Source organism: Lathyrus oleraceus, chromosome 4, assembly GCF_024323335.1.
Source record: "Lathyrus oleraceus cultivar Zhongwan6 chromosome 4, CAAS_Psat_ZW6_1.0, whole genome shotgun sequence".
Lineage (NCBI taxonomy): Eukaryota > Viridiplantae > Streptophyta > Magnoliopsida > Fabales > Fabaceae > Lathyrus > Lathyrus oleraceus.
Genome location: NC_066582.1, coordinates 479,652,943 through 479,774,838, shown reverse-complemented (window position 1 = coordinate 479,774,838; position 121,896 = coordinate 479,652,943). Strand labels below are relative to the sequence as shown.

Genomic DNA, 121,896 nt, shown 5'->3' with positions numbered 1-121,896 from the left:
CCTCCGATGTAGCCTACGGTTAAATGATGATAGTCCCTTCGAATGCTAAGGTATCCTCACAACTGTTGCCTTCAATGACCTATCGATGACCCTACGATGACCCTTCAACATCCCCAGGATAAAACTACTTACTTCTCAATAGTAAGGACAGTTTTACCCTCATAAGGATGGAAAATGCCCAGAAAGACCTCGGACAGGTATAACCTTAATTGCTCATTCATAATAGAAAAATGCTTTTCACACCCCACACCTTTCAAACATCCTTTTTTAGAAAATCACCACTTAGCATACATCCGTACTAGGATCATTGCCAAGTTATATTTTTCTAAACCATTTTCAAAATTAAAGGGATAACCACTTTGTATACATTCATGCAAGAATCATTACAAAGTTAAATTCTCATTTTCAAAACATCTTTCATACATTTCTCAACCACTTTTTCAAACCTAGAAAACATAAATGATTGAGCAATTAAGAGCCCATGGATAACCATGGATACGAAGGGTGCCTAACACCTTCCCTTTGTATAAAGTACCTCCCGAACCTAAGAATTTAAACTTAAGGTCTTTCCTGTTCTTTTCCACCTTTCCGTAAGGGATAAAAGAAAAGTCGGTGGCGACTCTTGCTAACCGCGACATTGCGATTACAAATCCGATAAAGTCCAGTTCACCGTATGACAGAACTGGCAACTCTGCTGGGGATTAAAAAGAGAGGTCCATCTTAAAAAAAAAAAAAAAAAAAAAAAAAAAAAAAAACCATTTATGTTTTCCTTCTTTTAAGGGGGGCTTTGAGTGAAAGATCCTACACCCGGATCTAGTGTACCTTAGGTAAGTAGCAATAGATCATCGCGACTATCCGGCGTATACTGGAATGGTTAAAATGATAGCTACGGTTAATGTGACACTTTGGTTGTCCTGATGTTCCTCATGTTACTTGAGGAAAAATTTGGCTTCCGCGTGGTGTCATCAAAGCATTAACCAGACCTTTAGAACCCTAATTGACTCATCCTAGCCATTAGAAAGTAGTGAGATAACTGACTTCGGTTCCGACTGAGGTTGGTTGATACTCGATGCTACACTCTTTGAGATTGGACTTTAGGAAAGCTTCGGTCAACCACTTGGTGTTGCACTGAAGTGGACCCAAAGAAAGGTCGATGATCTGAGATCCTTCTAGAACCCGGTTACTATTCTAGGACAGGTTGAACCAACCAAACTTCAGTGGGGAGGGTACTTGCCTATGGAACTCATGCAAGCCTTAAAACCTAGGAATAATTGTTGTGTGACATGCTTGTGCTTGCATAACATCATAACATCATAACATCATCATACTGACCATTTCAAGGACTTAGGAATTTAGCTTTGCTCTTTGAACAGGTTATGGCTTCTAGGAAGACTATCTGGATCAATCTTGTAACAACCTCTCCCCAACTCAAGGATTTGGTGTCAGAACTCCCTGATCATGCTCAGTTCAGCAAGAAACATGGTCATCTCCTCAATTTGGTTACCACTGGTTTCAAAGAAGATATGATGAGAGTCCTATTCCAGTTCTTCGATCCTAAGCATCATTGCTTCACTTTCCCAGATTATCAGTTGGTACCCACATTAGAAGAATTCTCCCAGCTGCTTGGGATACCTATCCTGGATCAAATGCCTTTCAGTGGTTTAGAAAAGATGCCAAAAGCCGAAGAAGTTGCCGCAGCTTTACACATGACAAAGTCCGACATTGAAACTAATTGGGTAACAAGAAGTGGAATTAAAGGTTTACTTGCCAAATTTCTGATAAGTAAGGCCCGAGAATTCCTAAAAGTGATGAATGTCCATGCTTTTGAAGATGTTCTAGCATTGCTAATCTATGGTTTGGTGTTATTCCCTAATCCAGACCAATTCATAGACATGAACGCTATTAAGATATTCCTCACTCATAACCCTGTGCCTACCTTGCTTGGAGATGTCTTGCATTCCCTTCACACTCGCACTATGAAGAAGCAAGGGACTCTCATGTGTTGCATACCTTTGTTGTCTAGGTGGTTTATTTCGCACCTTCCTCAATCAATCTTGAAGAATGATCAAAATCTGAAGTGGTCTCAAAGGATAATGGCACTCTCCCATTCGGACGTCCGTTGGTGTTCTAACCTCAGAGAAAATGTTATCATCATCGACCGTTGTGGAGAATTCCCTAATGTACCCCTCATGGGGATAAGAGGAGGTATTACTTATAATCCTGCCTTAGCCCTACGTCAGTTTGGGTATGCTCGAAGGGATGGTCCGCATGAAATAATTGTTCAAGGTATAGTGTTTGACTATGACAATGACCCTCAAAATCTCCGTCAAAAGTTTGTACGAGCTTGGGGCATGGTGAAAAGAAGCAATTTAGGCAAGAAAAATTCTATTCCTATGGAACCTTATCTTAGATGGGTACGCGCCAGAGCTCGCGAACTTGTCATGCCGTATCTTGCAGTCGGACCATTGATTGTTGAATCAGAGGTCGAAGGAGGTACTTCCCAGATCATTCCTTACCCAGATATGCCTACTGATGTTGAGGAATTGAAAAGATCCTGGACCCAGTTGAAAGAAGAGAGGGATACTTTTGAAGCTCAGTTCAATACAGAAAGGAAGAAAGTACTAGAGCTCACCAGTCAGCTTAACGAAGAACGAAGACTCAATGCATATCTTCGCCCAAAAAGAAGTCGCCCCTGGGAGACTTGAGCTTTCATTGTATTTTACTATTATTCCTTTTGTAACGAACATTGATTAAAAAAAGTAGCAATAAACATTTCTCTCTTGTTGGTGATTTATGCAAAGTTAAATTCCAAAAGTCCTTGAAAACATTTCATACATTGCATAGCATAACATGACATTGCATAACAGGTACTCTAAAAGGATCAGTATTCTCACGGTTTTCCTTCAAACAGAAAAATGGATCTCGAGCAAACTGTCAAAGATCTCCAGACTCAGAATGCTCAGTTCAAGGAGATGATGCTAAGCTTATCCAAGGGGCAGGAGGAACTGAAGGCTCTTTTGGCCGAAAAGAAGAAGGACAAGAAAGCTGTGAGCTTCATTAACCCGGGCAGAAGGCGTAAAGGACAGGCTACGGGAATCAAATTTGGAATCCCGAATGGTCCAGAGGAGGGGGCGGAAATTGAGTCAGAGGAGGAGAATCCTGATTTCTCCAACCCTGAGGATGAAGATGAAGAGTATGAAAATGAACAGTACTCTCCAAGAGATGATAAGTACAAACTGCTGGAAGAACGCATGCTAGCCATGGAGGGTCAGAAGACACCTGGTCTGGATTTCGAAAGTTTGGGTCTGGTCTCCGATGTGACCATTCCTCGCAAATTCAAAATCCCCACTTTCACTAAGTACGATGGTGCATCCTGTCCTCAGATGCATTTAAGGGCTTATGTGAGAAAGATTCAGCCGCATACCACTGATAAGAAACTGTGGATCCACTTCTTCCAAGAAAGTCTGTCTGGCACTCAGTTGGAATGGTATTATCAGCTCGAGAGTTCTGACATCCGCACCTGGACTGATTTAGCAACGGCTTTCTATAAGCAGTACCAGTACAATTCTGAATTAGCACCTACTCGGCTACAGTTGCAAAACATGGCCATGGGATCTAAAGAAAGCTTCAAAGAGTATGCTCAGAAATGGAGAGATTTGGCTGGCAGAGTCAAACCCCCTATGACTGACCGAGAATTAGTAGACCTGTTCATGGGTACCCTGACTGGCCCATTCTACAGCCATCTACTGGGGAGTTCTTCATCAGGTTTCACTGAACTTATACTGACAGGTGAACGGGTGGAGAGCGGCCTTCGAAGTGGAAAGATACATGCAGCTACTTCTACAAGCAGTAAGAAGTCCTATCATGGGAAGAATGAATCGAATGCTGTGTATGGTCAGAAGAATCATAATAGGAAAAATGGTGACCATGCCGTTGGAGCAGTGACAATCGCAGCCCCGCCAGCTCAAAACTTCCAGCAAAGACAAGACAGACCAAGAAGGCAGTTTACCAAGCTCAATATGACTTTAGCACAAGCACTGCAAAGCATGCTGAAGGTAAATTTAATCGCTCTCAGAGGTCCTCCTGCAAATGTCAACACTGCTTCGCCTCGTTATAATCCCAATGCCAGGTGTGCATATCACTCCGATAGCCCTGGGCATGATACAAACGATTGTTGGCTGTTGAAGAATAAGATTCAGGACATGATCGACGCTGGGGAAATTGAGTTCGAGCCTCCGGAGACCCCTAATGTCATCACCGCTCCTATGCCTAATCATGACAAAGCTGTTAATGCTCTCGATGACGGTTCTCTCATCACTACTGTAGCGGACTTAACATCTCCTCTCCCGATCATAAAGAGGAATTTATTGCAAGCTGGTTTATTTCCAGGTTGTACTGAAGATTGCAATCTCTGCATACTCCGGCCCGAAGACTGTTTGAAATTGAAGAATGGTATCCAACGACTGATGGACGATCGTACAATCCTCTTTGAAAGGGTTTCTAAGGCAGAAAACCCTATTGAAGAAGTATCTGTGATTGCGAGGTCCAAGATTCCAGTGAAGATAACTGCTCCCAGAATACCTGTGAAGATTATTGCTGAGCCCAGAGTAGCTCCCCTGATCATTACTACCCCTGGCCCAGTACCATATTCCTCGAGCAAAGCCATTCCGTGGAATTATGGGGGTGATGTTTACATCCATGGTGTACAGCAAGTTGGCAATTCTGCTAATCCTAATGACATTGTTGGGACTAGTAAGGTTACTCGAAGCGGAAGGATCTTCTCTCCAGAGATCTCACCTCCGGTTCCCGAAAACCGAGGAAAAGAACCAGTCAACCCTTCTCAGTCAGAAACACCGGTCGAAGATACTACTGAAGACGTTGCCAAACGAGAAATGGAAGAAGTGTTGAAAATCATTCGCAAGAGTGACTTTGATGTTGTAGAGCAGTTGGGGCACACCCCATCTAAGATCTCAATGTTATCATTGCTGTTATCTTCTGAATCTCATGCCAATGCGTTAATAAAATTCTTGAAGACTGCTCATGTGCCTCAGGAAACATCTGTCGATCAGTTCGAACATTATGTGGCTCACTTGGCTGTTGACAATGGCCTAGGATTTTCCGACGCTGATCTGACACCAGCGGGAAAGAACCATAATAAGGCCCTGCATATCTCCATTGAGTGTAAAGGGATCACCCTGTCCCATGTGCTGATCGATAATGGCTCTTCTTTGAATGTGTTACCGAAAGCCGTGCTCGAGAAACTTGACTGCAAGAGCGTTGAACTGAAGCCTAGTGACATTGTGGTGCGGGCTTACGATGGTGCAAAGAGTGTTGTCCACGGCGAAGTTGTTCTCCCTATCAAGATAGGACCTCAGGTTTTCAACACTACCTTTTATGTAATGAACATTCGTCCTGCCTACTCCTGCCTATTGGGGCGCCCTTGGATTCATGAGGCAGGTGTTGTAGCTTCGTCTCTCCATCAAAAGCTAAGGTATCCAATAGAGGGTAAGATCGTCACTGTGTGTGGGGAAGAAGAATACATTGTCAGTAGTGTGCATACCTTCAGATACGTCGAAATGGACGGTGAATTCTTCGAGACTCCAACTCAGTCATTTGAAGTGGTTTCCCCGCCCGATCCTGTCCTTAAGCCAACTCCCTGTATGCCCAAGGTTGGTCGTGCTCCTCCTGCTATGATTTCTCTGAAAGATGCTCAAGCTGTAGTGGAAGATGGTGGCTGTACTGGCTGGGGTCAACTGATCAACGTACCGTACAAGTCTGACAAAGCTGGTCTGGGATTCAACTCTGAGAAGACGGTCAAAGATCAAATCAATGTTGTAGAAGATGCTGACAGCGATTGCGACCTGGATAGTTGGATCTACCCAACAATTGGCGACGGACTCAATAATTGGAAGGCTGAAGACACTATCCCGATCTCCTTTAGTCAGGAGTAATTGTTATTGTCTATTTAGCATTGCAAATTCTAATTGAACTTCTTAAAGCATTGTGTCTATACCCGGGGCACAATAGCTAATTTGTTAAGGGTTTTGTCATTTCATAAGCATATTTTCATATTCAATAAATCAATGGACATTTTCGCATTCAAATGTTGCGCTCTTTATTTTTCCTGTCGTCTTTCAAACAAGCTATGCTTTCTTACACACACTCACGTAACGAATTGCAGATCCGTACTCACTCTGGATCCTATTGATAATAATTCCGCTACTGTTCATTATGACTTTGAAAATCCAATCTACCAAGCCGAAAATGGAAGTGAGGAAGATTGTGAAGTCCCTGGAGAGCTTGCCAGATTGTTATTGCAAGAGGAAAGGACTATACAGCCGCATGAAGAGTCCCTCGAAATTGTAAATCTGGGTACTGAGGTAGACAGAAGAGAAGTCAAAATAGGAGGAGGATTGGAAAGCAGTGTCAAGGAAAGATTGATTCGGATGTTACATGACTATGTAGAGGTTTTCGCTTGGTCTTACGAAGACATGCCCGGGTTGGATACTGATATAGTGGTGCATCGGCTGCCTACGAGGGAAGACTGCCGTCCTGTCAAGCAAAAGGTTCGCCGCATGCGTCCTGAAATGTCTGAGAAAATCAAAGCCGAGGTTATGAAACAATTCAATACCGGTTTCTTAGCTGTTACTTCTTATCCTCAATGGGTTGCTAATGTGGTGCCAGTGCCAAAGAAAGATGGTAAGGTGCGAATGTGCGTGGATTACAGAGATTTGAATAAAGCGAGTCCCAAAGATGACTTTCCACTCCCACACATTGATGTTCTGGTAGATAACACCGCTCAACACAAATTATTCTCATTCATGGATGGTTTCTCAGGTTACAATCAGATTAAGATGGCACCTGAGGACATAGAGAAAACCACGTTTGTGACGCAATGGGGCACTTTCTGTTACAAAGTAATGCCGTTCGGTCTAAAGAACGCCGGGGCAACATACCAGCGTGCTATGGTGGTTTTGTTCCATGACATGATTCATCATGAGATAGAAGTATATGTGGATGACATGATAGCTAGATCTCATACTGAAGAAGAACATCTCGATCATTTATACAAACTGTTCGAGAGGTTGAAGAAGTACAAGTTGAGATTGAATCCGAACAAATGCATCTTTGGAGTAAGATCCGGTAAACTCTTGGGCTTTATTGTCAGTGGTAAAGGAATTGAGGTGGACCCAGCTAAAGTGAGAGCTATTCAGGAAATGCCAGTCCCCCGTACGGAGAAAGAGGTCAGAGGTTTCTTGGGACGTTTAAACTACATTGCTCGATTTATCTCCCACTTGACCGCTACCTGCAAACCCATCTTCAAATTGCTGAGGAAGAATCAAGAGATGATATGGAATGACGAATGCCAAGAAGCTTTTGACAAAATCAAGAACTACCTCCAGGAACCTCCGATTCTGATACCACCAGTTGAAGGAAGACCTCTAATCATGTATTTGACCGTGTTAGAAAATTCAATGGGGTGCGTATTGGGGCAACATGACGAGTCTGGTCGAAAAGAGCATGCCATATACTACCTGAGCAAAAAGTTTACCGACTGTGAAACAAGATACTCACTGCTCGAGAGAACTTGCTGTGCTTTGGCCTGGGCTGCTCGCCGACTAAGACAGTATATATTGAATCATACCACTTTGTTGATTTCTAGGATGGATCCCATCAAATACATGTTCGAGAAGCCTGCCCTCTCCGGAAGAATAGCGAGATGGCAGATGATCTTAACAGAGTATGATATCCAGTACACTACCCAGAAAGCAATCAAAGGAAGCGTGCTGGCTGATCATTTGGCTCATCAAGCGGTGGATGATTACCAATCTATGAATTTTGAGTTCCCGGATGAGGATGTCATGGTTGTTGCTGATAATGAAAAACCTAAACCAGATGAAGGACCCGAATGGGGATCCCGATGGACTATGGTTTTTGATGGATCTTCTAATGCATTGGGCCATGGTGTTGGGGTTGTACTCATTTCTCCTGAAGGTTACCATACGCCTCTCACTGCTAGACTATGTTTTCATTGTACCAACAATATGGCTGAGTATGAAGCGTGTATTTTTGGACTCAAAGCTGCTATAGATTGGCGAATCAAGTTTTTGAGTGTGTACGGAGATTCGGCCTTGGTAATCAGTCAGATCAAAGGGGAATGGGATACTAAACATCCAAATCTCATCCCTTATCGAGAGCAGGTGATGACATTAATCCCATACTTCGAGGAGATTACATTCGAACACATTCCACGAGAAGAGAATCAGTTGGCAGACGCACTGGCTACCATGTCATCTATGTTCAGAGTCAGATGGGACGGTGAAGCTCCTAGGATCACTATTGAACGATTGGATGAACCAGCACACTGTTATGAACTTAACACTGAGGAGGTACAGGAGAAACCTTGGTTCCACGACGTAAAAAGATATTTAGAAGCTCAGGAATACCCTGAAGGGGCATCCATCAATGACAGAAGATTCCTGAGGAAGTTCTCCGCTAAATTCTTTCTGAGTAATGGAGTGTTATACAAACGTAATCATGATTCGACTCTGCTTCGCTGTGTGGATAGAAAGGAGGCAGAAAGGATTATGGAAGACATGCATGATGGTATTTTTGGGACTCATTCTAGTGGACATACAATGGCCAAGAAGATCCTGAGATCAGGGTATTATTGGTCTACCATGGAAGCTGATTGCCACCATCACTCCAGAACCTGTCACAAGTGCCAGGTCTATGCGGACAAAGTACATGTGCCCCCTGCTCCATTGAACGTGTTAACAGCTCCTTGGCCCTTTGCAATGTGGGGCATCGATATGATTGGAGAGATTAAACCCACGGCTTCTAATGGACATCGCTTTATTCTTGTCGCTATTGATTACTTTACGAAGTGGGTGGAGGCAGCCTCATTCGCTTCTGTCACCAAGAATGTGGTGGCACGGTTCGTCAAGAATAGCCTTATTTGTCGGTATGGCATCCCTGAAAGGATTATCACTGACAATGGTACTAATTTGAACAACAAGATGATTACTGAACTCTGCACGCAGTTCAAAATTAAACACCATAACTCCTCTCCGTACCGGCCAAAGATGAATGGCGCCGTGGAGGCTGCTAATAAGAACATCAAGAGGATCATACAAAAGATGACAGTAACGTACAAAGACTGGCATGAGATGTTACCATTTGCTCTCCATGGTTATCGCACTTCAGTACGCACTTCGACAGGGGCAACTCCCTTCTCTTTAGTCTACGGAGCGGAAGTTGTTTTACCGGTGGAAGTCCAGATTCCCTCTCTGAGAATCATGAAAGAGGCGGGCTTAGACGAAGATGAATGGATTCAGACTCGACTCGATCAAATAAACTTGATTGATGAGAAGAGACTTGCGGCTGTTTGTCACGGGCAGATATATCAGAAGCGCATGACCAGGGCATTCAACAAAAAGGTCAAGAGACAAGTGTATCAAATTGGCGACTTGGTAATCAAACGCATCATCCTACCACAAACTGACCCCAGAGGCAAATGGACCCCCACATACGAAGGGCCATTTGTAGTTAAGAAGGTATTCTCGGGTGGAGCCATGATACTCGCTACAATGGATGGTGAAGACTTCCCACATCCCGTGAACGCGGACATAGTTAAAAAATACTACGCATAAAAGAGACCCGCTAGATCGACGTATCTAGGCAAAAGTAAGGGCATCCCGGCGAACCAAAAGGGTTCGGGCAAAAATTAGGGATAAACATATAAAGACGTACACCCGGCAAGTCGAAAACCTGAAAAGGCGGCTTGAGCAAAAAAGGGTATCCCGGTGGACTGAAAACCTGAAAAGGCGGTCCAGGCAAAAATTAGGGATAAACATATAAAGACGTACACCCGGCAAGTCGAAAACCTGAAAAGGCGGCTTGAGCAAAAAAGGGTATCCTGGTGGACTGAAAACCTGAAAAGGCGGTCCAGGCAAAAATTAGGGATTAAAGCGTATGACTATGTCCCGTTCTCAGTCAACTTTCATCCAAGTTCAAGGGACTAACCAAGCCAATCACTTCTATCCGACAGCAGGGGATGAGATGCTTGAAGACATAATGGCAGTAGTAGACTTAAAATCAATAGGACTTTTTCTGCATAGCTTTCTCTTTGTTTTTGACAATTTCCTCTTACTAGGATTTCTGTCTCCTTGTACACAATTTGCCTGTTTATAGGCCTTCTTTCAAAAATCAATACAACCCTCTTTCAAAAAAAGGATGCTTTTGTTTTTTTACTTTTCTGTTTTGGTTGCGTAAATGTCCATTGATTTAACTTGAATTGACTTATGCACTCGGATATGACCAATGTTTACAAAAATGCATGCCTAAAATAGCAATAGCAATTACTACACGACTTCAGGATCGAGGAGAAGGTCTAACCATGCTTTCCAAGGAGGCTGTTACTAATTCGATTCTCCGGCAACGCCAGTTATTCCCCAACGGAGGTCGGCATCATCAGACAGATTGATCATCTCATCCATCCCCAGCCAGGCCCTGTTGAATATCTCTACCATCAGACAGAAATCAGAACCCCCAGCCGAGAGAGGGTCCTCAACACGAATATCTCCAATCAGTAGATGGGGATTTATTTTCCCCAGTAGAGTCCCCAAGCAGAACTTCTCATACGCATAACTCATTCATTGCATCATTTCACAGCATACGCATGCATACAACATTCACATTTATTTTCGAAAGCATAAAACCTCTCATGCATCATGACATGGCATAAAGCTAACTTTTCTTTGCAGGTTAATTATCCTCCTGATATAGTCAAAGTAAAAGGCTCATTCAGGCAGACGCCTTTATCAATCACAGACAAGATTCAACTAGATCTTTCAGATACACTCCATGACAACATCCATTCAGACATCCTCCTAGCGATGGCATCTTTAAGCCCATCCCAGACATTTATTGCAAGTACAACGTATACAGATACAACCTAACATACGGTTCATTCTGATTCAGCTCAACATATGACTCCTTCAACTCAGATACGATCTAGCATACGATCCATTCTGACTTTCGACAATTCAGATACGATCTAGCGTACGATCTATTCTGACCTTCTTCAACTCAATTACAGTCTAATGCACGACCAAGTTAGACCTTCATCTTCCCAGATGCTACCTTCGGACAGGTACATTTCTGGATGGTAGTCCAGTATACGGCTACTCCCTTTCCCAGATGCTACCTTCGGACAGGTACATTTCTGGATGGTAGTCCAGTATACGGCTACTCCCTTTCCCAGATGCTACCTTCGGACGGGTACATTTCTGGATGGTAGTCCAGTATACAGCTACTCCCTTGCTCAGGTGCTACCTTCGGACAGGTACATTCCTGAATGGTAGTCTGTTATACGGCTACTCCCCTTGCTCAGGTGCTACCTTCGGACAGGTACATTCCTGAATGGTAGTCTGGTATACGGCTACTCCCCTTTGCTCAGGTGCTACCTTCGGACAGGTACATTCCTGAATGGTAGTCTGGTATACGGCTACTCCCCTTTGCTCAGGTGCTACCTTCGGACAGGTACATTCCTGAATGGTAGTCTGGTATACGGCTACTCCCTTACTCAGGTGCTACCTTCGGACAGGTACATTCCTGAATGGTAGTCTGGTATACGGCTACTCCCTTACTCAGGTGCTGCCTTCGGACAGGTACATTCCTGAATGGTAGTCTGGTATACGGCTACTCCTTTGCTCAGGTGCTACCTTCGGACAGGTACATTCCTGGATGGTAGTCTGGTATACGACTACTCCCTCTTCAAGCAGATTCAGCCTAACGGACGGCTCATTCTGCAACTCAGAACCGATCTGGCGTACGATCCGTTCTGATCTTTCATCCCTATCAAAGTCACCTGCCTAACGAACGACTCTCTCTTCAACTCAGATACGATCTAGCGTATGGTCCATTCTGATCCTTTATCCCCAACAGCATATGACATACTCTGACTCCCCAGCGAAGTCGACAGCATAATGGATGACTCACTATACGGCCTAGCGTATGACCCGGTGTGACACCCGTGTCTCCAGATATCGTCTAACGTACGACACAATCTGGAAATCTCATCATCAAACTTCCTGGATGGCATCTTTAAGCCCATCTCCATCAAGACCAATTGACAAGCGCAAATTTTCGGGGCATTCTAGTGTTCAATAATCTTCCACCTCCAGACCACGAAGGGTGCACATACCATTCTACTCTCTCGGTTCAAGAATATTGAACAGGGGCAGCTGTCATACCCCAAAATTTGCCCATTAATATTTCAAGACATTTCAGGGCACCCCGACTCATTTTATGACACTTAAAGGAACAAAGGCCCAGCTCGCGAATGACTCAAACTGGCCTACTCGCTACACGCTCACCTAATGATAATATGAAAGTGGTTTATTTGGAAGCGGAGGAAAAGGGGTGCAAAAAGGAAAGAAAACGACCCAAACAGCAAAGCCCAACCCAAAGTACAAGAACACGGGTGTGGCATCTGTGACGAGCGTCACGCCTCGCACACCCCTGTGACGGGCGTCACACATGGTGTGACGAACGTCACACCATTCCCCTACTTTGTGGGCGCAGGCAACGCTTCGGAGACTTGAAGATCCGTTGGGCCCTATATCCACGTACGTGTTGAAGACCTTTTTGGGCAGCATGCATGACCTAATGACACCAATATAAATAGCCACCTTGAAAACCTAAAAGGGGGAGCTTTTGCCGAGATTCTTTTTCCTTTGCCGTTTTCGCCTTTGCATTTTCTCTTCTTTTCCAGCAGCTTAGGCATTGTGTTTTACAAGTGCTACACTATTTCTTTTGCAATTCCTGATTCCCTTTTGGTATTTAGTTGATTCTTTTTGCACAATAGTTTCTACAACGGAAACTATTGTGTGCCTTTTTACCGAATCTAATCTTACGGCGGCAGCAAGGTCACCTCCGCTCAATTCTATCCGATCGGCCAATTCAAGGTTGCGACTCAATTGCAAACAGGTTTGCGTTACTATTATCGCTTTATGTTCCTAATTCACATGTGATATCATAATTGAGATTCATAAATATAGTTGAGGCTTTGCATGTAACTTAAATATGCCTGGATACTTTGAATTGTTGTAATGGATGCCGCTGTGTTATCATAACCATGCTTTGTTTACCTATTACTTTGGTGCAACTCTCGATTGCATCCTGATTTGGTATTCTAACCCGTTTGCTGAATTTTGCAAAGGTTCATATGTCCCAGGAAAAGATTGCTGTTTAGGTCTTCCACTTTATTTGTGGGATACCCTTGTGGAGACTCACCCTAAGTGGCCTAATTAATTTTAATGTGTTAATTTTAATGTCTTAATTTTAATATATTAATTTTAATGCATTGATTTTAGTATGGACTTAATTACTTAATTGACTTTAAAATATGACCTTTAAATAAGTGATCTTGGACCTCTTTTTGCTGCCTTACGGTATAACGGTCATGTCCCGCGAATATGGGGATACCCTTAGCAAAGACCCTTCGGTTAACTTATCATAAAATAAATTATAGTCCCTCGGATGTTGCCTTCGAATATACAACTTTGTCCCTCGACGACCCTCCGATGTAGCCTACGGTTAAATGATGATAGTCCCTTCGAATGCTAAGGTATCCTCACAACTGTTGCCTTCAATGACCTATCGATGACCCTACGATGACCCTTCAACATCCCCAGGATAAAACTACTTACTTCTCAATAGTAAGGACAGTTTTACCCTCATAAGGATGGAAAATGCCCAGAAAGACCTCGGACAGGTATAACCTTAATTGCTCATTCATAATAGAAAAATGCTTTTCACACCCCACACCTTTCAAACATCCTTTTTTAGAAAATCACCACTTAGCATACATCCGTACTAGGATCATTGCCAAGTTATATTTTTCTAAACCATTTTCAAAATTAAAGGGATAACCACTTTGTATACATTCATGCAAGAATCATTACAAAGTTAAATTCTCATTTTCAAAACATCTTTCATACATTTCTCAACCACTTTTTCAAACCTAGAAAACATAAATGATTGAGCAATTAAGAGCCCATGGATAACCATGGATACGAAGGGTGCCTAACACCTTCCCTTTGTATAAAGTACCTCCCGAACCTAAGAATTTAAACTTAAGGTCTTTCCTGTTCTTTTCCACCTTTCCGTAAGGGATAAAAGAAAAGTCGGTGGCGACTCTTGCTAACCGCGACATTGCGATTACAAATCCGATAAAGTCCAGTTCACCGTATGACATATACCCTTCTCCATTAAATGATGAATGTTTGTTTAGTGAATAACTTAAAGACCTTTTTTCCTCCTGAGACGATTAGTCTTTATAAGAAGTTAGACTTAGATGCCACTTGTTAGACAAGTGAATTCAATCACAAGTTCAAAATCCACGATTAAATTTAAGTTTTTGTTACTTAAGAAATGAATTATGTTAGTATTATTTTAAGATCATAGTAAAATGAACAATGGAAAATAAAAATAGTAAAGCAAATTAAATAAATAATGAGATAATGATTTAGAGAGATTACACCAATGGGTTATCCAAGTTCGAATGAACGTTTGTCTATTCCTATCCCCAAGAGATCTTCTTGAGATCTTTAAACTTTTATAGATTATGCCCACAAACCTCCAATACAATTGAATCTAGAGATTTTAAAATGGTTTAACCCCAATCAAAAAGAAAGTTTTACCTAAGCTGAACTAACGAACCGATTAGAGATTTTCCAGGATAATTTCAATAACTAAACTAAACTTTTTTTGGAAAATTTTTATAACCTAACCAACATTTTAAGACTTGTTAATCTCAAGAACTAAAAATCAATCTCCCAAGAGTATCACACTCTTGATAGTAGTAACAACATCACATCATTAGTACAATTTCTTATTCACAAGTAGTTTTTCGCTCAAATGCACTAAGGCAACTTAGGTGGAAAAAAAGATATATATATATATATATATATATATATATATATATATATATATATATATATATATATATATATATATATATATATATATATATATATATATATATATATATATAGAGAGAGAGAGAGAGAGAGAGAGAGAGAGAGAGAGAGAGAGAGAGAACTTTAAAATTCATGTGAGAATATAAGGAAGAGAGACACATCCTTAACTAAACTAAACTTTTTTTGGAAAAGTTTTATAACCGAACCGACATTTTAAAACTTGTTAATCTCAAGAACTAAAACTCAATCTCCCAAGAGTATCACACTTTTGATAGTAGTAACAACATCACATCACGAGTACAATTTCTTATTCACAAGTAATTTTTCACTCAAATGCACTAAGGCAACTTAGGTGAAAAGAAAAAAAGAAAAGAAATATATATATATATATATATATATATATATATATATATATATATATATATATATATATATATATATATATATATATATATATATATATAGAGAGAGAGAGAGAGAGAGAGAGAGAGAGAGAGAGAGCTTTAAATTTCAGATGAGAATATAAGGAAGAGAGACACATCCTTTATATATGAGAATGGAAAGCTAAAACTGAAACGATCCATGGAAATTTTAATGGTCCAATCGACCCGGTTCTTATCCTAACCAATTAGATGATCTAAATAATCAATTATAATTGGCCATTTTGGAAATTTTGGATAGAGAGTCATTACAAATCATTAAGTCAATGTCATAATCAATTATATAATCGATTTAGCTTATTCCAATCAAGTGGCTTAAGATCCTAATCAATTGGGTAGCTCAAAAATTGCTTAAAAATGAAGTTGACAAATTCATAATCAACTAGCTCGGGCTTGGAAAGTTTTTAAAGAGTTTTGATAGTTAAAAAAAGTTCAAAAGAGCTTTTAAGTGTGCAGGTGAGTTGCCTTAGTATCTAGGAGTTACTCTCATACTTTCCCAAAACTCTCGTCACTCAAATAGACACAACGAGACAATCTTTCACATTTTCTCATTTTCACAACTTTGAGACTTCCAAGATCCATTGCTAGATACATCAATCATATAAGCACTTCAACAAAATCTTGAGTCCTTACTTAATAAGGATTTAAATGTCTTTAAATTTGGTAAGCATCATTAGACAGTTGTAAAGTCGTTACCACCAACTTCAACAATCATTGATGTTGTTGTCATTAAAACTTTAGAAAACTTCAACAATCATTGATGTTGTTGTCATTAAAACTTTAGAAGGGTTCTCAACATGATCATTAACTTTAAACCTGCAAGCACAGAGATCCATAAAATTTATCTAGGATAACTTCTTCTATTACAAATCTCTTAAAATAAAATATTTGAAAATGCATAATTCCCTTTGATCTCATATTAGTTAAGCTGATATGGAATCAATCTTCTACAAATGAATTATCCCTTAAGCAAGCTTATGAGCACAAGAGATATCCATCCAAGTACTACTAGAGATTGGTGAAAGTTTGTTTGGTCCAAATATTCACCATATAAATCTTTCATGGTTTGGAGGATTTTATTAAACAAAATCCCAATTGAAGGGCAGTTAAAAAGAATAGGCTGTTATTTTCCTTCAAAATACATATTTTGTAACAATAATGAAAAACTCTTATTCACTTCGGTTTTGATTGTATATATGTTTCCAAGATCTGGGTTTGGTTGTCATCTGTTTGGGACATTCATTCCCACATTCATAATTGGTACGACGTTTAGAGTGTTTGTAGCATGGTCTGGTCTATACAGTGTGCGCTGGTGGTTAATGTCGAGGATATTCATTTATTCAATGTTGTTTGGATACTAGAATTAATGCTATATTTAAAGAAAAAATCATTCAAGTTTTCTTTTCCAACAATTATATTTTAGCTGTTTGTTCTTTACTTGGTAACACTACAAATGTAGCCTCGCATGTTAGTATACACGACTTTACTATTTTGAAAAACTTCAAGGTCAAAATTTCACCTCTCAATGCCCATAGGATTTTTAAAGTTATATGGCAACATCCTCTCTAGAATTGGATAAAAGACAATTGTGACAGAGCTTCATTAAATAACTTGAAAATCTCAGACTCTAAAAGTATTTCCAGTGACTATAACAATTGTTTTATTGGAGCTTTCTCTGGTTTTTTTGGGTGTCACTAACTTTATCATTGCCCAACTCTCAGGTGTTATGAAAAGGGTTGGTACAATCTTTGGTTGAAAACAAATTCTATTGCAGTGGTATACGCTTTTAAGCCCCGTTTTAAAGTGTCTTGGAAAAGTTGCACCATATGAATTAAGTGTATAAATATCACTTCACATATGTTTTTTTTTTAGTTTCTCACATTTACATGGATTGGTACAATCTTTGGTTGAAAACAAATTCTATTGCAGTGGTATACGCTTTTAAGCCCCATTTTAAAGTGTCTTGGAAAAGTTGCACCATGTGAATTAAGTGTATAAATATCACTTCACATATGTTTTGTTTTTTTTAGTTTCTCACATTTACATAGAAAGTAATAGTTGTGCTGACTCACTTGCCAACTTAGGTCTCACTATTACATATTTAGTTCATTTTGACTCGTTGCCATTAGATTTAAGAATCGATTTTGTAAAAAATAAGCTAGATTTGTCTTTCTTTAGATTTGTTTCCCACATAGATGATCTTGATATCTCTCTCTCATTTTTGTGCTCCTCTTTTCATTTTTATATATTTAACTTTATTTACAAAAAAAAAAAATTATAACATATATAAATGAGTTTTTATTAGATATTATATAGTGTGTTTCATCCAATTTAAGTGTTTAAAACATGCATTGCATTCAATTGTGTTATAGTTTTTTTTTTAAATTGAAAAAAAATATTGTATACATAAAATGTTGGAAATCCACCACAACCTATGGAGAATTTTCTATAAATCTTGATGAACAAGGTTGTTATCAACCACGCAATGACAATGAAAGAAAAGAACGATTCAGAAAGAAAAAAAAGGTTTAAGAAGAAGAATATTTTCTGCAGAGTTTTCTCTCTGTCCACAACCTGTGGGAAACTTCTTTATTCACTTTACAACTGCAAAATTATGTGAATACAATGTTATGAGTTATGTTTTCTCTTCATACAAGAATAAGGGTTACTTCCTCTATTTATAGATTTAGGTTAGCTTACTCCTTAAGCCAAAACCCGAAACTATAAAAGCCCAAAATAGTTAACACTACTAAAAATAGACCTAAGTCGAAATCCTATGTGAAGTAACATGCTTTGAGACTTCGATATACTAATACAACTCGACACATCCTAGTTCTGTCGAGCAACCTGCTTCGACACAAGGAATTACAATTCAACACACCACTTAATTCATTGTGTCTAAGCTATCTACATTCATTATAGCTCTTAATCTTCTGAATATTTCGACCTGCACGTCCTTCATTATGATGTATGCAATCTAATTCTCAATTTTGCAGTGTTCCAATGCTCTCGAAGATAATGGAACCTCATTTTGATGTGTTTGCTTAGACCATGTGTTATCGGATTCTTTTCCAGATTGATAGCTGACATGATGTCGATCTTCATGGTAATTGCTTCATGACTCTTTGTTGTTATCTCTTCAACCAAATTCACCATCCATGTTGTTTGACATGCACAAAGGGAAACCACTATGTATTCTACTTTGCAAGACGATAATGCCACTACTGGCTCCTTTCTCGAACTCCAAGAAACTGGCGCACCACCTAGCATAAGCACATAGCCATCTGTTGATTTTTGATCCTCATCATCACTACACCAACCTGAGTCGATGTATCCCACTAGTTTGCATTCTTTTCCTTCATCAACTGCAGTAAACAAAATGCCATAGTCGAGAGTTCCTTTCAGATATCTTAGTATCCTTTTCGCCGTTGCTATATGTGATACCTTTGACTTTTGCATGAATCTACTCACCATACCTACATTGTATGTTAAGTCAGGCCTTGTGTGACAAAGGTATCGAAGTGATCCAATAAGTCTTCTATATTGGGTTGTGTCAACATCATCTTCATCTGAATCTTTCGACAGTTGTAATCTGGACTCAGCTAAAGTCGTAGTTGGGTTGCAATCTTACATCTCTTGAGTTTTTTGCCTGCACACCTTCTTTGATGCATCATCAAACCTCTACCACTTTTGTATAATTCGATGCCAAGGAAATATAAAATGTCACCCAAATCTGACATTTTGAATTCCTTGTTGAGATCACCTTTGAAGTCTTCAATCTCTTTCTTGCAGCTACCTGTTATCAACAAGTCGTCGACATAAAAACATAGTATAAGCAATTCACTCTTGCTTCTTCTTACATAAACTCCATGTTCAATTTTGCAATTTACAAATTCCTTCTCCCTTAGAAATCCATATATCTTCTTGTTCTAAGCTCTTGGAGCTTGTTTAAGTGCATCCAGGGCTTTATGCAACTTGTACATCTTTCTTTCTTCGCCTTGTTTCATAAACCCAACCGGTTGTGCAATATAAAGTTCTTCTTCTAAGGGGAAATTCAGGAATGCACATTTCACATCCATCTGACACATCTGCCAGTTGTTCATGTTTGCTAGACCAACAACTAACCTGATTGTTTCGACCCTAGCAACAAGTGAAAAAACTTCGTCAAAATCGATTCTATCTTTCTGAAGAAATCCTTTCGCCACAAGTCTCGCATGTGTCGAGTCACTTCTCCTTTGGGATTCAACTTCACCTTGTATACCCATTTCACATTGATTGTCTTATTGTCTTTGGGCAATTCGACAAGTGACCAAGTGTTGTTGACTTTGATTGACTTCAGTTCTTTGTTAATTACTTTCACCCACTTTGAATCTTTCAATGCCTCAGTTGCATTGACTGGTTTGACATCTGCATATAAAACATAGTGTACCAGCTCATCTTCTTCATTAACCATATCATCTGATGTAATCACACATTCTTGCAACCTTGCAGGCATGCGTCTTGTTCTTTGAGGTCTGCTTGGGTCTGCTTCTCCTCTGATTTCTTGTCAAACTTCTCTTTCGATTTCACTAGTTGGTTCATTGCAAAATATTCTCACTGAATCCTTCTTAACATTCTCAGTCCAATCACATTCCTTAAGCGCATCTATGATCACGTCCCTGCTGATCACCACTTGCTTGTTCATTGGGTTGAACAACTTGTATCCTCCAGTCGAATGATATCCTATCAGGATCATCTGACTCGACTTGTCATCAAGTTTTCTTTTCAACTGATCTGGCACATGTCTATGTGCGATAGATCCAAACACCTTCAGATGACTCAAGCTAGGCTTGACACCATACCAATATTCTTTTGGCCTGATTCCTTCTAACTTCTTCGTCAGACACCTGTTCAGGATATATGTTGCAGTCGACACAACTTATCCCCATGATTCTTTGGGTAAATGCTTGCCTTTCAATATACTTCTCACCATATTCATGATGGTTCTATCATTCCTTTTTGCAACTCCATTATGTTGTGGAGTGTAGGGTGGCACCACCTCATGCATAATCCCTTCTTTCACACATAATTCGTCGAAGTCTTTCAACACATATTCTTCACCATCATCGGTCCTTAGAATTTTGAGCTTTCGACCGATTTGTCTTTCGACCATAAATTTAAACTTGGCAAATACCTCGATCACTTCACTTTTCTTCTTAATCAGGTAAGTCCATAATTTTTGACTGAAATCATCTATGAATGTAACAAAGTATATATTACCTCCAATCAAATCCACCTGGATAATACCACATACATCACAATATATGACTTCAAGAATTCCTTCGACCTGTTTCATGCATCTTTACTGAAGTTGTTCTTGTGTTGGTTCGCTTGCACACATTCTTCACACACTTTATTTGGAATGTCAATTTCTGGTAATCCTGAAACCATTTTTCTTCTCTTCAAATCTCTGATGTCTTTGAAATTGAGATGACAAAGTCTATAATGCCATATCCATTCATCACTGCCGGCTGCTGTTGCAAGGCACTTATGCTCCATCACATTAAGCTCAATTTTAAAGGTTCTATTATGAGACATTTAAGCCATCAAGAATAACCTTTCATTTGAGTCGAGAACTCTCATTATCTTGTCTTCGATCGACACCTTGTAGTTCTTTTTGACTAACTGCATACTGAGCAAATTGTTCTTCATGCCTGGTATGTACAACACATTTGAAATTACTGACCTCTTTCCATTTTTCCTCATAATCAGAATATCACCAACACCTTCAGCTGCTAAAGTATTGTCATTTGCAAATTTCACCATGTTCTTCATTGAGGGTTTTATGTTGACAAACCAATCTCTCCTTTTAGACATGTGTGATGAGCATTCTGAGTCCAAGTACCACTGGTCATTGAATCTCTCTTCATTTCTCATTGTAACCATCAACAACATCTCTTCTTCTTCATGTTTTTCCAGCTTTGCATAAGTTTCTTTATTCTTCTGCTTTTCTAGATAATCACTAGAATAGTGACCATGCTTCTGACAATTATAACATTGAATGCGACTCTTGTCTGCCTTTTCATCATCTTTTCCTCTACCTGCAACACCACCTCTTCGGTTGTCTTGGTTCCAGAATTTTCTTTGATTCAACCAGTTTCCTTCTTACTGATTTCGACTAGTCAAATCATTGTATCCTTCTCTGCCTTTATTGCCATTCAGCTTCATTTGCCTTTCCTTTCTTTTGCCAATTATGCATGCAAAGCTATATCACTCTTCGACTTTCCTGCAACTCTTTCATCAATTCTTTGCTCATGATATTCAAGCGTCCGTTGAAGCTCTTCCTTTGTTAGTTTTGACAAATCTTTCGACTCTTATATGGCTACTACCACGTGGTCGGACTTTGGAGTCAACGACCTCAAGATCTTTCCAACTACAGATCTTGATGTCATCACTTCTCCACATACCTTGATTTGATTCACCAGTGTCGTAATCTTAGTGAAGAAATCATTTATGCTCTAATTGTCTTCCATCTAAAGCAATTCATACGTCATTTTGTGAGTTTGTAACCCCACCTCTTTCACCTTCTCTGCACCTCCAAACGATTTCTCCAGAATTTCCCATGCTTCTTTCCCTAACTCTACATCACTAACCTTTTCAAAGTTATCTAAATCAACACATTGATGGATTATAAAGAGAGCTTTATAATCTTTATTTTTCAGTTCTTTACGTACAAACATTTCTTGATTCGTCGCGTTTTCTGCAAGCGTTGTTACTCCTTCCTTCACAATATTCCAAAGATCTTGATACAAGAATACAACCTTCATCTGCTTGCACCAATTCTGATAATTATTGTTCTTGAGAATTGAAAGATTCGCTGGAAAATGCCCGTTTAGATGATTCATTACCATCGTGTTTTTCTTCCCACGAATCGCTCAAACCAGACTCCGATACCAAATTTTGGAAATCCACCACAATCTATGGAAATTTCTATCAATCTTGATGAACAAGATTATTATCAACCACGTAATGACAATAAAAATAAATGAAAAGAACGATTGAGAAAGAAAAAAAGGTTTGAGAAGAAGAATATTTTCTGCAGAGTTTTCTCTCTGCCCACAACCTGCGGAAAACTTCTTTATTCACTTTGTAACTGCAAAATTCTGTGAATACAATGTTATGAGTTCTTTCTTCTTTTCATACAAGAATAATTGTTACTCCCTCTATTTATAGATTTATGTTAGCTTACTCTTTAAGCCAAAGCCAAAAATAGTTAACACTATTAAAAATAGGCCTAAGTCGAAATCCTGTGTGAAGTATCATGCTTTGACACTTCAACATACTAATACAACTCGACATATCCTTGATATGTCGAGCAACCTGCTTCGACACAAGAAATTATAATTCAACACAATGCGCAAATTCAATATATTTATGATTGAATCTGTTCGATTCAATTTCGACCATAAATTTACGGATTAATAATAAATTCAACCCATTAAAAATTGAAAGAGTTGGATAACAAATTAGGTTAAACCCACGTCAATACAACTTGTTTATCGCACTAATGACATTTTTTTTTTAAAATTGTGAATGAACATTATGTGGACAAATGCTAATTTTTATTTATTTACAATTATTAAAATTTATTATAGTTAACTAATAAAATAAGAATAAGGTCAAGAAAAAAAATAAAGGTAGTAAAAAAGAATTAAAAAAAAAAGGAAAGAAAGAATAAATATTCTGGGTAGGTTTGCTGCCGTGGCTGCTGCCATGCCATTTTCATCTTCTACTTGATCGGATCTCTCCCCACCAAACCCTAACTTTCCCCCCTTTTCGTCTGTCCCAAATCTCATCGCCGTTAATCGAAATCAAAATGGCTTCTCATTTACTCAATCACTCCAAAAAGGTTCGTCAATTTTCCTCTTCATGATAGGCTTTTTTTTTATTCATTGAGTTCATTTTTTTTGTGATTCATTGAATTCATTTTTTTTATATAAAGCTATGTATTTTATGATATGATTGCAGCTGAGAAATGCTTCGAGCTTGATACAGCATGACCGTGCACTTTTGGTTCGTTGGTTTTGCAGCGATGTTCAATCCTTATCTATCAACCGAAATCGTGGTATATTTTTTTTTTGGTTTACTATCAACAGAAATCGATATTTATCTTCTGGGTTGGACTGATATTGTATTACAACAGCATAATAATATTATTATAAAAAATAAAAATTTTAAAATGTTTTAGTTGGAATAGAAAAACCAGATTTGTTTTAAACTGTGTGAAGGGAACCAATTGTTCAGCTCAAGGTTTTAATGAGATTAAAACTATATGAAGGGGGAGAATGTGAGGTTTTTGATTTACTAGGTACATTTACAGCAATTAGAATAACAATTGGGGTTTTAATATTTAAATTATCTATGTATGTGTGAGCAAGAGTATTAACATTAGAGGTGCTCTGGGAGAAAATCACTCTTTTGGCAATATTGTATAGGAACCTCATGACATGATGATATTGCGTTGCTACCTCATGATCTTTATACGTTTTTTAAGTATTTATAGTTTTAGTTGGTTATTGTTTAGATATGTTGAAAACCCGGATACAAGATTATGAGTCTTCAGCAAGAAACCATGTCTCTGAATCTGCCCCAAATTTTACTGTGAGTAGAGCTCATTTACATTTATATGACAATACCAATCAAGCTATTCCTGGCTTTTTACACCTCCTCCTGTGAGCTAACGTTCTCTGCTGACCTGTATTCTTTCTTTCATAGAAACCTTCATTTGGTGTACAGAAGAGAAACATGTCCACCATGAAAAGGGGTTACATGAGGGAGTCCTTGTTGAACGGAGAGATTTTACAGTAAGTTGTTATTGAGTTAATTTTCTTATTTTCCCTATATTTGTCTTGCTTTAATATGGAGTTGCCTATAACTTAATTCATTTTCATCCCACCTTGCATTTCAAAAGAAATTCACAGGTTCTGTCAAGGAGGAACTATTCATCAGCTTCAGGTACAATTCATTATTTTTTTGCATTGTTGATATTTTTCCCTCTGTCGTTTTACATATCATGATCATATTTAAATTACCCTGGATATAACATTCATGAGTCGTTTTGTTGTTCCTCTTTGGTTTTGTATTCAGTTGTTTTGATTTTAAGTGAACCACCATCCATAGATCTAGGATTTGCAATGTGGGCGAGGCTTCTTAACCAAATGGTGCCTTGAATGCATATTTATATCTAACAACACTATAATTTTGAAATTTCTGTTCTGCTGTTCAGGCAGTATAATGAATTTGGAAACTTAACCAAATAAAAATGTGCACTCAATACTATTAGGCTGAAGTAAACCACCGCTTCTTTTGACCTGTTATGCCAGCTTCATTGCTATTGTAAATATAGGATGAAAAGTCTGCCCTGCAAATGTTGAGCTGCCTGAGCAACTCAGTGTGAATTTCTGACTAGTGCTCTTGACCATGGTTTGAGCTATGGGGCTTTTTTAATGCGCTGTTTTGGACATTATGTTAAGTTATGTTAAGTATTTCTTAATACCATAACATGTGGAGAACTATTCTCCTAAAAGCTTAAGTTGTTAGGTAGAGGTAAAATGTTTTTTAATCTTTAACATGCTCTCTTACATTAGAACTCTGAGCTTGAAGCATGGGTAATGCACATACCTGTTATACCTTGTGCTACATTTAACTTATTTACAAAGAATATGTAGAAGATTCACGCTCTTAAAAACATGGTAAGAGGTTTTTTAACACCAGGCTCAAAGTCCAACTCTCTCTAAAACCTTAAGCTTTTTGGTGGATATACAAGAATGGTCTTACACCTCTTGAAAACCTTTCTTTTAAGTCGTGAACGGTTATGAGACCTTTCACTCCATGCTGTATATTATATTGCGGCGTCATTAATCTTGCTGGGGACTTGTGTCTGCCACTTACAGGGGGAGGTTAGATTAAGTAGTTGGTTGGTTACCAAATAATATAATTGTTTGGAGAAAGAAATGGCATTTTTCCAATAGTTAAGCGGCCTTCTATTTTTCCTCAGTCCCTACTTTTTCTTTCTCTCAATTTTCTTTATTAAATAAATAGTAAAGTCTGGGATATTAGTATCAATGATTGTGTACTTAACGATTTCATTACCAAAAATGGTGAATATTTTTCAGATCTCCCCCCACACCAGGAAATTGGAATGCCTTCTCTCTCGCCTACAATGACAGAGGTTTCTACTATTGTGAATCCCCTGAGATTGTCATATAGTGTGGGAATAGTTTATACTAACTGATTCCAAATGATATGCAGGGTAACATTGCAAGATGGTTGAAGAAAGAAGGGGATAAAGTTTCTCCTGGTGAAGTGCTCTGTGAAGTTGAAACTGTATGGTTCTTGTAGCCGAGATTAACATTGCATATAAAATATTACTATTTAGATTCTTGTGTGAAATGATGTATGAATTGTATTTCAAATTTCAAATGAAGGATAAAGCTACTGTTGAAATGGAGTGCATGGAGGATGGTTTTTTGGCCAAAATAGTTCGTCAGGAGGGGGAAAAAGAAATTCAAGTTGGCGAGGTATTGATATTGTCTAGCTGTTCCCACTTCTTTTTTTCTCTTCTTTTAAAAATGGCATTTTATGCAATTGCTCCACAGTTTGAATTTACCAGAATTATTTTTTCTTTTCACTCCAAACTCTATTCCCTTATGAAAAGTATCTTTCTTTATAACGGGGAGAATTTCTTTCATAGGTAATTGCCATCACTGTTGAAGATGAGGGGGACATTGCAAAGTTTAAAGATTACAAACCTTCAGCATCTAAATCTAGTGACCCCCCTGCCAAAGAAACACCTGCCCCACCTCCCCCAAAGAAAGAAGTGGCAGAGGAGCCTGCCCGAGAACCTGAGCCAAAGGTTTCCAAGCCTAGTGCACCACCTTCATCTGGAGATCGGATATTTGCTAGTCCCCTTGCTAGAAAGTTGGCTGAAGAGAAAAATGTCAGTTAGTAATACTTAAATACCATGGTTAAAGATCTTTCTGTTAAAGAACTCAATTAAGCCATTTTTATGACATTGCATAACCTGTTTACCACATGTATGTAGGTGACTCTCTCCAGCATTAAAGGAACAGGGCCTGATGGGCTCATTGTGAAGGGTGACATTGATGATCACTTGGGTATAATTCTAATTTTCTATATTGTCTGATTATATACACAGTATAGTAGAAACACATGCTTCCCTATTTATTCCTCTATCTCGCTAGTTATAGGGATATATTTTCTGATAAGAACTGGGATCAGGAAAACAATTGAATTGGATTTTTTTACCCCCAAATTTGTACTGGGTAGGTAGTAGAACTCTTTCACGACACAATGATTACACACGATGTCTCTTCTCTTTCCTCTCGTCTTTTGATTTCCTCGTCTACTTTCCATCTCAACTAACATTTGGTTAGCTGTTCTGTTAAATTTTGTAACTGTCCTAATTTATTCAGAGGCTGTAATCCTCTGCTCTCATTCTTTTCTGTTGTAAGGAGAGTAAATCAAATGGAGATGAGTCAAACAACGAGCTTGATCCATGTAGCCAACCCCACTTAGTGGGATAAAGCTTGGTGGTTGTTGTTGTTTTGTATTTAGCAACCTCATGAGAAAACCCAGTCACCCACTTGGAACTTCATTTTTCTCCCATGTTATTATTAGCTTTTGCTCTCAACTGGTCTTGGCTCTTGAACAAACTGCTTTTCACTTCAATTTACAATCATCAGTTTTCTGAGCTAGCCGATTTATTTCCAACCTTGAAGCAAAAAATATTAACCCCTTTCTAAAGCAAGTGAGTAGAGCTGTAGTTAATAATACTCTGCAATAAAATATTGTGCATTTTCTTAGTTGATTCATTTAAGCCACTATTTCAGCCTTGTGCATGTAATCACTTCCGTCCTTAGTTGATTCATTAACTGTATTGATTAAATTATAATCCTTTTTACTATCTAATCTAATGCAGCTTCTAGTGGTGTTAAAGAAGTTTCAGCACCCTCAAAGGCCAAGGCTGCAACAGATGTAGCTTTGGATTATACTGACATTCCTGTGTCTCAGATAAGAAAGGTAGTTTATCAAACTAGTCTTTGAAACTTTATATTTATGAAATTTATCTTCGATTATTATTTACTTCCCACATGAACCAAAGGCCATTTGTTAGGACCATGCCACATATGCTATCAATTTATGAGCATGAATTGTGCATGCTTCTTGATAGTCTTGCTCAATATTCCTGAAACTTTTTTCTCTCACTATGATTTTTATGTAGTTTCCCAATCCTAATATCTCTTGTATTGTGCATGTATGGGTGGTGCTTTCTCCTTGAAAGTAACTCTATGTTTAGGACCACGTTGCCACATGTTTTCAATTTGTGAACTAAAGTTGTGAATGCTTCTTGATAGTGTTGCTCAATGTTACTGGAACATTTTTTTTCTTCTTTCAGTGTTTTTTTAAAGTAATATCCCGATCTTAATATATCTGGTATTGTGCATGCATAAGGGATGCTTTTTTCTAACTAACTATATATTTGACAGATCACGGCTTCACGTTTGTTGCTATCAAAACAAACTATTCCTCATTACTATTTAACAGTAGATACATGTGTTGACAAACTAATGAGGTGAGCTTCTCCGTTATTGTCAATATATTTTACCGACGATACAAATAACTTCTAATAATTAAAACCCTCTATCTGCAGTTTGCGTTCCCAACTCAATTCATTACAGGAAGCCTCTGGCGGTGCCCGTATATCAGTAAATGACCTTGTAATCAAGGTATCAAATTTTCTATGACCAAAATATGTGTGTTTTTAAGTTGCAGGTTGCTCTCCTTTTATCCTTTGTTTTGGTTTGTAATTTGGTTTTTAAATTAGTAGAGAAGGGCATCATATCTCAGACCTCTGCTTTATCTCTTTTTAGTCTCTAAATTGTAAATCTTCTTTCGTTTTTTTAAAGTTCTAACAGCTACTGAAGTTGTAGAATGTCGTGAATTTCCGGCTAAAACAATTCAAAGAGCAGTACATTAGTTTGTGTGCACACTGTCAATAGAAAAGCTAGGATTTTAACTTGCTAGTTGTTATCAATTGGTTGTAGCCCAATACTGTTACATCTTCACTCCTCAACTTTTAGGAGGGTTACAATTATCTGAGTTGCAATTTGTCTAAAAAATTCTGTTAGGTTGCAATTCTGTACGATATAAACTTAGTTTGATGCTCGTCTTATATATTTCAGGCTGCTGCTTTGGCTCTCCGTAAAGTTCCTCAGTGTAACAGTTCATGGACAAATGATTATATTCGCCAGTAAGTTAACGATTTTTAAATGCAAGGATTGCCGTAAAATTTGGGAATGACCTTAGATGTAACATGCTATTATGTTTTTCTGCAGGTATCATAATGTGAATATTAATGTTGCTGTGCAGACTGATCATGGACTCTTTGTTCCGGTCGTCAGGGTAATTGAGGGCCTCTTTCTAACAGTTCAAAGACATATACAAAGCTTTTACCAATTCCAACTCAACCTTGTATTCACGATATTTACAGGATGCAGACAAGAAAGGTCTCTCTAAAATAGGCGAAGAGGTCAAACAATTGGCTAAGAAAGCTAAAGAAAACAGCTTGAAACCCCAAGATTACGAGGTTATTGAAATTTTATGCTCATTCCTATTTATCTGCTAACGACAGTGTCTTGTACTAGTTTATGAATTTTTGGGTACAATTGCAGGGAGGTACATTTACAGTGTCTAACTTGGGAGGGCCATTTGGAGTCAAACAGTTCTGTGCCATTGTCAATCCTCCTCAATCAGGCATTCTTGCAGTTGGATCTGGTGAGAAAAATTTAGTATTTTTTCTCCCACCTTTTATTTATTAGCTGACGTCTGTTTATCATAATGATAATGATCATCTTTCTGCTCTGCTTCTACATGAGCAGCTGAGAGGAGGGTCGTTCCAGGTTCAGGTGCTGAGGAATTCAAATTTGCTTCCTTCATGGCTGTAACCCTCAGCTGTGATCATCGTGTAATAGATGGTAATCATTCTTAGTCTGATGCTGTTGCTTTTTGCTCAATATTTTAGACTTTTCATTAGTTTTGGTGGACGGTAATACACTCACGAAACATGCTAACAATATGCTTTATTATTATTCTGTTCAGGGGCAATTGGTGCAGAATGGCTAAAAGCATTCAAAGGCTACATTGAGAATCCAGAAACCATGTTGTTGTAAAGTAAATAGATGGCTCCCAAGAAGTACTCAGTTCCTTTTTTCGAGTGATATTTTAGGCAGGGGATGAGATTTTGATCACCTGGTATTTCCCATTTGGGTTTGGTTGATTGTATCCCTGACCAATTTTTGATTCTAGTATTTATTCTCTTAAATAAATTTTGCAAATTTGTAATTTTGTAATAAGCGAGGGTAGATAAGGTATTTTATTTTGAGCCCTGAAAATTGTGTCGATAGAAGAGAATGCTGCCCTCGTTATACAAGCAGATGAGGATCTAACATTTTCTTTGTTAGATGGTGTGAATAATTCAAACAACACTAATTTTATTTTATTTGAATCTTACCTTCCTTGGGTTAAATGAGCTAGTCTTTGGACTTGTTTGTTTTAGATTAATTAAAAAAATGGATTTATTCTTTGTATTTTTAAAAATGGATTTTATAAAATTGTTTTTTTAAAATATTGCAAATTATTTTATATTCGTTTTTTGAAATTTAAAGATAAACTTTGACATCTTATAACATAGATATATATTATTCAAAATTAAAATATAATTAAAATCATAATTTTTTTAAAAAGTTATTTTAAAAATGATATTTATGAAAAATTGTTTAAAATAATTTTATAACTAAGTGATTGTGTTAAAATTTTGATAGAATGTTTGAATGACAAGTAAGGAGTGTGAATATATAAGTTTGCGTTTAAAGACATAGCACTATTTGTTTTCTGACCGAATTTTTTGAAATATGCGATAAAAATGTTTAGATATTTTTGGATTTCTTTAAAAAGGCGGTAAAATTTTATAAATGATTCTGGATTTTAAAAAAGAAAATGCAATATTTGTTTTCTGCATTTTTGTAAAAATTTGAATAAAATTTATATGTTCAACTGCATTTTTTTTAAAATTATATATTTTTATTGGATATTCTAAACATGCGGTAACTCGATAAATCTCAGATTTTTGATAAATTCGATAATTTTAAAAGTTTTGTTTTTTCTTTTTTCACAGTGAAGATCAGAGGCACAAATGGTACGACTGTTGGTCGACAGCGTAATAAATCTGTTGCTGCGAGGGCTTGAGAGAGACGTCAGGTGGCGTTGAGGTAGGGGTGGCAAAATGGATGGATTGGATGGATATGGATTGGATCGTTAATGGATGGATCAAAACAATCCATTATCCATTAACAATCCACTAAAAGTTTTTTAAAAATATCCAATCCAATCCATCCATTAAGAATAAAAATCCATCCAATCCATCCATTATCATATTTTTAGTGGATGGATATCCATCTATCCATTTCTTTTTCCTTTAAAATTTTTCTTTTTTGAAAAAAAACACTTTTTTTTTAATAAAACAATATCAGCTTTTTTAAAGAAAAATCATTTTTTTTCAAAAAAAATATATTTTTGTATTTTCGAAAAAAATAATTTAAAAATTATTTTTTTTTCGAAAAAAAATATTTTTTTTATATTCGTAAAAAAATAAATTTTTCGAAAATAAAATCAAAATTTGGTATTTTTCAAAATTATTTTTAAGTTTTTGGAAAAAAAACGATTTTTTGTATTTTCAAAAAAAAATATTTTTTTTGAAAAAATTAAATTTATTTTTATTTTTCAAAACAAAAGATTTTTTTTCGAAAAAAAAATTTATTTTTTATTTTTCAAAAAAAAATAATATTTGAAAAAAATTATTTTTTTAAAATTAGATAAAAAAATCCATTTGATCATTAAAATGTGTTGGATGGATTGGATCAATACATGCTTATAAATGGATGGATTGGATCAATCCATTAACTTAATTTTTTATGTAGTGGATGGATTGAATGGATTTTTTGATGGATGGATTGGATGAATTTTCTCTAAATGGATCCAATTGCCACCCCTACGTTGAGGACTCGCTTCTCCGAGCGAGGAGAGTGGCACTGACCGGTTCTCACATGAGGTGTCTGGCCGATCGAGTTCAATTTCGTGTACTCCGTATTATCCGACGTAAATGATCTAGATCTGCTTATGGATGGACGGGAGATGATGAGAATGAGTCAAGTGATGTACAAACATCATTTCAGGATGACGTGCAGATGGTGGTAGAGACTGATGTATCCCATCTGACAGAGACATAAGTTATGAGGCAGAGACAACAACTACTATAAAGGTTATTCCGAAGACAGTTATTGAATCGCATAGTGTAATACTTGATTTAAATATTCGTTTATTTTAATTATTTATTTAATTTAATTGAATATTTTATTTAAATAATGATTTTTGTGAACACGTGACATGTTTGGTCGATGACATTATTTGTGGTGTGTTGGGTTGATAAATTGGGTTAGTGAAAATTAAATGATTTTATTAATAATTTAATTAAAAATTGGTGAAAATTTATAGAGTTTGAACAATTTTAGAAATTGTGAGAGTTTAATTTTGAGAAGAGAAAGCTAGAGTTTTAATTTATTAAAAAGTGAAATTTAGAAAATTAAAATAAGAGAGTATATATTTTTAAGTTAGACCAAAAATTAGGTTTTATAACAAAATTCTTCGGTACTAGAAACAACGAAAAATGAGAGAAAAAGCATTGAGGAAGGAGTGCTAGAGCTTGAGAGAAGGAATCAATTGAGGTTGCATTGTTGAACTTTTTTGGAATTATAAGGTAGATGAGAGATTCTTCATCTATTAGTGCTTAGTTCATGAAAGGGTAGATAGGTTTCCCTTAACCTCAAATATGATTTTCTCCTTTTTATTGATTGAGTTGTGTGATGAGTAATATAATTACAACTCTTTTTGTATGCCATGAATTACTTGCAAATCCGTGTATTGTATTTTGTGTGATTGTTGCATATGATATTTGTTCATAAACATGAGTTTGAATGTCAAATGGGATTTTTAAAACATGTTAAATTTCATAATTAATTGATGATTATTTGATGCTGCGTATGTATGATCCGTGTTGGTTGTTGTATAATTGTTTTATAATTATTGTGTGTCGAATTCTGAGCGTTTGGCATTTTAAGGAATCAAAATCGGAGGTCTGGAAGGTCTCCAATGGTGAAAAATGCATAATTATGCATTCTACATTCTGCAACGGTGATGGGAGTCACCCTTTTGACGGACTACCCGTCATTCCGTCCAACTTTGTGACGGGCGTCAGCTTTGTGACGGTCCACCCGTCAAGATCAGGTAAACTTGGTTCAAATACTATTTTTATCATAACTTGAATTTCAAGACTCAGATTGAGACACGATTCGAAGCGTTGGAAACCTAACTCACAAAGCTACATCATAGTAGTGCCTTGTGAGATGAATTTCCATTTTTGAATGATACGTGAGTATATGTTGTGAAGTGTGTATAATTGTGTGACTTATTGTACATGCTTGATGATGAACATGAGGTAATTAATTAAATTATATAATTAACTGTATATTGTGAAGTGAAGTTATATATAAATGAGTATTATGTGTAAGTGTGAAAATGTGTGATAAAAGTGCAAGTATGATATGAGGTAAATTTTGTGCATAATTGTTGATGAGTTGAGTGAAATCTGATTTGAGTTGTGAGTTGCTATTGATGAAATGAATATATTTAAATACAGTTATAGTGGAGCTATTTTTCATCTTTTGTTGTCGAGTAATTATGTATAGTCAGAGTGAGACTGTATTATATGTGTATATGACATTCATCATATGTGTCATTGTTGTGAAAGAGGCATGTTCGCGGTAGTTCATAGTGAGGACTAGTGACTTGTCTCAAGTGTTGAGTGAGGGCTTGGAGCTCAAAGTGGGGGCTCAGGATTCACAAAGATTGGAATCTGATTTGTATAGAGTTGAGTTGTGAGCCCGGTTCAAAGTGGGGACCGTGGCGAGCATGAGTCAAGTCATTGTTGCATTATATTCCAGATTGCAATTGGATAATTATGATGTGGGTGAGATGTGAATACATGATTTGGTGTGTTTTATGAGTATGTGGATAATTGTGTAGATGTGTGAATCTATCATTAATGTTTATGCACCGTTTATTATTTGAATGTATTCTCACCCTCTTTTGTGTTATTAATTATGTGCTCCTCTGGAGTACAAATAATCAGATACCTGAGTAAGAGTTTGAGGTTGATGACATATTGTGTCTCTTTAGTTGCTTATTGTCCGGGTTTATAGTTGGAGTCATTCTGATACGTAACACAAGATGGACGAGCTATCCTATTTTTATATATGTTGCGTATCTTCTTGTTTGTTTTAATTCTGCGATGAACCATTTTTAAAACTAATACTATTGTTGAGACTTTTATGTCAAGTGTTTTGTATTTCGTTGCTTATCAAATGAATTGTTTCCTTATTATGTGGTTCAAAATTATTTTAATGGTTGCGAATATCATCCTGCTTGGTGTATTAATTGTGATTTATGTGTTTTATTTATTATTTTTGTCGAGTCAAAGAGTAGGGTGATACATAGTGATATCAGAGAAGGTCGGTCCATCCTACTAGGTTGTGTAATTTTGTTTATTTCCTGATACACGACATGTATGTGAAACACTGTCGGTGCTCGTTTATTTTTCTAACCATTTGTTGACAGAAGCGTGATTGAAACAAGTGGAGGATAAGCTTTTGCTTCTCTTAGATGTTTCAGGTGTGGAGTGTCGGTTCATCGTGTCACTCATTAGTGTTTCTAATCTAAATGTGAAAGTTAAAGACCATATTATTTCTCGCGTCACATAGTTTAAATATCTCAAGTTCGTAATACAAAATGATGGAGAAGTAGAAAGAAATGCAAACAATCAAATTCAAATTGAATAACTAAAATATACGAGGGTTTCAAAAATTGTGTGCGACACAAAGATACCACTCAAACTAAAATAAGTGTAGTAGAGATGACGATCTCGTATTGAATGTGTGATAAGACGAGACAAATTAAAATTAAAAATAAAAATATTAGAGAACATGTTAAGGTAACATCTACAATGGAGTATGAAGTGATGTCAACGAGTGCAACTGAAACATGGAAGACCTAATCTTTGAAGACAAAAGTCTTTTGACAAAAATGACATAAGTTAAGGAAGCATGAGATAAGACAATCATTTGTATGAAACAACAGCCAGGCAATTTCTGTATCGAGAACTTAAACAAATCCCATTTAGCAAGGCTATATAAATATAGCATTGATGCTTTGTTCTTGTATTCTTTCCTTTTGTTTTAAGTCAAAATTAGCTCTTATTTAAAAAAAAAGGGTAATATTAACTTGTGCCCGAGGGACACAAGTTAAGAAAATCATTTATAGAAAATTTGTATTAGAAAAAATAATTAAAAAATTAATTTATATTTTTATTAAAATCAATACACAATTTCCAAGATAACATTTCTTTATTTGGCTCTTAACTTGTGCCCCTAAGACACAAGTTAGCATTAGCCTTAAAAAAATAATCTAAATTAACTCCCAAATAATAACAATGATTTTACCAACATATTGCCAAACAAACCACATCACAAACCCCTTAAACTTAAACTTATACATTCAAAAGAACCCCTTAAAAAAAGAATTGCAAAACTTGTACCCTGCCCATGAATAAAAATCTGACAACTTTTCTTGAGACAAGTTAACAGAATCAGAGCATAAAAAGGCATAGATTCTCTCCCGTGAGACTTTCCATCCATATTTTAAGTGAAATTCTCACCATTAAAAAGCAAATGATTGGGTTTTTTAAATATTAAAAAATGCAGGGCAAAGTATTTGGATGGCTAGGATTCCACTGGATAAAAAACAAGTAAAATCTCCAATGGAGAGAATTCAAATCCGAATGCTTGAATTGCTGAGTATGTCTTCACTTGCTCTGGACAGGAATGGGGCCTTGGTGGCAGAGGGCAAAGCATAAAAGGAAGCACATGAGGAGAGGAAACGGTGGATAATGAAAGGGGATTATTTGCAACAGTGGGTGTGAGAAGGAACAAAACAAGTGCAGGAAAACCATAATAATATCATGTAAAATGTCTTGATCTAAAGGGTAGCTGCCTATTTAGTACCTCAAATATCACTCATAATTAAATAAAAATAGTAAATAGTCCATAAACTATATGAAAATGAAAAATAGTGCTTAACCTATATCATACCTGTCAAACTAATCCCTAACTTATATGAAATTCATCTCTTTAGTCTCTAGTATCTCTCATCAATGTATATATATATAATAGTAGGACTTAATTTGATGGGTTTCATATAATTTAAAGGCTAAATTAATAGATATCATATAGTTTATGGACTATTTACTATTTTTATTTAATTATGAGATTAAGTAGGAGAGAAAGTGATACTAAGGGGACTAGATTGATGGTTTACTCCCTACTACGAGCGACACGGGAAGTTGACTCACCCTAGCATTTGACATTAAGTAAACTTTCACAGTCCCATGACCAGGACACAAATAACTTCTGACATATGATCAATCAAATACCCCTTAAGAACTACTGCCGATTTAATACCAGTTCCACTTTGGCAAAAACAAAGGCAACGCCCTCATTAAAGGAAAGAGGCAAACTGCAATAATCAGTCTCAAGTATATAACAACAGTTGTTTATTACCTCTTGTTCACGTGCTCATTGCAACATAACAAGAGTAATCAACATCGCCAAAAAGGTCATACATGATATGACTAGAATTTGGAAGAAGCCACAATCAACTGAGATATACAACCTTCAAAATGCAAAGTTGAAATTAAGATGCAATCAACCGAAGGAGATCAATACAAGTAAAATATTGCACTAAATGGAACCAAAATCCCCCATACTTCCGCAACAAGGCTTCTATAATCTCTTCCACAGAAAACTCTACAACGAACAACAAAGTAGTAGTCGTTGTTTTACACCCAAAAAAATTGTTCAACTCCGATCAAACACATGCAAAATCTTTCAAACCACAAGTCAAACATATTGTTGATCCAGCTAAACCAATCACATAAGAAAGATCAAGCAAAAAACAAAAGATTAATTGATGCTATATACACTTTTAAATTAAATTTCGTCCCAATAATTATAATTATTTATTCGATCAGGACTTCACAAAGTTATACATTAGATTTAGAGCAGAAAGCCAGAATCCAGCTGGGCATTAAACCAAATAGTTTGCAACGGAAGCATTAACTACTAACCACAATGACCTGATGAGTGATGACCATAACATATATGGTATATAACTTCTTTAAACAATTCTATATATTCTACTAACTAAAACTAACACCAATTATCTCTCAAAAATGATTTTTTTTTTCTTTAAATGAAAAGATTAAATCTCACACTCACATTTCATATCGGCACATATCGTTTCAATGCTTGTTTTGCCGTCACGGCAGCTCCAACAAGAACTCCACCCACAGCTCCGGCCACCGCCGCCGATCTCACTCCTCTCGCTGCTCGATATAGAGCCCCCGTGCCAAGTCCCGCTGCAACGCTGTTCCAGGCGTCATCCGTATCCCTAGCAGCCTCGATCCCGCTCTCGATTCCGGCGTAAAGCAACCCAATGATCCCAACACGGTTTCCCCAAGTCCGACCCGAATGTCCGGAGGAGTTAAGTATACGATTAACCCGGAGCTTTGTGGTGTCTCCGGATTCGAAAGATCGAACTCCGTCAACGAGTCCGACACCGGCACCGGCGATTGAACCACCGAGGTAACCGCATCCGGTGTAGAAGGTGAGATTTTCGCCCCAGGAACGGCGTTTACGGAGAGCTTCCTCGTCGAAGAGAAACTCCGGAGAAGTTGGGAGTTGGTAGAGATTTCGGCTAGAAACCTCGAGGTCTTTGTATGGATTGTAGAATCGGGTTTGGGGATTTTTATCGGATTGTGAATCGTTTTGCGCCATTGGAGAATCAATTTAGGGTTAGGGTTTCGTGGAATTGAGTGAGGGCACGCAACGGTGCAGAACTTATTGTGTTTTTAAGCTTTGAGACTGAAAACTTTCTATTAGAGAATCTGTGTTATTAGAATCTGAGGTTCGGTCGGAATATGGACCGGGTTTGGTTCTCTCAGATCAAAGTAGGTTTGCTTCAACCGACCAGTGGTTCAATTTTTCTTTTTTGTTTGTTTGGTTTATGAGAGAAAGTTAGAAGAAAGAAAAATGAAAAGAGTATTCACAAGTCTTTTTTATCAAGATATTCAAAATAAAAGTCTTTCATATCAACAAATATATTGTAATTGAAAAAATAATTGAAATTTTTTCTTCTATATAAAATTTACTATTATATTATAAATTTGAATTTTTTTCAATGTAATTAATTATAAGTATTTCGTCCGAGAATTAGAACCAGATGCAGTTAAAGAACTTATGATTTTGAAACGGTGGTACTGATCTCTATCACAGTCACGGCGGAGCTAGAAAATTTAAGATGTGGGGGCGATATATATTATATATTATTGAAAAAAATTCAAGTCCAACATATGTTAAACATAGATTATAAATATAATCCACAAAGTTTTTATATAGAGTGACACTCCTCATCCTCAAAACCAATTTCATAGGGATGAATTAAATTAAACTTTAATCCTATTATATATTTTTTCATAATGTAAAAATTAGTTGTAGATATATTAAATTATTTTTTATTATTATTATGTCACTTTCTTATATTACTTATAAAATATTTGGTCAAATATTTATATCCGTGAGATAATTAAACCTAAGTGTAATCTTTTTATTAAAAACAATATGCATACTAATTAAATTATATTTAAAATTATAATAATATATTAATTTTGTATGTAAAGTATATTTAACTTTAAAAAATAAATATTATTTTTTTAAACGAAATGATAATAATTACTAAAGTTATATAATTATGAGATTTCAGATTCAAATTCAAATCAAAGTTATAAGAGATTAATTACTATGCACTGTCAGTGTAAAAAGTTTTACACAATCGATTCATCATCATCACCCGTTTGTATTACTTTATAGATTTTTAAAATAAAAGTCAAACTTGTTTCAATATCTAACCGTTATGATTAACTGACAGTGTAAAATCATTTTACACTGTCAGTGTATTTCAATTAATCTCAAGTTATAATACTTATCATTTATTAATAGAGATTAATTACTATACACTGTCAGTGTAAAAAGTTTTACACCGTCGATTCATCACCATCATCCGTTTATATTACTTTATAGATTTTTAAAATAAAAGTCAAATTTCTTTTAATATCCGACGTCTATGATTAACTGACGGTGTAAAATCCTTTTACACTGTCAGTGTATTTCAATTAAACTCTTATTAATATAACAAAATTTTAGAGACAGTACTAAATCTTGTTTATTGTTAAATAAATATTACAACTTATAATATAAAAATTATGAATAAAAAATATAATATATTAAATTATTGATATAATATAATAATTTCAATTAAAAATTATAATTATCATTTGTGTTATCTTAAAAATATAAATAATTATATGCAATAGATATTAAAAATATATTAGCTATTTTATATTAATAGGTATTGCATATAAAACACATTTAACTATGTGATTGAATTTTGAGTTTTTGAAAATTTTATCATATAAAGCATAATATTGTTTGTATATATTATTATTATATATTAGCATATGAGTAGAATATGAGTAGAATATTAATTGAATATTAGTGGGGGCATATGCCCCCTTACTCCTGCACATAGCTCTGTCTCTGGTCACGGTGGTGCAGGATGAAGCTGTATGGGTAACACTCAAACACACAAGTCAGTTTAAGATTCGAGATGGGTGTAGTGAAAAATAAAGATCAGAGAATGTACCTTACTCTTTATGGGTGAACATATTTATACTTTGGATCAAGTAGAGTGGATTTGAGGAGAATTAAGCCTTAGCTATTTGGACCTCTGGCCAGTCCAAAACAGTTTCCCCTAAGGCTTTGTCGAGCATTGAAGGAGTCGTGGAACGCCTTAAGTGATGTTGGTCGGCCTCCAGGATGTTATCTGATGTGAAAGAGAACTGAAACTCTTGGAATTAGTTGAAAAAGTAGTGGGAAATAAGCGCATTAAAGGCAGTCCCATCATTGAAATGTTTTGTAGCATTGGTGATGTAACTAGTTAGGGTATAAAGAGGCTTATAGTGCACTTGGGAAATCTAGTCGTTGATCTCTTAACTCTTTCCCTTAGCTAATTTTGATCGTCCCTCTTCCTTTGCCTATAAGTATGAGGAGTTGATTGTAATGCCCCAAATTTTATTCTAATATTTTTTAATTTTATTTGAGATTTTGCAATGTCTTTTATTTAATAAATTATTATTGTTTACGTTAATGAGAATTGAGAGAACTTAATTATAGTTTTATATTTAAATTAGTGGAGGATGTGAGAAATTATGGGGTATTCGGCACTAAACTATAATTTGATTAAATATAGGGAGCTGAGTAGAGTTAGTGAGAATTGAGAGAATTAGTAAAAATTATTAAATTAAAATAAATTAGGTTTTATTTAAATAGAAGGGAAAAGTGAGAGTACGGAGAATTTTGGTGAAGTAATGACTAAGAAGAGGAGAGAGAAAACCCTAGCATAGAAAGTGAAAGAGGAGAGTCTCCATAGCCAAAGTCTTCAAAGTTTCAAGTTTTTCTGCATAGTCGAGGTAAGAGGGGATTATTTGATATATTGGTGTTTAAGCATGGGGTAGTGGAGATTCCTTAACTCATTTTCTTTTTTTTTTCTTTTTATTTTCTTCATTGATGTGGAATTTGAACCTTGAGATGGTTTGTGCAAAACCTCTCTAGATTCTTGTTATATAATACCGAGTTATGCCCTATTAATGATGCAATTTATGTGAATCCATATGTCTAATTCAGATTGTTGATGTTCATGAATATATGTGCTGATTTGATGAATATGATGATGATTTTATGATTAATTGATGATATATGTGTGGAATTTGTGCGTTTTTATGTGCTAAATGTTATATCATTAGTGTATCATGATTTCTATACGTGTGGGGAGTATGGGACTCAAAAATTGAGGTTTAGAAGTGCAGCAATGACGAAAATGCGAAGAATGAGTTTTTGCAACGGTGACGGGCGTCACATGCGTGACAGGTCAACCGTTGTTGCATCGGGAAGGAAAAAGCTAAATTGTCAGCGTTGACATCTATAATATTTGGTGCTATTTTTAAGTGAAACAATTTTAGAGTTAGGTCCAAGGTTTTGAGCAACTTTGAGTCTGGTGACCTTTTGTTACCTTTTTGATGATTTTAAGAGTCCTATTTTATTTGGTTATAGTTGTTATAGAGTTGTCAGAGTTGCTTTTGAGTTATTTAGAGTTGAAGATCATAATATAGGATACACTTGAGTTGAGTTTGGAGCATTGTTGATATTATAAAGTTACCTTTTAAGTAATATTTTTATTTATTTAAGACCGTTAAGACAAAAGAGTTAAAATTAAGTTATTGAGTAATTGATAATAATATTATTGAGTTGAGTTGGAATACGAGTAATTTGACTCTTTAGAGTTGTTTTGATAAGGATAAAGTTGCCTTTAATAGTTGATGTCTTACCCTGTTGGTTGTCTAACATAAGTAAAAATATGAATTACTCTGTTGGTGACTAGTATTGTAAGAATAGGTTAGTATTTTGTACTGTTAATGAGTATGTGTGAATATATGATATGAAGTGCAAGTATAATTATGTGAATTGTTGTAAATACTTGTTGATGATTGTTGAAATGCGTATTCGGAGTTAGAAATAATATTTATGTGTTAAAATACATGATTGTTTACAATCAGATGTTGGACTGTAATCATGGTATTATTGTTGTCGTTGCATTATTGTATGTCATGCATCATGTGTTGTCATTGTTGTGAAAGAGGCATGTTTTCTAATTCAGAAGTTAGGACTAATGATTTATCCCAAGCTTAGAAATTGGGGCTTGGAGCTCTAATATTGGGGCTAGGGGTTCAGAGACTGGAACCTGGTTCGTATGAAGAACTAAATAGACGAGTCATGAGTTCAGATGTTGGGAATTATGATTTGTCCCAAGCTCAGAGTGCGGGCTTGGAGCTTAGATGTTGGCGCTCGGTTCAGGGAGGGGGTCTTGACGAGCATTGTCAGAGTTGAGGAGTTAAACATTGCATAAATATTTGCATTAAGTTTGAACTAGCTACTGTTATGAGTTGATGTGAATGAGTAATTAATTATGTAGGTTGATTTGAGTGTTTTGTGCAAGTTAATGTCATCGATGATTGTTGTGTGAATACATTACTTGTTGATGATTGTTGTTGTTGTTGTTGTTTAGGCTACCCTTCCCTATCTTTTACACTACTAACATATTTAAGCATATTCTCATCCCTTTTGCTTTATGATGTCCATGATGGACATCTTGCATATAATCAGGAGTATAGTTTTGTTGTTGTGAGTGAAATATAGCTTCTTAGAGCTCATCTTCATTTACTTTGTCGTTTATCGCTTTTAGTCGGTTAAATGCTCTGATATGTAACATTGGGAATGTGGCGCTTTTACTATGTTTTAAGTTAATGTTGTATTATGTGGTTTAAAGTATAATACTTTATTTGGAAATTTAATTTTAAAGTTGTTATTATGTTAATTTTGAAGTTTTTACTTATGTCGATTAAATCTTTTTATATAAGTTTTGGGGTTTAGGATGTTACATAGAGCATCTACCAAAATGCCTCTAACTCTATGATATTTTCTATAAATATTTTTCTAACCGGGTGTTAGAGTTTTTCTGTCATATACCATTCCAACTCCATTAACTAGAATATCAATGCCATCTTCCAGAATGTCCCATAGTTCATCATCATGATCTATGATATGATATACATCTTTCTCTTTCACCATTCAAAATTAGTAGAGTCTCCACTGAAAGTTAGAGGTATGACTATATAATTATTCTTTTCATAAGTGTTATAATCATGATTAATAGCAGCATGTGGATTAGCAGTACCACTATCAGACTCGAATACTCCAAACATGGTTTAATATATTTTTCTCAAGATTTTTTCTGCACCACTATTAAGTGTTTAGCACAGACTGTTCTCTGATGCCAACTAAAGATGAGAAAAATACAAGAAGGGGATTGAATTGTGTTAGAATTTTCTTTCTTTTTAAAGCTTTAGTCGGATTCTAAACATAAAGTATAGGGTCTGAACCAATCGGAGGTGAGTGATAAGAAGCAGATAAGAAATGAAAGAAAGAATGAGACATACAAAGTCATCCAGGTTCCTCTCACAAACCAAGAGTAGTCCAGTCCCCTTGTACTTACAAGATATTTTCACTATAATCACACAAGACTACAATTTTCTCAAGCACACAAGCAAGAGACTTCCAATGCTCAAACATAAAGTATGAGACTTTTATGCTCAAGCACATAAACAAGAGACTTCCAATGCTCAAGCACACAATCAAAAGACTTTTATGCTCAAGCACACAAGCAAGAGACTTCGAATTCTCAAACACTAAGGGAGAGACTTCTAACAATCTACCTAACAAATAAAAGATTGTTTGGGCTAATGCACTTGATATACAATTAAAGGTGTGGATAAAATACAATACAAGAAGACTCTTTTAGACTTAGGGACTTATAGCATATACAAAGATAAGAAATCATAAGTTAAACATATGCTTGTGTTTTCATAGAGTAACTGCTCTTTAAAAGTAAATAAACTTGCGATATTAATCAGCCAACCCAAGAAAACTTCGAATCTCAGTAACAAACTTCAGAGTCTCCTATTGTAACACATCATCAACCTTTGAAGGATCAATAAAAGTCCTTCCACTAGAAATCACATGACCAAGGAAACTCAGTTACTTCAACCAAAACTCACACTTAGACAACTTAACATATAACTTTTTCTCTTGTAAAATCTCCAATATCAACCTCAGATGCTCTGCATGCTTTTCATCTGTCTTTGAATAAATCAAGATGTCGTCGATGAACACAACCACAAACTTGTCTAAATAATTATGAAAGATCGTGTTCATATAGTCCATGAACACACCGGAGCATTTTACACACCAAACGACATCACTGAATACTCGTAATCACCATATCTTATTATGAAAATAGTCTTTAGAATGTCTTAAGCCTTTACATAAATTTGATGATAATCGGATCTCAAATCAATCTTTCTGAATACACAAGCACCTACTAACTGGTCCATCAAGTCATTAATCCTTAGAAGGGGATGCTTATTCTTAATAGTTACTTTGCTCAACTGTCGGTAGTCGACACACAACCTTATACTACCATCCATCTTCCTGACTAACAACATTGGCACACCCCATAGTGAAACACTAGGATGAATAAACTTCTTCTCAAGTAACTCCTCCAATTGCTTCTTCAACTCACCCAACTCTAAAGCTAACATCCTATAAGGAGCCATCGACACTGGACTAGTATCTGGTACTAAGTCTATAGCTAACTCAACCTCATAAATCATAAACAACAAGAATATCACAAACAACCAGAATATCACAAACTACTTTCATGCATTTTGCTTATAATGATGCTAATATCACCAACACTTGTGTATCATCCCTTAAGTATTGTCTTACTTGCTTAGATGATACAAATATATCTTCATCTTTAGCAAACTCTGAGAACATCATTGTCTTGGCGTAACAATTGATATGCATACGATTGAACTCCAACCAGTTCATCCTCAAGATGACATTAATTTCCACTAATGGAAGACAAACCAAATCCATTCCAAAATCTCTACCAAAATCCATTCCAAAAATAATTGATATCTGTTTGGCTCTAGATTTGAGGTGTTCAATGATCACAAGAGTTTAAAATATTTATTTGATTAAAAGGAATCGAATATGAGGCAGAGAAGATGGCTCGAGTTTCTGAAAGATTATGATTTTTCCTTGAGTTGCCATCCGGGTAAGGCTAATGTTGTAGCTGACGCATTGAGCTGGAAGTCTTTGCTTATGCCAATGTTGATGGTTCGAGAGTTGGAATTGATAGAGTAATTCAAAGACATGAGTTTGGTATGTTAAGAGACTAATAATAGTGCGAAGTTAGGTATGTCGAAGCTGACCAATGGTATTGTTGAAGTGATCAGAGAGGGTCAGAAGATCGATATGGGATTGTTTAACCGACTTGTGTTAGTCAATCAAGATAAGAGCGGTGACTTCCGAATTGATGAGAATGGCGTGATGAGGTTCAAAGATAGGATTTGCATACTAGATATACCCGAGCTTAAGAAGAATATTCTGGAGTAAGGTCACAAAAGTGGGTTGAGTATTTATCCAGGTGCCACTAAAATGTATCAAGACTTGAAGAAATTATTTTGGTGGCCAAGAATGGAGAAAGAGGTAGCTGAGTTTGAGTATGCTTGTTTGACTTCCGAATTGATGAGAATGGCGTGATGAGGTTTAGAGATAGGATTTGTGTACCAGATGTACCCGAGCTTAAGAAGAATATTCTGGAGGAAGGTCACAAAAGTGGGTTGAGTATTCATCCATGTGCCACTAAAATGTATCAAGACTTGAAGAAATTATTTTGGTGGCCAAGAATGAAGAAAGAGGTAGCTGAGTTTAAGTATGCTTGTCTGACTTGTCAAAAGTTGAAGATTGAACATCAGAAGTCATTGGGTTTGATGCAACTGTTGAGTATTCTTGAGTGGAAGTGGGATAACATTTCCATAGATTTCGTAACAAGTTTTCCAAAGATGACGAATGGATGTGATTCTATTTGGGTGATTATTGATAGACTGACTAAATTAGATAATTTCATACCGATTAAGATCAATTATCCATTACGAAAATTAGTTGAGTTGTACATTAAGAAGATTGTTAGCTTGCATGGTATTTCGTCGAGCATTGTGTCAAATAGAGATCTGAGGTTCACGTTGACGTTTTGGCAGAGTTTGCAAGAGGCATCAGGTACTAAGCTGAAGTTGAGTTATGCGTATCACCCACAGGAATATGGTCAGATGGAGAGGACTATACAATCCTTGAAAGACTGTTGAGGGCTTGTGTGCTAGAACAAGGAGGTGCTTGGGATAGATACTTGTCGCTAATTGAGTTCACTTACAATAACAATTTCCACTCAAGTATTGGGATGACCCAGTTTGAGGAGTTGTATGGTAGGAGGTGTAAGACACCTCTGTGTTTGCATGAATCTAACGAGAGTGCAATGATTGGACCTGAGATTATGCAACAAACTTCTAAGAAGATCATGATGACCCAAGAGAAGATGAAAGCTTCGCAGAGTCGCCAGAAGACTTACCATGATAAGAAGAGGAAAACATTTAAGTTCCAAGAGGGAGACCATATGTTTTTTAGAGTTACTCTAGTAACCGGTGTTGGTCGAGCGTTGAAGACTCAAAAGCTCATGTCGTGTTTTGTTGGTTCATACCAGATCTTGCAAAGGATAAAAGAGGTGGCCTATCAGATTTCCTTGCCACCACCACTTGCTAATCTTCATGATGTGTTTCATATGTTTTAGTTGAGAAGATACATTCTAGATTCGTCTCATGTGATCCAATTGGATGACATACATGTTAGAGAGAACTTGAATATTGAGGCATCGCCCATGCGGATAGAGGGATAGAGGATCAGGAAATGAAGTAGTTGTGTGGTAAGTAGATTTCCTTGGTGAAGATAGTGTGGGGAGGACCAGTTGGTAGAAGTATAACTTGGGAGCTGGAGAGTCAGATGAGGGAGTTGTATCTGACTCTGTTTCCTTCAGGTAATTTTGAGGGCGAAATTTTTTCTAAGAAAGGGAGAGTTGTAACACCACAAATTTGATTAATTAATTTAATTGAATTATTTAAAACTTTATTTGATTAATTAGTGTTTTAAATTATTTGTTGTGGGGTTGTGGGGTAAGTATCCTTGGAGTGAAGGTATAGAGTGAGAAAGAGGTTGGTATAGTTGTTTATAATTACTTAGAATTTTAATTAATTGTTAGAATAAATAGTATTTTATTTGAATTATTTAAATAAAATAGTAAAATAGGAGTTTTTGATCATTGTGAGAATTGGAGAAAAAATGTGGTGAGAGTAGAGAAGTTAGTAATGAGTTGGGCAAAAATGATAATTTAGAAACAATATATATTCTAAAAGTTGGGAGAGGAGATAGGTTTTTAGAGAAATCTGACAATACGTAAAACAAAAGGTAAAGAGGAACCAAGAGTTTTGGGGAATGAGAGTTAAGATTGGGAAGAGGGACACATAAAATATGTTCAATTCACTATCATTGCTGGAAATCTAAGGTAGTGGGGGGGGGGGGGGGGGGGGGGGGGGGGGGGGGGGGGGGGGGAAGACTACCAATTTAGGTGTATTGCATGACATGTGGAGATGAGAGGTCGTTTACTCTCTTTAGGGCAATGAGGATGTGATTAATTCTGAATGTCTATAAAATTTTAATGTTATTGGATGTTTTAATGGTAAATTTCATGTGCATATATATGTAGTATTTTATGTTTTGAGATATTAATGTTTTCCACCATGTTTAAGGGTTTTGAAGGTTATGGGATAAATATTATTTTGAGGGATTGATGGATTAAATGTGTTAAACCATGAAAATAATATACTACAAATGAATATATATGTCATGTATGTATTATTTTTGGTTGATTTTGATGGATGAGGGTGGAAGAGTGAGAGTTTGCTTTGATCTTCATTACTGAAAATGTGTTTTTGACATTCTAAATGTTTATGACGCCCATGGTAGTCATCGCGTTCAGGTTCATGACGGGCGTCATTGTAGTCATGCAACTGTAACTTGCATAATTTGGTTGCTTGCTTGTATTGGAGTGTAGAATCTATTTTTTCAACTTTTGTTGGCTGGTTGACTACTATTAGCCACTGTTTGATATTGTTGTGATGTGAGCTGGTGATCATATATATTTGATCTAAGTTAGGAAATAATAGATGAATGATGGGAATGTTTTGAATGTTGTTGAACATGTTGTTAAGATGAGTTGTGCATATTTTATAAAATTTTCGTGAGGATTGATTGTTGTGTATGATGAATGATGTGGTGTATTGTGAGGTGTGTATGATGATCCTTTTGGTGAATCTTTTGGTGATAATGCATGTTGCAGAGAGTCATGCATCATGGTTAAGGGCTTCGATCCAATTTTGGTGTGTTTTGACCCTATGATGGGGATCAGGAGCGAGTAGCTGGTTCCAGGTGGGAGCTGGTGAAACGTTACATATGGTGATGATAACGATTTGGTGTGCTCTGATGCTATTATGGGAATCAGGAGTGAGTAGCCGATTCTAGGTAGGAGCTAGTGAAGCGTTACCTATGGTGTGCTCTGGTCCTATGGTGGGGATCAGGAGTGAGATAAACCTGGGTGTTCATGAATGGTACCGCATGCATAATGAGTTAGTTGTGGAATATATTTGCATACATAATTTCATATTTAGTTGATTGTTTCATGATGTTGATTGATTGGTGGAGAATATCTATATGTTGTTATGATTTGGGTGTGAGAATATGTTGTGGATGGTTATGTAATGAGCGTGTGCTTGTTGTGTATTCTATACCTTAGCATTCTTTACACTCTTTATATTGGTTCTTTGTTTCTCATCCCCATTGCTTTCATGTTGTTCACCATGAACATGTTGCAGATACTCAGGAGTAGAGTTTGTTGTAGTAAGTGAAAGTTAGCTCCTGGAGTTACTTCATTAGTTTCATCGTTGTTTTGAAGTTTAGCTCTGATCCTGTAACATCGGAGTTGATAATGTTTGTTTGCTTATTATGTTTTGTTGGTGCATAATTGCTTTATTCGATTCATGTTGAAGTATTTGAGAGTTGGTCATGATAACTCAGTAGTTTATAAAATTTTGAAGTTGAGACTAAATCTCTAAGTTATGTTATTTTGTATAATTGAAAAGAGATTGATACCATTGCAATGATACCCTAAGTGAAAGTGAGCGTGTGATGACATGTGTTATATGAGGTTGATATTTCCGCTGCGTGTTTTGTTAAATGTTTGATTTATTAGAGGATTTGTCGTTGGTGACACCTTAGATTTTCGTGTAAATCTTAATATATAAGTTTCGGGGTTTATGGTGTTACAATTTACACTAGGATGAGCTCGAGAACCATTATGGAGATTTTAATGGTTGATCTTCACGAACTAAAAGAGATCGTTTACTACATGCGAAACTCACGAAACATGGACAGTTCCTAAGATAATCCTCAAATTAAACAAGAGATTTTATTGGTTTAACTCGTAACCAAACAACTTCTTATAGAAGAATATTTTACTCAAGAGATAATACATTCTTGGTAATTTACAACCAAGACTTCACCAAGAACATTGATCTTCACTAACCACAAAAACACTCTCGAAGCAATAATGACAAAATATAAGTGAGTAAATGAGAGATTTGGATAAAACAAAGAGAGAATGAGAAAGTAAGATCAAATATCATTTTCTGAGTTGTTTGAAATGGTAGAGAAGCTCTCTATTTATAGTTCAAAATGTAGTTTAAATTTTGAAACGATTCATCGGCGAATTAACCGCCATAATCGGTTAGGCCAATAGACTATCACACATGAATAATCAATTGTTTAAGCCATAATAGAAAGTTTTGATATTTAGCTTTTATCAATCATTAAGATGTTATCCCAATTGATTGTAGATTATAAAAATTGAAAATAATAGATTGGAACATTAGGGCTAATCAACTATTTAGTTGTAAAATTATTCCCAATTGTTCAGACAATTACCTTATTGATTGACTAGGCTCTAAAAATATTTTCATGTGGTCTTTACAAATAAAAAGAGGTTTCACAATAGTTTTTAGTGTGTGTGATTTTGTCATAGTAATTTCAGAAGTACCATTGTGTCTTTCTACGTCACTGATCACTCAGATAAACATGACTAGACGAGCTTTCACGCTTCATATCTTTCACAACTCTGAAGTTTCAAGTCTTTGCATCATTATCTTTGACTTTAACATTGCACAAGAACATTACATCTTCTAGCTTGATAAGGCTTGACATATATTCAAGTTTATTACCATCATCATAGAGTTGAATGAGCAAACCACCAGAGAACCTTGAAACATAAGTCTTCACTTAAACATTGTTTGATATCAGGTGTTGATTTCAAAGAGATGACTTAATCTTCAAGAGCATCTTGAAATGGATAGCTTGATAAAACCATCTTGAGTATTTTTGACCGCTTGAGTTATCTTTAAGAGATAAGGACTTCATGAGATATCGTTGGATATCAGATGTTGTCATCATTAAAACCAAATAACCAATCAGTTGATTACAACTTTTCTATCAATAAATTTCACCACTTTGCTATCGATTACATTGATCGCTCCATCGATCTTCTTTCTCTTTTTCTAAGAAGTGATAGCGGCACTAGAGGATTTTTCATTATTGTCTCATATATACGATGTGCTCGGCGTAGGTCGACTGTAATTACGTCTGGCTTGCAGGATCCATTATGATACTTCACCTTCAAGTGTAGAGGTGTATCCAAACCGATCCAAATGAAAATCCGCAAACAGATCCAAAAAAATCAAAACCCACAGAAAATCAAATATTATTGGATGTGTTTGAATTTCATTTTGTAAAAACCACTCAGTTCAGATCGAATTTCGGATTGACTTCTCAAAACCGATCCAAACCGAATTGGTCCGCATGTATATATTTTTATTCTTATTTTTAAGATGATATGTTGTTATAATTTGTTATTTGATGATACTTATTCTTTTAATACTATTTATTATTTTAGTTTAATCTACTTATTTTTATTATTTCATTTGTTTCAATCATAATCTATCATTTTCATTTCGTAATATTAATTTTTAATATATTATATGTTATATATTATACCAAATCTATTATTTATTATCATTTTTAGAATCTTAAAAAAATATAATTTATATTTTGGATATTCAAAAACCAATCCAAATTAAATCACATGAAATTGGATCGGGTCAGATCAAATTTTTCTAATAAATTATCTAAAACAGAATCAAACCGCAAGTAAATTTATATTTAGATTGGATGAGTTTTTAACTCAAAACCGATCCAAACCAAACCGCGAACGCCCATATTCAAGTTTATGGGGAAGCCAATGCATCAAGTGTTGATAGGAATGACCTTCCAAGAGTGTTCTTGTTAGCGCTTTCACAAGGGACTACAAAGAATTAGACATCCATTATCCTCTTAATTTTCCCTACCCAAAGGAAGCCGCTAGATTTATGCTTCCACATGGACATGTAGAAGAATCATTAAACCTTATGAGACTATTGTCCTTGCAAAGCTTCAAATATAGCTCGCTTAAGCCAAATTTCATGAAAATTTTGAGGTACATCAAATCACATGAGCCCTATCGTCAACGAGGATTCTTGATACAACGTGATGTTCTATGATAGCAATTATGATTAGTGGAAGAGTAACGTTAGGAATTTCATCCACTTTCTCATGGTCTTGATACCCTAAGACCAGTTGGTCTTATCCTCGCCTCTCGAATTGTGTTATTTCGAGAGAATTTTGAGGTAGTTCTTCGTCGCTTGTATCTACGACGAGATCTAAGACGAATATGGATTGGATTATTCTAAGATGCTTTTGGAAACGAGATATGTAGTTACTTCATCCATCTTAACGTGATTGTTATAGATATCGAGACTTTGGATCAAAAAATATGTGATTGTGGAAATTCACATGAATTCAAATTCGAATTTTCCACAGATTGCGCCACTTTTCCATTCTAGAATTAGAATGGTTGATGAACCGTTGATTTTGACTCTCTACACGATGGAGCGGGTGTCTGATACAGCAACATGTAGGTAGACCTGTAAAATTAGTAATCTGATGATCAAGACAGTAATAAAATCAAAAAATAGTAGCGTGAATTATGGTGAAATCATACCTTCGGTTCCACGTGTGGTGATGTATATATATGATGGGTGGTTGGATGGTTCTAAAATGGCAATTGTGTCCTTCCTTTGTTGGGCCATGCGGACCGTCCTGAACAGATTTGATACCTAGTACAAGATAATTGTGAAAGAATCATGGCCAAATATGATATTGGACTCTTACATACCAACTTTATAAGCTCAATAGTTCCATTGGTAAGAAAATGTACAGAAAGCAGAGTTACCGGATACATTACTGAATTTCCAATTTGCTTCAATCTATTCACAACATGTATTAAATAAGTTGATCAGTCACAACAATTTTCAACTGTTATTCTGAGATTTTAGTCTACCTATAATTTTTTTTTATATATCTGCACTAATATCGTTTTAATTTTTTTTTAATGTAATTTACATGTGTCAGCATTGTCTCAGACACATACACATCCATATGTTTTCAAAATCTCATTCCTTGAATTCATTATGTGGCAGATAACAGCAATGAGGAATCAAATGACATAGAAGCATTTTTTTGCCAACCTTATGAACACTTCCATCACACTCTGAACTTGAACTTAAGCATTGAGAATATCCGTATCAAACAATTGAACAGTATCGAGTCAGAGGAAATGATAACTTTGATATCAATTTCCTATTCTGCTCTAGTAATGAAACATTGCCTTCAATCTTAAGTGTCCGTGCTGCATAACTTTGTACCATCCGCATTTGTATGAACTTATTGTTGTGTAATGCAAGTCTTTAGCAACAGATTCTTGGCTGTCTTTATAATGCAGCATTCTTTCTAGTTGCATGGCATGAAATTACGAATAGTATAGTGTGAGTAACAAAGAGAGGATGTCAAGTACCTTTGAATTTTAATTACTTAAACAATGTTTGAACCATAGCTAGGAAAAAAACACTGTCAACAACCTTACAGTCACCACACTCAAAACTGGTAACTTTATATACACAACCATACAAAGTAAAAACCACCTCACCCAAGAAAAGAAAAATAACACTATATTACTACAAGAACTGTATCTTATAATGCTCTTGTACAAAACCAATTCCTCCGTGTATGAACTTGAAATCTATATATAATATGTATCAACAAACCATATAGAAAAAAAACTGTTCTTAAAAACAATCAATCAAACAAATAAACTACAATAAAGCAAATATCAATTCTGCAACTTCAACTTGGTCTAGTTTTGTAAAGGACCAAGATTAGACCTTCCAATTCCCTGCTTCTCCTTCATGGAATTCATCTTAGCCATCCTCAACCCAGCTCTGAAATTCTGAATAAAGTTGTGTGCTTTCGTATCAACATCTGGGCTAGGACAAAACAATGAACCTTCACTTGCATTTCCAATTTCAGTGACATTCTTTTTACCATCTTGATCATTGGGACTATTACTACATTGGCTTGTTTCATCTCGACTAACTGGTGACTCGAGATTTTCATCTGAATCCGGTGAACCACTCCTTGAACTTCTAAGGCTATCAACCCTAACATAGTCACCCTGAACTCTAAACTTCCACGCCCGTAACTTAAACGGTGGAGGTGGTGGCGGTGGAGGGATTGGAATCAAGGGTGACTCATTACCAGTAACCACTACATTCTTCTCCAATCTATAATTAGAATGTTCTCTTTTATTTGGTAGCTGAAGTTTATGTGTTGCCACAGGAACAAGGTAGTGTTTTTTGTGTTTGCTTTTGTTGGAATAGAACATGTTGTGAAAAACTGACGGTGGAGGAGGTGGTGGTGGTGGTGCCGGTGGTAGTGAAACATGGGGAGAAGGTTGAGAATTTTGAATGCTATCAAAATTTTCAAGACTCTTTTGTCTTTGTTTCTTCTTCTTTCCTCTCAATGAGGTCAAAAACTCTTTAGTTGCATTCCCTCTTTTCTTCTTAACCGGAATACCAATCTTCCTCTCTTCCGTTAACGGGGCAGACACTGCCGGCGGCTGTTGAGAACTTTGTGCCACAAAATCAGTACGTTCAAATTTATCGATCATTTCCGATTGATATGATCGATTGACATTTCTTCGAACAGGTTTCGTTCTCGTCACCGGAGGCACCGGATGCGGATTTAGTTCCGGTTCCAACACCGGCGAGGAAAATTCCTCATACGTAACCGGTGCCGCGTTTTCTGTAGATGCACTTCTAGTTTGCTTCCTCCTCACCACCGGTAGCGGTTGCAGCGGCGGCGAGAAAAATTCCTCATAAGTGACCGTTGCTGCGTTTTCTGTAGACGCACTTCTAGTTTTCTTCTTCCTCGTAACCGGTAGTGGTTGCAGTGGCGGCGAGGACAATTCCTCATAAGAGACCGTTGCTGCTTTTTCGGTAGATGCACTTCTAGTTTTCTTCTTCCTCCTAACCGGTAGCGGTTGCAGCGGCGGCGGCAGTGAACTCTCAGTAACGGAATGATTGATTTCCGGTTTCTCAATCGTTTCCACCTCATATAAACGCTCAACGCTTCCTCGATCATCTTCAATTTCACAATCCAGCACTGGTTTCATCTCCGGTTGCCGCATCGGAGATAAACAAACTTCACCGGAAGTAACCGTTTCCCGATAAACTTCATCGTCAGCTTCAAGTCTCGAGTACCGATGACGAAACTGAAAATGAGTATCATCATAAAACCGGTACCGTTCTTCATTAGCAACCTCCAACGACGGTGGTTGCCGAAGATCCGGATAAGATCCAACGCTTCTCAGTCGGTTAAACGACCGATTAGAATTCTGATACCACGACGGCGGCGTATCAGGGTTCGAGAAGCTTCTTTCAAAACGCGGAGTATGCGTTTGCGTTTGCGTTTGAGTTTCGTTGGTGTCGTTTTTAGTAAGGAAGCCACAAACGACAGCGAAGAGAACGAGTATGAGGTTTAAATAATCCCAAGAGTGTTTAACCGCTTGGGGTTTGAAGATGTTAGAACTGAAAGAACGTAACGTGGGGACAACGACGAGTGCGAAAACAAGTGCTGTTATGAAGAGAAGTACGAGGAAGGATGTTGATGTTAGGAAGATGGAGTAAGATCGGCGGAGACGGCGGTGGTTGTTGGTTTTGGGAAGCCAGAATGGTGACATTGGTGATGTGTCTTGTTCTTGTTCCATCGGAATGGAATGTAATAATGTACTATGATGTTTTTGTGTCTGTTTTTGTTTGTGTTTTGGTTGGAGGAAAGTGAAAAATGCACTTTGTTTTTTTTTGCTTTGTGAGTATGGATTATGCTTTGTGATGATGATATGATAAAAAAATAAATATATATTAGTATATATATGATATGGTATGTAATGTATGATGATGAATATGATTTAGGAATGGTGTGCCAGTTGGGATGTGAAAAAGAAGGAAGGAAAGGGTGTTGGCAAAAGGTTGTGTGAAATGATGACAGCTAAGGTAAAGATGGAAAAAGGAAGAAGGTAAGGTAAAGCATGTGCATTTTGGCTTTGGGCTTGACTTGACTTTACCCTCGAGATGAACTACTAGTAACGTGACTTATCTAATCAATTTGAGGCATGAACATTCCTAATGTGATATTTAATTGATTGTGAGTTATCATATTTTATATTCGGTTTCTCTCGAAACATATTTAATTCTATGTTTCAAACTTTTGCTTCTATAATTGAATTTTACTATCTGATTTCTTATTAAATTCATTTTATGTTATTTTGCAATAAAACCTTAAATGAGTAACATTCCACTTATTTATGAATTTTTAATGACTCACACTTAAATTTAATATTTTTTTCATAAATGTCTCACCCCACATTCTATAATAGAATTCAATGTTGGATTCAACTCTCACTCTTCTATAAAACCTAACCACAACTTTGATATTATTTGCTACATTTCAACTCAAAATCTTAAACTATTAAATAAATGAATCTTCTCTTTTATAAATCTTACTCCGTTATAAATATTATGAAATTTTAATCACTAATAGTTGCCAAACACATTTAACATTTAAAGTAATTTTTGCAATCACATGAAAGTACATAGACTCTTCCTGGTCACTTTCTTTGTTCCTTCTTTCTTCTATTTTATAATAAATGGCAATCGGAGGCCACTAGGACAAATAAGCGTTAACTAAACTTGCAAGAATATACAATATAAACTTGGGAAAAAAGGCACATAGAAAGTGGATACTTTTTTTCTTTCAACAAATGCATGATAGTTATGAAAGTACAACGTAATAACTTCTTTTCATTAAGTCTCATTTGTATTTTTTTATTTTTTAAAATAAATATTTCTTAAAATATTAATAATATTTATTATTTTTCCTATTATTATATTTTTATTTATTAACTTTTATTTTTTTCCAACTATTCCACTAATTAATAAATTAGAATATTTTAGTAAATAATATTAACTTTATCATTAAAATCAACACACACAATTATTTCCTTAAGAACCGCGCAGAACTCAAATAAAACACTTATTATAAGATAAAGAAAGTATTAGAAGTTGTGATTCATTGTTGTGAAGAATAACCGGTATTTAACATATTTGTGATTGTCCTAGTCGAAACAGTGAATTGGGTAGGAATAGGGTATAAAAACAAAGAATGGGCTCACTCTAGGACAACACCTTAATGGCCCATTAAGAAAAACGATTCCGAACATCAACTTGAAATCCCAAATTTATCTTGACTTAACAAAATCTATTTGAATCCAAAATCACCTTAAATTTCCAAATTTGACTTGAATTAACAAAATTAACTTGAGTTCAAAATCATCTTGAATTTCCAAATTTGACTTGAATTAACAAGATTAACCTGAATCCAAAATCATCTTGAATCTCCAACTTTGACTTTAATTAACAAAATTAACTTGAATTCAAAATCATCTGGGATCCATGATTAAATGATTATGGACACTTATACTGAATGCAATGATCAGATACAGTTTCACATGGAAATTTAAACGACATTAAATCCAAATTTGAACACATATCCTGAACCACATATCCTGCAGTGGGTGACACAATGATGACTTTAAGGACGATGTGCAGTGACCCAATGGATCCAAAAGATCACGAGACTTTGAATTGAGTTGAGCCCTGATCAAAGGAAATGGATGGAAGTACGAAGGTACTAATGAATCAATGCAACAAGACATATGGAGTAAAGGATCAAGCGGGTGATTCGAATGATTAACACTATGAATCCATAATCCTCTGGTGAACTTAATGAATGACATGATGCATATCACACTGACCAAGTAATGAGGCTCACAACCCTTATGAACCAACAAGCTAGGGTTCTAGGTGGACTGAACTCCAACATCCCAACTCCAAGGACTCGAGTGCCTATCAACTAGGACTTTGATTAATCACCAATCCAAGCGTCTACTAAGCAAGGTATTTGAACAACAATTATCCCTGATTAGGGTTTTAAACCAAACACAAAGCTCCACCAACAATTTCTCTGATGGACCCACAACTAGGGTTTAGAAGTTCAGTTCATGCACGGAGGCCAAGCAGCAAGGTCCCTCAAGATCAAGAATTAGGGTTGCAACCCACATGATGAGCAATACCAGAATCTTCAATCCAAACCTGCTTTGTTAACCAAGAACCTAGAATCTATGATGTTTGTTAGTCAATGTTAACCATGAATAAATGATGAACATGAACGAGACATGAATGAGGTTAGATGGGTCTCAGGTTACAGGTTAGATGAAAAAGCAAAAAAGAGAGGACAAATTTTAGGGTGAAACAAATTTTAGAGCTATTTTAGGCTCTAGGAGTTTTTATTACTAGAACAGAATAGGAAATTAATATCAAAGATATCATTTCCTCAGACTCAGTTGTTTGATTAAGTCTGGCAGAGAGTGGTCTTGCTTTACACTCTCAATCCACCTTGCTTTGATACGGATCTTCTCGATGCTTAAGTTCAAGTTCAGACTGATGGAAGGGTTCATACGGCTGCCAAAAAATGCTTCTATCTCATCTGCTTCCTCATTGCTGTTAACCTGCCACATCATGAAATCAAGGAATGAGATGTTCCAGTTTTGACGCAAATCGGAAATTCAGTAATGTGTTCACTAACTCAGCTTTCTCTGCATTTTCTTACCAATGGAACTATTTGGCTTATAAAGTTGGTGAGTAAGAGTCCAGCACCATATTTGACCAAGATTCTTTCCCAATTATCCTGCATTAGGTATCAAACCAAAAATAACTCTATAAGATCAAAATAGATATCCACTTAATTCAGATGAATCTCAGAACATCTTCGTAAATATTTGAAGTTGTTAACATGGAAGCACATACATACCTTCAACCATCTTACTGCAATTCCACTGCCTTCTAAGCTTATTCCTCCTAGTACATAAATGATATCTTGATCTGGAATCTAAAAAATCATTTCTATTAAAGAAGGCCAAATAAGAAGGAATTTCATTTCGTCTACTTATAACCTGAGAGCGCATAAAAATCTATAATACCTCATCAGACAACAAAAGATTCAGAGCCTCTAGAACAACATTTGGGTCTGTACTTGATGCAATACAACCTGCAGGAGTTCATAAATCAACATGTTTAATCAAGTAACTTAGTACTACATAGATAAGATTGATAAGTCTTTATTGCTATTAGTGCGTGATAAAGTTGTTTATGTAAGAAAGACTTAAATGCATGTGTCGTACGCAATATATCGTCCCTTTCTTGCAAAACATCATTGCTCTTATAGAAACTCCATAGGGACTTAAATGCTGTCCTACTTTCACCAGCAGTACTTCTCATCACAGCTACATAAGCAGCCTGAAAAATATTTTGCAAATTTACATGTCAAAAGTAAATTGAAACATCGCAATGATGAAAAGTAATCTTGAGGGAAAGAATGTTACCTTTCTGGTGTTGGCCGAAAGCAGAGAAGTGTTTCTGTCGTTCAACAAAATCTGAAAACGGCGTAGTGCTTCTTGTTGAGTTTTATCGTGATCAAAGGTAGCCAAGGCCTTAATAACTTCTCCCCTCAAAAGTGAATTAGAATGGTCTTCTCCAGATATCGAATCCCAACCTAACCGTCTGCACGGACAGTAACTATGTCATTTTCTTGCAAGAGAAGCAACCGACTTTATGGTGAATTATTTGAGTGAAGAATGCAAAAGCCTTACTCTGCAGAATACATGAGAAGGTTGATAAAATATTGCTTCAATTCATTCACCGAACCTGGAATGGCATCAATGGCGATATTCAGAACATCATAACAAACCTGTCATAAAAAAGAATTACGATATTGTGTCAATATAGATAGATGTTAGTGTTATTAGAAAAAGTATAATAGAGAAGATGTATATACTTACTTCAATCAGTCTCGATACAATAACATAATCTAACTCTTTTCGATAAGCATCCACTAACATAAGCAAAGATGACAGTGACTGTTCGCAAGCCTGACATAGAGCGTTTCCATCGTCCAAAATGCCTGTAAAATTAAAAATCACCTCTCTTAAATAAAACCGCCTAGAAAAAAATTGTATCGTAGATTTATAGATTCTATTTATATATCATGACTTTGCACACACCGAATTTATCAGTAGGAAGCAAGTAGTTGTTTTGTAAAGCTTTCCTCAATCGAATTGCGAGCTTGTCTTCATAATTCACCCTATAAAAACCACTTTGATCAACATTGACTTTGATCCATAGATTTTCTTTACTATCCTCTTCATGCTTCTTTTCATTTGAATTTACATCATCACCAATATAATGAACCAGTTCGGATATATCCACCCTTCCATCGCGACTCTCCAAAAGAAATTTTTTCTGTCTTTCATATGAACCAACACACAAGGTAATCGGAACAATCCACTGTCCATCGACTTGAACACCGGATAAAAGGAATCGCGACTGCAAATTTAAATGCCAATGACAGTTACATTCAAAGGTGAAAGTTGAAAAAGCCCCGCCCCGTCTATGATGCATGTTAGTTTTGATTGCAACTACATAATATACCTGTTTGAATTCCAAAATGTTATCTGTTAATTGAACATGAATGACTGGATATCCGGTGCTCTTTGTCCAAGCGTTCATCATTAAGTTCACCGGTTCACCGGATACTTCTGAAAGAACATTCCATAGATCTTCCGTTCTTGCATTTTTGGCTTGATATCTTGTTATATATGTGCTTAATGATTTCTTATTTGAAAATAAAGTAATGCAGTCAGAAAGGAAGAAAATATAATTAGCGCCACTTCGATAATTTAGTTGTTACCTGAAATGTAACTTCTCCAAGGTAACCTTGCAACATTCTAATTACAGCAGATCCTTTCTCATAGCTGATAGCATCAAAAATTTCAATAACGGAGCGTGCATGATGTATTTCTACCTGAAAATATGTCAAATACGAGAGTAGTTGTTTAATTTGTTAAATGATAAAAAAGCAACGTCGCTATGAATGTTTGGAGGCTACATGCCAGATATCCCCGTGGTAACTTTTCTTACATTAAGAATCCGTAGACTAAAGAATTCATTGACCATGTTTTCATACTTCGTATTAGTACTGGAAATCAGTATCAACAGAACTTTTATCCTTTTGTCCCACACGACATTTCTATGCTCGTTGAACTCATAATTAGGACTAATAATGACTACATCAAATAAAAAATAAAAAAATAAAATCATTTGTAAAGTTCTTGCCTCAATTGGATGTGATTTTTCCAGTGCATCCATTTGTAAACCATTAGAAGTTTCTAGAAGAAACTGACTCCAAATATTCCATTCTGGATATAAGATGTTGGTGACCATAAAACTTATCTGAAAATATGTTATCAAGTATGAAGATTATTTATAAATCAATGGTCATAACTCAAATCCACAAGATTACGAGAGTCGATTATTACCCACGTCGCAAAACCTTCATTTAGCCATAAATGAGTCCACCATTCCATAGTTACCAAATTTCCAAACCATTGGTGAGCTACTTCATGTGCTGCCACAATTGTTATCTAAGGGAAACAAATGAACCAAACTACATAATCCTTTTGTTCCCAAAAACACAAAAAAAATTCAAAAATAAGATCAACTACGAAACCTACTCTTTGCTTCTTAGACGGCGGAGAGTGCAAGTCATGGTAAAGTAGATCACTTTCTCTATATACGATTAAACCGTAATTTTCCATGGCTCCTGCAGAAAACTCAGGAACTGCAACTAGATCCAGCTTGGGAAGTGGATAAGGCACTGAGAAGTACCTATATGATGTCAAAAGAAAAAATAAGCTAACCACAACGGAAGAATATTTATGAAGCATCGACACCAGACATGGACACTGGACATGATACCGATGTCTTCTCAAATTTGAAAGGAAGGGATTTACTTGGTATATATTTCTAGTGACTTCACCGCTATATCCAATGCAAGCTTCCCCTGATCGCTCTTTCCAACAGGACAATATACACCAACCACGACCCCTTCAAGAAAAAAAAAGTATTCAGATCCGCTTTTGATAAACAACTTAATTAAGCGCTTATAACATACACATAAATCATGTTAGTGTTTATGTATAAACTTTCACGATAACAAAAGATAAAAACAAAGTCAAATTGTTCATTAATAAGTTATAAGTTATTTTCACAAGTTATTTATGAGAATTTATAAAAATAAGCTGAAAAGAGACTGATACATGTACCTGTAGTAGTTGTATCCTCAATATGATCAAATAAGCCGACGACAACAGCCACCAAATAAGTTGACATGAGAGGAGACTCCTCAAAATAAACAGTCTTTAATTCACCATCTAGCTTTTCATTTTCAACTCGCATATTAGATAATGCTGTTAACTCCAATGGCACAGAAAGTGTTACCTTGAAAGTTGCCTGTGGTTCACAATAATCAAATTCTTGTCAAAGCTATTATTAATCTGGTAAGTTAATGATTATAGATTAATGAAAACCAATAATAGAATTCTACATGCATAATACCTTTAAAGCAGGTTCGTCATAGCATGGAAAACACCTTCTTGCATCTACTGCCTCAAACTGTGTTGCTGCCATATTTTTCTTCACTTCTCCATCCACATAAGTACTGTTGAAATAATCATAAAGTAATTGAGGCCGCAATATAAGGATTTAGGGTTTAGGGTTTACAGCGTAATCATAATCGTAATTTAGAATCATGTTAAAAAGTATAAATATAACAGAAAAAAAGGAAAAGGGAAAAAAGTATGCACCATCTATAGAATCCTCTAAGATGTTCATTGAGGACACCAGAAAACTCAATCACCAAGAAACCTTCTCCAACACAAAGTGATTCATCAAACACAAGTACAAGTATATCATCCTCATCATCTTGAACAACATCACATGGAGTATACTGTTAAACCAATCAATTAAATCCCTGAAAGAACTTAACCAAAATAATCAAAATTCAAAAAGTGCTTAAGAAAAAAGTCACCTTGCCATAAGAGTTGGTGAAGCTAGTAGTTTGAATAGCAAGTTCCAAGGAGTTTAAGACAAGAAACTTGGTTTTTTCATTGATGGAGAGGTTGATTTTCACTGTGCCTGAAAATTTGCATGATGAAAAATTAGGTGTTAAGTGAAGTTCATATTTTTTTGGAATTGCAAAATTGGGTAATCTTGTTTGGCCTTTGAATTCATCTATGTTATGTTTCTTTTCCATTTTATTTTCAGAGTTCACTCTCAATTTCTTGTATTTGGAAGTGAAAGATTACTGATAACAATTTACTTTTTGCAAAGTTGAAGTATTATTTATAATATAGAAAGTTAGTTAGTTATATTATTACAAAGAAGTGAAAATGACATAGATACTTTCTAAGGATTGAGGAAAATTTTCCAAAACGTGTTTTCATTGATTGAAACATTGAAATCACAAAGCTTATCTTTAGAAAAATTTGTATTAAGTAGACCAACTCCTAGATTTTTGGATGTTATTCTATTTATCAAGCCAAAGTGCCTTATGTTCAATTAAGCAACTCAAAGCATAAAAAACAATTGAATATCCCTATTGTCCCATGATTGACTAACGATTAATAAGTTGAATAAGTTGTGTTTAAACAATTTAACTAATAAAACATCTTCTATGGTAATAGTGGATGGATTTCCCATAACACCTTCTCCTAAGATTTTATCTTTAGTGTTGTCTCAATAAGAAACGTGACTGATTTCTTTGGAATCAAACTTGATGAACATCAAAGCTCTATTCATGTTCCTTGAACATCCGTTATCTGGAACCACAACCGTTTTGCAAAGGCAAGACCATCCCACAGAAAATCAAACAGGTAATTTATGTACCCAACTAATGGGTCCTAGAGGGTTAGTAAAATAACACTTAGGTATCTAAGTCATGGTACCATTATGAACTTTGACATTTCTAACATAGAAAAGAGGCGTAACATGACATTTATCACAACAATAATGACATGTTCTTTTAAATGAAATGTTCTTTTGATCTCTTCTAGCAAAACAAGATTTTTTTCTTAAAAATACCCATCTTTCACTTGAAGAAGTAGAAACAATAATAGATAGAAAAATAGTTTGTGTCAGTTGTCCTTTAAGGTTTTCATATTCAAGTTTTAAAATTGGACAAGTATCACATCCGTCTTAACTACCTTTTTAACTAAAGTATCAGAAGCAATAAACCTCTCACTAACTAGAGATGCTTGATCCTTATTTAAAAAATGGTTTAATACCATTTTGTGTCCCTTATCTTTACCTCTGGGTCCATTTTGGTCTCTTATCTTTTAAAAATACCAATTTGATCCTTTATTTATTCATAATGTGTCATGTTTGTCCTTTTCTGTTAGATTCGTTAGTTAAATTTAAATTAAATTGCCACATTGCACTGATGTGGTTTAGGCGCCGAAGCGGAGATAAAAAAGTTTACATGCAGATTAACTATAGTTAAAATTCGAGTATCTAAGATAAAATTCACTTTGTTATCATTTCCAAACCATATAAGACAAACGAAGGCATGTGTGAACCCAAGAACGAGTGGAAGAGACAATGTTTGAAGAAGCTTTGAAGACGAAATCATAATTGAAGGTGAAAACGAGTGAATGGGGACCAAAATGATAATGTGCAGGATGGTGATCATGATGATGGTGTTAATGTTGGTGAGGGGTAGAATGATGATGAGGTGCATGATATTTTAGATATTATTATTGGTGAAGGGAAAAATGATGATGAGGTGCATAATAGAGTAGAGACTGATGTTGGTGAGATGCATGATGGGATATAGACTGGTAAAACTAATGCACATGTGTTAAATGCTGATGTAAGCTATGATGAAAGTGAGGATGAGATTTATAATTATGATATTGTTATGGAAATTGCTTTTGATGATTCTAATGAGAGTGAAGATTGTGTTGAAGAATAAAATGGTAATCTATTTTACTATAAGGGAAATCAGGAGGGAACTAGTAAAAAAAGAAACAGAAAGAGCTAAATGGAGAATCAAATGGGAGTGAAAATGAGATTAAAGAGTTGGAAAGTTGATGCGAAAGTGATAGAGTAGTGGAACAACCAATAAGAAGTATCCAATGTTCAAATTGCAGAAAGACATCTCCAATTACAAATTAGAGTTATGAATATATTTTAGTACCAAAAGTGAGTTTAATGAAGCAATAACAACATATGATGTCCAATCTGATAGGAACCTCAAGTTCAAAAAGATGACAAAGAAAGGGTAATGATTAGATGTAAAGAGGGTTGTAAGTGGGAAGCATACTATGCCAAGTTGGCCGAGGAGGAAAATTGGTAACTTAGGAAAGTAATTGACAATCATACTTGTAGTGGAGAATATAATGTCAAGATGATGAGTACAAAACTGTTGAGTAAGAGGATTCAAATTTCCTTTAAATTAATCCTAGGATGAAAATAAAGGATATAAAGGAAAATGCTCAAAGGAAATGGAATGTAGGGGTTAACAAATCAAATCTTAACAAGAATTCTTTAATTTATTATCTGCATATTGTTATTTAACTGTTAGAACTTTATTTAACGATTGTAGATCTACAACCGCCCCTCTCTCCACCTCTAACTTTGTTTGCAAAGTAAATATATTTTGCAAAATAAGCTAGAGGTAAAGGAAGAGGCGTTTGAAGATCTATAATCATTAAACAAAGTTCTAACTGTTAAAGAGTAAAATACGGATAAAAAATTGAAGAACTCTTGTCAAGCATTGAACGTGAACTTATTCTTCTAATATAACTTGATTTTTCATATTATAATGTTCTAGATCATATTGAAAAGTTATATGTTTAGTGAGCATTAACGAAATAAGCATTCCACATAATTTATAATAAACTCAGTTGTATATATCATAATGGTTATTTATATCAACTATTGTTAAATGTTTTGCTTTGAAGAATATCATAACGGTTGTTTAAATTAACCGTTGTGGTAGGTCGCACGCTACATAGCTTATAATCACGATTGCACGACCGTGGTGAAAAATATTGTACATACAATCACATCTTACCTCATAACAGTTGGTTCAACATGGAGGTATCCATTTTCCAACCGTAGTGATAAGTGTTTTCCATAGTAGTGATCCATTCAAAATTAACACAAGTTTACACCTCTCACTTCAGTTTCATCCTTCTTTTATTATGGATGTCATAATGGGAGACAAATACGTTTCTGAAACATTATATGAGTTGATATGTTTTTGTTGTTCTTATTAATAAAAGTTTTATGTTGCATGTAGTTTATGATATGTGTTGTTGATCATTTTGTTTTTAATAAGAGTTGTTTGTTGTATCTTGTATGTTGTTTAAGGTTTGTTGTTGATGAATGTTGTTGTTAATATTTGTTTAAAAGATGAATTTATTATCTCTTATGTGGTTTGAGTGTTTTTCCAACTCCTTTCCGAATATATAACTTTTCAGATTGCAATATAAAATTATAATATGATAGATAAAGTTGTATTAGAAAACAAATACACGTTTAATTTTAGACGAGAATTCTTCAATCCGTTATCTGCATTTCATTCTTTAACCGCTAGAACTTTATTTAATGTTTGTAGTTCTTCAACCGCCTATTTCTCCACCTCTGATTTTGTTTGCAAAGTTGCAAAATAAACTAGAGGTGAATGAAGGGGAGGTTGAAGAACTGCAAGCATTAAACAAAGTTCTAACCATTAAATAGCAAAATGTAGATAAAAAGTTGAAGAACTTTTGTCTAGCATTGAACGTGAATTTGTTCTTCTAATATAACTTAATTTTTCATATTATAAAGTTATAGATCAGATTGAAAGGTTATATGTTTAGTGAGCATTGACGAAATAAGTATTCCACATCATTTATAATAAACTCAGTGTATATATCACAACGGTTGTTTATACCAACTGTTGTTAAAAGTTATGTGTTAAGAATATCACAATTGTTGTTTAAAATAACCGTTGTGATAGGTACACTACGCCAAATAAGGGAAAAGAGGGCGCTTATTTTGGCCTATAACAGCGCTTTTAAGCGCCCTCTAAAGTGGCGTTGGCATAGGTAAAGACAACGCTTTGTTTTCCTGGAGAAAGCGCTGTCTAAAGTGGCCACATTATAGTGCGCTTTCAGAAAAAAGCGCCCTCTGGAGTGGTCCATAAAGGGACACCTTAGAGGGCGTTTTCTGGAAAAAGCGCCCTCTAAAGTTGTCAATGTAAAGTGTTTAGAGGGCGCTTTCAGGAAAAAACGCCCTCTAAAGTTGTCAATGTAAAGTGTTTAGAGGGCGCTTTCTGGAAAAAACGCCCTCTAAAGTTGTCAATGTAAAGTGTTTAGAGGGCGCTTTCTGGACAAAGCGCCCTCTAAAAGTGTTAGTTATTTTAAAAAAATTTGTTTGAAAAACAGTGGATATTTAATTGGTAACCTGTTCGCATGCTGCAAAAGTGTAAAATTAATATTGATTTCATCCTTTAATCCAATGTTATACACCATTAATCCATTGATATATACAACATGAATCCATTTATATACAACATTAATCCTCCATATATACAACATTAATATATGATTCTTTGATCAACAATATACAACAACATATTCATGATTTAGTAAAAGTACAACAACAATATACAACATATATACAACAACAACATACAACAACAACATTCCATACATATATGTACAACAATATACAACCTAGCTATATGATTCTTTGATCAACAATGAATTGACACAATTCATCCTTTATTTCATCCAAATGAGCTCTTGAGTAAGATTTGTATTCCTCAAAGTACTACAATTAAGAGAATAAAACATATTCATGATTTAGTAACAAATTAGATGAAATATCCGATAATATTAAAATAAACCCTAAGTTATTATTCCATACCATTTTTGGGATGTCTATACGATTCAACACAATGATATCTCTCATAAATCTCAATACAAAAAATCCGCAATCGACCGAATTATTTTGCTGAGGACACTACACAGAAAAACAAACAATATATATATAGTTAATTTCTTACAAACACTATTATAAGCAAAAAAACAAACACTATTATAAGCAAAAATAAGATACTTAATATATACCTGAACTCTGACCCAGGTAATGTCCTTCCTATTACGATAATTCTTTTTCGATCTAAATTTTATTATTGGCCTAACAAAATAAAAACGTATATTGAGATCAATCTGACAGACATAATTAAATATACAAATACACACGAATATTTAGGGGAATTTCACTTACGCGTCAACCGTCTTCTTCATACTCGGATATTTACTCCAATCACCCGATAACGAATCGAGATAATACACTATTAGTCTCGAAAGATCCATAGCAACCAACACCCAGTGACCACTGTAAAATAAAACAAAAATTTAGATGAATGAAAATTTTCTACGTAAAAGATATACATAGATTAGAATGAAATTATTAGAAATTAAGAAAATCTAACCCGTTGCCAGAATTAAACGGTAAAAAATACAAACTGGGTGTAGTATTATCGCCGGCCGCCATGAATCTATCGACTAGATCATTCTTTACGGATGTTGGATTTTTCGTTATTAACGCTGCGTTGATACGGGAAGCAGCAATAAAATTGAAACGGTTACACAATTCAGTTCCCCGCATCAATGTTACATACATATACCTTAAATAGAAACATAATAAACATTAGACTACTCATTGAAATGTGTAAATAAATTGTTCAACTAAGTAAATTATAGATTGATCGGAGTACCATATGTATGTATGAATGACAGCGATGCCCAATTCGTCGTGTTCAAAAAGTTGTTGCATGTCCTCCTTTGCAATTATTTTGAAATGAGCAGCTCCGAAAACACCTTCATCAAAATCTATACTACGAATGGCCCCGTGCATAATATCGGACTCATCCACCATTTTCTCAAGACGCATCATAATTTGAGATTTTGTCCCGGACGTCGTTGGAATATCCTTAGCAGCGCTTTTCAACTTTCGACCGGGAACCTAAAAATTCATATAAAATAAATCATGACTTTTTGTGATGCAACAGAATCGTTGCGTATATAATTCAATGGATATATATATTTGTACCTCTTTTTGAGATGCAACCGACTCGATGCGTCTTGAAATCCCTTTACCAACTTTATGCGTGGGTCTTGTAGGAGTCTAACATTACCATGTAATAAGGATTGATTAAATATCATAATTGTAGCTGAATTGAAATGTGAATACTAAATATTCATAATCATTTAGAACATATATACCTCGGCATCAGGGAAAATTAGATCTGACGGCCATCAACAAAGGATCCGACTGCATCTCGCATCAACGTTGTCTCTGAAACAACGTCAGGTAATGGTAGAAGGGCGTTCGTATCTAATACAAGGTCAACCGAAACTTTCATATATCCCACCGGGAGGGGATTATGGTGAAGTAATTCACCCGAAGTATTATGCACTTTTCCCTTGCCAACTATGCGATAAGTTGGTGACGATAGATACAGCTGACAAGGTGAAATGCCCTAAACCAATAATAAATGTTATTGTTAACGTGTATATGTGTCAAGTAAAAAAGTGCTATTTTAATTTCATAATAACATATATAATTACCTCGGGAAATTTCGGTTGACAATTGATACTAGCTCGGTCACTAGTATCTTTTGCCTCGGGAGCGCACCTTTCCTCTCTATACCTTGCATTCTCGTTTTGCAGTTGGAGTACTTGTGCCCTTAACTCCGCCAAGGTCTCCATCACCTCTTTGTTGGTAGGATTTTTTGTTTTTTTGGTTTTTTATAAAATGACGACGGAGTCACACCAAAACCCTTACCCCTCACACGACCGGAATACTCAGAAACATTTAGTACTCGACTAAGTACGCTCCTGCAATCCTGGACCTCGGTTGAAGGTAAGGTTTGGGATAAAGTCTCCTGAAATATTATTAGAGGAGATTAAAAATTAATTATATGTCTAACAAAATTTTCGATATAATTAAAGAAATAATGTTACATATACTTACACATTCGTCATAAACATTTTGGACCGCTTCAACGACAACCCCATCCTTCCCAACCCGAGCAGCCTTCCATAATACGTGCTCCGGAAGAGATGTTGCGTCACTTTTCTCCTCGGTTAGCTACACATTGAATTAGATTATAAGATCATCAATTATAACATATTGTGACAATGTATAAGCTCATAGCATTTGAATATACTCACAATTCTTTGTTGTAACCGTGCATATCCCGTACGCCCTTTTTTGTACGGATACGCGGGTTTTGATGCCCTTTTCCGATTTTTGTCGCTTACTTCCTGGATAAAAAAGTTTAAGGCATATTAGAACCAAGTAACTTAACAATTGTATAATACCATAATTAATAGACATTACATGGAATTTTTCGTTTCTTCGTTTGGCGACAAAGTTATCCCATTCATCGGCTGAAATAATCTCGGCATACTTCATTGGCCGTTCTGCTTCAACAAATTTTCCTTCCTCATCCTTGAGAAATTTGTTGGACAAAAAGGATCGAAATCCTCGGAGTCTTTTTCCGGCCAATTGAATACAATATTTTTGCCGGCTTTCATCGATGTGAAAGGATCTCTAAAAAACATACACATGGAGTGTGTTATTATAAAGTAATATTATAACAATATATGGTCAACAAATAGTCAACAAAAAAGACATATAACAATATATGGTAAGTACCTGTATCTCCGACCATATTTTTCTTTGCCAACCTTCAAGTCCGGACTTCTCCAATTATCACATGTAATCAGAATATGTTGTCGAACAAGGAAACCAATGTAACTTGCCAACATTGAACCGTTAGGCTCAATTAGTTGGTCTTCAGCACTCCAATGTACTTCAAATTTTACACCCTTGTCTCTTGCACGAATGATTGACTTCATAACAGTCAATCCTCGTTTGATTTCTTTTTCAACATTGTTACGTGATCCATTCGCGTCATGGGTATCGTCTTGGTTAGCCATTTTATCTGTAATATAGAAATGATTCAATAAGACCCAAGTAAGACAATGATTCAATACGTGAACACATTCATATACCTTCCATTTCTCTCATGTTACAACAATCTAAACTCTTTTTTTTTTTTATCATTATTGAATACAAACTCACACACACCTACTGCATGCAAAAGACCAATGCAAACTTATGGTGTTTGGAACATGAACAAACTTGCATCCATAATCATCAAACTTCCAAGCACAAGCTCAAACACACTTCAAATGATATCAGTTTTCAATCAGAAATAAAAAACTCAGTTTGCCCTAAACAACATTAATCAACATAATGCACAAAATGTAAAACTAAGTTTAGAAAATGCCCTAATCAAACACATGAAGAAAGTGAACGGTAACGATGGAGAAGAGAAATACCTTCAAGGTGACGGTAACGATGGAGAAGAAAGTGAACAGTGACGGTGGACGTGAACGTGAACGCAGCAGCAGAAAAAGGCGACGACGACGATGACGGTGAGGGAGGGAGAACGAACGGAGGATGAGAGTAATCGGAGTAGAGAGTAATCGCAGTAGAGAGAAAACCCAGTTACGTAAACGAAATAGCTTATAGAGAGGGAAAATAAAGAGACATGCAGTATATGTTATAATTTTAATGTTTACTAAAGGGGACCTTAGAGGGCGCTTTTGTAAAAAAAGCGCCCTCTAAAGGGGGCCTAAGAGGGTGTAACACCCTTCTAAATACCCCAAAATATTTAATTAAAATGATAATAATTCAATCAGAGTAATTATGCCTCGAAGGGTGTCACACAATCATTTCACAACGATCATCATAATTTCCTGTCATGCTCAGTTATTTAACTCAAATTATAAAGTATCTGCATAATACGCAACGGATAGAAAACAACTCAATTATTCCAAACATGTAACATATTACATGCAAAATGGTTCACAACCAATCAATAAAATATTCAAACATCCCATCCCGATGTTACATCTATCAGAGCATGACCCACTAGGAGACTACACTAGACTCCAAGCACTAGCTCCTATTCAACTCACTGCTCGTTACCTGAAAAATAGGTGTAAGGGTGAGTTCCTCAATCAATATAATAAGCATTATACAACATTATGTAATGTTAAGTAAATAACGCATCAAATCACCCTAACCAGACTACACGCTCAATAACGGCAGCGTCAATTCAAATATCATACTCAACCATAACATATCACATGTGTATAATCCCCAACCATACTCAACATCAACAACACTACACACAACACACATATAATACTGGAATACATCCAATCATATTATATGCCATACATTCATTATGCAATGAGACTCAACATATGCGGTACCGACTCTTCTTGAACTTACAGTTCAAGCTCACCGATCCCTCCGGATACGGCTACTAAGCTCACTAGTCCCACTCATTTGAGACCTAGTGACTCACTCACTAATTCCTCACCATGGGAATTAGCTACAGCCCCAAAGGCTAGACTATGCAAGCTAATCATCTAGCATGCAAACATCAACAACAATTCACAACGATTTGCTCACTAATCCCTCACAATGGGAATTAGCTACAGCCCCACAGGCTATGTCATGCATGCTAATCATCTAGCAATGCAGCATCAACAACAATTCAAGAATAGACAATATGCTCACACTATAAGTCATACAACAGTCTATTCACAATGCATACATAACTGATACATTTACAGCATAATGCACACCATCACATATCATCAACACAATTATCACGAAAGCATATCATATCATGCCACACAATCAATCATAGTATTAGCACACCCTACTAATACCTATGCCTCTCAAAACAACGGGAAATGATCCCTAATACATCGGTCCTCAGCTAAATCACATCACTCAGCCTAAACAGCCAAAGCTGCACCACCGCAGCACAGAAATCACAATTTAATATCCACTTCTGCACAGCACAGTTCGCGCCGCGCAGGAGGGTTCGCGCCGCGAACGGTGCGTCACAGAACCCTTCTGGATTTGACAGTTCGCGCCGCGAACGGGGCTTCGCGCCGCGAATCGCGCGCGAACAGAACCCTCTGCTACAGAAAATAGATTTCAGGTCTACAATGGTTTTCCCTATTACGAAACCTATCCGACCCAACCTTCCACAGTCCAATTTACATCAATTAATCGTCCTCATTGTCAACACAATTCATATCTTATTTGATTACACCAAACCTAACACGTTTACATCAAATTCCTACGAATTCCCTCTCAATTCTTCCCCAATTTCATTCATCCCAAAAGTTCACAATTTCATCCTAATCATCCAATTCAGAGGTAATTCAAAGGTCTATCACTACCCATGACACATTATCATATAATACCCGTTAAATCAACGATAAACCCCCCTTACCTGAGTTAATCCGGCAAATTCTGCAGCTTCAAGCTCTTCCTCTTCTCTTGTTCTGCCTTTTGCCCTTTTTCTCTTTCAGCCGCTTCTCTTTTCCTTTTCACGTGAAAACCCTTGTTCCAAAATTGGGACTTTTTATTCCAACTTATATATTCCAATAAATAATTATTCCAATAATTATTATTCCAAAATAATAATAATAATAATCCAAATTTCTAATTATTCAATTAAATTAATAAATAAAATATTAATTTAAATTAAATAATTGTCTTATTTTAATTGGGGTGTTACAACTCTCCCCCACTAAAAGAGTTTTCGTCCTCGAAAACATACCTCAAGCGAATAGCTCCGGATAAGACTCCTTCATCTGACTCTCAAGTTCCCAAGTCACATTGCCACCTGCTGGTCCTCCCCAAGCTACCTTCACTAAGGCAATCTCTTTACCCCGTAACTGCTTCAACTCTCGATCCTCAATCCTCATAGGTGATGTTTCAACAGTCAGGTTATCTCTCACCTGTACATCATCTAATTGGACAACATGCGACGGATCATGAATGTATCTCCTCAACTGAGACACATGAAAAACATCATGCAAATTCGCAAGCGACGGCGGTAAAGCGACACGATAGGCTACCTCTCCTATCCTTTCCAAAATCTGGTAAGGACCAATAAATCGAGGAGTCAACTTCTTTGACTTCAAAGCTCGACCAACACCAGTTATCGGAGTAACACGAAGAAACACATGATCTCCCTCTTGGAACTCAAGTGACTTTCTTCTCTTATCATGATAACTCTTCTGACGACTCTGAGCAATTCTCATCTTATCCTGAATCATCTTAATCTTTTCAGTAGTCTGTTGAACAATTTCCGGTCCAACCACAGCACTCTCGCCGGACTCATACCAACATAAAGGTGTCCGACATCTCCTACCATACAAAGCTTCAAACGGTGCCATACCAATGCTCGAATGAAAACTATTGTTGTAGGTAAACTCAACCAAAGGTAAATAACAATCCCAAGCACCTCCTTTTTCCAAAACACAAGCTCTCAAAAGATCCTCTAATGACTGAATCGTCCTCTCAGTCTGACCATCAGTCTGCGGATGATATGCAGAACTCAATCTCAACTTAGTTCCCAAAGCCTTCTGCAAACCTTCCCAGAACTTCGATGTAAATCTAGGATCTCTGTCCGAAACAATACTCAACGGAATACCATGCAAACTTACAATCTTCTCAATATACAACTCAGCTAATCGCCCTAACGGATAATCCATTCTGATCGGAATGAAATGAGCCGATTTTGTCAACCTGTCAACAATCACCCAAATGGCTTCAAAATTCTTATTTGTTCTCGGCAAACCAGAAACAAAATCCATACTGATACTATCCCACTTCCACTCTGGAATAGCCAACGGTTGCATTAGCCCAGACGGTTTCTGATGTTCAATCTTTGACTTCTGACAAGTCAAACAAGAATAAACAAAACTTGCAATTTCTCTTTTCATTCCCGGCCACCAAAATAACTTCTTCAAATCATGATACATCTTCGTAGCTCTAGGATGAATACTCAAGCCACTACGATGTCCTTCCTCAAGAATACTCTTCTTAAGCTCAGTAACATCCGGAATACACACCCGATTACCAAATCTCAAAACACCATTCTCATCAACTCTGAATTCACCACCTTGACCTTGATTTACTAAAGTCAACTTATCAACCAAAAGCATATCGGATTTCTGACTCTCTCTGATCTCGTCCAAAATATTACTCGTTAACCTCAACATTCCCAATTTAACACTATTGTGAGTACTCTCACACACCAAACTCAAGTCTCTAAACTGCTCAATTAAATCCAATTCCTTAACCATTAACATAGACATATGCAATGATTTCCGACTCAATGCATCAGCCACTACGTTTGCTTTACCCGGATGGTAGTTCAAACCAAAGTCATAATCCTTCAGAAACTCTAACCATCTCCTCTGTCTCATATTCAGCTCTTTCTGATCAAACAAATACTTTAAACTTTTATGGTCACTGAAAACCTCAAATCTTGACCCGTACAAGTAATGCCTCCATAACTTCAAAACAAATACCACGGCTGCCAACTCTAAATCATGTGTCGGATAGTTCCTCTCATGAACCCTTAGCTGTCTCGAAGCATAAGCTATAACCTGCTTATTCTGCATCAACACACCACCTAAACCCAACAATGAAGCATCACAATAAATCTCGAATAGTTCCGACGAACTCGGTAATATCAGGATAGGGGCAGTAGTCAACCTTTTCTTTAACTCTTGGAACCCTTCTTCACATTTTGAATCCCAAACAAACGCTTGCCCCTTCCTAGTCAACATTGTCAACGGTAACGCCAACTTGGAAAATCCCTCAATGAATTTTCTATAATAACCTGCAAGTCCAAGAAAACTCCTTATCTCAGAAACTGACTTCGGAGCTTCCCACTTAGACACCGCTTCTATCTTAGAAGGATCAACAGCAACACCACCTCTTGAAATCACATGACCAAGAAAACTAACTTCTTCTAACCAAAATTCACACTTAGACAGTTTAGCAAATAACTTCTTTTCTCGTAGAACTCCTAAAACCACTCTCAAATGCTCAGCATGCTCTTCTTCAGATTTCGAATACACCAAAATGTCATCAATAAACACTACTACAAACTTGTCCAGGTACGGATGGAAAATCCTATTCATATACTCCATAAATACTCCAGGCGCATTAGTCACACCAAAAGGCATTACAGAATACTCATAATGTCCATACCTTGTTCTGAAAGCAGTCTTCTGAATATCTTCAGTTTTCACACGTATCTGATGATACCCAAATCTCAAATCTATTTTGCTGAACACACTAGCGCCAACCAATTGATCCATCAAATCATCGATCCTCGGCAAAGGATACCGATTCTTGATCGTCACTTTATTCAGTTGCCTGTAGTCCACACACAACCTCATAGTACCTTCTTTCTTCTTAACCAACAACACTGGTGCACCCCACGGGGACACACTAGGACGAATAAATTTCTTATCCAACAAATCTTCCAACTGACTCTTCAATTCCGTTAACTCAACAGCAGACATACGATAAGGAGCCATCGATATCGGTCTAGTACCAGGTACCAATTCAATTGAGAACTCAACTTCACGCTCTGGCGGTAATTCATTCACTTCTTCAGGAAACACATCAGGAAAATCACACACCACGGCTAAGTCGCCAATCACCAGTTTACCGTTAGCCTCCAAAGTCGCTAATAGCATAAACAGCTCTGCCCCATCAGCTACTTCCTCATCCACTTGCCTTGCTGATAAAAACAAACTCTTTTCTTCCTCAACTTCAGGAAATACCACAGTCTTATCAAAACAATTGATAGAAACTCGGTTAAACACCAACCAATTCATACCCAAGATAACATCAATTTGCACTAACGGAAGACACACAAGGTCTATCTCAAATTCTCTACCAAAAATACTCAAGGGACAACTTAAACAGACAGAAGTAGTAGTCACTGAACCCTTCGCAGGAGTATCAATCACCATACTACCAAACATCTCAGATATCTCTAACTTAAGTTTCACGGCACAATCCAAAGATATAAAAGAATGAGTCGCACCTGTGTCAATAATAGCTACAAGAGGAAAGCCATTAATACAACACGTACCTCGGATCAAACGATCATCTGCAGAAGTCTCAGAACCCGATAAAGCAAAAACCTTGCCTCCTGACTGATTCTCTTTCTTTGGCTTTGGACACTGTGGACTGATATGACCCAACTCTCCACAGTTGAAACAAGTCACAGTCTTCAACCGGCACTCTGCAGCCAAATGACCACCTTTTCCACACTTGAAACATTTCATCTCAGCACTGGTACACTCATGAACACGATGTCCAGCTCGACCACATCTGTAACACTTAACAGGAGCACTAGAATCTCCCCCACTAGGCCTCTTCATCCCATTCTGCCTCTGAAAACCCTTGCCAGCTGCATACGGTTTTCCACGATCAATCTGATTCTTGCCTTTCCTATCAACCCTCTGCTGATAGCTCTCAGCTCTTGCCTTGGAATCCTGTTCAAAAATTCTGCAACAGTCCACCAAATCAGAAAACACTCGGATCCGCTGATATCCAATAGCCTGCTTGATCTCGGGACGCAATCCGTTCTCAAACTTCACACACTTCGAAAATTCCCCAGCAGCCTCAGCATAGGGAGTGTAGTACTTCGACAGCTCTGTGAACTTAGCAGCATACTCCGTAACAGACCTGTTACCCTGCTTCAATTCCAAGAACTCTATCTCCTTCTTTCCTCTGACATCCTCGGGAAAATACTTCCTCAGAAATCTCTCTCTGAACACAGCCCAAGAAATCTCAGCATCTCCAGCAGCCTCCAACTCAGTGCGGGTAGCAACCCACCAATCATCAGCTTCTTCTGATAGCATATGCGTACCGAACCTGACCTTCTGGTTATCAGCACACTCAGTTACTCGGAAGATTCTCTCTATCTCTTTCAACCACTTCTGAGCACCATCTGGGTCGTATGCTCCCTTAAACATTGGAGGATTGTTCTTTTGGAACTCACTCAACTGACGAGCAGCTCCCATTCCCACCACATTCGGATTTCCTCCAAGTACTCCAGCCAGCATACCCAGAGCCTCAGCAATCGCAGCATCATCTCTACCTCTTCCAGCCATCTCTATTCTGAAAACCCAACAAGCCAAAACAATAAGTACTGATAGGGTTACACAACACCTATCCCGTACAGGGGAAACAGAATAATTACGACTCGACACGACCGACTATGCTCTGATACCACTAATGTAACACCCTTCTAAATACCCCAAAATATTTAATTAAAATGATAATAATTCAATCAGAGTAATTATGCCTCGAAGGGTGTCACACAATCATTTCACAACGATCATCATAATTTCCTGTCATGCTCAGTTATTTAACTCAAATTATAAAGTATCTGCATAATACGCAACGGATAGAAAACAACTCAATTATTCCAAACATGTAACATATTACATGCAAAATGGTTCACAACCAATCAATAAAATATTCAAACATCCCATCCCGATGTTACATCTATCAGAGCATGACCCACTAGGAGACTACACTAGACTCCAAGCACTAGCTCCTATTCAACTCACTGCTCGTTACCTGAAAAATAGGTGTAAAGGTGAGTTCCTCAATCAATATAATAAGCATTATACAACATTATGTAATGTTAAGTAAATAACGCATCAAATCACCCTAACCAGACTACACGCTCAATAACGGCAGCGTCAATTCAAATATCATACTCAACCATAACATATCACATGTGTATAATCCCCAACCATACTCAACATCAACAACACTACACACAACACACATATAATACTGGAATACATCCAATCATATTATATGCCATACATTCATTATGCAATGAGACTCAACATATGCGGTACCGACTCTTCTTGAACTTACAGTTCAAGCTCACCGATCCCTCCGGATACGGCTACTAAGCTCACTAGTCCCACTCATTTGAGACCTAGTGACTCACTCACTAATTCCTCACCATGGGAATTAGCTACAGCCCCAAAGGCTAGACTATGCAAGCTAATCATCTAGCATGCAAACATCAACAACAATTCACAACGATTTGCTCACTAATCCCTCACAATGGGAATTAGCTACAGCCCCACAGGCTATGTCATGCATGCTAATCATCTAGCAATGCAGCATCAACAACAATTCAAGAATAGACAATATGCTCACACTATAAGTCATACAACAGTCTATTCACAATGCATACATAACTGATACATTTACAGCATAATGCACACCATCACATATCATCAACACAATTATCACGAAAGCATATCATATCATGCCACACAATCAATCATAGTATTAGCACACCCTACTAATACCTATGCCTCTCAAAACAACGGGAAATGATCCCTAATACATCGGTCCTCAGCTAAATCACATCACTCAGCCTAAACAGCCAAAACTGCACCACCGCAGCACAGAAATCACAATTTAATATCCACTTCTGCACAGCACAGTTCGCGTCGCGCAGGAGGGTTCGCGCCGCGAACGGTGCGTCACAGAACCCTTCTGGATTTGACAGTTCGCGCCGCGAACGGGGCTTCGCGCCGCGAATCGCGCGCGAACAGAACCCTCTGCTACAGAAAATAGATTTCAGGTCTACAATGGTTTTCCCTATTACGAAACCTATCCGACCCAACCTTCCACAGTCCAATTTACATCAATTAATCGTCCTCATTGTCAACACAATTCATATCTTATTTGATTACACCAAACCTAACACGTTTACATCAAATTCCTACGAATTCCCTCTCAATTCTTCCCCAATTTCATTCATCCCAAAAGTTCACAATTTCATCCTAATCATCCAATTCAGAGGTAATTCAAAGGTCTATCACTACCCATGACACATTATCATATAATACCCGTTAAATCAACGATAAACCCCCCTTACCTGAGTTAATCCGGCAAATTCTGCAGCTTCAAGCTCTTCCTCTTCTCTTGTTCTGCCTTTTGCCCTTTTTCTCTTTCAGCCGCTTCTCTTTTCCTTTTCACGTGAAAACCCTTGTTCCAAAATTGGGACTTTTTATTCCAACTTATATATTCCAATAAATAATTATTCCAATAATTATTATTCCAAAATAATAATAATAATAATCCAAATTTCTAATTATTCAATTAAATTAATAAATAAAATATTAATTTAAATTAAATAATTGTCTTATTTTAATTGGGGTGTTACAGAGGGCGCTTCTGAAAGCGCTCTCTAAGGCTTTCCAAAAGCGCCTTCTAAACTGGAAATGTACATGGACTTAGAGAGCGCTTTTTTAAAAGCGCCCTCTAAGGGTAACCTTAGAGGGCGCTTTCACTAAAGCGCCCTCTATTGTTGTCCCTCCATTTCCTCATTTTTTTTTTGCTTCACTTTAGAGGGCGCTTTGTTACAAAAACGCCCTCTAAAGGGGGCCTAAGAGGGCGCTTCTAAAAGCGCTCTCTAAGGCTTTCCAAAAGCGCCTTATAAACTGGAAATGTACATGTACATAGAGAGCGCTTTTTAAAAAGCGTCCTCTAAGGTTATCCTTAGAGGGCGCTTTCAATAAAGCGTCCTCTATTGGTGTCCCTCCATTTCCTCATTATTTTTTCGCTTCACTTTAGAGTGCGCTTTGTTACAAAAGCGCCCTCTAAAGTGCGCTGTCTATTCCAATAGTATGCTCCTTATTTTTTCTCTTCACTTTAGAGTGCGCTTTTGTAATAAAGCGCCCTCTAAGGGGCGCTGTCTATTCCAGTTTTTGGCGTAGTGGTAGCACATTACATAACTTATAATCACGGTCCCACGATCATAATGAAAAATATCATACATACAATTATTCTCTACCTCACAACGGTTGATCACGCGTTGTGGTATCTCTTTTTTAACCGTTGTGAAATAACTTTTATATAGTAGTATATTCGACATCTCAAAAAGGAAAAAGTTCTGAATATAATTAATCACATATTATGATACATTATCTCCTACATTTTAATGATAATATTTTATTTGTCCATAAAATTGCCCATGAAAGAATTTTAATCGTATTTCACATATCAATGTAATTTTTTTATTTTGTATATTTATATTTATTAGAACTTGTAATAATAATTTATGTAGGTTATAATAATTTTTAATAAACATTATATTCTTAATATATATAAGAGAAGATTAGTCAGCACTTTAATTATTCACTTGTTTAGTCTATAATTTTAAACATTAAAAAGAACATAAATTTATATTCTATATGAATGAATATTATCTACATAGTCAATTTAAAAAATATATATAGCCATTGTCTTTTTTATATTTTTCATTTGTTAAATCACGTTTATCATGATCTATTGTTTTCAAATACTTTGTTTATATATTCGAGAGTTGCATGCGGCTTTTATTTTCTATAGTGATAACATATTATGTATTCATAAATTTAAATTAAAAGTAGAAAATGACTATTTTTCACCAATTGAACATTCTTATTAAGAAAAATTGTTGTTCATTTATCTACCATATTAATCTTAAATATTGTTAAACATCAATTTTCATATATAAGTATTTTTATTATGTTAAGTCAATTAAAAATAAAACTAATAAGTAATTAAAAACATTAATTTGGATAACCAAAGGGTTAAAAGGAAAATGAAAGATTGTAACTGAAAAATTTAAAATAAATAATACAATTAGTAATGTATAAGAAAGATACAATTAGTTGAAATAAACGAGTTTAAATGGTTGGTTCAGAGTTCAACCAATTTCAATAATTTTTTTTTTAAATTAGACTTTTTTTTAAAACAATTCAAATTTAATTTAATGGTCTTTTTTATAAGCAAGCTAATGATTAAAGAAAGAGAATACAAGAGATACTTTAACTCTAACAAAGGAGACAAACGCCGCTTACAAGTAGAGAGAAGGAGTGAGAAACCAATTGTACAAACTACAATTCTTAGAAGATAAATCACCTACAGCTAACCAATTCCCTCTCAAGAGATTAATGGAAATGACAATTTCATCAACACATAATTTTTTTTTCATTAAACACATAATTATTTTCCCCTAACCAAATGATCCAACAAACTACTATCCAAAATATCTCGACCATCTTCTTACCAAAATCCTTCCGCAACTTCCCCATGAGGAAATAAACAAAACTCTCTAGCATATATGATCAACAAACACGTAGACTAACTAATCACCCAATTTCCTCTACTCAGAGCAAACCACCAAACAAGAAAAGAAGAGATGGAACAAGTTCTCCACATAGACAGAACAAAAGACACACAAAGAATCACTAATACAATGATACATCTATGCAGCAATAAAGCCTTAGTCGGCAATCTATCTATCAACAACCTCCAAGCGAAAAGAAGAAATTTAGAAGGAATCCATGTATTCCAAAGGATATCAAGGGCAACAATCAACACATCATCGGCGTCAACCAAAATAAAATCCTGCAAAACAACATAACATGAAGAAACCGAAAACAAAAGAGACACATCCATGATCCACTCGAATCTATCTCGCAAAGAAGAAATAAGCTAAAATATATCCAAATTTTCTAATAACTCATCCTTCAAACAAGTTGCACCGCTGTCTAGGTTCCTCTAGTCCAAATGAATATTCCACGTCCAAACCCCTTCAACTGAATCACCCATCCCTTCAACACTACTGACCTGCAAAACTGAACACACGAATAACTCGGGATAACCCTCCTTAATGCTATGCGAACACAACCATCTATTGGACTAGAAATCTGCATCGAAACCGTTACCCAGAAAACACCTCAAATTATCTCTGAAACAATCTATGCTGGAGCCGACATCGCACCCCACGCTAGTTAAATCTCTCCACCAAATCGAATAACGGTTCCTCTCTTTTTCGAACGCCTCTACTCATAATAGGAATTCTGAAAAAACTATATCTAAACTCAATCATCTTTGTACCGTAAAGGAACGACTGAACAAATGCTGGATATTCGAGAATGACTTGCTGCAGGATAACCCCTTCAGGTAGAAGTTGTGAAGAAGGGAAGCTTGTACCGTAAAGGAACGACTGAACATGGCTGAATCTTTCATAACCTGGAGGAGAAGTTTAATATCGGTTCGACAACCCGATCTCTATTGACGCCAATTTAGTCCGCTCGAGTGGGAATTACTCTCACTAACAAAAAGATGAATTCGACCGTGGAATGCATGGTCTGTATAATAACTACAATCCTTTTAATGCACCACGGGAGAATATTTATCAAGAGTGTGCTAACACGAAGTTCCGAAAGGGAGGAGCCAAAAATCCATTTCCTACCAGAGAGTCATCTCGAACAGGCAAGATAAAATACTACCACTTTCACAAGGGCCACGACCACATCATAATGACTGCATCCAACTGAAAGATGACATCGAAGAATTGATAAAAAGAAACCAATTGCCTGAATATGTAAAGGGTGGTAAAAGAGAGATAGATAGAAGAATCACCCAAGAGAAAGCCCCCATCGAAAGTTATGGATGTCGTATCATGTGGAGGAGGGGCTAGTGGCATGGATAAGGGAGTTAATAATGGGGAGCACCAATGCTCCCCAATATATTGCCTCTATCACCAGAGGAACGACCCATGCAAATATCCCACTCAAGGGGATGATGAAGATAATTTTTTTTTAAATACTGGTCGTCCATAAGAAGCATAAATGTGTGAAGAAGATGTTCATCATCTATCTTGATTTAATTTTGATGACGAAAAAAGCTCAACAAAGAAGATAAAAAATAAAAGTGAGATGCGAATGAATTCTAAATTATGAACATAACCAAGTAAAAAAACCAAGTAAGTAATCATAATTAAAGTCACATTACAATTCACATCATATCACATGAATTCCTTAGAATTATGTATCAAACTTCATCTATAACTTTCCTAAACATAATGCATTCAAATGCATGAAGCTATTAATTAAAAAGTCATATTTTAGCAAAATTGCTAATGGTATTTGAATATCATATACTGGTATTAGATTATTGATCAAACAAAAGTAAATTTGACTTAATGGTATTCGAATATTATATATGGTATCCGAATACTAGTTGAAAAAATTGTTGATTTTTTACTTTTAAAAGAGTTGTATTCGAATACCATATATGGTATCCAAATACCAGATGAACAAAATTCAAATTTTTTGGTATTCGAATATCATATACGGTATTTGAATACCAATTTTTGAATTTTCAATTTTTAAACGTTTTTGAAGTGGTATTCGATTACCATATTTTGATATTCGAATACCAACCTAAAATAATGTATTTTTTCATTTTCAAAATGTTTCTAACACATTGAATTGCTTCATGGAATGTTTTTCAAACTTGTACATATTTTCATAACAATGCTTCATGAACTGCTTTTCAAACTTGTGCATCCTTTCAAAGCACTGGTTCATGATGTATATAAGATGTACACTTCAAAAGTTCAGATTCACCGCTTTCATAAATCTTTTCATACATTCAAACAAATTGTTCTAAGTGTTCAAAAATCTTTAAGTCATGAAATTTTGTGCATAACTTTTAAATCATTCAAAAGTTTCATACCATATTTTGAGCACTTAATATACATTAGTTTGGATTGTAATTTTGAGAAAGAGAAGAACAAATTTTCATACTTTGAATCAAGTCAATATCAACTTTATTCAAGATCATTGAAAGTGTTTGTGTTGTAACTTAATTATATCAATATTTTATCACAATTTTGATGAATAAGTACTATATCCACTTTTGTAAATAATTTGAAGTATTTGTTGTTGACTTGAATTCGAAGTTTATTCTTAAATTTATGATCTTCTCCTTATTGTATCATAATTCAAACTAATATTATTTGAGTACTCATATCATATAATGAAAACTTTTAAGATATGTTAAAATATGCAAAATTTCAAAAACTTGAAGTAAGGTTGAACACTTTAAAAAGACGTTTGAATTATGTAAAAATGATTTATGTAAAAGGTAAGTTTCGCTTTATGTTGTATAGTGCTTTATATGCATTCTTAGAAATCTCTATGAATGGATGCATTAGTTTGAAAAGGTTTCATGAAGCTTTGTTACCTAATACAATGATACCATAGATTTTGTAATCGATTACCATTGTTATTTTTATAAAAAATATAACATTGGGGAGCTTAATGTCAATAGTTTTCAAGCATTATGTTTAAGAACTTTTTAGATGAAAATTGACAAGTATTTCTGAGCAGTCAAATTAATATATAATGAATTGCAATGTGTCCATTTAAATTGATGATCATTCCAAATCTTCTCTTTGATTTCCAATGATCATTCTTCATGACATCTTCATCTTTGATATACACTTGTCTTCAAAACTCCTTATATTTTTATTCTTTGATATACATTTGTCTTTATCAATTTACCTCCTTTAATTTCCAATGATCATTTAAACCAAGCCAAATAGAAGAAACTTGTTTCACAATCTCCCCCTTTTTTATGATGACAAATACTTTGCTCTTGTGTTTTTCATAAAGATTGAAAGTCTCCCCCTTAGTTGTATGGCTCCTCTCAATTGCTAAATGTTATAGTCCTTGCAGTCTTATATACCTGCAATTTTGATTGAACCAAAAAACACAACACAACCCTGTTGGTGTAAGCCCTAGAGGTCAATACTTTTGGTACTTGTATCGAATTATTTATTAATAATAAAAGACTTTTTCTTTATTACATTTGTTTAATAAAGTCCCTAGAATAGCTAGTCCGTTTAATGTATCAAGTGTGACTTGATCATGAGATCACATTAAACATAAGGACACTATTCTTAAAGTATCTGTAGTCGAGCTTTATTGTGAAGTGGGATAACATTAAAGCTTTAAGACTATTATGTATATAGACTGATGATCGCATCTCATGGATCATGGATAAGGAGTTATCAAGTCTTAAACATAGGTATGAATGTTAAGAGTAATATTTATACTGGATTGACCCGCTATGAGAATACTAAATAGAAAATTATGCAAAGTGTCATAAGTTATTCTCATGGTGATAATGGTGTATACCACCTTTCGACCTGAAACTATTATGGACCCTGATGTAGAGTCGAGTGCTTTATTGCTGATCAAACGTTGTCCGTAACTGGATAACCATAAAGACAGTTGATGGGTACTCCACGAAGCATGCTGAGGGACATGAGTGACTTAGATGGAATTTGCACATCCTGCGTAACAGGATAAATGTCTATGGGCCCAATATTGAACTGGACAAGGATGACACGGTCTATACCTTGTGTTCAATATAGACATAAGGGCAAAAGGATAATTATACGCATAAGTATTATCACAGAAGAATTTGTCAGATCACATGACATTTTCGTGTCTTGGGTAGCAGTGATGTGTTGCTAGATACCGCTCACTGTTTATTATGTTAAATGCGTGATTTAATATAATTGCCAATGTCGCGAAAACCTACAGGGTCACACACAAAGGACAGATTGATGAGAGATAGAGTAACTAAGGAACACCGTAAGGTACGGTGCACTTAAGTGAATTGTAGAACATCGTAAGGTACGGCGTACTTAAGTAGAATATGAAATATGGTAAGGTACCATGCGCTTAAGTGTTTTTTGGGTATATTATAAGATATGGGTCACATACACTTAAGTGGGCCTTTTAGCTTGAAGCCCACACAAGTGGTTCTATAAATAGAACCCTTGTGCAGAAGCATTTGCTGCGGTTGCATTATTTTCGTTTTCTCTCTCTCTCTCTCTCTCTCTCTCTCTCTCTCTATCTCTCACACACACACACACACACACACACACACATACACTCAAAGCCTTCATTCATAACAGCTAGCACTGAGATTGAAGGAATCCGTTCGTGTGGACTGAGCAGAGGCGTTGTCGTCGTTCAACGTTCGTGATCGCTCTGTAGATCTGCATCAAAGGTTTCAACCGTCACAAGAGGTAACTATTCTATCACTGATCATACCCATTCGTAAGGATCTCTAAAGGAGAAAAAAATTTAATTTCCGCTGCGTTTTGAATCGCACTTCTGCTTCAGTGGTATCAGAGCCACTTACGAAACCATGAATCTGATAGCTGTTTATTTTTTGTATTAATATGATTAAAAGATAGAATGAATCAAAGAATAAACGAGTAATTAAATTTGGCATCATGTGTGTAAGATTTGGATGATTGATGTTGACTATGCTTCGGAACCGACATTAGTATGGTGAGGCAACGATACATCAATCGTCCATAGGTTACGCAATTGAGACCGATCAACTTATATATGATATAAGTAATCCTAATGCAAAGTACGGTATATATGATATACTATTTCTGTTTCGTTCATTCAAACACTAAATGGTTGTTTTCCTTTGAGCGATCAATGGTCATTTGCTTCGGAATCCGACATTAGTATGGTGAAGCAATGACCTGTTAATCAATCATACTGAATCAACAATCGAGGTGTGTTTGACGGTCTGAAATTGGTGCATTAGGGTTAGTGACGGCGCAAGGGTGGTGTCGTCAAAGAGTTATGCATTGAGGGCTTATTGGAACACGTTTGTTAACTGTTTCAAAGCGCTGGTTTTTTGGCCGTGTGACGATCGTCATGGACCTGTGACGATCGTAACAAGCTGGACGTGACAGTCGTAATATGCTTTGTGACGGTCGTCACATTCACAGATCCAGAATTCAAGGAAAGACAAGAATTCAATATCAAAGGAGGACAACCTTGAAGATCTTGCTTAGAGAAGCTTAGATCGTTATTAGGTTAGCTTAGGTTCTCTCATTGGCTTGGGAGAACAATTGCGCTAGGGGCCATAACTGTTTCATTATGTATGTTGATGCATATGAATGTATGTTGATGCATGTGAATATATGTTACTGCATGTGAGAGACGATTTATATGATAAATAAGCCGGTGAGATCAGAATAATTGCAATTCCCTCAAAAATTAAATATTAAGTTTATGCTTTCCAAGTTTTAGCACTCATCAAGACTAGTATCGGATAATGTAGGTTTCACCTACGTGAGGTGCAAGTTCTATATTAGTAAGGTGCGATGGGATAATTATAATATCCAATTGCTAAAACAATGGGTCAAACTTAACTAAACAAATTATAATAAGATTATATATGTTTAGAAGCAAGAGTTGGAAATGATCCATATGATGGATTGGAATAAGGAGTTATTCAGCCAACTGAAATTTTTGAGAGTTGTATGAGATACAATTGGAAGGAGTTTCTACCTAAATAACCTAGTTTTGTGTAATCCGCCTACGCGGACTTAGAACAAAGTGAAATATGGATCTCGACCCACTAGAAAATATTCCAATGCGATTTTCCGAATCAAATGATGAGGGTCATTTGTTTTGAGTAAAATAGTGGGAGCATATTTAATTAAAGGCCTAATTAAATATATTATTGATACTTATATTTTCATTAATTCTCATGTAGATTACCATGACAACAAACACCTCTAACAAAATCTTGCGCTCAATCCTTGACAAGGAAAAAATGTCTGAGACAAATTTTCTGGAATTGACACCGAAATTTGAGGATTGTCCTCAAACATGATAGAAAGTTGTATGTCTTGGAGAAACCTGTTCCTGAAGAGGAACCTCCTAGTTCTGCATCTAAAACAGAAAGAGATGCTTATAAGAAGCATGTCGATGATGCCAATAAAACTGCTTGTCTCATGCTAGCTACCATGAACTCAGAATTGCAAAAGCAACATGAGAACATGGCAGCGTTCGATATGATCGAACACCTGAAGATGCTCTATCAAGAGCAAGCAAGGCATGAAAGGTTTGAAGTTTCAAAAGCCCTTTTTCAAGGCAAGTTAGCTGAGGGAGCCCCTGTAGGTCCCCATGTGCTCAAGATGATTGGGTACGTGGAAAACCTGGAAAGGTTGGGTTTTCCCCTCGGAAAGGAACTTGCGACTGATGTGATCTTGCAATCGTTGCCAGATGGATTCAGTCAATTTGTCCTAAATTTTAATATGAATGATATGGACAAATCTCTTCCTGAACTGCTAGCCATGTTAAGAACTGTTGAGCAGAATCTGAAGACAAAAGGGAAGTCCATTCTGATGATCGGAAATGGAAAGAGACAGAACAAAAGGCCCACCAAGCAGGGTGATAAAGGGAAAGGCAAGGAAGTTGCCAAACCCAGACCCACTGTTGCTGCTTTGAAGCCTAGTGGATGCATAGCAAAGGCAGGCACCTGCTTCCATTGCGGTAAGACCGGACACTGAAAGAGAAACTGCCCAAAGCACCTGGAAGATACGAAGAATGGAGTAGAGACTTCAACTTCAGGTATTTTTCTTATTAAAATAAATTTATCTACTTTTGCATCATGGGTATTAGATACTGGATGCGGTTCTCACATTTGTACAAATGTGCAGGGGCTGAAAAGGAGTAGAGATTTGGCAAAAGGTGAAGTTGACCTACGAGTTGGCAATGGAGCAAAGGTTGTTGCTTTAGCCGTAGGAACTTATGTATTGACTTTACCTAGTGGTTTAATAATTCAGTTAGAGAACTGTTATTATGTACCTGCAATTAGCAGGAATATTATTTCCATTTCTTGTTTGGACAAGTTTGGTTTTTCATTTATAATAAAGAACAATTGTTGCTCAATTTATTTGAATGATATATTCTATGCTACTGCACAAATGAGCAATGGACTATATGTCATTGATCTTGAAATGCTTATTTATAACATTAATACTAAAAGGGTGAAACCTAACGAGTTAAAACCAACTAGGTAAGAATATTAAAACTCTTCGATCAGATCGAGGTGGTGAGTATTTAAGCCTAGAGTTTGATGACCATCTGAAAGAGTGTGGGATCCTATCCCATCTTACTCCTCCTTGAACACCCCAATGGAATGGTGTATCTAAGAGAAGAAATCGAACCCTGTTGGACATGGTCCGATCCATGATGAGTCACGCCGATCTTCCAAACTCCTTTTGGGGACATGCACTATTGACAGCAGCTTACACACTTAACCATGTTCCATCCAAAAGGTTGAGAAGACACCATATGAGATATGGAGTGGTAAGAAACCACATATGTCTTACATGAAGATTTGGGGTTGCGAAGTTTATGTGAAACGACAAACTTCAACTAAGCTTGAGCCCAAATCTGACAAATGCCTATTTGTGGGGTATCCTAAAGAAACAAAAGGGTATTACTTCTACAATCCTTCTGAGGGCAAAGTGTTTGTCGCTCGAACTGGAGTTTTCCTAGAAAAGGATTTTATTTCTAAAGGAATCAGTGGGAGGAAAGTAGAGCTTGAAGAAATTCAAGAATCACAAAGCATTGATACACCTATGGAGGAATTAGAGTAGGAAACACAAGTAGTTATGTAAGAGCAACATGCTCAAGTAGAACAAGACCAGCGTAGGTCAGGCAGGATACGTCACCTACCTGAGAGATATGGATATCTTATAACTGATCAAGGTGATGTATTACTCATGGATCAAGAACGAAGATGACCCTTGTGTCTACAAGAAGGTTAGTGGGAACATGATCGTTTTCCTGGTATTATATGTAGATGACATATTACTCATTGGAAACGATGTCCCTACCCTGCAACAAGTAAAGTCTTGGTTGGGGAAATGCTTTTCTATGAAGGACCTAGGTGAAGCAGCCTATATATTAGGAATCAAAATCTATAGAGATAGATCACAAAAACTACTTGGCCTAATTCAGAGTACATACATAGACAAAGTGCTGAGACGCTTTAATATGCATGATTCCAATGGTTATGTGTTTTGCTTAAACGGTGGCACTGTGAGCTGGAAAGGTTCAAAGCAAGATACAGTTGCTGATTCTACAACCGAGGCCGAGTATATTGCTGCCTCAAGTGCAGCAAAGGAAGCTGTTTGGATAAAAAATGTTCATTAGTGAACTTGGCATAGTTCCTAGCATTGTGGATCCCATTGGGGTCTATTGTGATAACAATGGTGCTATCGCATAAGCTGAGGAGCCTAGATCTCACCAACGATCCAAACACATACTTAGGCGTTATCACCTCATTCGAGAGATAATAGATAGAGGAGATGTGAAAATATCCAGAGTACCTACACTTGACAATATTGCTGACCCACTGACAAAGCCTCTTGCGCAGCAGAAGCATGATGGCCATACTAGATCTATGGGCATTAAGGGTATGCCTGATTGGCTCTAGTGCTAGTGGGAGATTGTTGGTGTAAGCCCTAGAGGCCAATACTTTTGGTACTTGTATCGAATTATTTATTAATAATAAAAGGCTTTTTCTTTATTACGTTTGTTTAATAAAGTCCCTAGAATAGCTAGTCCGTTTAATGTATCAAGTGTGACTTGATCATGAGATCACATTAAACATAAGGACATTATTCTTAAAGTATCCGTAGTCGAGCTTTATTGTGAAGTGGGATAACATTAAAGCATTAAGACTATTATGTATATAGACTGATGATCGCATCTCATGGATCATGGATAAGGAGTTATCAAGTCTTAAACATAGGTATGAATGTTAAGAGTAATATTTATACTGGATTGACCCGCTATGAGAATACTAAATAGAAAATTATGCAAAGTGTCATAAGTTATTCTCATGGTGATAATGGTGTATACCACCTTTCGACCTGGAACTATTATGGACCCTAATGTAGAGTCGAGTGCTTTATTGCTGATCAAACGTTGTCCGTAACTGGATAACCATAAAGACAGTTGATGGGTACTCCACGAAGCATGCTGAGGGACATGAGTGACTTAGATGAAATTTGCACATCCTGCGTAACAGGATAAATGTCTATGGGCCCAATATTGAACTGGACAAGGATGACACGGTCTATACCTTGTGTTCAATATAGACATAAGGGCAAAAGGATAATTATACGCATAAGTATTATCACAGAAGGATTTGTCAGATCACATGACATTTTCGTGTCTTGGGTAGCAGTGATGTGTTGCTAGATACCGCTCACTGTTTATTATGTTAAATGCGTGATTTAATATAATTGTCAATGTCGCGAAAACCTACAGGGTCACACACAAAGGACAGATTGATGAGAGATAGAGTAACTAAGGAACACCGTAAGGTACGGTGCACTTAAGTGAATTGTAGAACATCGTAAGGTACGACGTACTTAAGTAGAATACGAAATATGGTAAGGTACCACGCGCTTAAGTGTTTTTTGGGCATATTATAAGATATGGGTCACATACACTTAAGTGGGCCTTTTAGCTTGAAGCTCACACAAGTGGTTCTATAAATAGAACCCTTGTGCAGAAGCATTTGCTGCGGTTGCATTATTTTCGTTTTCTCTCTCTCTCTCTCTCACTCAAAGCCTTCATTCATAACAGCTAGCGCTGAGATTGAAGGAATCTGTTCGTGTGGACTGAGTAGAGGCGTTGTCGTCGTTCAACGTTCGTGATCGCTCCGTAGATCTGCATCAAAGGTTTCAACCGTCACAAGAGGTAACTATTCTATCACTGATCATACCCATTTGTAAGGATCTCTAAAGGATAAAAAATTTAATTTCCGCTGCATTTTGGATCGCACTTCTCCTTCAAAACCAACCTTGAGAGATGAAGATATGAAAGTTGAAGACTATGGTTTGGAGATGAGGGGCACCGTAATCAGTTACCAAGTGAGAGTAAAATGAAAATGGAGAAAAATGAGTGTTGTGCTTAAATTATGGCGAAAATGCGAGCTAAAAATCGATTATTGTACTTGTCAAAAAGTACATAAACGTGACAACCTTTAATGGTTAGGGTCGTCAGAGGCTTTTGATGGTTTATGGTGGTTGTAGGGAAAGCTTCACGAAGGTTGTGATAAGCCCTAGTGTTGGTAGTTTTTGGTCTTGTATGAATATGTTCTCCTAACCCTAAAGTTGGGGTATTTATAGGGGAGAGTGAACCTCTAGGTAAAGAGTCAGTTTCTTGAAAAAAGTCACAGACCACTCTAGATATTAGACCATAGATTCCCTATATCCTCGCTAAACGTAGGGGATTCCAGTACTTAGTAGACTGTGCCACTCTTTGACTGAGACATGTTACTCATGACCATTTATTCTTAGCGTTATCTTCTCGCCTCTAGGCAGACGAAGGTTTTTGTTGTTACTTTGATTGGATGCTTTAGGTAAAACAACAAGAGCAACACAACGTGTAAAATATGAAGAGGCATCATGTGGGACAAGATGTTCCAGCATGAGGTGAATCATCTAGTCTTATTCTATGATGACTTCTCGACAAGTATATCGATAATGTCAAAGTAATAAAAAGATCGAATCCACAAGGATTTCCTTTAAACAAGACAAAATGTGTGCAATGTCTAAAACTAGTAAAGGGGGGGTCGAGTTTTAGTGCGAAAAGTAAATAAGGGAGTAAACAGAATCACAAAAGCAATTAGATTGTGTTTTAGAATCCCATATTCCTTTATTATTGATGTTTGATGCCTTGTATGATCTTATCACTATAACCCTACGGTGAATTAATAAAATCGTTATAGCCTATCCCTCACGAAATAACTCAGTAACTAGTACTCGGAGCTTTCAATCCTTAGTTTGCCAGCGTAAGCAGGGTTAGGCGATGCATAGAACGTTAATTCCATATGCCACTACTCAGGATCTCATATTCCTATTCAACCAGCGAAAGTGAAACAATTTTGCTAGGTTCCACACATAGATTAATGGCTAGTATTTCCTATGTGCCCATAATCAGATTAAAAGAGCATCTCACATAAAAAGCATTAAAAAAAATAAGCAATTGAATAACATTATAGATCAAAAGGTTCATACAAAGTCAAATCAACATAGAATCCAACGATATTGAAAGAGGTTCATTATAGCACAACCTAACCTAGAGGAGCTTAGCTACTCATAATTCAAATAATAATACCACAATTGATAGATGAAAATAACATATAAATTCCCTTGAAGTAATATCCTCCAATGGTTTCAAATGCTCTAAAAATCTCCCTTTATGCTCTCAAAATCGTGTTTTTCTCTCTCCAAATTGTAACCCTTATGAAAGTGCAGAAAATCCCCTTTTATTCGCTTCAGAATGGACCAGAACACGTCAGAGAAGTCCAGAAGAGGTGGCCATCACACACATGATGACTTGCATCGCGCGATGCAACTTTTATGGCCCTATCACGTGTGTAATATTGTGCGATGGTGCATGTGACTATTTCCAAATATGCATCCTTTTTTGCTTCTTTTTCACTCAAATTTTCACTAAGTCCACAATCTTCACACTTAGCTATTTTTTCCTCATTCTTTGGTCATTCTTCTTCATTTTGGATCATCTTTCACTTATTTTAATCCAATTCTTCGACTAAATTTATGCAATGGTAGACTGTCATCATTCTATAAGCCAGATTATGTGAGTAAACCTGAGCATGATTATGTTTGATACCAAGACGATTTCTTGTTTATGAGTTGTATCTTTTAGCAATATATTTATAAGAAAGATTTTCTAAAAAGATTGTCCAAGAGAAAATCAAATTAAATGATTATTTAAATTGCATAAAGATCAAATCAAATCAAATCTACAACAAAATAAAATCCATTTTCCCATTGCACAAAAACCCAGCAAATGATTTGTTATATAAGAACACTCAATCCTAACAACAAAGGTGACAAGAGCATTAGTTGAAAATCTAGTGTGTTAGAGTTTATTAATTGAGTCAGTGTACTTGTTGTTATTTTTGAACCTATATAGTGCATAAGTTTACTATCAATAACACAGAGGTTATTTGTATTTGTTGAGTTGAAATTTAACAATCATTGATCTGTTTTATGTATTGATCATTATGGTTAGTGATTAATAGAAATTGAGAAGGGATCTCATATTAGGGGGGGTTCTAAATAGTAAGTCACAACTAGTATTAAGAAGAGAGGCATTAAATAAGGTTTGTTGATCTAAGAATATTTGTACTAATACTATTGAGAGCGGATTTTCTTTCTTGGGTTGAAAGTCCCCAAAATGTAGTTGACATTGCACCAAACTAGGTTAACAATCTTGTGTATTCTTTATTGCTTTATGATTTATTTCCTGTTATCTGTTAGTCTGTTATAAGCATGTTATATATATTTTCTCAGACATTGTGTCTAACATTTGTCTTGCGAAAGAACCAAACTTCAACTGGCGTTAGAGCGTGCACCCTGTTCTATTTGGGTGAGCTCTAGGAAAAGTATATTATGTTCAAATAGACAATACTAATGAAGGAGGATCAGTCAATAGACCAACCATTTTGGGATGACACCAACTATGATTATTGGAAAGCTCGATTGTTTGCTTTCCTTAAATCCATGAACAATAAAACATGAAAAGTTATTATAAAAGGTTGGAAACATCATGTGTTTTCCTCTGAAGATGGAACTTCAATCCTAAAGCCAGAAGTTGAATGGTCTAAAGATGAAGATGAAGAAGCTCTTGAAAACTCTAAAGCCTTGAATGTTATGTTCAATGGTGTGTACAAAAATATGTTTAGATTAGTAAACACATGTACTGAAGCCAAAGAGGCTTGAAAGATCCTTAAAATTGCACATGAAGGCACATCCAAAGTTCGTATGTCAAGGTTCCAGCTCCCCACAATCAAATTTGAGAATCTAATAATGAAGGAAGACGAGTTCATCTATGACTTCAACATTCTTTTTCGTGACATAGCCAACACTTATTTTTCCTTAGAAATGAAGATGTGTGAAGAAAAGTTGGCCATAAAAATTCTCAGACCACTACCTAAGAAGTTTGATATGATCTCTACAATTATTGAAGAAGCTCAAGACATAAGCAGCATCAAAATTAATGAACTCACTAGATCTCTACAAACCTTTGAAATGACTGTAAATGACATGTCTGAAAAGAAAAATAAGAGTATAACATTTGTATCCAACACTGAAGAGGATGAAGATCAATGTGAGAAGGATATTAAAGAAAGTCGCTCGGATGTTATAGTTTATCTCAATTTTATTCAATATTTCTCTTTTAAACATTGTACATTAATATAATCAAATTAGTATTCAATTATTATGTTTTATTTCACAATTTTTTCATATTATATTAGTTTCTCTTTTTTTAAGCATTTGATTATTATTATAAATAATTTAGCCATGTATTATACTTTAAAAATATATTAGAGCACTTAAAAATATTTTATCTTTTAAAATATATTTTTTTGTATTTATAATAAATATTGTGGAGTTTTTATTTTTATTTTTATATACAAAATAATTTTTAAGAAAAAAATTTGTTTAGGGTTGGATAACTCGAAACTCATATAGGGTTGGACTCGCGTAGTAACTTTTGAGCTCATATTACAATAGAAATTTTATGGTCCAGCCTAAAAAACCCCGAGGCCCATCAGAGTCGACCCGTTTAGGGCCGGGTAGTCCATTTTGGAAGCTATGGCTATAGCTCTTCTTGGTAGAAAATTTGACAAAACCTTGAAGAGACTAGACAAAAAATCGAGGAAAAATGTCAAAGACAAAGCGTCAAAAAACTTCAAGAACATTGGTTTCCAACACAAGAGCAAAGATGAAGACAAACCAAACAAAGGCAAATGAATACAATGTCAAGAATGTGAAGGTTTTTGTCACATTAAAGTTGAGTGTCCCACGTTTTTAAAGAAGAAGAAAAAGGGAATGTCATCCATTTTTTCTGATGAAGATTCTGAAGATAAGAGTGAATAAAAAACAACTAATAGGGTGATAGCTTTCACTGGAAAATGTGAATTTGGTAGTGAGTTTATTGATGAAGACATCTCTGAGGAAGAGATAATTGAGGCATACAAACGGTTGTACATCAAATGGGAGGAAGCATACATGACATGAGAGAAACAAAAGAAAACTATAAGTGCTCTCCTTCTGAAAAAATATAAACTTGTTTCAACCATCACCGGTCTGGAAGATGAAGTCACCCTGCTAAATTCCAAGCTAGAAAATATGACAAAATTAGTTCGTATGTTGAACAATGGTTTAAAATGCTGGATGAAATCCTAGAAATTGAGAAGATGTCTAGGAATGTGAAGGAAATGTGATTTGAATACAACTCCATGAACAAAGAAACCAAAATTCCCACTGAGAAGTTTTTTCAGTTTGTTCCCCCTGAGAAGAAAATTGAGTTTTTGATGGTGGACCATATGTCTCAACAACCGGTTCGTCGTATGTACCCTCATAATAGAGGCTACAAGAGCTTATCTTGAAAATGTCACTACTGTGGAAGATATGGTCATATAAGACCCTATTGTTTTAGACTGTATGGATATCCTTAGTCTTATAGATAGTCAAAGCTCAACAGAAGGAACATTCAAGCAAGGAAATTGTGGAAACGCAAAGAAACTATCACAAATATCATAGCCAATACATCTTTTAGAGTTTCCTCAAGAGAAGGTTAATACTTTAATAATGGGTGTTCCAAACACATGACTGGAGAAAAAACCTATTTAGAAGAGTTAAAATCTTATTCCAATAGTTGTGTTATTTTTCGTTCTCTAAAGTACCTGAGTTTAAATTCAAACTATCTTATAGTCCCTACGATTTATATATGGATACTTGGTCTGCAACAGAAATATGAAAGGCACTCGAGTTTAAATTAAAGACCGGAGAGGAAGGTACGAAGAAGTTTTTAATTTCTAAATACTTTGATTTTAAATTTATATATTCCAAATTCATTCTTCCCTAAGTACACGAGATACAGGATCTCATGAATAAAATAAAAGTCGTAAAAATAGACATTTTTGAGACCTTTCAAGTTGATGCAATCATTGCAAAATTGCCAACTTCGTGGAAAGGCTATAGAAAGAAATTTTTGCACAGTTCGGAGGACTTCTCTCTAGAGAAAATCCAAAAATACCTTTGAATCGAGTAAGAATCGAAAGAAAGGGAGAAATCAGAATATGTTGGTCTTTCCAAAGCCAATGTTGTGACCGCCAAAGGACAAAGGAAACATGATGGCATGAAGAGTCATCTTGGACCTAAAAAGGAACATAAAAAGTTCAAACATTATGGCAGTCCTAAAGGTACGAAAATCAGTTATTTTGTGTATGGAAAACCTAAATACTATGCTTGAGATTGCAGGCACAACAACAAGTCAAAAAATGAGTTGTTCATGTGAATGATGATATAATCGCTATGATAAGCAAAATAATGGAAATCAAAGGCAAAATGCAAGGATGGTGGTATGACACATATGCTACAGTGCATGTCTCTTATGACAAGGCTGCTTTTAAACCCTATTATGAGCCAATTGGACAAGAAGTATAAATGGGAAATGAAGTACGATCTAAAGTTGTTGGAACCGGATCCATCGAACTCAACTTCACTTCCGGGAAGAAAGTCACTCTTGTTAATGTGCTTCATGTCCCTGATATGAATATGAATCTTGTTAGTGGGGATTTTTTGGGTAAACCGGGAATTAAATCTGTATATGAATAAGGAAAACTTATATTGATCCGTAATGGTGTATTTATAGGAAAAAGATATTCTGTTGAGGGAAAGATCAAACTATGTACTACCAACAATATTATTAATGAAATTTCTAATTTTGCTTACATGATTGAGTCTGTTTCTTTATGGCATAATAGATTATCACATATCGGTATTAGTTCTATGAAGAGACTAATTAAATTCGGTTTGATCTCATGTAATATAAATGATTTCGTAAAATATGAATTATGTGTTAAGTCAAAGATAATTAAGAAACCTTTCAAAAATGTTGAAAGAAATACAAATCTCCTTGATCTTTTACTTTCAGATTCGTGTGAATTTAATTGCATGTCATCACGTGGGGGAAATATATATTTCATTACATTCATCGATGATTCTTTTGATTTCACATATGTATATCTTTTAAGGCATAAAGATTATGCTTTTAATGCTTTTAAACTTTACAAAACAAAAGTAAAAAATCAATTAAATAAAAGTATCAAAGCCCTTAGGAGTGACATGGGAGGTGAATACTTTTCTACATAATTTGATACATTTTGTGAAGAACATGGTATTATACTTGAATGCTCTGCACCTCACATACCATAACAAAATGGTGTAGATGAGAGGAAGAATCGAACAAATCAAGAGGTAATGAATGTCATGTTAATACATTCCAAATTGCCATTTAATTTATGGGGTGAGGCCTTGTTAACCGCTTGCACATAATTAACAAAATTCCTTTGAAGAAAACTAGTATTTCCCCATATGAGTTATGAAAAGGCAGAGCACCAAATATCGGTTACTTTAGAATGTGGGGGTGTGTAGCCTACTATAAAAATATGGATCCTAAGAGAACTAAATTAGGTCTCACCCCATTATGTAGAAAAGTATATGGATTTTTAAACTTAGATTCTAATGTAATTATTGAATCTCGGGATGTAGAACTCATTGAAAACCTTATTACTAAGGATAAAGAATTTGACTCTCCCACAAATAGAGAATCTTGTGATGAATATTCTTCTCGGAGTATCAAGATATAACCCGAAAGTACTTCTCGGACCATTGAAACACAACCCCAGCCTAGGATAAGCAACAGAGTTCAGAAAACAAAGGATCTAAGACCAAACGAAATTGATTTTCAACTTATTTCTTTTTATCTAGTTGAAGGAAACTGTAAGAATTATGTACAGAATATTCCTATTATTCTTAAAGTAGAAGATGATCTTAAGACTTACAAGGAAGCAGTGGCTTCGAGGGACTCTTCCTTTTGGAAGGATTCTATCCAAGACGAAATGGATTCCATCACGTCAAATCACACTTGGGAACTTGTTGACTTACCAAAGGGATCAAGGCCCATTGGATGCAAGTGGATGTTTAAAAATAAGTATCATAGTGATGGTACATTAAACACATCTAAGGCAAGATTAGTACAAAGAGATTTAGACAAAAGGAGGGTGTTGATTACTTTGACACATATGTACCAGTAGCAAGAACAATAACAATTAGAATATTATTCTCCTTAGCCTCTTTGAATGACCTTATAGTTCATCAAATGGATGTTGAAACATAATTCTTATATAGAGATCTCGATGAGAAAATCTACATGGAACAACCAGAAGGATACGTGCTTCCTGGAAATGAACAAAATGTGTGTAAACTTGTTAAATCCCTATATGGACTAAAACAAGCACCAAAAGAATGGCATCAAAAATTTGATTATGTATATACGTTGCTGACATGTTGATAATTAGCAACAACATGGATGGAATTTTAGAGAAAAAAGGTTTCTAACTTCCACATCCAAGATGAAAGATCTTGGATTAGTTGACACAATTTTAGGGATCAAAGTAAGGAGAAATAGTGGGGGTTACGAACTTACTCAAACACATTATATTGAAAAAATGTTTGATAAGTTCAATCACCTAAATTTTAAGTAAGTAACCACTCCTTTTGATCATGTCGTTAAACTTCAAAAGAACAATGGAAGAGAAATGTCTCAATTGGAGTATGCAAGTGCAATACGGTGTCTTATGTACTTAATGAAATGTACCAGACCTGACATATCATTTGCAGTTAGTAAAATGAGTAGATTTACTAGTAATCCAAATAAAGAACATTGGAAAGGCAATCACAAGGGTTTTTGGCTATCTACAAAAGATCGAAAATATTGGCCTTCACTATGGCAGGTTTCACGCCATACTAGAAGGATACATCGATGCAATGTGGATATCCAATATTGGAGATCATAAATCCATAACTTAGTGGATATTTACACTAGCTGGAGGAGCAATTTCTTGGAAGAGAAAGAAGCAAATATGCATTACTCTTTCAATCATGAAATCGGAGTTTGTGGCTCTTGCTTCCGTTGGTCAAGAAGCGGAATGGTTGAAGGACCTTGTGTTAGAAGTTCCATTGGAAAAAGATAATGTTTCAAAGGTGTTTATACACTGCGATAGCCAAGCCACTTTAGCTAGAGCATTCATCGAAGTGTATAATGGAAAGTCTAGATACATAGGACTTAGACATTCCTTTGTGAGAAAATTGATTAAAGATGGAATGATTTCACTCACCTATATACGAACGAGCTATGATTTGGATGATCCATTTACTAAGCCATTGGCCAGAGACTTGGTAAAAACAACCTCAAGAGGTATGGGGTTGAAGCTCCTTGAGTAAGAGTTCTGATAGTGGTGACAACTTAATCTTACGTTAACAGAACATTAACCTCAAGATTCAACGGGTAACAACAAGTCGTTGATTGTGATGTTTGTCGAACATTTTGTGATAATGTTGAATTTCAAAATGAGGGTTGAGTTTTTATTTAAACTCTTAATAAAGTTCAATACTGAGGGTATGTGTCTCATGGAAAAGGATACAATATGAACTTCACCTATGTGATTTTCGAGATGGTGTCGTCTCAAAGTAAGAGTTGAAGTTTCTCTCATGAAAATTCATGAACCAGGAAAACATATGGTCATAAATAAGTGTTATGCGAGAAATGTAAGCGAAGAACCCTTACAGAATATATGTAAGGTAACGTCAGTCTATTCACATGGATTAATGGTTTAAAAGCATTGTTATCTAACATTCCGATTAGACTTTGCATTGTCTTTACTAAGGTTAAGTTTTAAATCAAAAGATACCTAACGTACTAACATTCTTTGTTTTCTTTTATGAAATTAGTCTTGTCATTATTGGAACAAGTGGGAGATTGTTATAAATTCATGAACATTAAATGTCCATGCGTGTATGTTCCAAAATGATAAGAAAAGTGGAATGGAGTAAAGGCTAATAAATACAAGGGAAATAGTCCCATATAGAAAGATTAACTCACATTCAAAGCCTTTATAAAGAGTTAAGAACATTAACTCGACAAAAGCACAAAAAAGGATAAAGTGTCACATGGACAAATATGATGGTCACAAGCATTATGACATTTATCTCCTCCATACACCCCTCGCCAGTGTCGTCGGTGTCGACACCGGATCCGAGGGCGTGGGCGTAGAGGCTCTAGTGACGACTTGTAGGCGACACTTCCAAACAATCTTCGCTACAAATTGAGTTTTCGTCGGTCTTGCGAAAATTCGATATAAGGCTGAATTATCCTGGATTTTCCTGTGTTCCAACTCTTAGACATAAAGAAAATGTTTGAAATACTTTTAAGAAAAGTGACTTCATTCACGATTCAATCCTGGATCTATTCAAATTTACCGATTTATCTAACAGCGTGATCAAGACGATGTTAGCCTCGTATTCATGTGAGCCAATATGCAAGCAATGGTGTAATCATGCAAGTGATTGATCAAAAGCTTCTTCTATATGGGGAACCTTTAAGTGGTAAAATGAGCACAGACATCAAACTCATTTGGGAGATTGCACATGATTGTCTTAGGGAGAAGACAGTAGAAAGGCCTTATATGAGGGATATTATTGAACGCCTATTATGCATAATTAGGATTTAAGATCAAGAGTCAAGAATACTTAACATGTTTTATTTAATAATAATAAGTGGTATTGTGTAATAGTGAGCATAATAGACATAGTTCAGATACATAGTTATCATGTATGTTTGAACACCTAATAATCATGTATATTCTACATAACTTGGATGCTTATGGTGGATATTATGTATATTTAAACACTTGAAAATTATAGTTAATTATGTTTGATTGATGACTAATACGTTGTGACACATTGTTATATTTATTAATAATTTATTCAACATAATTAAAGATCTATTTCTATGACATTTGCATAGAGATGTCATTCAAAGACGTTATATTTCCACCTTTCTATTGGTGAGACGTCCATCACTCTGGATGACGACTCATGTGTCCTACATATTTCCATCAGGTGAAAATACTTGACCACTCCAAGCTCTGTGAGACGAAGCCATCGAGATGATGATTACCTATTTGGGAGTTGACCCAAGTGATGTCCAGAAGAAGGTAGTTGACATCATATGTGTTCATGCTAGATTTAAATTCTTGGGAGACCTTTATAAAGACTACTTGTGTATGGTTGTGGATGTTAACAATGATGATATGTAGGTTGAGTATCACCGACTATGCATTGAGGTGTTACCTCTTGTTCTGGTTGGCACATCCATGTTTGTAGACATAAGTATTACCTCTGTCGACGTATTCTCTTAAATACTTCATTGACTTAATGAAGATTCACGAGTATAGTTAGGGGGTCTCCTGTTTGATTTACCTGTACTCGAAGTTGGACAAAGCTTGTATTTCGAAGACAAAGCAGTTGAGAGGAAGTTGCACGTTGTCTACGATAATTCATTGCTACTAATATTTTTATAACTCTTTGTTACACTTGTTACTAATATTTTATCTAAATCATTTTCAGGGATGGATCATCATCTCTCACTTTCCTCGCAATTCCGACTGAAAATTTGAGAATGACCTCATTGAGGATTGACCACGTGTTTGCACGTTTTCCTTGTACACGGGGAATCAGGCTGATATATGTGCATCTTCCCGAGCAAGTGGTGCGCCAGTTTTAGTGTTTACAGATTATTCTAAAACACCTCTCAAAGTCTGCTCATCTCAGTCCACCGTAGAAATTTTGATGCCATACTTGAAAATCTTGATAGTCATCTGGTACTAGAAGAATGTCGCAGAGTGTCATCACATGAACGATGGTCTTATGCAGACGGCTACATCACATGGTTCTATAGGGTGTCACGTCCTATTATGACACCAAACGCTTTTGGAGGATCACCTAGGTCATCTCATCAAGAGATACTGGAGGATGAGCATGCTAGGAATGACCACGCTCATGACGTGTTGTCAGTCTGTCGACGTATCGTAGATATGTCAAGAACAAACATAAAGGCAGGACTTTAGAGGAAAAACAGCCTCCAACTGGTCCTCATACAAGCCATTACTCGCAAGGCACACAATGTCTTGAAGTACATGTGACCGAGGAGAAATCGAGGAGTTGGACATACCCAATAATTTATGTTTGTATTATTTTTTATTTTTCAAAATAAATTATATACAATCAATCCATTTTGAATTTATCGAATTAATGTATGACTTATTTTTAATGTATGTATAGCATGTTTGAATCAATCAAAAAATATGAAAATGTTACTATTTAGAATGCATTTAGGAGGTTTTTGGAGATGCATCATTGATGTCTGAAATATCTCCAGCTTTTAATAGCTTAAAATACTTTCAGGAAGTTTTACCGAGATACATCTCCAGATTCACCCCGAAAAAAATATACATCTTCGAGTGTGTGGCTCAATTACGAGCACTGATGTGGTTTTAAATGCGTCCGAAGATGCATCTCCAGACTTCAATAAGAGCATTTTTTTAGACTTTCGGAGGTATGGGGCACACATGAGACGAGTATTTCCAAAAAAATAAAATAAAGGACAGCACAACCCAGCCAGAAAACAACGGATCTTTTCTTTTTTTTTTCCAATTTTTCAACAAATGCATGATAGCAAGTAAGCAGCTACTATTTGGCAATCCCAAAGATACGTTAATGAAAACAACAACCTTTGTCACATCATTCTTTGTATACATGCACAAACCTATATAATAAGGTAATAGATGCAGCAGGACTTTAAGCCCCATAAAATGGAACTGAACTAGCTTTGCATGCCAAAAACTTGATCTACCATGTGCGTAACCTTGCTTTCCTTTTGTAGAAGTTGAAATTAGAAGCTATTTTCATTTTCTTTTCTTTTTCTCGGCTAATTGATTACATTCAGGTTAGTTGATAGTTGACAGTAAAGTTACAAGAAGATAACAGCTATTGTTATCACCACAGTAATTGTGCAGATTAGAGCCTGCAATATCAGCAAAATTTGAGAGAAAAAAGAGTAGTCACTTATTCACTTCCATGAGAAAAACAAAACAGTATGCCAGATACAAAAAAAACACAGTATATGCTTGAATGCTTCCATTCAATTATGACATATGGCATGTATACTTTTTATTTGCATAGTTGTGTTTTTAGTCCTCTATTATACCTGTGCAATTTTGGTCCTCTATTTTTTGAGTGAATTTAGTCCATCCACTTTTCAATTGTTACAATTAAATATTTCCATCACTTTTCATTTATATGAAGTCTCAGTTCATGTAATCTAATTCAAAACTTACATAAAACTGAATCAATTAAATTACTTTTCACATTTTCTACTCAATTCCCCAATTAAAATACCAAATTTCAATCAATAAAAAGATTGCAAATATTACACCTCTTTAATTCTTTATCTTACCTTTTACAAAACCCTTTAAACTTTATATAAATTTCACTTAATTTCCAACTTATAAACTTTAAAGTATTTTATATCTCAAATCCATCATAAACCTCCAAAAGTTGTAATAAAAATTTTTTTTACGAGGTTTACCAAAATAAAATTCACAATAGGACTATATTTTCTTAAATTTTAGAGTAGACGGACTCAATAGATTAAGAAAAAAACTTGAAAGGCCAAAATCACATGTGGTCTAAACTAGAGAGAATAAAATGTAATTACGCTATATTTTTATTTTTTCGAGAGAATTATAAAATAAAATACTGAGATTGAAAAAGAGGGAGTACTAATGTAAACTTGCTCTTAAGTACAACACTTACAGCAATTGCAGATGCGGCGAGTCCAGCACGTTCCCTTGGATCCTTATGATAGTAATTTCCAAAGTAGAGAATTGTAGCATAATACCACGTCAATGGGCATACAAATCCTAGCAGAAAACTGCCAAACAAAAGGGAGGAAAGAGGAGAAGATTCAATCATCAAACTATGAAGGCTAAAGAATTGAGAAATATGAATCTTTACGAAACAACTTACGAGAACCATCCAATACCGCAGCCAAAACATGGAAGTGGCTTGTCAAATCTTCCCAATTGTGGGTGCTCTGGATCTCTGAGGGGGGCATAATCGCCCTTTATTTCGTTAGTTGTATCCATCTAGATTCCTATCCCGATGTATATTAAACTCAATTTTAGGCCAACATATATAAGATGCATAATTTCTTATTTGCGTGTAATGTAAGGCTCCTAAAAAAAGACTCGTGTCAAACTAAAATTAAACATTAAAGAAAGAGTTTTAAAATAAACAAAGAATTAAATCAACAATTTCATAAAAAGTTATTACTATCACTCCAGAAAAAGTAAAGGCATGGATTTTATTAAAACCATATCATAAGAGGTAGGAATAAATTGAAACCAAAACAGAAACAAAAAGAAAACGGCAGAAAATGGCATACTTCATGTGTTAAATAACTGAGTAGTAGAAGCCGATTTCCAAAGTTTACTATAACTGCCAGAAAACTAATGAATAACTTAGTTACTAGCATTAAAACATAATAAGAACAGTACCAACATAACACTCCCTGAGATATCTCTAACTAGAATGAGAACATCCTAGTCAATTAGATGTTGATAGCTTAGTCATTATTAAAATCTCTGAAAGGTATTTCACCATATCATTGTTCTATCATAAAATATGTTACATTATTTCTTGGATTTAGCTTATATATTTCCTTATTTTTATTATGTGTTTCCTTATTTAATTAGGATTAAGTGTCTAGTACTCAATGTTTAAAAACTCAAGAGTTTACACAGAACAAATAGAGGATTCAAAAATCGTAACTCAGGAATCGTAACACGGATCGTAAGATCCTACTATCGGTAGAGAAAGCTGAAATGTGAAAGAGGAAGTAATTCTGTTTAACCAGGAAGAGGAACAATAATGGAAGAAAGACAATTTATGCTAGAATACTTTGGTAACGGTTGAGTTTAGGCTGCAATCACGAAAGTTGGAATATTTTGCAAGATACGATACATTTTGGTTTAAAAAGAGTTATTTTGATCGTGTGTTTATGAATTTCTATTTTAATAAAAAAGAATAAATCAGTATTTAATAAAACCCAATCCGATCCAAGCCTGTTTTAGAAAATTCGGGTTTTTTCTTAAAAAAAACCTTAAAACAGAAGTGCCGCATCTGCAGAATGGAAACGAGTCACATTTCCAACTCGGGCAAGTGTACCGAGTTTCACCATACGATCTTACCTACGATTCAGCACGCCGCAATGTGATTGGAATGTCAACTCAGACGCAAGTCAACTCGCGATCCTGCATACAATCCTAGTACTATAATAAATAAATATTACCATTCTATCTTCTGGAATAATATCCAAGATATCAATTACATTAATATGATTAATATAATTTTATTTCCCCCTTATATACCCAAATGACTAAAGCTTAGAACTTTGACAAAGAGGGAAAGGTTTCTGTCCTACTCCCTTAGTCTTATGTGCTCATACCCTGTGATAACCTTTAACGACAATCATACCCATGGCATGACGCTACCACAAAGACGGCAGTTATTTACAGCCAACTCACATGTGGCTAAAATGCTTTGCTTTATAAGGTTTTTTGTTCTAACAAATGCAACAAAAACCCATTCTGCAGTGACAGATACTACTCATTATGCAGAAATAAAACTGAATTAAATTCTATTTTTTGTAACAATGACCTTTTGACATATGATTACTGTTTCTCTATTGATAGGAAACATTTAGATTCAAAATTGAAGTGTATTGATTAGCTTCATCCTGGATGATAGAGAAGTAGGGAAAACAACCTCATATGGCCTAATAACTACTGTTTATAAAAAGCAAAGAATCTTCTTACTCTATAAATGCAATTAAAATCAAGAGACGGTTTATAGCTTGATGCCGAGGTTCATTTGCAAATTCTATTTGACTACTTGTAAAGAGAAAAATGCATGCGTGTTTTAGGCAATTGATTGAGACACGTGGATTGTTGTAATAGTTCGAGATTTAACGGTTGAGGGAGGCATATCCAAAAGTTTCCAAGGCAGTGTGAACAATAATGTAAGCCAAGGTAAAAAGAGAGCTGATATTCAATATTAATATCAGAGCAGTCAATAGTGGCTAATAGCGGTGATATCCCGCTATAGCGGAGCAGAGGCCGGCCGCTATGGGAAGAGCCTTAGTAGTGCAGAACACTATGGCAGGCGCTATAGGGTAAATAGGAGTAGCGGAGGCAGAACATTTCCCGGCCCAGAGCGGGTTTTGTCCCGCTATTCTTTTCCCCTCTGAAAAACCGAAATTATCCCTCTTAAATTTAGAACGTTTTAAGGGTAGTTTTGGATTTTTCAATCAGATTTGAGTTGAGACTCATCCCTAACCTTCCTTCACCATTGTTTCTGCATTGCAGCCATTCCAAAGGAAAATCGCAAGCTCCTTCCTCACCTCTCTCACTTCATATGTTTATAATTATTATTCATGTAATATATCTAAAAAATGATTAAATAGCGGTCATCCCGCTATATGTTATCCCACTGTCCCATTTCTAGGGTCGGCCACTCCGCTCCGCTATCCGGGATTGACTACTTTATATTCTAAATATATCTAAGAATCGTCTATGGCATCTACATACAAAATCAATATCCTCTGCGTAATACAGGCAGTAACGGCATAGTAAACTTCCAGAACTCAATTCTAGCTACCTAGAACTAACTGAGCTGAAGGAAATTTAACTGTGTTCGACTTATTCAAGAGATCATAATATTTAAAATCAATATAGTCTTACTCTTATCATAACAGCACCATAAATAACATACCATTCCAAACAATATACTTACATTCTTAAAACTAGACAAATTGCCTCCTTCACATGACAACTCAAAACAAAATGCTATCAAATTTCTGCACTTGGTTAAAATTACCCTAAAAAACACGAAACTAATTTCTAAAGAACAGTTTTCAACAGATACTTTTCATTCCTGAATTCAATCAGCTTCACATCATAGATCTAAATCATCCACAAAATTGAAGATATTTCAGAAGGAATCCAAGGCTTATCTCAAAAAAAGAACATGTCTATACACTGTTCTCAACTTATTTTCAAAAACGAAAACAGCTTATAGCTTATGTAAAAACAGTTAGACTTTACTTGATATTTTGTTATGCAAATAACTTATAGATAAGCACTTATATAATAAACACTTAATTAAGCTGTTTATCTCAACAGATCTATATTTCAAGCTATAATTTTCAAACATATTTTTGTTACTGAAATTCCAAATCCTTACAAAAATACAACATCAAATAAAATTGAAGGTGTAGAGAGTTAGTTACCTGAGAAAATAAAGCAACGAAACGAGAAAAATTGGATTGTGAAGAAATAAGCGATTCTGATCTACATGACGGTGAGGATGGGGGGTATAAATGGAAAGAGTGAATAAATAACGACAGTAGAGTGCAGTGGTGAAGTCGAAACTTTCGATTTTCTCTTTCCAAATTTCAAGACGCACGGGATTGCCTTTTCACGACTCAATACGACGTCGTATGACTAGTGTGAAAAGTTAGATCGTAAGAGATCACACCTTTCTATAAATTGCATATGCGATGATTTATTTCCTTACCAACATTTACTCTAAATTTAAAATTACGTATGACAACATTTATTTCTTTATCGCCACTTTAATAAATGTCAGTATCAAATTTGTTTTTTTTTTAACTTTAGTTAAATATCTAAATATTTATAAAATTAATTTTCTTAAGTATACATGATATTCTACTTATTTATTTTTAAATAATAATTTTCAGTCACAAAACCACCTAATAAAAAGAATTATATTATATTATTTATTATATTTACCTATATTACATTTTGGAGATCAACCATCTAAACTTATTCAAAGATAATATTTTATTTCAATGCTTTTTTATATATTTTTGTTAGTTAAGAAGTTAGGACATAAATATTTATAAGTTAAGATGACAGATTAAAAAGGAAAAATATTGTCAGAAACATATACTAATTTAAATTGTATTATATATTTTATTTTATAATTTAAATTTGTTTAAATGATTTAACTCTATTTTTATTACTATTATTATTTCATATTATATATTGTTGTTACTATATATAATATTTATTTATTTATTTATTTATTTAATAATTAATGTATCTGAATTATATATGGATTAGATTTATTAATGATCAAATATACTAAAAATAAATTAAACTTACTTATAATAATGATTATAATGTATAACAAAAATTATTTTTTAATAAAATAAACAAAAGTGATATACAACATGTATTTTTTATTTTAAAAAATGGTTTTAGTTTATATAGTTACAATATCTTTTAGTTTTAATTTTTATAAATTTTATGTTTAGTTTCAATTCTTGTAAACTAACATTTCGGACTCCAAGTCTCCTTTATGTAATCCTTTATATAAGTAGGACAGGAAAAATTGTATGTTTTTGGATAAGGAGGAATTTAAATGAAAAGATGAAACAAAATGTTATACAAATATTCTTTTTGTAATAATATTGTTTTTTGAGAGTTTGTCTTTTCACAATTTAGATTCTTTCTAATTTATATCGTATATTTTTTTAATCTGATTTGTTTATATTTATATTGTATCTAACATGTGTTCCTAATTGACACAATTAATTATTATGGTTATGAATGTCTTCGTTTGTAGTTGCTTCAAATTTGATGTTGTTTGGCTCCAAGTGATACACCTTTTCTCCAGCAGTTGCATCTTCTTGAGTCGCACTTCCTAGCCCTAATGGGTGTGTCTCTGCATGAAGGGTCATGCCCCCTTAATTAACATCTCCTGATCCCCTACACCCCTTGTGTGGGTTGTAACACCCTACAACCCGAAACTTATATAAAAAGATTTAATCGGTAATTTAAGGTGTCACTACGACAACCATCCAAAACTCATCAACACATTTTAACAACAAGTAGCAGAAAACTAGATCACAACAACCTCAAAATTAAATTTCGCAAAAAAAGTATTAGACTATAAACCACATAATTCAGCATTAACTCAAAACATAGTAAAAACGTCTTGTTCACGATGTTACAAGATCAGAGCATTAAAACCACTAAATTGAGATAAACGATAAGTAAATGAAGAATAGCTCCAATAAGCCACCTTCCACACACAACAACAATTTTACTTCTGATTATCTGCAAGATGTCCATGGTGGACAACATTAAGCAAAAGGAGTGAGAAATAAACTTCGTCATAAAAAAGTGTAAAGATTGCAAGGGTAGATAAACACACAACATAACATACATTCAATACACAATCAATATCATCACAATCTAACACATATTCCATAACACTATAAACATATATGCAATGAAACTCACAACACAATGTAACACTATGCATGTGGTACCAACTCAATATTTGGTTCTCTTAGGAGTTGGGTCCCCCCTTCTGAACTCATGAGCCCTCCCTTTTGAGCTCTAAGCCCCCATTTCCAAGTCTGGGACAAGCCACTAGTCTCCCCTTCTAAACTAGCATACATACCTGTTTAAACGACACGGCACAATAAAGCATGTCAATACAAATCAATGCAAGAACAATAATAATGATTGCAGTCCTCATTCTGACTATAACCAACATGCATTGACACGCAATAGTAATTCCCCCTTCTGGACTACTATTCAACAATCATAACAATAATGCATACAAGCATACAAATAGTTCTCCCTTATAAACTATTTATCATCGTGTCAACAATACATAATTAATCACCATATAACCATGCATCTTACAGCAATACTAGTCATTTTCACATCATATAAAGTCACAAAACAACATCATATGCATTCCATACAATTGTTACACCATGTAAACAACAACATTTAAGTAATTCAACTATCATTCAATAATGATAATCTCACCCCGATTAATTAAGCTCACAATAATTCATTAACGACATCAACACAACCAAACAGTAGCCAATTATTAATCAACTATAAAACAACATTAAAATTTTAACCGACAACTCGAACTACACGAACTCAGACAAAATCGCCCATTCTGACAGCATGGCGGGCAGCCTATCACCAAGATGATGCCCGTCATCCACTTAAAATTCACAACCCGCAATTCCAATGACAACCGACTTGTAAAATCAAGCCTGAAGACCATGACGGTCTCCCTGTCATAGCTATTTTAGGTGCGTGACGGTCAACATGTCATCTGGTTGATGCCCGTCACCCTACACCAGGTTGCAGAAACACGAAACAGACATGGGATTTCACTTGAAACTCCAATTTTTGGCTTCTCAATCATCCTATAATATCTAGAAAATTATACCACTTATGAAATTCATGTTTATGTTTCAAACCTTTAAAACTTCAACAATGGCATATATCATATAGACATAAGCAAAATTACACACACACGAATTTAGTCACGAAAATTAGATAACAACACATTCAATCATCAATTTTAGGATTAGCATGCAACAATAATAACTCATAATAGATTTTGTTAGACGATTTGCCTATATCTATAGGGGGTGAATAGATCCAAAGTTAAAAATTTATTTGAAAATTTGATTTAGAAAATTTTATGGTGCAGAAGCAAGTTTCAAATATTTCCTGGATCAAAAATCGTCTAACCGAACCTACTATTGAATATCCCGGATATGCGCGAAGGTGTCAATGGTATGATAATAATCTACAAGTTAATTAACAACACTTTAAACAACAAAGTGAATACTCTAATATAGTAAACGTCTATCTTCAATTATAACAACACACAAAAGACTAGTTGAAATAATTTGTCGAACACCTTATGTGCGATTAACAAAGTTTGGATGTTTGTATAATGTTTATAGCTCTTAAAAATCCAATCACTACCAAATGGTATGTGATTATTACAACAATATAAATTTCATAAATGATTCAAAAATTATCATCCAAACAATGTTGATCAAGAGATCAAAGCAATCAACAATTTGAGAATCAAAAAATAAAAGAGAGAGAGAGAGAGAGAGAGAGAGAGAGAGAGAGAGAGTACACAAGGATTTATTTAGGCAGCTCCCCAATCGATCTAGCTATGGGTTATTAATATAATAAATCTTACTTTGTAAATGTATGTATACAAGATATGAGAAATCAAATCTCACAAACCCTAAGTTTGTTCTTGACTCTAGCACCTCCCAAAACCTTGAACAAAGCTTGATTAAGACACCAACAATGCCGCTTCCATTCACTTGTTGTTTCTACTTCCTTGCACGACCTCCTTGTCTCAAGGCTTTCACCCAGCTGAACTAATCCCAAGTGCACACTTGTTGAACCCAAGATTTGTCAACATGATCCACTGTTCCACGCTACTCCCTTACACGACACACCCAGTCCCAAGGCTTTCACTTGATCAGATTCGAATTGTACAATCTTGTTAAAAACCTTCAAACCCTAAAGATATTGAAGGAAAACCCCACCTCAATTTTATTATTTGAATCCCTCAAAGATCTCAATCCAATATTCTCGGTACAATAAACCTAATTGGACGTTATCAATCCTAATCTAGATGACACCCAATCAAAAAATGATTATGTGTAGTTTGATTATGTGTATGCATAGTTTGAATTGAAGATGATGATATGCTTTGAAATCATGGATTCATGTAGGTTTTACTCACTCTAGAAACCTTACTAGAGAAAGATGCATGTACCAAGTATATATATTTGTAAGACTCATAAGAAGCTAAAGGAATGCAAAAGGAACGAAAACAAATGCAATTTTTCAAAAAGAATTATCAATATGTCGACCTATATGAGTCATGTGTCGACCTATTCAAGTCGTGTGTTGACCCGTTGGAAGCATATGTCAACCTGTAAGGTTATGTAATGCTTATAGGTCGACCTGAAGACTCGACACATGAGACAAAAGCTACAGACTTTAATACTGCAGCGTATGTGTCGACCTGTACCATATATGTGTCGATCTGACGTTTAAAAAAGTCATTTATAGGTCGACCTATAGTCGTATGTGTCGACCTATAATGAGAATTTATCACTTAAAATCAAGTTTTTCATGCTCAACACAATATTTTGATGCACAAATGTTTTCCAGACCATTTCCAATAATGTTGACATGCTTCCTAATGCAAGAACGTTAAAATCCACAACTAGACTTGGATGATACCGTCCAATGTACATAAACGTTATTTCCTAGTTTTGACATCATTCAAAACATATCTCAGCGTAAGATTTGACATCATTCAAAACATATCTAAACAGGAGGATGCACTCACATACTCCCCCTTTTTGATGATGGCAAAACTTGAGACGATGTGTTCTTGTTCATGGATTATTCATGGAAATATCCCCCTAAATGTGTGAATTATATACTTCTTCCACTTGGACAGCATCAAAAAGAGACAAAGCACATATTAATAGTATCGCATATTCAATATACAATATAGAGGCAGTTGCAAATATAAGAAATGTGCTCACATATATTCATCATATATGAAATCACACAAGATCAATAAACAAAACAAAGTTAAAACAATAACCATAACCATTTAACACAACAACCATGGAACAATCATTGTCTAAACTTCAAATAGTTAAGTAGTAATTGTCAATACATAAACCAAAAGTAAAACAAACCATAATACAAAATGCAAATGCATAAGGACTCCGCACATGATTTGACAAAATGCATAATGACAATAAGAGACAAAAAATAAACCTAGACACTATCACAACACATCACTCTAGCACCACTTTATCTTCTCCCACGTCCTCTTGGCATATCCTTTAAATCTAGTGGAAATATACCCGAACACATCGCGCGCTCGAACGTATAACAGAGTCGCCATCGAACTTTAGTTATTCTCGAAGGAAAAGGAAAACATCGATAAAACCCGAGGAAAGAGAAACTGGGTAAGGAAGTCGGTTATGCGAGGGGAAGGTATTAGCACCTTTAACATCTAGACGATACTTATGATAAGTTTTACCTTGGTCAAATGTATGTGAACTTGGTTTTTTTGGATTTTCTCATTTGTAATGTGTAAGGTATTAACATGGATTATGTACATGAATTTCCTATAAATGAAAGTTATATTTTGAACGCGTTGAAAGTTGAATTGGTATGTATGAAACTTTTATGAATGGAATGAGTCATGAAAACTGAATTTGACTTGAATGCACCAAATAATGGAAAGAATGATATTAATGGTTAATGAATTACATTGCTTAAACCAAATGTGAATGATCGATGATACCAAAATTAAATGGACCTTTGAATGAATGGTTGACTTTGGTCAACTTGGTTGACCAAATAGTCAATAGTTGACCAAAGTCAATTGTGAATCTTAAATTATAGTTTTAACATGATTTGTAATATAAACAAGACACGATTCAAATGAAATAATGGATGATGTTTAAGCAATAATAAATAAATCAATGGAACCAATACTTGAATGAATAAGTCATCCCTGACCATCTACACATATGGATGCTTGAGCCAAGACTTGAATCAGATGAAATATTCACCATGTAAGCATGTGGATAATGGATGATGCATGATATTATAGTAAAACACTTCTATCCAATGAATGATGGTTTACAATAAGCATAAGATGAAAAGTCAAACCAACAAGGTGCACTATGGCAAAATCTCCCTGACTAGGGTTTCATGATGCATACCCTATAATCAAGATCTCTGAATCAAGCATGAAGCTCTATAAACAAGTTCCTAATGCATGGGCCCCCCAATTATGATTTAATGTCCAAGATAAGGCCCAGAGAACAACCAGTAAGGCCCCTTAACCAAGTCATATGGGAATTAGGGTTTGAGGCCCCTAAGGAATGCCATGTTGAGGTCTTATTGAATCCATGCTTCAAATACCAAGCAATTAGGGTTTCATATCCCCTATGATCAGATGAATAGCGCAGCCATGCCTTTAAGCTTTGATCCACATAAAAACCCTAGCTTTGCAAGCCAAGAGCTTTGAATCTATAATGATTAACTTGTTGAATGAATGATGCATATAAATGAACCATGAATGTATACATATGATTCCCAAGTCAAGGATTAAATGAAAATATGAAAAGGGGGGGGGGGGATTTGGGGTATGACACCCTTATGCCATCCTTGTCCTTCACTGCGATACTGAGAATCCAAGAAATCACACATTTCACGATAGAACCTCTCATAATGCGCAGAATCCACTTCCTGGGCTGAAATTAAATGATTAATCATGTCCAGAACATCAACATGATTAACATTCATATCAGTCCGTAAGGACACCAAAGACTCAGTCACATATAAAGCAAAAGCCTCGAAGTTGGAATCTTGAATAGCCATGTGTTACTGCATCATACAGAACGACTCCATTTATGCAACTTCAAAGGTCTCTCGCCATTTGCACTCCTCAGTATATCTCTCGTCTTGTCTCATTTGCATATCCTGAAGCATAGTCATAATAGAGGTAGTATCAACATAATTAGTACCAAAACATGCACCATGATCATCACCACGAGGAGCATCATGCATTACAGCATCTCCTTCCGTAACATCATGATGAACCCCCATAGGTTTGCTCATCATTCATGTGAGCTTCAGATGCATCCTCATCAGACTCAATGGGATTATTAAAATTGCACACCTTCCTGCCATGCTTACTCAAGCGTAGATAGTACACTTGACGATTTACGTCCCAAAAATAGTTCATGTTAACCAGTGTACGGTGAGAAGATTCTTGAGATGAACGAGGATATTTTTAGGTAATATTTGGCAAGCCAATGTCAAAGTAGTTTAGAATCTTAGAAATAATAGAGGGATAGCATAAAGATATGCCCTTGTTGCATTTTTTGATAGAGAACATACGAAATACAAAGTAGTGAGGTCATTCAATTTTGACCATGTGCGGCATAATGTATACCAAATGAATCTCAACATTGTCAATTCTCGAAAATTCGTCATTCTTTAGCCTCATGATATGAGAGACCACCCATGGAAGAATTCTCGGCACCATCTTCAAATGATCGGTGGTAATAGGATCATAATAGTCCTCGGCACGAAGAGCCTTGAGCAACTCATTCGTATGAACACTCCAATCAAAATTGACATGAGCGTAAAGATCAGTTACCAATTGATTAACCTCGTCATCTGCATTAGCATCACCCATAGTAATAGCAAACAAAGTTTTCCACAAATCATTGGTAAATTGGTAGACTTTTTTTTACCTATAGAAAAACTGAAGCAAGAACCTTGTTTTTCATGTAGTCCTTAGTAGAATACACAAATAAGATCCCCATTATAATCCTGACCAAGTTGAAGGAAATAGTCAATTTATTGATGCTCAATAAGCTTAACAACATTAGGTATATCTAGGTAACCAACAATAACCTGCTTCCACATAAATTGTTTCACTATAAGACGAGTTTGATGTTTTAACTCAAAATCCTTGGCATACTTCTTGGAAACCAAAGTGAATGGATTTTCAGCAGTAGTAGTAGAGTAAATAACCTTGCTTTTACCCTTAGCATCACTTTTGGACTTAGAATCTTTGAAGTCGTGGAGGAAATTGAAATGAAAATGCACACACCAGGTGTTTGATGAAATGTTTGAATGAAAAATGAATGAGTTTGAAATATTTTTTAGTATCCCCACACTCAAACAAGACACACAATCACGACAACGCACAAAGATGAGAAGATAATCCAAAAATAAGTAAGAATTTACAACTTTTGTGACTTAGGGTAAAAAGAGGGTTTTTGAAAGAACAAAAGGGAAAAATAAGATGAATAGAAGAGATTTTATGAAAATGTGAATGAAGATGAAATGGGTTGAGAGAGACAAACAAGATTTAATGAGATTAAATGACTTTTATAAACAGAGATGAAACTAGGAAGGTTGAGAGCTTGGATACATGTATGATAAATGAAAAGTGTTTGACCAAAGAGAAGATAATAAGTCAACCTCTAAAGTCATGTGCCGACCTATCGAGGTTATGTGTCGGCACATACTGAAGCGAATAGCAAAAGAATTTAAAAGTTCATTTTATAAGTCAACCTATCCACAGATGTGTCAACACATCCTGAAGCATTTTTTAGAAATACAAAGCTTCAATTTATGTGTCGACCTATATGACCATGTGTTGATACATTATCGACAAAACTTGACAAAAACCACACTTATGACTTATGAAATGATTTTTGATGACTCACATTGACTTATGCATGACTAATAAATAAGAGACTTATGCATATGCAATGATTTGATTGTTTGAAAGCAATTAACATGCGAACACAAAAGTAAGCATGAGATGGCAAAAGATATAGATCACATATGATGAAATTTAGTATAAAATCACTATAAACATATGAAATGAAACACATAATGGTTGCATTGAAATTTTTGGAAGTGAACAAGTATTACACATATCATACACATACCTCATCATATACCTTTGAAAGATAAACAAGTAAAAGAAATACTTACTTACGAACTAAGAAAAAGGGTTGAAACAATATTACCTCACCGTACGAAAGATGAATGATGCACAAACATTCCACGAGAAACTTTCGAACGAAAGTTGAATGAACGTAACAAGTGCCACAAACATAAATAAAACCAAAACGCTCTTACCAATTTTCTATTTGTACAAGTATTTGAGAATGCTATTAATGATGTACCCAAGAGTCTCATTGACTTGTTGATCATCCTAATACTTGGACTTTCAATCTTGTTCAATTATGATAATCATCTTGCTCCTCTTCATGTTTTCTCATATTAGGTTGATCAATCCCTAATTTTACGAACTTGAGTATGTCTTGTCGAAGATAACCTACATCATTAAGAATAATACATTTTCTGACACTTCTCGGATAGAAAACATTAGTAATAATTAATACACTTTTACCAATTAAAAGAATACTAAATGATAACCTCTTTGGTAACAGATTCTATTTCCTTGTCACAAAGTCAAGAAATAGAGAAGTGTTACAAATATTATGTCTTGAGCTTCCACGAATGAGATCCCATACTCTCTTTATAGTGACAATACATTTATCCTGGAAGATCAACGGCTAGTGTTAGGTACCCAATCTTTATTGGGTCCTTGATGATTAGTGAAACCTTGGTTGCATTTAGGAAACCATTGATAAAGTTTCACTTTGCAATAGTATAATCCTGCATGCAACAATAATGACAACAGACATTGTGAGAAGATTCTCTTTTGCTAATCAAACACTTTTCAACGCAACTATACATTCTATAAGGATTATAAGAAGGCATATCATATTTTGAAGTGTTAATAGCAAAAGTGACTTTGGGTTGCAAAGCCTTGTTCAACATGGCCTTAAGATCTTTTGACTCTTTTTGCCAAATATGACAAGTCTCACACCTAAGCCTTGAGGTTATATTATCATCACATTTATCTTTTAAAATATCTATCATAGATTTCCTTAGATCTTCCATATTTTTTTCATTTTCCAACATTTTAGCTTGCAAATAAGAGAAAATTCTTTTGTTTAAAGCAAGCTTTTTGAAAGCTTCTATGACTTGTCTTTGTAGATTTTTAAAAGATTCTTGCAATTGAGAATAAGATAATTCATGAGTAGATTTAGGTTTAGAAGGACTTACATTCTTTTTCTTTCCTTTGTTATCCATGTAACACATCTTCGCTGATTCGTCGCTTGAGTTAGAACTTTCTACACTTGAAGAGCCACTTTCTCTTTCCCAAGCAACATAAACCCTTTTAGGATTATTGGATCTTTTGTGATGACCTTTTTCATTTTCTTTCATGATTATAGGACACTCCGAACTAATGTGACCTTCTTTGCCATAATGGTAGCATGTATTTTTACCCTTTACTTTTCTTCCTCTCATCTTCCTTTGAGGAATTTGTCAACCTTCTGGATTTGCCATGATCCTTCTTTTCGGAGTACTTATTTGCTTGTTTACACATATATCTATTGTACCTTTTGATGAACAACCTCATATCCTCTTCATCAGAGTCTTTGTCATCTTTAGTTTCACAATCACTAAGCTCACTATTTGAGAACTTTAAACTAGAAGTCTTTAGACCAATGGACTTCGTCACCTCTTCCTTGTTTTTACCTTTCTATTTCTTCATCTTTTTTTCATACTCTTTTTTATGTTTTTCCAAGCAAGTGAGTTCTTGTTCATGTTCTTCCAATTTACCAAACAAAGTAGTAAGATTGGATGCTTTAAGATCATTTGCTTCTTTAATCGATATGACCTTGGGTTTCCATTCCCTATTAAGATATCTTAAAACCTTGTTAGTAGCAATAGAATTAGAGATAGGATTACCTAGAGCATTCAATCTATTGATAATATGTGTGAATCTCTTTTGTATGTCCACAATAGTTTCACCGTGCTTCATATGAAAGTGTTCAGACTCTTGATTTAATATGCTTATCCTAGCTTGTTTGACTTCTTTAGTTCCCTCATGGCCAACATCTAATGCATCCCATATAGCTTGGGCGGTTTCACAATTAGAAACACGATAATACTCATTAACACATAAAGCACATATGAGAATATTTTGTGCTTTCTAATCATGTGACCACAACTTTCTATCATTATCATTCCATTGACCTTTAGGTTTTTGTACGATGACGCCTTTACCATTGGTCATTATAATTTAGTTAGGACCATTGATGATGACGTCACATACACCCTCATCAACCGAGTTGATATGGATACGCATACAAGCTTTCCAATAGCCATAATATTTGCCGGTGATAAAAGGTGATCTATTATACATCAATTTAGGTTCGGTAGCCATTATCTAATAAGAAAATCTTAAGACCGGAAACAACCGGAGCTCATGATACCACTTATTATACGATAGGCGTAGATCTAGAGGAGGTGAATATATCCCAAGTTAAAAATGTATTTGAAAATTTAATTTAGAAAAATTTATGACGCGGAATCATGTTTCGAATATTTTTCGAATAAAAAATCGTCTAACCGAATCTACTATTGAATAGCCCGAATATGCGTAAAGGTGTCAATGGTATGATAATAATCCACAAGTTGATTAACAACACTTTAAACAACAAATTGAATACTCTACTATATTAAAGGACTACCTCTAATTATAACAACACACATAAAACTAGTTGAAACAATTTGTCGAACACCTTGTGTGTGATTAACAAAGTTTGGATGTTTGTATAGTGTTTGTAGTTCTTAGAAATTCAATCACTACTAAATAGTGTGTGATTACTACAACAATACAAATTTGACCAATGATTCAAAAATTATTATCCAAACAATGTTGGTCAAAAGATCAAAGTAATCAACAGTTTGCAAACTGAAAAATAAAAGAGAGAGAGAGAGAGAGAGAGAGAGAGAGAGAGTACACATGGATTTGTTTAGGCAGTTCCCCAATCGACCTCGTTATGGGTACGTCTACCATCAATTCAAATTTGAATTGAGATATTAATACAATAAATCTTACTTTGCAAATGTATGTATACAAGAGATGAGAAATCAAATCCCACAAACCCTAAGTTTGTTTTTGACTCTAGCACCTCCAAAAACCTTGATAAAAACACCAACAATGTCGCTTCAATTCACATGTTATTTCTACTTCCTTGCACGACCTCATTGTCTCAAGTCTTTCACCCGACTGAATTAATCACAGTCGCATACTTGTTGAACCTAAGATTTATCAACATGATTAGTCGTTTCACGCTACTCCGTTTTACGACACACCTAGTCCCAAGGTTTTCACTCGATCGGATCTGAATTGCACATTTTTGTCCAAAACCTTCAAACCCTAAAGATATTTAAGGAAAAACCCACATCGGTTTTCTTATTTGAATCCCTCAAAGATCTCAACCTAATATTCTTTGTACAGTAAACCTAATTGGTCGTTATCAATCCTAATATAGATAGCACCCAATTAAAAAATGATTATGTGTGGTTTGATTGTGTGTATGCATATATTCAATTGAAGATGATGAGATGCTTTGAAATCCTAGATTCATGTGGGTTTTACTCACTCTAGAAACCTTACTAGAGAAAGATGCATGTACTAAGTATATATATGTATAAGACTCATAAAAAGCAAAAGGAATGGAAACAAATGCAATTTTTCAAAAAAAATTATCAATAGGTCGACCTATACGAGTCATGTATCGACCTATTCAAGTCATGTGTCGACTTGTTTGAAGCATGTGTCGATCTGTAAGGTTATGTGCTGCCTATAGGCCGACCTGAAGACTCGGAACATGAGATAGAAGCTACAGACTTTAATACTACATCATACATGTCGACCTATACCATCTATGTGTCAACCTGAAGTTTAAAAAAGTCATTTATAGGTCAACCTGTAGTCGTATGTGTCGATCTATAATGAGGATTTTTCACTTAAAATCAACTTTTTCATTCTCGACACAATATTTTGATACACAAATATTTCCCAAACCATTTCCAATAATGTTGACATTCTTCCTAATGCAAGAACACTAAAATGCACAACTAAACTCATATGATACTGTCCAATGTACATAAACTTTATTTCCTAGTTTTGACATCATTCAAAACATATCTCAACAGAATATTTGGCACCATTAAAAACATATCTAAACGGAAGGTTGCACTCATAGATTTCACACAATTCCTAAAGGAGGTTAAGGGTCCATCTTCTACCTTTTCATGCAAAACACCAATATAAAAGCACTTTCTCACCCCTACCTCAGATTCCTATAAGCAAATTTTGAATTTGATTAAGGTTGGAGGATTGAGTCATTCCCTCTTCAAGTCCCAACATCTATTTCTTTCCAAAACTATAACTTCATGTATTCCCTCCTCAAAAGCTCAACTAATCCCTTTTTATCTCTAAAATTCTAATTTAACCTTTTACTAATTACACTTTGGCCCAACTCCTCTTATAATTCTCACTACTTCCCTTATTTCTTCTTAGTTTATATTTTCCATCCAAAACCTTTATTCTATTTATTTTAATTAATTAAAAACAACTATTAATTCTAATTATTTCTATCCAAAACCCATAAATACTCTCACTACACCCCGCCATATACCACCTACACATACAACTCATAATATATTTAATTAAAAGTGTATCACATATTGAATAATTAAGTAAAAAACAAGAATAATTTGATTAAATAAATTAATCAAATTTCGGGGTGTTTCAACTCTCCCCCACTTAGAGAATTTTCGCCCTCGAAAATTACCTGAAGGAAACATAGTTGAATACGACTCTCTCATCTGACTCTTAAGCTCCTGCGGCATGCTTCCACCAGCAGGTCCTCCCCACACCACCTTCACCAGCACAATTTCCTTGACTATCAAGTGATTCACTTCGCGATCCTCTACTTTCAAAGGACATGTCTTAATGGTCAAGTTCTCTATAACTTGCACA

At 35.6% G+C, this 121,896-nt stretch overlaps 5 protein-coding genes across 8 annotated transcripts; 1 reads left to right on the top strand and 4 right to left on the bottom strand.

The window, feature by feature from the left end:
* Nucleotides 1-23,110: 23,110 nt before the first annotated feature.
* LOC127076329 (dihydrolipoyllysine-residue acetyltransferase component 2 of pyruvate dehydrogenase complex, mitochondrial) lies at nucleotides 23,111-29,998 on the top strand. Its single transcript, XM_051017951.1, has 19 exons — nucleotides 23,111-23,315; nucleotides 23,435-23,531; nucleotides 23,991-24,067; nucleotides 24,182-24,270; nucleotides 24,378-24,421; nucleotides 25,582-25,637; nucleotides 25,718-25,792; nucleotides 25,894-25,986; nucleotides 26,160-26,405; nucleotides 26,511-26,583; nucleotides 27,408-27,508; nucleotides 27,976-28,061; nucleotides 28,140-28,215; nucleotides 28,672-28,739; nucleotides 28,825-28,891; nucleotides 28,980-29,075; nucleotides 29,161-29,263; nucleotides 29,368-29,463; nucleotides 29,588-29,998. The coding sequence occupies exons 1-19, from the start codon at nucleotides 23,283-23,285 to the stop codon at nucleotides 29,656-29,658; spliced, it is 1,647 nt and encodes a 548-aa protein (XP_050873908.1). The 5' UTR covers nucleotides 23,111-23,282; the 3' UTR covers nucleotides 29,659-29,998.
* Nucleotides 29,999-36,642: 6,644 nt separating this feature from the next.
* LOC127076328 (mitochondrial import inner membrane translocase subunit TIM23-2) lies at nucleotides 36,643-37,651 on the bottom strand. Its single transcript, XM_051017949.1, has one exon. It carries the CDS (start codon nucleotides 37,486-37,488, stop codon nucleotides 36,934-36,936), a length of 555 nt encoding a protein of 184 aa, XP_050873906.1. The 5' UTR covers nucleotides 37,489-37,651; the 3' UTR covers nucleotides 36,643-36,933.
* A 15,018-nt stretch (nucleotides 37,652-52,669) lies between these two features.
* On the bottom strand, nucleotides 52,670-54,580 carry LOC127138067 (uncharacterized). The gene has a single exon (XM_051064473.1). The coding sequence runs from the start codon at nucleotides 54,578-54,580 to the stop codon at nucleotides 52,670-52,672; it is 1,911 nt and encodes a 636-aa protein (XP_050920430.1).
* A 1,345-nt stretch (nucleotides 54,581-55,925) lies between these two features.
* Nucleotides 55,926-62,168, bottom strand: LOC127076326 (aminopeptidase M1). 3 transcript variants are annotated; one of them, XM_051017946.1, is made up of 19 exons: nucleotides 61,855-62,165; nucleotides 61,631-61,773; nucleotides 61,383-61,485; nucleotides 61,091-61,277; nucleotides 60,779-60,872; nucleotides 60,500-60,653; nucleotides 60,305-60,409; nucleotides 60,102-60,218; nucleotides 59,677-59,790; nucleotides 59,418-59,600; nucleotides 58,991-59,312; nucleotides 58,769-58,890; nucleotides 58,580-58,677; nucleotides 58,313-58,490; nucleotides 58,112-58,226; nucleotides 57,911-57,978; nucleotides 57,742-57,819; nucleotides 57,541-57,618; nucleotides 55,926-57,439 (listed from the first exon to the last, which is right to left on the bottom strand). In XM_051017946.1, the coding sequence occupies exons 1-19, from the start codon at nucleotides 62,077-62,079 to the stop codon at nucleotides 57,257-57,259; spliced, it is 2,667 nt and encodes an 888-aa protein (XP_050873903.1). In that variant the 5' UTR covers nucleotides 62,080-62,165; the 3' UTR covers nucleotides 55,926-57,256. The 3 variants fall into 3 exon arrangements, with proteins under 3 accessions (XP_050873903.1, XP_050873904.1, XP_050873905.1); XM_051017947.1 differs by lacking the exon at nucleotides 55,926-57,439 and having other exon boundaries at nucleotides 57,535-57,618; nucleotides 57,742-57,812; nucleotides 61,855-62,168; XM_051017948.1 differs by lacking the exons at nucleotides 55,926-57,439; nucleotides 57,541-57,618 and having other exon boundaries at nucleotides 57,742-57,833; nucleotides 61,855-62,168.
* Nucleotides 62,169-103,098: 40,930 nt separating this feature from the next.
* On the bottom strand, nucleotides 103,099-108,089 carry LOC127076325 (60S ribosomal protein L18a-like protein). Of its 2 annotated transcripts, none has more exons than XM_051017944.1 (4): nucleotides 107,828-108,089; nucleotides 104,506-104,632; nucleotides 104,293-104,410; nucleotides 103,099-103,501 (listed from the first exon to the last, which is right to left on the bottom strand). In XM_051017944.1, the coding sequence occupies exons 2-4, from the start codon at nucleotides 104,622-104,624 to the stop codon at nucleotides 103,448-103,450; spliced, it is 291 nt and encodes a 96-aa protein (XP_050873901.1). In that variant the 5' UTR covers nucleotides 104,625-104,632; nucleotides 107,828-108,089; the 3' UTR covers nucleotides 103,099-103,447. The 2 variants fall into 2 exon arrangements, with proteins under 2 accessions (XP_050873901.1, XP_050873902.1); XM_051017945.1 differs by having other exon boundaries at nucleotides 104,506-104,714; nucleotides 107,828-108,069.
* Between the last annotated feature and the right edge of the window lie 13,807 nt (nucleotides 108,090-121,896).

What these genes read in the sequence shown, in the direction of transcription:
- LOC127138067 (XM_051064473.1), bottom strand. Translation starts at nt 54,580, where the DNA reads ATGGAACAAGAACAAGACACATCACCAATGTCACCATTCTGGCTTCCC.
- LOC127076329 (XM_051017951.1), top strand. Translation starts at nt 23,283, where the DNA reads ATGGCTTCTCATTTACTCAATCACTCCAAAAAG. An exon ending in TAAATGACCTTGTAATCAAG is followed by an intron (nt 28,216 to 28,671) that starts GTATCAAATTTT and finishes TATATATTTCAG; the next exon opens with GCTGCTGCTTTGGCTCTCCG. An exon ending in TGAAACCCCAAGATTACGAG is followed by an intron (nt 29,076 to 29,160) that starts GTTATTGAAATT and finishes GTACAATTGCAG; the next exon opens with GGAGGTACATTTACAGTGTC.
- LOC127076326 (XM_051017946.1), bottom strand. Translation starts at nt 62,079, where the DNA reads ATGGAAAAGAAACATAACATAGATGAATTCAAAGGCCAAACAAGATTA. An exon ending in CTTCTCATGTATTCTGCAGA is followed by an intron (nt 58,491 to 58,579) that starts GTAAGGCTTTTG and finishes CTGTCCGTGCAG; the next exon opens with ACGGTTAGGTTGGGATTCGA. An exon ending in TTGCAGTAAGATGGTTGAAG is followed by an intron (nt 57,619 to 57,741) that starts GTATGTATGTGC and finishes TACCTAATGCAG; the next exon opens with GATAATTGGGAAAGAATCTT.
- LOC127076328 (XM_051017949.1), bottom strand. Translation starts at nt 37,488, where the DNA reads ATGGCGCAAAACGATTCACAATCCGATAAAAATCCCCAAACCCGATTC.
- LOC127076325 (XM_051017944.1), bottom strand. Translation starts at nt 104,624, where the DNA reads ATGGATACAACTAACGAAATAAAGGGCGATTATGCCCCCCTCAGAGAT. An exon ending in TGCGGTATTGGATGGTTCTC is followed by an intron (nt 104,411 to 104,505) that starts GTAAGTTGTTTC and finishes TTTGTTTGGCAG; the next exon opens with TTTTCTGCTAGGATTTGTAT. An exon ending in TCGCCGCATCTGCAATTGCT is followed by an intron (nt 103,502 to 104,292) that starts GTAAGTGTTGTA and finishes CTGATATTGCAG; the next exon opens with GCTCTAATCTGCACAATTAC.